Consider the following 144,179-nt stretch of genomic DNA (forward strand, 5'->3'; position numbering starts at 1 on the left):
GACCGAGACACGAACTCGGGACCTTTGCCTTTAGCTGGCAAGTGCTCTACCAGCTGAGCTACCCAAGCACGACTGACGCTCCGTCCTCACAACTTTACTTCTGCCAGTACCTCGTCTCCTACCTTCCAAACATTATAGAAGCTCTCCTGCGAACCTTGCAGAACTAGCACTCCTGAAAGAAAGGATATTGCGGAGACATAGCTTAGCCACAACCTGGGGGATGTTTCCAGAATGAGATTTTCACTCTGCAGCGGAGTGTGCGCTGACATGAAACTTCCTGGCAGATTAAAACTGTGCCGGACCGAGACTCGAACTCGGGACCTTTGCCTTTCGCGGGCAAGTGCTCTACCAGCTGAGCTACCCAAGCACGTCTCACGCCCCGTCCTCATTCTGGAAACATCCCCTAGGCTGTGGTTAAGCCATGTCTCCGCAATATCCTTTCTTTCAGGAGTGCTAGTTCTGCAAGGTTCGCAGGAGAGCTTCTGTAAAGTTTGGAAGGTAGGAGACGAGGTACTGGCAGAAGTAAAGCTGTGAGGACGCGGCGTGAGTCGTGCTTGGGTAGCTCAGTTGGTAGAGCACTTGCCCGTGAAAGGCAAAGGTCCCGAGTTCGAGTCTCGGTCCGGCACACAGGTTTAATCTGCCAGGAAGTTTCATACATAAATACGTTAAGCCCCTTCCTGTCCTCTATTCTCGATTTAAACGATGCGGAAACACACAACAAAATGCTAACGTTAAATCAATTCATTTGTCTTGTTATTTGATGTTGCCAAGCCGCAAGAGAGGTGATCTGTTGTGTTAAATGTGTGAAAAAAATCCTATGTCAGTTATTAATTTCAGTTCATTGACGAGTCATCTTTAGATCTTGCGTAGTTATCTACAGTCTCCCTTAGGCTACCTCGGCGCATTTACTTTTTAACTGACATTGTCAAATCGGAAGACCTAGGATTTTTATCCACACATTTTAACATAACAGATTACCTGTCTTCCGAATGACAATGTCAAATAACATCATAAATATTCCAAGTCAGGCTACGGTAGATTGCAGAAAACTGCTCAAGATCTGAAGATGGCTCATTAGTGAGCTGAAACTAGCAATCAATAGAGGAATTTTAGCGACGTTGACCAAGGATTTTTATCCACACATTTCACTGGCCGTTTAGTCAAGCAGAGGCCGATATTCCTTCAAATTATCTTGTTTTTTTCTTGTAAATACCAAATCTGTCTTCGCTACTTCTATTTTTATTTATTCTGCACACCATTACATGTTCATTATTCTAGTTCCAAGGTATATCTGTTCTTCAACACATTCCATTTCTTTCAGTTCGACATTATTTTCAAATTTTTGCATACTTCTACTATCGTAACTTCCGTTTGTTTTAAACTGATTTTTATTCCACGAATTTTCCCAGAATAATCTCTTGGCATACATCTGATCAGAAAAGTAAAGAATAAAACGAGTAGATCAACTGGTAGCTTTCGTCACATTCTCACATAAGCAGAAGGTAACAATTTTAATACTACAAATCTTCAATGCCGCGACAATTAACTGAGGGAAGATTACGGTTTAACATCCCCTCTAAGGCAAGGTGATTAGAGCTCGCATTTGGGGGAAAGGAACTACTCGACAGTGTCTTTTTGAAAGAAGCTATTCCGGAATTTGCCATAAGCCACTTAGGGGAACACGATAATAAGTGATCGGCGGGGGATTTGACCCGCTGTCTTTCCAAATCCGGGTTCAGTGCACCACATGACTTGGTGCACAGCTGATATGGAGGAAAGTACTCATAATTTTGATCACCAGAACTGAACGCAACTAAATCGTTCAGTACAATCGTCACTCCAATCGGACCACCATTTTTTCATTTTTCTTTTAATCTTCAATGTCCGAAAAGAGGAACATGTCGTACGTAAACCTGAAACATTCTGTTCTTTAGCCTCCAATTTTCGTTCATTTTTCTTAATGCACACATCTTTATCAGATGAGTAGTAGGAAGAGAACAGTGAGTTGCACAAAATATGGGAACTACACAGTAGCAGAATAACTGAGAGAATTTTTCAATCGAGGAGACACGACTGCATGGGCTGGTTGACACCAGTGAGACATTCAAAGTTGGTACCTAGCAGATAAACAAATTATTCACCAAGAAAATAGCCCTTAACGGTAATACATAATAAGAGGAATTGATGAAGATAGTGGCGGACAAAGTCCGTGGGAGACCCGGTTCGGCGAAACTAAAAAGGTCCTCGGTCTGCTTAGAAACTGAAATATTTGTAGCGTGCATTTTGTAAAAAAAATAACTAATATATATGTATTTATAATGTGCGTACTCTATGCTTTAGTAATTGTAATCTGTCGGTGATACAGGTGAGAAACTTAAAATAGGAATCAGCATTTAGCACAACAACCATCAAATAGGGTGCAAATAATTAATGAAGAATAGAATAAGAATATTACCTTTTGTCTTATATGTATGGAAACAAAGCTTTTCGTAGCCGTAGTACGAGATAGTAGTTATTATTAATATTATTATAGTATTGTTATTCTTTTATTTTAATGAATTTGTCAGTAGCGTCGTTGTAGTCTATTTCATTTGAAACGTATTTTTCTATAGAAAATGTACTGTTTGTCGAACCGTTCTTGAGCGAAGACAATTTCTTATTAGTTTCAGTTACGAAAAACTTCTCTCGCAGGATGCAAATGAGACACAAATGGTGAGTAGTGGTGGATCATAGGTGGCATACAGGGTAATGATTTATTGAAGTCCTATTTAATTATTAACTGAAGGATTTCTTAGGCTGTCCATGTGGAAGGAATCGCCACAATCGTATCGGTTGCCCTTAGATGCCTAACATAACTTCTTATTTCTTGCAGCACCTGCTACTTGTCAAATTCATCGGTAAATTTCTAAAAGATGCTACAGACAGAATGTCATCGGATGCTTCAAGCACAAATTTTGTTTCAAAAAATTGGAAAATTCTGGTGACTTCCTTCATCATCGTGCATCATTGTGACAATTCTTGTATAACTCGATCTATGCACTCAAATATTGACCCACGAATTTCTTCTTCAATCGACAATCCAGCGTCTTGAGCTAGTTCACCCGGCTTGTCTTATTTACTGTTCTTATTCCCTGTCGGTCGACGCTGCATTTTTAGAGCGAAAAGTAATAGCATTGTAGTTCGTTCCGTCACTAAAAACTCATTGAGGGTTTCTAATTTAGCGAATTCTTTTACTGGCTGGCACGTTTCCCCCACCGCCACGCCACACTTTTCGAGCATGAGGAGGGGGAAGAGGGGAAATCTGCGAACGCACCGCATTCAAATGGCAATGCCGTACATTGCACGCGACTTTGTGGTAAATTTCTCATTTCTCAACAACATATAACACAAACAAAACAAATTTTCAGTATTATTTAGTTATTTTTCACGCGCTAAAGACGTAATATAATTTTTACCTTGTACATACGGACAGACGCAGAAAATTTCTCAGCATTTCGCAATCAATTTGCCTCGTAATCGTGACTTCTTTAGTTCTATAATCCAAAAAAGATCTTTCACACATGCATGGAATCGACATATTGTAGCACTTTTGCAACCTGATTATGGAGATGTAGCAGTCCTGGACAGTTTAAACGTAAAAAGATTTGTCAGTAAAACAGCAGCCACCCTGCAGGTCAGCCAGCTGCACCTGGACGTGGCACAGACTCGCTCTCAACTGGAACGGCAAACGGTCTCGAAAACATCTTGGCAACAAATGCGAGATTGACAGTGTCCTCAAAATATTTATAAAACTATCCTTGAAATCATTTCAAGGCCACAATGAATTCTTCAAGCCTCGCTTTTCTTTATCGCCAATGAGCTTCAGGAACTGGACAGTCTTTATCAGAATGTGTCCCTTTATCGCCATTTCCTTTTTAAATGTATACCCATTAAACCAGCAAGAAATTACCCTGCAGTGTCTTACTGTGCTGTCAGGTCCACTTAAATTGGGAAGTCTGCAATCCATTCCGGATGTTCTAATTTTCGTTCCTGCACTCCTTTCTCCTTCGCATATTCAAAAATAGTCTGTTTTAAATCGAAAATTCGTTCCATGCATGCCCCTTGGCTTAACCAACGTACTTTGCAGTTTTAAGTTAAGTTTACATACTTCTCGTTCACTTCCAATGAACAGTGTTGCAATTGATAATGGAATAATCCGTGCGATTTCAAAAGTTTTACTATTCGTACCACCAATTTCATCATGTTCTCCACGCCTGCAAATATGGCACAATCTGCTTCTTGATATGCAGAACAATTCATCCCATCTGTTAATCGTGGTAATATTTTGCTCTTTCATCGTCAACTAAAGTTTAAAATTCTTTCTCTGTGGTATCGTAACGTTGTTTAATAGCAAATTTACCGTACCCGATAATTATGCGACTGGTTCAAATGATTCACATGGCTCTGAGCTCTATGGGACTTAACATCTGAGGTCATCAGCCCCCTAGAACTTAAAACTACTTAAACCTAACGATCCTAAGGACATCACACACAACCATACCCGAAGCAGGATTCGAACCTGCGACCGTAGCAGTCGCGCGGTTCCGGACTGAAGCGCCTAGAACCGCTCGGCCACTGCGGCCGGCTTATGCGACTGCATCACAGATATTGAAAACACTCATTCCTCCTTTCCTTCATTTTCATTCATTTTTAAAAGATTGTGACGATAGAGCATCCCACCGAGTGACTGGGCCTATGAACATCCTTCAAATTGCAATAAAATAGCGAAGGGCAAAAAACGCTGTCACGAAGATTCCGTCGAACTGAAGAGAGTTATGCCGATCGAAAAATACGACAGTGCAATACTAAATGAAATGTCGCGCTGTTCCTGGTACTTCCGAGAAGGACACAGCAAAGCCGACACAGGCTAAACATCCGGATGCACACGGCCTGCACATACAGCTCGCGTGCTGTTTGGCACGCCGTGGCTGGTCCTGACGTAAAGCCCCTGTCCTTAAACTGTTATTCCTCACCTCGCCAGAGCCACATGAGTCTAGCGGGTTCTCTCCACTTCCCCCAAAATGCGATACTGGGTGGTGGTTTGAAAAGTCTTTGCCAGGTGTAACAAGCAACAGATTTTTACAGATAAACAAAAAATGTTTTTACACTAGTTGCCCTTGTCCCGTCACATCTTTTTCGTCAGTCTTCAGACTGCTTTGATGCGGTCTGGAATGAATCTTGTCCTATGACAACTTCTTCACTGTAGAGTCACACTTGCATCTATTGGCATCAATTATTCATCGGGTTTGCTTAATTCTCTGTCTTGCTTTGCTGTTCTATCTTTTGCTTGTGCCGTTTTTCCCGCGGATACCCACGGTTGCCATGGTTAATCGGATGTAGCAATGTTAGTGGAAGGGGTGGCCGGATGCCCTTCCTGCCGCCATCCGTACCCTCCGGGACGGAATTAGTGTACCCCAACTGTCAGCGACTACTGTAATCCATGGAATAGTGGGAAAGGGTTCAGATGTCTGCGAGCCGTGTAACTGAGGCGGGACGTGGGGACCAGCCCCATATTCACCTAGGGGATGTGGAAAAACGCCTATAAATCACATCCAGGCTGGCCGGCACACCGGCCTCCGTCGTTAATCCGCTGGGCGGATTCGATCTGGGGCCGGCGCGCCTACCCGTGTCCAGGAAGCAGCGCTTTAGCGCGCTCAGCTGACCTGGCAGGTTGCTTAATTCTCTGTCTTTCCCTATAATTTTCACCCTTTACGGATGCCTGAAGTGCCAAGGAAATCATTCGCTCGTGCTTTAACACTTCTTGTATCATCCTGTCCATTCTTTTTGTCAGTGTTGTAGGCATGTTCTTCTCCTCGAATTTCGTGTGGAGAACCTGCTCATATCTCAGCCTACAGGCCCACCTTCTATAACATCACATCTCAGACGCTTCCATTCTCGTCTTTGTCGGTTTTCCCGCCGTCTGTGATTCACTTCCATATAGTACTGTGGTCCAAATCTACGTCCTCAGAAATATCCCTCTCAAATTAACACCAATGCTTGAGACTAGTAGACTTCTTTTGGACAGGAATTCCCTTTTTGCCTGTGCTAGTCTGCTTTTTGCGTCTTCCTTGCTTCGTCAATCGTATTTTTTATTTTATTTATTTATTTATTTATTTTTTGCTTCTAAGGTACCAGAAATCCTTCACTTTCTCTATTTTGTGGTCCTAATTTTGAAGACAACTTTATTACTTATCTCATTTGTACTGTTCACTATTTCGAAACCTCCACTTTCCCCAATTTACTCTAAAACTGTTCCTTGATTCTCGAAGAGTGCTCATTCCATTTAACATGTCCTGCAGTTCTTTCTCACTACATAGAGTATGGCAACGTCTCAACGAATTTTAACACTGATTTCCTTTCCTGAACATTTCTTTTACTTCCATCATTGTTTTTTCGGTCTGCAGAATGAACATCAGGAGCGAAATGCAACATCGCTGTCTTACACCTTTTCAATTTGAGCACTTCGTTCTTGATTCAAATGGCTCTGAGCACTACGGGACTCAGCTGCTGTGGTCATCAGTCCCCTAGAACTTAGAACTACTTAAACCTAACTAACCTAAGGACATCACACACATCCATGCCCGAGGCAGGATTCGAACCTGCGACCGTAGCAGTCGCACTCGTTCTTGGTGATTCATTCTTCCTTCCATCGTGGTTTTTTTTGTACATATTGTACATTACCCGTGTCTCCTTATGGACTTCATCCATTTTCTTGAAAATGTCCAACATCTTGTACTATTTCACAACGTCGAACAATTTTCATAGATTCTCTTAAGTCTTATTATCGTTATCAAGCACGTCAGACCTGTCTTCAGTTACTCTGTATAATATTTTTATCAGCAACTTGGATGCATTAGCTGTTAAAATGATTGTGCGATAGTTGTCGCACTTACCAGCCCTTGCTATCTTCTGGACTACGTGGATGATATTTTTTGGAGAGTCCTCGACTCATAGATTCAAAAATCCAAATATGAGTTGATATGCAGCAACCAAATGCACCATAAACGATAATTCCGCACATCCATATGGTTTCTGCTCCCTTTATTAGAGGTATGCTGATGATGCCCATTGAGTGCGTGGTCACCCGTGTCGCTGAGACTCCTGAAGATGGTGCCTTGTACCACCGAACAGGGCTGCAGTTAAACGAAGTTTATTGTTGCTACGCATATACTTGAGCAGTCGTTTGGTACTATTCCCCTTCCTCCCTCCATCCCCCCCTCCCGCCCTTTCAGTGTGCACCCCTTCTGATTTTACAAATTTCGATGCACTTATTTGATGGTTGTATTCCAAATCTGAGTAAAACTCTGACTCTAATTCTGGATGCCATATGTCTTCGATATCAACTTCCATTTCTTCTTTCATACTTCATTACAAAGTTCTTCCTCCTCAGAGAAGCCTTCAGTGCACCTTTTCTGCTGTCTGCTCTTTCGCTGCGTTCAAAATCGAAATTCCTCCTGCAGTCTTAATGTCTGGTGCCATTGCTTTCAATTTCTATTAAGTGACTCAGTCTTTCCGACACCATTTCTTTTCCAATTTCTTCTCATTTTTCCTGCACCCATCTTTTATTTTATTTTTTATTTTTTACTGTTGGCAGTCTGCTAGCGCTTCATAGTTTCACAGAGTATACAATCAAAAGAGAAATATAAAGAAACAATTGCACCACATCTGCGGAAGCAATAATAATAATAATAATAATAATAATAACAATAATATCGAAGGAATTCAACATAAAAACAGGTGTAAGACAGGGTGATGGCCTGTCTGCACTCCTCTTTAACTACGTACTAGAGAAAATAGTAAGAGAACGGAAACAAAAACTAAAAAAAGAGAAGCTATCACCAATCAGACTGGGAAATAAAAGCGAAGGTATTGAAACGCACTGTTTAGCATTTGCGGATGATTTTCCCATTCTTTCTGAAAACCTAACAAATTCTGGAATACAAATCTGTCTCTCGGAAGAAGTAGCCAACAAAGCAGGTTTAAGAATATCTGTAGAAAAAACAATATTTATGACAAAAATAAATAATGCTCTGGAATCCCTAGCAACAGATATTGGCCAGATAAAAAGGGTAAATATATTTAAATATTTGGGAGAAATTATGCAAGAAAATGGTGTAAAAAAAATCCTCTGTAGAAGAAAGAGTACATGAAATGGAGAGAGGTTATAGAGTAACTAGGAATATCTACAACAAAAGGTGTCTGTCTAAAAATTAAGAAGCAATAAAGAAGTTTATCGCAACATAGAAAACATAAATGAAACATTACGAAAGAGGCGACTGCTATTTTTTGGACACTCATACAGAATGAACAGCAACAGGTTAACCAAACAGATTTTTAAATATCTTTGGGACAGAAGTCAACAAAGCCTGGATACAAGAAGTTAGGAAAGATTTGGAAAGAAACAACATAAGTGAAAAAGATGCAATAGAAAGAGAGAGTTGCAAGAGGAAAGTGTTAAAAATGGAAGGATTGCAAGGCAAGAGGGAGAAGTAGATAGGGTCAAAATGGTCCGAGGAGAGAAAAAGGTTATATAGTGAAAAGGTGAAATAATACTGGAGGAAAAAGAAAGAATAACAAAGAAGGAAGCATTGAAATTGGTGCGTGGTCCTTAGCTGACCCAAACGAAGAAAGGAAGAAGGAGAAGAAGAAGAAGAAGAACAAAACTAATAGTAGTAATAATAAACACAATAATAAGATCAGCAATAAATACGTAACGTTCAACTAACGAAGCAAAAGCAGACTACCAAAAGAATATTGCTACAAACTCCGGAAAGTCCTTTTACGTCTCAGGAAAATGTTCTCCCATATAACAGTTTCACGCCTAAATAGGTAAAAAAATTTTCACGAGTGGGGTTTGAACGCAGGACCTTTGATACGACGCTTGCACGCTCTACCAACTCACGCACGAGATACTCTCGAAACAATTACTGACAGATGCGATTTTCCTGTGCTCCGTAGCTCTGGTGTTACTTTTAAGTACCGTTTATGCACGTTCTACATACTCTATCTACTTACAACGCCTGGTATCGATCTGAGTGTCTGACATCTGGAAGTTTGGTTGCCAGAAACTGAGACACTAGAGAAAGAGGCCAAGCGCGAAATGCTGAATAGATAAGCCAAGGAGATAATATTTCAGGAATCTAATGTGGAGATAGAAAGGAAAAACGGAACTCTATTAAGCGATCCAAGAGAAGTTCAGGATAAGTGGAAAGAGTATGATGAAAGTCTCCTTGAAGCTGAAGAAGAAAGGAGCAGTAAATGTAGAGAAAAAAGGGGAGACTTTATCGGAGGTAAGACTTTGAGGGAAATGAGTGGTGCAGACAATATTCCAGAAATATTAAAGACTATTAGGAATAAGCGAAAAGGAACTGACCTCTCTGCGCAACTAAGTCTACGGCAAACGGGAATGGCCAGAGGACTTTCTTGCATCCATAACAGCCTCAATTCTGAGAAGTGTGTAGAACACACGACCATCGCAGACGGCAAAAGTTCTTATTTCATTCGTGAATAGAAGGCTATATGGAACGCTGGAAGAAACACTTTGTATAGTTACTGCAATTCGTGGGTTTTCCTTTTTCTCCAGTAGTCTCTGTCCTTTACTGGTCCAAAAATCTGTCTCAGAACAGCATTCTCAAATTTCAGGAGTTTTCTTCCCATCTTTTAGATCGAAGTCCACATCTCTGTTCCGTATAGGACCACAGGTTGTATTATATATGGTCGTGTAGATACCAATCTTTGTGGATCTCGATAGAAGTCGGGACTTGCGCAGCTTTCCGAATGCCTGCTTGAATTCTTCGCATTGTTTCCTGGTCTGTCTCATGCTTTCACTGAGTACTGCCGCAAGACATGTGAGCTATTTTACCAAATCAAAGCTTTTACCCTCCACATCTAAAGGCTGTAACGTAATAATATTAAACACACACGCACACAACAGATACTTACATTCGTTTTCTCGTATGTATCTTTATTTATTTTTGATAAATTTGAAGTATTTTTCAAAATATATAATTATTGTAACTCATTTCTCATTGTGGTGGTGGTGGTGGTTGTTGGGACGTTTAAGGGGGACTAAACAGCGAAGGTCATCAGTCCCCCATCTCATTGTGGTTTCAGTCACTTAAATAGTGGAGAAATATGTCAAAGAATTTGTAGAACCTCATCCTGTTTAGGACTGATATTTGTGTATCCTTGAGCAGCGTATCAAAGATGATGTGCCAGGATGCTGCAGATTAGAGCAAGCATCGAAAGCTCTGTTTTCAGTCTGTTATAGTCTTCTTTTGGGTGATGTGGTCGAATGGATAGCACCGTGTGCTTCAATAAATGTGCGGTTATTATGTGTTGCGAGGCGAGAAGAAGAATGGAGCAAATCAAATGTTGATTTTTCCCGTTGTGAGCTGTAATTACCTGCCTCAAAGGACATTTGTATCAGTATAGCTGATAGAATACTAATTGCGCGTAAAGATTTATCCAGAGAAGAATAATAACGTGTAAAAAGCATGTCATTTGTATAATATGAAGCCGTACACCTGGAAACTTTAAATTGAGTATAAGTTTTGTTAACTTCGACCAACAAAGACAAGATATAACACTGTATATTTCAGTTTTGTAACAGGATGTAGAATCATTATTCCACTAACGTTGAACGATATATAGAGAATGAAAAAGTAGGTGAATCTTAATAATTAAAGACTACCATGATATTTCAAATCCCACTGACTATCTCTGTGTCTGCGAATAACGCACTTGATGTTTGTGGTATATATGTCATTGTAACAATTTGATTACCACTGCTGCCTCACAGTTACGAAATCTAGTGTGCACTGTTAAAGAGTCTATATTATAATGTACTGTTAAGAGAAATTTAAACGTTAAGCAACCTTATGTTATGCGGTGTGTTAATAAGTTTAATTAATACTGTTGAAGTAGGAAGTTTCTATAAAAACACGATTATTACCTATGTTTGTAGCAAGTGAAGTAACTTTTACTTAACAAAAGTTCAGTTAAACGAAACTGTGTTAATCACACATAACTTAACTGATTGTAGCAAATGTACAAGTTCAGTTTCTTTCAAAGTTCGTACAAACTTAAAAGTACACACAACTTTATAGTTCACAGTAAATACAGTAGCCCTTTTTTATTTGAAGGATGTAACTGAACAATGAAAGACTGCACAGATTGTTAATCTTACTAGTAATGGATATGTATAGTTTTTGAAGCTTATATTTATTAGTAACAGAATTGTTTTGGCTTACGTAACTAAGTTCATATAGTTTGAACATTACACACAATTACAGTATTTAAGTTTTTAATACAAATACTAGAGTAAAAACATTAGTTTGCTTTACGCAGTATTAAACTTTTTTAGTGGATAGAACAGCTCTCCAACCTTAAGGTCAATGCATACACACAGCACTAAATTCTGACAGATTCAAATTTTCAACCCAAAACTCTCACCCCATTTTCACTACGATATATCTTCGTGTCTGCTCACTTGCCACTTCCGTTAACACTCTTACCAACTGAACCAAGTATTGATCGTTCTGTGCTTTTTTTCACAAATTCCTCTCCTGCGCTAACTTGTTCATCTCAGAGTAGCACTTGCAGCCTCATTCTTCGATTATTTGCTAGATATATTCCAATTCTGTCTTCTCTCAGTGTTTTTACCCTTACAACTCCCTCTAGTACCGCGTAAGTCATTCCCTGATGTCTTAACACGTTTCCTATCATTTTGTTTCTTCTTCTGAATGGTTATCACGTACTTCTTTTCTCATCAATTCTGCGGAGAACCTCCTCATTTCTTATATTATCACTACATGTAATTTTCGACACTTTTCTGTAGGAACACATCTCAAACGCTTCGATTTTTTCCGTCGAGGTTTTCTCACTATGTTCATTATCGTACAATGTTGTGTTCCAAACGTACAGCCTCAGAAATTTCTTCCACAAATTAAGGTCAATGTTTCATACTAGAAGATTTCTCTTGAGCAGGAAATCCTTCATTGCCTGTGCTATTCAACTTCTTGTATCCTTCTACATTCCATTCAGCAGGTCCTGTAATTCTTCTTCACTTTAAGTGAGGATAACAATGGCATCAGCGAGTTTTATCATTGATATCCTTTCACACTGAATTTTAATCCCATTCTTGAGTCTTTCTTTCATGTCCGTCATTGCTGCTACGATGTTTCGATTGAACTGTAGGGGCGAAGGACTGCAGCCCTGCCTTACACCATCGTTCTTCGTCTTCTAGTTTTATTGTTCCTCTTGATTCTTGCAAGAGTTTTACATCACCCATCTTTCCCTATAGTTTGCTGTTACTTTTCTCAGAATTCCGAACATTATCTTGCACCATTTTACATTAAAGAATGTTTTTTCTAGTTCTATAAATCCTAGTAGCGAACCTCGATTTACTTCATTCTTGATTACATTATCCAGCGTAACGTCAGAACTGCTTCTCTGGTGCCTTTACCTTCCCTAAAGCCAAACTGATCGTCATCTAACAGATGTTCAATTTTCTTTTCCTTTCTCCTATATATTATTCTTGTCAGCAGCTTGGATAAGATTAATGTATAATGTACCGTCGGCAGCTAGGTCTATAGAGACCGAGCACAAGCTCGGATTAGGAAAGAACGGGGAAGGAAATCAGCGGTACTCTTTTCGAAAGAACCACCTGTATGGAACAAGTTTGGTAAATCTCGGAAAACGTAAATCTGTGTGACCCGACGGGGATCTGCACCGTCGTCCTACCGAATGCAAAGGCAGTATGCTAACCACTGCACCATCTCGCTCCGTGGCATCTTGGATGCATGAGCTGCTAAGCTGACTGAGCTTTAGTTCTCGCACTTGACAGCACTTGCTACCTTCGGAACTGTATGAGCGATACTTTTCCAGAGGTCTAATAGTAACGACGCCAGTCTCAAACATTCTTCCCTGTAGTACACTAGATTAATACTTTAGGGGGCAATGAAAACGCATGTAACTGGACCATTAAGCTGTAGTCACATGTGACAAGACAGCTGACGACGACGTGGAGTCGGACAGGAAGTCCAACGTCACGAATCACAGCGCCGTCGGCACACGGAACGAGCTGGTTAACGTGATTTTGCGTTCTCGGTGCCCTGCCACCTTTATTTGCCTCACAAACCACACAATTTGTTCACGAAAATGGACATGCATAAAATTCTTACGTTAACTCTATTTAAACGCACATTCCCTCGCTTGTCCATGGTGTGGTGTTCTGTCTTTAGTACACATATATAAAAACTTCAGTGTCGATGAATACGTAATAAAAAAAAACGTATGTTGCACGTCCAGTCAGTAACGACAATAGCATATAAATGTTCTTAAAATCGAGCATGCTCACTCGTGTCAGAGAACGCACTTACATTAATATAACATCAAATATTACAGAAGCTTTTTCTATTAATTTAATAAAAAAGCCGCACAATCTTTTAGGAATCACGAAAATGAAAAAATCTCTGCAAGTAGTGGGAAGAGAACTCAATACCTAATGTTTTGTAATTTGGCGTGCCTGTCTTCTACGTACGCTACACTGCAATTCTGCTACAATGACCTTGTATTCTATGTTAATGTCTTCTTAAGGTTCAAATGGCTCTAAGCACTATGGGACTTAACATTTGAGGTCATCAGTCCCCTAGGCTTAGAAGTACTTAAACCTAACTAACCTAAGGACATCAGACACATCCAGGTCCGAGGCAGGATTCGAACCTGCGACCGTAGCAGCAGCGCGGTTCCGGAGTGAAGCGCCTAGGATCGCTCGGCCACAACGACCGGCTCTTCTTAAGACTTTACTACATGGCTCTGAGCGCTGTGGGACTTAACTCCTGAGGACATCAGTCCCCTAGAACTTAGAACTACTTACACCTAAGTAACCTAAGAACATCACACACATCCATGTCTGAGGCAGGATTCGAACCTGCGACCTTAGCGGTCACGCGGTTCCAAACTGAAGTGGTTAGAACCGCACGGCCACAACGGCCGGGTAAGGCTTTACTGGCCGATGTATTATTAAATAACACCTTATTATAACAAATCCTACCAAGAGCAACACATTTTAACGAAACTTAATGTGCCTTTTCGTTAAACAGCGGTAGTTTCATAAAACTCGAGTTTTAAAGCGAAAATAACTAAATACGAAAATTCTTTAACAGCAAGTATGACGTTTCCATCCATTTTATTACAACAAATCGTACCAGGACCGATTCGTTCTCGACAGATAAAATGTGGAGGTGCTTAGAAACAGCATTATTCGTAAGGAGTAAATTATAACATAAAATGCACCAAATATGGGCTTCAGGAGAACACGACAGATACAGTATGGCGTAACGCAAGTTCTGCTTGTGATACAAGGAGCGTTCTTCTTTCTACGTGCCTCACGATGACTGGGTGCTTGTGTTGTCCTCATCATTTCATCATCATTGATGAAAGCGGAGAGTTTGGACTGAGCAAAAGTTGGAAATTTGCACGGCCGCTGATAACCACGCAGTTGAGCGCCCCACAAACCAAACATCATCATCATCATCATCATCTTCTTTGTACAATTTTCCTGATCTATATAAATGACGTGGGTGACAATCTGAACAGTTCTCTTAGGTTGTACGCAGATGATGCTGTAATTTACCGTCTAGTAAGGTCATCCGAAGACCAGTATCAGTTACAAAGCGATTTAGAAGAGATTGCTGTATGGTGTGGCAGGTGGCAGTTGACGCTAAATAACGAAAAGTGTGAGGTGATCCACATGAGTTCCAAAAGAAATCCGCTGGAATTCGATTACTCGATAAATACTACAATTCTCAAGGCTGACAATTCAACTAAGTACCTGGGTGTTAAAATTACGAACAACTTCAGTTGGAAAGACCACATACATAATATTGTGGGGAAGGCGAGCCAAAGGTTGCGTTTCATTGGCAGGACACTTAGAAGATGCAACAAGTCCACTAAAGAGACAGCTTACACTACACTCGTTCGTCCTCTGTTAGAATATTGCTGCGCGGTGTGGGATCCTTACAAGGTGGGATTGACGGAGGACATCGAAAGGGTGCAAAAAAGGGCAGCTCCTTTTGTAGTATCACGTAATAGGGGAGAGAGTGTGGCAGATATGATACGCGAGTTGGGATGGAAGTCATTATAGCAAAGGCGTTTTTCGTCGGGGCGAGGTCTATTTACGAAATTTCAGTCACCAACTTTCTCTTCCGAATGCGAAAATATTTTGTTGAGCCCAACCTACATAGGTAGGAATGATCATCAAAATAAAATAAGATAAATCATAGCTCGAACAGAAAGGTTTAGGTGTTCGTTTTTCCCGCGCGCTGTTCGGGAGTTGAATGGTAGAGAGATAGTATGATTGTGGTTCGATGAACCCTCTGCCAAGCACTTAAATGTGAATTGCAGAGTAATCATGTAGATGTAGATGTAGATGTAGGTGACACCTTACCCAAGTATCGCAGAACTTATTTCGTGTTTCACGTGACGAAATGGTTCCTCATCATGAAATAGCAGGAAGAGACGATACAAAACTCGTTCAGCTCCGCGTCAGCGTTAGCTTTACAACTCGCTGCCAGACGTGTCAGGTATAGAGAGCCAGTTGGGAGCGGCACTTCATGAAGATTAGAGATCCGCGGAGGAGGCTACGGAGGAGGACAGGCGAGACACGGACAGCGCCGGGGCGTCGCATTAAAGGCAGATGAGGCGGGCAGCCCTCGGCGACCACGGCCACGACCACGCACGGTGTGGGCCCGCGCCGCGGGGCGGCTGTGCCGACGTGGGCCGCGGCCGCTGCAGCCGAGCCGGCGAGTGGGCCGCGCGCCTCCCGGCCAGCCGCGCGGCGGCAGCCGCACTCAGTCCCGCCCGGGGCCGGCTGGCTCGCGCTACGCCCTGCCGCCACGCGACGCGACGCGCTCTGTCCTCTGTCTGCATCCACTGTGCGCCCGTCTCGTCCACTGTGCGCCCCGTGTGTGTTCGTGCGACGCCGTGCGCCGCTCCTCGCGAAGCTTTTCTTCCTACCGACAGAACGTGCAATCGAATCGGCACTGCAACCCTTTAGTTCGAGCAGCAAGGTTAACTAAGCGATTTTTCTTGTGTTCACGTTTCTACTTTGTGAATGGGGGTCGAGCTCGTGTGAGTGTTTTTTGTGACGAGTTTCCGATTTAAACTGAAGGATGTTTAAGTGCTAGAAGTTAAAAGTTGAACTCACGGTCCATTATCATCAGGAGAAATTTTGTCTTGGAGTCTGGCTGAGTGATGGTAGAGACCTGGATTAGCGAGTGAGGTGTCGGGGAGGGGGGCAGTTCTGAACGATTGCACTGGGTGTGTGAAAGAAAGTATCACATTTTCCTATTCGTGAAAATCAAACGAAAACGTAGGTTGGTAAAAATCCGAAATTACAATGAAATGAACACCCTTAGCTGCTTACAGGCGTTGACACTCGTCAACGGGGACAGATGAAAATGTGTGCCCCGACCGGAACTCGAACCCGGGATCTTCTACTTACATGACAGACGCTTTATCCATCTTTTTTTTATCTCATTTTGTTCGCTTTTCTTCGTTGCATCTTCTCGGGGCGGACGTCGTAAGACATCCGTTTGAGTTCGTTGTTGATCGATTAACTCAGTTTTTTTATTACTGAGGGCAGCTAACCCTCTGACCGAACACGCTGAGCTACCGTGCCGGCTCCCATCTAAGCCCCCGAGAACACAGATGATAGAGCGACTGCAGGGATTTATCTCTGGCACGCCTCCCGCGAAACCCACATTCTCAACGTATTGTCCCGCACTACATTCGTAGTGCCCCCGCCCATTATACTCATTACTCGTGGCGCGTTGCCGATTCCCGTAAGAGTTCAGGTACGGTTTGTGCAATCGCACACAAGAAGAAGGTGGTCAAGTGGCCGGTGAGCCTTAACTATATATTTACTAAGATAGTATCTGTTCTTTCGGACATGTATAGTTAAGGCTCACCGGCCACTTGACCATCTTCTTCTTGTGTGCGAATGCACAAACCGTGCCCGAACTCTTACGAGAATCGGCAACGCGCCGCGAGTAATGAGTATAATGGGCGGGGGCACTACGAATGTAGTGCGGGCCAATACGTTGGGAATGTGGGTTTTGCGGGAGGCGTGCCAGAGAAAAATCCCTGCAGTCGCGCTATCCTCTGTGTCCTCGGTGGCTAAGATGGATAGAATGTCTGCCATGTAAGCAGGATATCCCGGGTTCTAGTCCCGGTCGGGGCACACATTTTCATCTGTCCCCGATGACGTATGTCAACGCCTGTATGCAGCTAAGGGTGTTCAATTCATTGTAATTTCATTCCAACGTGCTGCTTCGTCACCGATGGTATCTGTTGTTTCGGACATATCCGAAAGAACAGATACCTTCTTAGTAAATATAAAGATCCGAAAGTTCCCCATTCTAGCCCTAAACGGTCCAATCGGGCACGAGCGACCGACATGTCGTACTCTACCATCAGATGCGGTATGGAGGTGCATGTGGTCAGTAACCCACTCTCCCTGTTGTTGTCGGGTTTCTTGTCTCCGTAACCGCTACTAATCGATCGAGTAGCTCGTCAGCTGTCCTCAAGAGGCTGTAGTTACCTCGTACCAGTCATCCCACCAACGAAAAATCCCGGCAGTACCGGGAATTGAACCCGGTTCCACTACCTGGCTGTCAGCTGCGGCCGGCCGGAGTGGCCGAACGGTTCTAGGCGCTACAGTCTGGAACCGCGCGACCGCTACGGTCGCAGGTTCGAATCGTGCCTCGGGCATGGGTGTGTGTGATGTCCTTAGGTTAGTTAGGTTTGAGTAGTTCTAAGTTCTAGGGGACTGTTGACCTCAGAAGTTAAGTTCCATAGTGCTCAGAGCCATCTGAACCATTTGTGAGCTGTGTTGACAACTCAGCTACTGATGAGGACGAAAACCAGAAGTTCCTGTAATGATCGGAAACCAATACCTGTTAAGATGTGGGGCAATCTGTCCTGTCATTCCAGCCTGTCTTTTTACGTAGAAGCAGACACTATAGGCACTGCTGCATGTGGTTACCGTGCATCCTGACACATCCTTCAAATCCTCCTCGCAATGAATCATTCACTTTTTCAAATACACAAATACACCTGACTACATTCGGATTGCGCCACATGAATTCGTGACCAACTCGTGTAACGTCCCCACTTTAGAAATGGGTTGCGATACATCAATCGCTCAAATGTCTCCATTGTCACATACTAAACGGATTCGGGTTCGGTGAACTGGTAGGCCACGCCACCGGACCTCCTCGACCAGCCCATAGCCCATGAAACGTTGTGGTGAGATAATGTCGCACAATCCGTAGAAAATGGAGTGTTCATCCGTCGTACATAACAGCAGTCGTCTTTCTGCGTTAGTAACACCCTCCAATAGCTCTGGTAATTCATTGCGCAGTAATTGGTGATACAAAGCATTGTCGATCTGTTTATTGAAGCGTAGGGTCCAGTGAGCCCGTCACCAACAATTTCTGCCCATACAGGCTGTCCTGATGTCATACCTCCATGACTGCTCGAGAAATTGCATCTGTCCACACCTGCCTACTTCAGTAATTTACTATACTATCTCTTACGAATCTTGCCTCACCTTTAAAGAAAATGAAAGTTGTGAGCTGCGGATTTTCAACAGATGTTGGTTACTGGACGTATGATTACAGGATCTTTTCTTCTATTTTTGGTCAATACTACCTCCTGTAGAGATATGTCACCTTTTTTCTAAACGCTCTGTAGAAGGTTTGCCTTTACTTCGAATGATTTCTATATGTTGTGGATTTCAAGATTATTCTATACAGGTGTATTCAGAGGGTAGCAACACCTATCCTGAAGTATTTGGACCTTTGTATATTGTTGCTCGCAGATTAAGGACCAGTAGGTGATGACCAGCCCTTTTTATATTGGTGCTCGCAGATTCCGGATCCGTAGGTGATGACAGGCAGTAGGAATTCTAAGAAAATTCGTATAAAATTCTTATCTTCACTGTCAGCTGAGCCCACTTCTCATGAGTAAATACATCCGGTAGAGTAAGCCTGATCGTCTGTGATATATGTAATCTCTTTCCTAGAATTTAGTCTTCATACTCATATCAGGCCCAACTATTTTATATTTGTTTTCCAAAGTATATCGACGCTGTTGGCTGTTATTTCAACATGATGGAGCACGCTTTCATTAGTGAAAAGAATAGCTTGAGTCTTAGCGACAGTTACAGTGATCTTCTAGAGAAATGTCCATCGACGAATATCGTCCAAATGTTTGTAAAGTTTTCGTGCAATGTACTTTAAACTGGAGCTGCTTCCATAGGTTGCTGTTCCGTCGGCAAATAAGAACAATTGGACTCCTGCTTCTTGTGGACTATCGTCGGTGTATGTAGAGCAGAGTAAAGGACCAGTGACTGAGTCTTGAGGGGCCCCTGCAACTATACTGTGTTGCTGGCTCTTGTTGCCTTTTATAACAACTGTCTGTTGCACACGGAGGAGAATATAATTGAGTCTCATGCACCAAACCTCATCGAATGCCTTTTCGTTGTCCAGTAGGACAGCCCAGTACTGTGCTCATTTTATCTTGCTGCTCGAAGAGTTCTGTTAATGGTGCTGTGATCTACACGAAACCCAAGCGATCGTTGTAAGATGATTTATCTGGTATTCAGGAGATCTTGAAGAACAAGTAGGATGATTAGGGATTCTGCCGCAACAACTTGGTAGAGAAATAATTTCTTTCTTTTTTTTTTTTTTTTGGAAACAATGAGTCCTTGGATGGTTTCGATAACGTGATGACTTTTGCATGTTTGCATGAATTCCGGAAGTGAAGCTCGCCTAAACAGGCATTGTAGATACTAGCAGTTCTTGCTGAGCAAAGTTATTTCATTGACAGTACGGCATGTCTCACTGCAATCGCTTTGGGCGCGAGGAGTAGCTGCACTCGACATTTCACACGTTCGTTCGGGAATTCCGTGCTCGAATGGCCCTACCGTCCATTACCCAATCGTCGCTCAGTCGCCCGCTGCAGGATCATGGCGTATGAACGTGAGTCTAAAGACAATGTGAAAACGAAGCTACATTCCGAATAATACGCCTTGAGTGTGGAAGACAGTGCTGTAGTACTCTTGCTTGTTGTGGTTTCGGTTCGACGACTGCTTTGGAATAGCTCTCCAGTCGAGTCTAGCCTGTGCAAGTCGCTTCATTTCTACATCTCTGCTACCTACGCCCATTTTAACTTGCTTGGTGTATTCAAGCCGAGGTATCTCTACTATTTTTACTATCCACACATTTCCCCATTACGAAATTGACATCTTGATGTCTGAGGTTGTGTCCTATTTTTTCTTCTTTTATTAAGATTGTGGTATAAACTCATTTTTTGTTTTTCCGTTCGATTCGGCACCACCTCATAAGTTACTTTATCTTCCTATTTAATCTGCAGCATTCTTCTGTAACACCACATTTCAAAATCTTACATTATCTTCTACTCTGAACTGTTTATCCTCTACGTTACACATCTGTACAAGACTATACTTCAGAAAAGTACCTTCATAAAAGACTTCCTAACACTTAAACTTATATTCAACGTTAACAACATCTCTTTATTTCAGACATGCTTTTCTTTCTACAAAGTCTCTCTAGTCAATAGGTTTGTTGTTGTCCATATAAAAAAATTAATCTTCTACTTATAGTTTCTGATTGTATATTCTGTTTCACCCATAAAAGACTGGTTTAATGGGTCTGAATTACATTATCCTTGTTTTACTTTTGTTGATGTTAATCTTTTAGCTTCTTTTCAAGATACTATTAGTTCCCTTCGCGGCTAAACAGGATGCAAGTCATGTTGCTCACAGATAGGGCGGCAGGTGTTCTCCTCCCATACAGTTTCCTACGGCGCATCTAAAAGCACATGTACGTAAACACGCCGGAGTGTAATTTCTGAAGTATTACCTGTGAAAGTTGCTGTAACTAAAAAGTTCGTAGAAACGCGAGTCACAGATCTACGCCCATTTATATTAGTGTCAGGTGGACGATTTCACGCTTAATGTCAGGAGCTTGTAGATGTGGTTCGAAATTTGGACGGTTTGACATCTCCAGCATTCTGCTTTATCCTAAAGCTCGTCTCGTAATGTGGAGACAGGGCGATGAAATACGATGTCCCGCAGTGGTGAGACCGCAGGCGCGATTTCTGTTCGTGTGTATGAGGTATGTGCAATTTCTGTTCGTGTGCATGACCCATGTGGAACCGAGGCGCACGCCGAAAAAGGTGTTGCCTATCTGTAAGTGCGCACTTTGCGGACCACGATTGTACATTGAGATGTATGTTCTTTACAGACCGCTCCTCTCCAAAGAACAAAAATTGTAAATTTAATAAGCCTTTTGTTGATGCATTGCTTCATTTAGAAGTTTTGTAACGGTTTTCTTGCTGTCAGTTTTTTTATTGTACGTTAACACTTGAGTGTTAGCACCCAAGAAATTTGTAAATTTGAGTTGAGAAAGCAGATCATATTATAAAAAATACTGACTTGATATTTTATTTGGAGATCGTTCATCATTACAAAGGCTAGTAGCTATCTCGTTTTTGCCTCAGCACAGATCCCACCTATTTCTCAGGCGTTTATCTGCCAAAATTGTGCATCTCTGTTGTTGGTGCATGTTCGTAATGTTAACTACCGACCTTCCATTTGTTTATATTTGCCATGTTATAGACTGTGAAAAGCAGCGAGCGAGCACATTACCGTTAATAATAAATTTTACTGGAGTTAAATGAACACATAAATTGTTTAAGCTTAACTTGTTGCCACTGAGAAGACATTTTCAATAGCTCTTAGATACTTCTTGGTCGACGCCTAAGTCATAACGCGCGGGGAGTTTCCATTTACGTGAAGCTCTTACTAGAACGATTGCCCACATGTTATGACGTAGCCGTCAGCCAACAAGTATCTACGCGCTATTGAAAATGTCTCATCTGTCAAAAGCGATGTAGCCATTAAAGAATTTACGTGAGTATTTGTCCGAAATAAACTTTCTTGCTATGCCGTTATTTCGCTCTTTTGAAGTCTCGTGGAATCCTGCGAAGTACTTTTCAACAAATTGCCTGGGTACGATGTTCCACATTCCTCCAGTTAATTATCATCAGTCGTAATTCTGATTTCCACTCCAGTTTGTTCCTTGATCAATTTGCTAGTTTTCCAGCGTCTCTTAGTTATTGAGATGCATCGTGCCAATGCTTACTTAGTAAACTTATGGCTTTAGATAGTTCTCGTATTGAAAGTCTACGTCTTACTGCTCTAAGCCGAAATGATAATTCACGCTGGCACACTGACTAAATATTCCGTTACACACATCGAAAGTTTAGTTTTGAAAACTCTGTGTAGTGTAGCAAAAGCACTCAAGACCATTACTATCCTTCTGTTTATGTATTGTGCTGTCCATCAGGTCGTTAATTTAAACTGCTCCAAATTAAATAAAACTTCATCATCAAGTTTTGTGATACTGTACTAATTTTGTTCGTTTTTATTTTCTCTGCTGCTTTCAAACTTTTATTAAGTTCTTCCATCATTTGTTACAGTTTATTTGCTCGAGAGACAAATGGTATAACGTTATCACTAAAACGATGTTCCCCTAACACATATTCCATCTTATTTTGTCTAGTTTAGTGACTAAGAATTTCTTCTAGTGCTGCCGAGAATAGTTTGGATGACATAGCATCTCCTTACGTTGTTTTTCTGTCAACACTCAACTGTTTACTACTGCGAAGGCGCCTACTAAAAGGTGTGGCAGTCACGTATACATCCTTCAGTATATTAATGTACTGAATTTACTCTTTTCTAAACGTCTAGCAGTACGGATATTATTTAAATAGCATGAAGAATAGACAGAAGAGTAATTCATACTCATTACTTCGTTCTGTTATACCGATAACTTCTCAAGCCTCCTTGTTGCTTTGCCTGATTAAAATTCACAGTTTTTTCTAAGTGCTTAACGTTAAAAGCTGAGGGGGCTGTAGAGCTTTTTCCAGAAGTTGCGCAATTACAGCATTGTTCCAGTTTTATTGGAATTTTCTACCTCCGCAGACATCCTGTAAACAATTTTGCAAGTAATTTTTCTATTATTTGTCCTCCAGTTTTAGTCGTATCTATTAAATCACTGTTTCCAGGCACTCTTCCTTCCCCCTTATTTCTTCTTCTTGCTTACTTCTTCTTCTTACGTATCTCGCATTATTTCCGAAATATTGTTGTTTTATTTATTAACTTATTTCTGTTTTGGTCCCTCTCTTGAACTAACAAAAAATTTTTAAAAAATCAATATGTCTGTGGTTTTCCCCGTTGTTAGTAAATGTGCTATTTGTCATTTTCACTGATAAAACGTAGTGTCTACTCAAACTAAATGTCCGTTTTTTCCCGTACGCTTACTGTTTTCAATTATTTCTCTTACCAAATTTTGTTATATCTCGTCATATACTTTCGTTTACAGACCCAAATAATTTCTTTTAGTTCACTATACGCTATCATGTTCCCGTTGTTATTTTCTTGAACTTATCATCTTTTCTTTAATATTTGCCTTCTTCCACACGACATTTTCTGTTCCTTAGCTGTGTCCGTGCTTGCATATGGTCTTACTGTTCGGCTAAGTACCTAATTACTCCGTTCGCGTACGTATAATCTTCGCTTTCTCGTCTGATTATATCACCTCAGTCCTAAATGAATTCTTGTAGTTTGAATTTGGTTCTTATTTCCCACCTTTGATCCCTTGAAAATCTTAATCACTTTAACAAATCGGTAAAGTGAAAAATTTCATTTTATCAACAATACTTGCCACTTATCATACAATAACTAGTAGAAAACCTTATTTTAGTACCTTAAACGTTTTGTAAGTATTTTAGGTTATCGATTTAAGTGAGACAATCCGTATACGTTTTGCCGTCAAGTACTTATCTTTTCTTGTTTTCATGTACCTACTTCACTTAAGATTTTCGATAATCTTCTTTTACTGGTAGTGTTCTTTGTCAGGACACTACTGATTAAGGCATCCTCTCATTGTTTCCAAAGGTAATTTAGTGTAGTAAATATACAATCGTTCGACATAATACAGACACATTCTCATAAAATAACACAGAAAAATGTCTTTTGTTATAGGCAGATTATATAAGTTTTACGTATTATTCTAAAAGTAATTAGATCTTTATTCTTTTAGACACCAGAGAAACAGTATTATCTCTACCAGAAGTTTGTTCAGCATCACCTTCTTCTTGTTCTTCTTCTGATCTTCACTGCAATTATCATCTTGACTGCTTCGCTGCGCTGCTGCTTTTGTGCCATTCTTAACAATCTCTTTTTGTTTTACTCTGTTCAACATGTAATAGTTAGGAACACAGTCATTTGCCTTTTTCCCAACTTCGGTGAACGGATAATCACATCTATCAATGCCACTTTATGCGGTAGAATAGCTAAGCTATGTTTTCCAGTTCAGGTGCTTCATTTTCTTCCCTCGATTTATGTCTTTATATATTTTGTCTGTTAGCTGGAGCAAGAACATTAATTTCAATGCAGGAAGCCACCAACAGTTGCCAACCAGCAGCTGCCAACATTCTTACTTCTATTTCTTCCTTTTTCGCCTCATTTCATTCTCTTCCTGTTTTTACGCTCATATTTACATTAGTTTCAGTACTGAGATGAAGTTTGCATAGTTTTATCTACATACAGCGTCTTTCTTTAGTAGTTGCGCCTGGAGGGTTGCGATGAACACTCTACAGCCGAGTTATCATCGCTCTTCACGTCACTCGTTAACTAATGCATAGTAGGCCTTACCAACAATGTCCAAGTATTTTCCTTGTTCGTGGGATAGTAGTTTATAGCTGGATGTAATAGCGATATTGGGAAGCTGTGCATTCTTGTGTTCTGTAATTAACTTTTTTCATTTTTGTAACGACTCACTTTTCGTTTCGGAACCTATCTCACATCCTCAGATGACTCACAGGTTACAAGATTTTTTTAAAAAAAATTATTGCTTTGAAAGTGCTTTTGCTGCAGGCTCCTCCTAAAATAACCTGTGTGTCGTTCTGCATATAGTCGTAAAACTTCCTTCGTTTTGTGTCTTGAAATATCTGCAGACGCACCCGAAATCTTAACAGCAAGAAAAAATAGTTCACTATTGCGTGTGACTTCGAAGCAAACTTTCATTCATTGAAAAGATATAAAACAGCGAGTGATTAAGATTATCTTCTCTTACACTATTAAACCTCTTATTTCTTTTATTACTGTTGTTACGCTTAATTCTGGAAATGCTGTATTTTCTAATGTCGTTGTTACTCCAGTCATAAAATATATCATTCTTTGGATAGCTGAATTACAAAACTCATTTTATGGTACTTCAATCGACGCTGGAAATAATATTTAACCAATGGAACCAGTTCTGTTGTCCATCTTCAATCTTATTAATATCAATTGATCGTCTGTATTCTGTGAATTAATGGCTTTTCGGCTTTCTGTGGCGTCCAATTATTCAGAAATCTATTTCGACTCTTCAACCCTTGCCAAAGGATATTGTCAGTACAAATGTCAATTCTACACTTGGTTTTCTGCAGTTTTGACGCAAGCCTTCTCGCTATTGTTTTCCGTCATTTTATCGGTGTTGAAACTAAAGACATAGGATTAGCACTGATCAGTTGTTGCGATAGCTCCATCCCTTCAACAATCTCGTGTGAGTCCTGTACCGCTTAAGGCACCGGATTGTCGTCAGGAAGTAGCAGCTTTGGAATCCCCATTCCAACTTCTGGATTTAGGTTTTACATGGTTTCTCGTAATCGAATAAGGCAGATGTCAGAGCAGATCATTTGAAAAGTGGGTTGCCCCATCCTTGTTGTATTCCAGTTTGTGATTCATCACTATTGATCCCCTCCTTTTCTACGTATGTGGGACTCCAGTGTTCAAATCGCACAATGTCTTCCAGAAAACTTTGTCCTGCTGAGCTAGAGCGTAGACTCGATTGACTCCGATGTCTACGACACGTTAAATTCACACCTTCATCTATACTCTCCAAGAAGCCTTGTAGTGTTTGGCTGAAAGTACTTCGTCTAACACTGTCGCTTCTCCCCTTTAGTGGCAGCATCCAGTCGCGAATGGTGCTTGGAAAATTATTGTTGGTAACACCCCATGTCAACTGGAATCTCTGTAATTTTATCTGCATGACCTTACCGCGAGATATACGTAGGAGGAAGCAATATATTGCCTGACTCTTCTAGGAAAGTGCGCTCCCGGAACTTTAATAACAGTAGACCAGCCTGTGTTGCATACAAGCTCTTTCGTAGCTTCTGCCACTGGAGTTGGATGAGTATCATCGTGACATTTTTGAGTTTAATAAACGAACCTGTAACGAACCGCGCTGTTCTTCTTTGGTTATTTTCTATCTGCTCTATCTGGTAAGGAACCTAGATTGAGGAGCAGTATTCGTGTATTGGTCGCTTTAAGCATTTGCGAGTTAGCTCCTTCGTGTCTGCCCTGCACCTCCTGAGGATTCATCCATTGAATCTCATCCTGGAGTTTGCCTTTCCTGTGAATAGTTTTACGTAGTGTATTCAAAAATTCTACAGCAGACAGAGGACATTAATACAGGCTTGTAGTTGCGTTCGCGTTTTGGCTGTTTATTTCTCCAGTCATTTGGAATTTTTCGTTTCTCCAGTAATCTACGGTAGAAAGCTGCAAAAAGAGGAAAAAGTTACTTCCTGCCTTCCAAATTCAGTATTTTCTACAGATCACATGCTCGGTAACTTTTCATAGTTGACGAAAGGTATTCTTGTTTCCGTACTGAGCTCTTCAAGCTATCAGTTATGTTAAAATATTTTATACTTGAGCGGTCCGCTCTGAAATAACATTGCTCTTCTGCCAGACGTGTTTCAATAAATATCTTGATTCGGTGGTCTATTATTTCGGAGGTAATTTACTAAATTCAGTTCGAACTAGCCGTAAAACTATTGGATAAATTAATCATCGTTACGTACGCAAAAAAGAGGAAAATTGATGTTTACGGTTTCATTAGTTCCAAAGATTAGCTGTAGTAGGATGCCGTTTTGAAATGGCTGACGAATGACTGAAGAAATCATACAAGCCCAGTATGAAATGGAAAACGAGTTTAAGACATTATAAACTCCTTAAAATTCTTTAGCAACCGGATCAATGGAAAACTACATTCACTTACATAATCGTCTTTTAATCGAATTAAGTATTGAGAATTTCTGACACATTTCTTTTGTTTTGCAACTGCGTACACAAATTAGAGAAATAATCACAGCAGAGCTCACTCATAACACTTTGATGTTCGATAAACTGTTGTATGATCTCGTTTCAGTTCGCAACTTTTCTGATCTATTAAACAATTAAAATGTGCAAAGTCGTACATTAAATAATTCTGTAAAATCTTGCGTGCTTTCTGCTTTCCAGACATTAAGACTGTATAAGCGTATAGTTTTGCAACCGGTGCTACTTTCTATAAAATTCTATTGAACTATGTTTCTGTCACTTCAGTAGAAGTAAAAATTAAGAGATGTGCCTCTATAGCTAATGCTGCATTACAAAACTGTCTTTCTTTAATTATATGTAGATTTACACCTATCGAAATTTGCAGCAACAATTTACTTCTTCCCTGTAATTCATGTACATCACAGATAAATAATTTATTTTTTACTGAATTTTGGACTGTCAGGCAAGAACGTACGTAGTTTCATTTAACGTAAACACCCTTTTCAATATCGATACTAAGTAGCAAGCACACTTACTATCGTTGTGTTTCTTAGTGATCAGTATCTATAAGCATCAGGTTCATATTTCAGTGTTATTTTCTGTGGGTTAAATTTATGTATTATAGATTCCGTAAAATTTTTATACACCGTTGTTCATTGCCTGAACGTAACATCTTGCTGTGGACAAGACGTTTCTATCAGTCGTATGTGTCTGTGCCCACTGAATGTTAGCCTCTGCAAAATATTTTCTAATGTTTGACCACACCTCAGCGTTAGACACCGTCTAGAACGACGTAATTACACTTGATTGAATAGTCTCGTAAAGTTCAAAATTAATTTAATAGCTTTTGTTATAATACATTTCAAAATTATCGTTACAGAAAAGATATTTTACTCCAAAATTAAAACGGCTGGTATCATGTGTTTGTCTATATTATTTCTTCGTTTCATAGATGAGTTAAAATATTTAATGTTTCTGACGATTGTCTGGAGAAATAACTATGTTGTTCTTCATTCCTTTACCATGTAATATTTACAGTCGACTATGTTAATCGGCAATTACTTCATGTTATTATTCTCGATTTGATGAAGCTAGTACTTTTTCATTCTTTGTTAGTGTGATCGTTTCCTGCTTGTTGGGTCTTGGAATATCTGGTTTAGTTTCTACCACACTGGCTCATTATTTATTTCAAGATCTTGACTCATTTATTCTATTTCATTTGTGATTCCTCTACATAGTGCAGAATTGTAATGGCACTTTTTTTCAAGCGGTTCTTTCTCTTTATTTCTACAGTAGCAATCTTTTGTTAAAGGATGCAGCTATTGTTTCACTTTTTATGTAAAGCCCACATCTGGGCGAAGTCTGTATTTTTCTTCCTCTGCTGTAACATCTTTCTCGAGATTTTCGTCTTCCATTCTTTCTGTGTTCCCCACCCGCCCTTTGCAGCTTGGTGACAAACATTTGATTGCTCTCAAACGTTCTGACTTTATTACAGTGTCGTATTTTCTGACGTTGATGGAACTTATCGACGCTTCTGTATAAGTGGTATGCCGTTTCGTCTTCTCTTAGCGCCAGTACTAGTAACTGTGTTGGCATAACTCACTCTTTCACTTACTTAAGCCTGTGTACCCCGTTACTTATCATGTGTTTGTTTTTTGTTGCGCACGATCGGTCATTTTCTTATCCTATATCACGTCACGTCTAAAACCATGCTTTTGTTTTTTATAGTGTTGTTATCATTTTCTGTAACAGAAACTAAGAGATTACGATTTCGCCAGTAGGTTTTCTCTCGCAGTTTGAATGTATTACGCATGTATTTCGTATATTAATGTTGTTTACTGAAAGGTCCTCATGGGCACGCCAGACGCATTTTAATCCCTCAAGCAATTAAGAGGCAAAATAGCACTATTGTAACAGAGCATGGCAGAATACTTATATAATTAGCAATGTAATCACAATTCTAAATTTTGTGAGGGGTTAATGGTACTGCCAGTTAGTTATCAGCTGTAAGATCGGTATGAGGAAAACGTTTTCTTACCTTAATATCCAAAAACAGGCGTCTAACAAAGCTAATCCCATACACAATTCGCCTTTGCGGGTGTGTCATTTAGAAGGATAACTAAGGAGTGAAGATCTCTTTCACTGCGAAATTAGACGACGCAAGAGCTCTAAGAGAAAAGCATTGGTGCAGGTGCAAGAGCATGTACACATCCAATAATTAGCGTACGCTAGTTTCCATTACCCTTTGAGGTCTTTTGGTGGTTCATGTCCATCCCCAAGCTTCTTCCGGCTTTCGGCTATAGCTACCCATATTTCTCCATCGTGTATTCTGATGTCACCCTTCCGCATCCCGTGAAGTAGATACGTAGGTTACTTCTTATGTATTGTAATTCGACACAGCTTCATTTTATTATCAGACACAATTACGTCTTCCTTTCCAGTGCCAGTTTTTTTCTGTCCTAGTAATTTCTCTCATGCGTGTCTCTAATTTTTCACTGTGCAACCATCAGTTTTTTTATATTTTTTGCACTGCAAATCCGAGTTTCGTGGCCGTAAGTGACGACTGGCACTAATTGTAACTTCAGGTATCAGACACGTCAGAAGTCCACTTTTCAAAATTGTATTTATTTTCTAGAGACATTTATTAACAGTTGTTATATTTTATTCATTTCTTTTGTTTTTCGTCCCGGCAATTATCTTGACAGAGACACAAACTCATCAACTGATTCTCTGATTTCGTTTATAATTTGTATTATTTTCTTTCCAAAGTTTTTACAACACACTATTTTTCGGTCATCTTTCAGACTTTCTCAACACATTTTTTCCAGTAACTGCTCAGATTAACAACTGAACAGCTAACTGACGAGTCAGAGACAATTTACCGGCGTCACTTACACCAGAAAGTAATATATACTTGGTGAGTCCTAATGCCTCTGTAAAATATTGAGAGACCGATCAGGACTGTTTGTCGAATGTTTTGATAAAGGAACAGCCGGTGTCAAGGGTATTATTAGTGGGATTCTTTTCGTTGTTGCCACGGTTATGAACGGGGCAATATTCCATACCTGTACATCACTGCAAATGTGCATAATACAGAATGATCATAGATTGAACTTTGGCATTCACTGTCCACAGCAGATTGGTGTCTCCTCTTACCTGTCACAATTATGCTTCTTTCATTTAAATGTAACATACATTCGAGACGTGTGATATGCTCAGTGGTGGTTATTTTCTTCTTCTTCATTTCTTTTTCTTTGTAGATCAGTCTGCGACAAATGCTGTTGGTTGTTTATATCTTACTCAGAGGAGCTTACATCCCTATTTTCCTTTAGAAGCTTAATTAATTGTTTTATCTTGGTTTGTATCCTTGTATCCTGGGGAAATGTTTACACAATCCCTCTTTTTACATCACCCAGAGAAGGTTCTACTTTTTCTTCTCTACCTATACGACTTCGATTCCTATCTATCGGTTTACACCCACACGTGCTTCGTAAAATATTCAATTTCGCCGCTTGCATCCAAATACTTTCGTGATTTCTACCCCTCTTTCGCATAAGAAGAGGAACTTTCACTGTCTGTAAAAACTGCTTTCTTACAATTTCTGAGAATACTACAGCTTATTTTATAAAAAAATTGCTGAGTTTTTAGTTCAAGTTTAGTCCCTTACCGCCGGCATTATATCGTCATAAGTATTTAAAATATTATACTTGTTCAGAAAAGTTATCAAACATTTCTGTTATTGTAACCAATTTCTTTAAAAACCGTTGCCTTTTACTTGTTGGCAGAAAATTTCAAATCATATTCTCTCTTTTTCTGTGTAAAAAAGTAACTACATATTAACATATCCGTTGACTGTGCTGCAGAAAAGATATGTCTTCAGCATGAGCTTGATATTTAAAGAAATATTTACACATACGTAAAGCATGTCATCCATGCCTGTAGTGTTGGCGAAAGTATCTGATTTCGTCTGGATTATCGAACGAGGTAGCACTGCCTTCCGTGTTTCCCCTTATTTTGTTAAAGTAAATGTATGGATGGTTACTTTGAAAATGGCGAGTGTGAGTTCATTCTCCAGCATTGTTCTGTCCGATACGGTTTCCCGTCATTAATGACGTCGTCGTCTATGTGACACTGAATCATTATCTTCCGTGTTTCATGTTTGCTCTTCTGGAACCTTAAGTTGTGGGTTCGTGTTCTGTTGATTTTCAGTTCGGCTCTCAACAAACTTTCGAGTCAACATGGAACTTTGCAAGGTACCCTTATTTTAACTTTATAGATAACTCTTGATGGTTTAAGTCCATTTGCTACACAGCTGACTTCATCTGACCCTAGATAACTTTCTTCCACAGAGAAGAACCATTAAACACCTATCTCAACCAGCTATCTCACCTTACATTATGATGGATGAAGCTACTCTCAGTTTATTACATACCGAATGGTTAGCTCCTGAAAACGTATAACATACAACGGGGAACGTTAATGTAAAGTGTGTCCTACCTTATAGCCATCATTCATACAGTGATCATGTGTGTCCAATCTGCATAATGTGCCGATGCATTTGTATACGCTACGTTTAAAAGCAAACACAAGAACACCACTGACTGGAAATTAGAAGCATGTTAATGCAACATTTGAAGAGAGGCGACTTGATTTTAATTCATGCGGTCACGGTTTGCACTGCTTGTTGGCGTACCTTTTGAAGCTGAAAACTACGGATCAGTAACTTGCGCAAGACATCCGGACAGCAAATTATAATTAAATGTTGTTCTATGCATAGAGCTGCGTGCTGTAGGATTATGAATACATGGGATAGATGGTGAGCAAGACATAAAAAAATTTCGAAGAAAATCCCAACTGCACGAAATTTGTTTTAGCTTCCCTTCATTTAGTTGGTAAAATTTTACAAATAAGACTGACATACAAGCAGCGCTCGCGAAATAACAGTATACCAAACTCACCGTGGGAATGCGGAAGTCGACTAGCAACAGAGATATTAAGAGACAAAAGTGTACCGTATTCATGAAACACTGATGCAATGGTCAAGAAATTTATTGTGCTCACTATTCACATACGTCAGTTCCACAAAGAAATATATCTATCTCGTTACACTTTTCATAACACTCGAAGATAATCCTCGACCGAGAGGTACTAAAACATTTGATTTACTTCCTACTGAGAGAGGGAATTAATCAATGTACAAGACCGGATAATAATACACTAGTTTGATATACTCGCCCTTATGGGAACACAGATCATCGAGTTCCAGTTCACGCAAGCTCTCAATCATACGAGCGAATTTACGATGCGTGCAAGAATCACCGGAAGTAGAACTACTTGTAAGTTTATACAGAAAATTATAATAGAAATGCATTCCCTTATCGTAAAAAGATCGTGCGATCTCACCAAATACAGGAGCGTGCAGCTGTTATAGATCTACGTCTGCCCAGTTCAGGAATTACCCCGTGGGCGCCAATAGCCTACATAAACAACACAGAGTGGTCAAGTTACCGCCATGTTTGAAGCCAATTGAAAACTTAGTAGCCATGTTATGCAACGTCACGTTAAGCGATATAGTCGTCTGCTAACAAGGAATCATACGGTTTGCTTGTCATACAATAACATTTGCTACCGCCAGTCGATACTTTTTCTTCATTTATTGGCCACAAGACGCGTTCAGGGTAATATTTCCCAAATATCAAATGCATTTTCCGTGTAATAATGCCCTCATACGTTATTCTGCGTTATTCTGGTGACATAAATGTAAATACGTGCATTTCTGTAATTACCGATTGTATCTCTTACTTTAACCCTACAGATTCTGGCAAATTCTGTACAACTCTTATTTACACAGGCTAGGAAGTTCTGTCTTATGCATCTATCAAGGAAATATATTTATATAAGTCTCTGGTATTAACAGATAAAGCAGACGGATGGAGTTGTAAATAAACATTTCAATGTGCAGTTCTATAGCTTAATTATCATTGCTGTTCAGGATAATTCCAGATATATGGGCTAGATTTCTTTGTTCTATCGTCATGTTTTTGTGTCTTTCAACAGTTTTAATTGAAGATAAGACTATAGCCGTTCATCTGATATTGCGTTAAGATTATTGTTTCTCTGAAAAGAGCATTTACCAGAAGCCATAAGCTGAGAAGAGCGTGTATAGCTATACTGAGTAGGCCGCTACTTGTGCCCGCCTTATGCTCGTTGCTTTTCAAAGGAATTCTGTACGAAAAACAATGAAGACTACCTTAGGCCATTGTGCCTATTGTAGCTACCGTTTAACACGTAATTTTACACTAAAGAAACCATATGAAGACACACTAAATGCAGTACGGAGTTGCACTTTAATACAATCATCTGCCTAACATTCCATATGACAATGAAGATCCAGAAAATACGATGTAGAAATTTGGTAAATATAACAGTTACGTATGTGAAAACATGCTGGTACCTAGCTAAAGTTTCGGTATCCCAACTGTATCATTACTCCGATTAATACAATCGTATACTCAACATACATTGAGACCGTTTTACGATCAATAGAATACTTTTACTTTGTATTTCAATAGCAAAAACACATGATTTTCCAGCATCTGTAGCGTCCGACCAGCTGAAATGCTCGGTGTGCCTGACGTTACAAAATATGGCGATCAGTGTTGCTTGTTGCGGCCACCAAGGACGCTGTAACTCACAGGTAGCCTCTCTTTGTTGATTATATACCTCTTTGGTGGGTGCTAAAGCGAAAGCTGGTTCTCTAAAACTTTCTCCGGCCGAAACGTGATTGGCTGCCACTCCAAAGAGCTTCACGAGACATTTCTATCGCCCTGCCGCTCAAAGACAGTCGCCAAGGTGTACCATGAATCGATTCACGCACGTATCTACGGAAGTTTTATCGTGTATACCAAATTAAGCCAAGTAATGAAACGAGGCGAAATGGCAGCCACGTTTCACCTCCTAGGAGACAACTTGATATCTTGATTTCTTAAACTCCAGTCCAATTCCATCTTGCGAGAAATAAACAGCTTCGGTGTTATCTACTACCGTCTGTGACTTCTACTGCGTGTTAGGAAAAGATGTGGCCCAAGTATGGAGCCCTATGGAATTCAAACAGTTCTCCAGTTAGATGGAAAGGATGATGGTGATGATGATGATGACATAATGATGATGATGAACTGGCAAGAACCCAAAATAATTGTGTAAGTTGAGAGGTATCGCGAGATCCCGCACTGGTATTTTGAGACGCAGGCCTCTGGCTGAGTGTAGGAAATGCCTGATTATTCAGTCCCGCTGAGAGAACAGGTTTGGGAAGGGTGCGCCGCTGTGGCGCCGGGCGCCTCCCGCTTCCCGTCTGCTGTCCTTTGGCCCTCTCGTGTCCCTCGGAGTCCCGTTTACTCTGCGGCGACCTACGCTACTCCGCCAGGTCGACACACGCTCTTAGCTTAGACAAACATACCGCCCGGCCACGACGTGCCACCGGGCACGAAGACGAGAGCTCATTTGCAATACAACCTCCTGCATGCGTCACGCTCAGACGACATCCTACTTCCATTTACACTCACTTTCTGTTTAAACATCTTCTAAGCGTAATATTCAATTATTTACTTGTAAAGGTTTTCGCGTCTACCGTAAACGGGGAAAAGTTTGCGAAGCATGGCAACTTTGCCACTACTTAAATAAGATTATAATTGGCACGCTACCAGGTTTCTTAATCATCCAATAGGGACGCCAGTTAGGGATGGGAGAAATCGACCGAATAAAACCAAACCGGTTTTTTAGTTCTGAATAACCGGCATTGTTCGGTATTTATTTGGTGCTGAAATTTTTCGTTTCCAAAAACAAAACAAAAAAAAAAACTTCCTGACAGATTAAAACTGTGTGCCTGTCCGAGACTCGAACTCGGAACCTTTGCCTTTTGCAGGCAGTGCTCTACCAACTTCCTTTTTTTTTATCGTTGTGTTTGGTCGTTGCGAATGTCACATGACATCCTTTCATGTTCGTTTGTTGATCCTTCCAGTCAGTTTTTTTTATTTTTTTTATTTTTTTTTTATTTTTATTACAGAGGCCACCCAGCTCTCTGACCGAATAACCAACTGAGCTACCCAAACACGACTCGCGCTCCGTCCTCACAGCTTCAGTTCTGCCAGTACCTCGTCTCCTACCTTCCAAACTTCACAGAAGCTCTTCTGCGAACCTAGCACTCCTGGAGGAAAGGATATTGCGGAGACATGGCTTAGCAACAGCCTGGGGGATGTTTCCAGAAGGACATTTTCATTCTGCAGTGGAGTGTGCGCTGATATGAAACTTCCTGGCAGATTAAAACTGTGTGCCGGACCGAGACTCGAACTCGGGACCTTTGCCTTTCGCGGGCAAGTGCTCTGTGAAGTTTGGAAGGTAGGAGACTAGGTACTGGCAGAATTGAAGCTGTGAGGACGGGTCGTGAGTAGTGCTTGGGTAGCTCAGTTGGTAGAGCACTTGCCCCCGAAGGGGAGAGGTATCGAGTTCGAGTCTCGGTTCGGCACATAGTTTTAATCTGTCACGAAGTTTCATATCAGCGCACACTCCGCTGCAGAGTGAAATCTCATTCTGAAAACAAAAAAGCTTTTTGAAAAGGAAGTAATTTTTATTCGTAAAATTTACAAAATGGGAAAGCTTTCCGTGCTATTTCAATCGCAAGGCCGATAGAACCGAACAACAAACACACGGCTTAACAATTCATACAGTATTGCTGAAACCGTAATATCCCTGTTGCCGTATGTCGTGACTTAGGGGATGAGTGTGCGTGCAGTGTGCAAGACATGTCCCCTCTTCGTATGTAGAGCAGTTTCTCGCTGACGTCGGCAGACTTCCGTGGTATTAAAGAATTGTGCCACCCCTAGCGTGGAAATATTTTTTACGAAGTGATGTAGCAATCAGGTACAATGCTTCATTTACTTTAAAAGATTAATGAGTTGTCTGCCATTTGTATGAAATAATAAAAGAGGAAGGAAATTGTGGTAACAGAAAGAAATTATAAATTGAACAACAATTCATTTGCAGTTGGCAATAAAAACAGAAAGTAGTTGATCTGCTGCTTGACGCCCATGAAAACGGACAAATTAACACGAAATTATCTTGAAACTGAGAGAGTCAACTTTTTCAATCTTTGTTCGATTTGTATATTTATTACTGGAAATAATAGGAACAAAAAACTGAAAAACAGTTATTCCGGGCGGTTTAAAGTCAGCTTAAACTCGTGTGAAAAAAAAAACAATATATCCGAAAACAGATTGTTTCAACGATTAAAGGCGTCTCCAGCGCCAACGCTTTCATTGCACAGTGGAAACAATGAACGACAGATTTGGTGCGCATTTTCGGTTTATCCATTAGTTCCTCGTCTTCATCAGTGTTTTTTCTTCGGCTCGTGGAACACTCGTTTTGTGGTAGTCTACGAAAGTGTTTCGTTTTGCCCACTCATTCTAACGTAAGTTTTTTCAACGCACTTCTCAGTTACGTTTCAGAATCACTTTTAGAAATAAAACTGTGTGCTGTATTTAGCATAATAATATAACTTGGCAGTGTTGCATCAGGAAGTTTGGTAAAAATGGGACAACTTTGCCAATCCAGAATGTGTTTATCTTACGTCCTCCATAACATTTTCATTTGCTCGAGCATTTTTTGCTCTTTGCACAGCTCGTTAAAATACCATGGCTCGTTAGAACCAAATTTGGAGCACACAGGTATGATAATTCAATCCCTCATGATTATAACCGAATGAAAAATAAAATTTGGCAAAGTTGTCCCAGTTTACGACGTACATGATATCCCGAACCTGCAGTGTACCAGGTGTGTTCAAAAAATGACGTGATTTTTTTAAATAACTTTGTTTATTTGTCTACGTCAGTGTTACCTCCTTCAAAATTGTTCCCATTAGATATTATTCACTTATGCCAACGCTTTTACTAATCTCCGAAACGCTTCTGGAACTCTACCTTTGGAACAACTTTTAGATTTCTCGGCGATGCCTTTTTTTAATCTCATCTGTTCTTTTAAAACGACGATACTTTAAGGTTTTCTTTATTTTTGAGTACGGAAAAGTCAAATGAGGCCATATTAGTGAACATAGGTGGGACATCATATTAGTATTGTTCTTGGCTAAATTTTCACGATCAAACAGTTATTTTGGAGCAGTTGCATTATAGTGGTGCGAAAGCCATTAAAAGTTTCTCTATAAATGCAGACGCTGTTTAGAATTGTTTCACGCAACCCGTTTTGAACTTGTAAGCAGTACTCATTATTGATCGTTCGATCTCATGGCTCACTGTGCGGTTAAAAACGAAGAACATACCGAGCATATTCTTCATTTCTGGCCGTATTTGTCGAGCTTTCTTCCATGTTGGCGATTCAGAATGTTCTCAATAGGAGGAGTGAGCCTTAATTTTACTTTGTATACATATTTCCAACTCTAACAACCCCTATCATGTATAACAGAGTCAGAATCGCTCTGTGATTTATTAATACGATCGAAATTTTATTAGCTAGCTCGTTCTATTAGTAAATTCGTTACATTTTCAATGATTTTCTCGCTTCCACTTAGCGTACCTACAATAACTCACTAGGATGTTCAAGGTGTCAGGTAATATGTAAAACCAGTATAATTTTTCGGAAATTTTATATGCTGGTCGCTGGGTTGGCAGTGTTTTATGTATTCATATGACATATTTGCGACAAGTTAATTTCAGTTCAAATCTTGCTCTCACTGAAACACGTGGACCCGTGTGTTCCTTTTTCTCTTATATGTACTGTACGTCTGTTAGGGTCTGCTAATGATGGACTATCGATGATATATGATTTAGTAATTATTTGCATTTTTTCCACCAGTTCGAATCTTCTTACTGTAGCCGAAAATTTCAGCTTAAGGAAGAGTTTTCCAGCTCTTTCTAAATCGTCGGGACGTCATCAAGTGTGTGTTTCTATTACAACACTTCCTGTCTTGTATTTAAGGAAAAAGAACTGTAAGTCACAGGATATCTTAAAAACATTTTATTACCACACATTTTCCTCCTGTCTGTGACAGCCTGATAGTGGATGTAAATTTTCTTACTAGTATCATTTTAGGAACAAGAAACTGGTCACTAGTGGAGAAGTAGTATAAAATAATACTTATTTCACGACTGCTGCCAGCGCAGACAAGACGTAGATTTTCCTGGAATGCTTTCTGTGCTGAAAAACTTCATCTTATTCGTAATTTGCGCCGTCGTACTTAGCCTCAGTGGATAGTTGCTCCCGAACATTACAGTGGAAGTTATTAACGAATGAACTTAAACCAAACAGGGTCGCTGGGATTCTCGTCTGTAAAATGAGCATCCGCACGGAAGCCCTGTGCGGAAGAAAGGGAAAACAAAATCCGTTTCGTCCTGAAATCTGCTATCAGTTTTCCAAGTGGCAATGTCCATCAAATAACTGTTAAATAATGGCTGTCTTCGGTCCATTATATATCAGTTACATGTTTAGAGAAAAAGCAGTCATATTCCGCCCAGCAGTGATGTGCCAGTAAAAGTTGTTTCTGCAATGAAGTTCACTTGTTTCGATTTCGACCGTTGCAAATGAGGCACGAAAAACTTTGAAGGAGATGGGCTATTTATTACTGTCAGATGTCCAAGTGCGCTTTATACAAAAGACTAAAATGTAAATTTCTGTCCAAACCGCATAGCTGAACACAGTTTAGAAGTCACGTCTGAGAACATTACCGCTTTTTAACATACATTAACCTTTAAGGAGGGAACTTCTCAGACCTAGTTTTTCTGAGTGTGTTTTGTGTTTCCCTCGGGCGCCGATTTATAAAGTATTTAAATGCGCTTAACCACAATAATTTTCATTCCTTTTATGTATATCGCCTTACCGTGGAAATTGATCAGATAACTATGGATGATGGGCGGGTGTGGTTGTGTCTAGACCACGACAGCAGTAAAATTTATGTGATTTGTCTTCTCCCGTATCGAAATTAGGGAAACTTTTGCTGAAAACTCACACTATTAAACGTTCACCAATAACGATTCTTCTGACTGAAAGAAAACTTGCGGTTTTTTTTCTGGTAGTGCAGGACTCTGGACGAATGAATGTATATCGTGTAAGACTTAACTATGTTTTGTAGATCACTGAAAAGCAATGACTTTAGTAGACTGGCGTCACGCGTGTAGAAACTTTTCTGCAGTCATGAAAAAACTGTGTGCTTAGCAGAAATTCGAACATTTTTCTCCACAGGGAGACAAGATTATGGATTCGATATCACACATACATTTTGGCTGGAACAGTCATTTATTCAATATTTATCGCTCTCTGTGACCAGCTGTTATGCGAGTCTTGTGACAATCAGCATTGTCTAAATTAGACAAAGAACCACTACGACGTTCATGAGTGAAACGAACCGTCTGCAGACATTGAAACACGTATGTAACATAGCAGCGATGGCGAGGCATTGTAGCATCTGTGACCAGAGAGTATGCGCTTGACCGCGCGAGTGTTGCGAGCGGTTCTCAGTCTGTTAGTAGTCAGTCGTTGCGAGTCTGTCAGTTCAGTCGTTGCGAGTCTGTAGCTCTGTCTAGTTGAGAGCAGTACTCAGTCGGTAGTCGTCATGCAGAGCGGTCGGTCAGTAGTAGCAGCCCAGTGCGGTTGTGTGATGTAGGCGGTCGGCAACACTGGTCAAGATGAGGAATAAGGTATACTGTTAATTAATATAATCATTAGATAATGAAAAATTTTATTTATTGTAATTATTCTCCAACAAGTCTCCCAATAATAATTTTTATTTCAAAAGCATTTTCTCGAAAATTTAATTTTTTATTGAACTAAAGATTTCGTTGCACTTCCCATTTCATTCCACTTCTTTTGAAGAAAAATTTCACTAGAATCACAAAAAAAGGAAATATTATTATTTGCAATGCAGTTCCTCCAAGCGGTGCGCAACAACAAGAGCAGATATGTGACATCGATTTATTCTGAGGTAAGACTTTAATTCTGATTGTTTTACACAGGGCCAAAGACCGATATTTCGGTTTAATTAAATTTTCTTATCACTGAATGGACTTTAATTTTTCATGAGGAATTTATATTTGAGTCAGATTGCGAATTTCACATTTTTGTTGCCATTGTCAGTACATTTCATTGTGGGCAGGTTACGCATAGAGCAATGTCCATTAGGATTCATAATTAAATATTGTCGTGTTTCTTTCTTTCAAATTTTTGTGGGCAGGTTACACTTGGCTCCCATTTGTATTGAGTATTGTCGTTTTCATTCCTTTTAAAATTGCGGTGGGGAGGTTACACTTGGCGACACCCAGTCCAGGATCGTATTTCGTTGAGAGTCTTTTGAGCGACAGTCAGATATCTGCTCTTATTTGCTTAGATAATTAGGATTTGGCGCAACGCTTTTAATAATATTGTGACTTTCTTTCTACAGGTCAACGGCAATTTGCTGCTTTGTTGTATTTGTGTGTTGCTTTTGCATTGTGCTTATTTGTTTTGTGAAAAATTTTGACTATTGTAAAAATGCCGCGAAAGACTGTGAATAGTGTATCGCGAAGTATTGTGAATGAAATTATCGACTTAAACAACGTGACTGATAGTAATTGTGATACGCAACGTAATGATGACAATCCTGCGTTCACTAACAATCAGTGCATTCCAACCACTAATGATGACTTTCACCTTAATGATGAACAAACGAACTCAATTGTCTCGTCTGTTAACTTGACGACAATTGATGACGCAGAATGCTCTATGGTAATGAGCGCTGCAGAGCTTAACACACCCGATTTGGAAAATTCAAGTAACGTACAGGCAAATTTGTCTAAAGAAAGTGATCAGGATACACAAAGTACGACGGATTTATTTAATTCCGGAACAGTGTCTGACAATGTACATCCGACTGATAAACGTTTTTGTAAATTACAGAATGACCAAATGGTCACGCAAAACGCGACAATTGTAGATACACCATCAAACAGTAGTGAGAATAAAGTAGGTAATGTTACTTTGGAACAATTTATGACAATAATGCTACAGTCTAAGAACAAAAATGACGAAAATTTCAAACAACTTAGGGAAGATAACAAACACTTAAATGAAAAACTTGACAATAATGACAAAAAACAAGACAAACTTAGTGAACAGGTCCGACAACAGAGTGAAAATTTCAAACAACTTAGGGAACAGAACAGACAGCTTAGTGAACAAATTAGAGACGTTGCCGCGCAGTGCCATGACACTAAGGAACAGTTGCGCGTGGAAATTGAGGCTTGTTCACGAAAAAATAGCGAAGAAATAAAGTCTGTTGCACAAGAATTAAGGGAAATGCAAACAGCCGCAACAGATACACTCAGAGACGAAATTAGCGGAGTCGCCAAACAGTGCTCTGAAAAAGCTACACAATTACGGGACGAGTTTAGAGCAATGACGGTAGAACTTTCGCGCACTATGGACGCAAAGATAGACGCGAAATTCGAACAGCAGAACACTCAGATTAACGAGCGCTTTAATCAGCACATACAGAACAGTGATACGCGTTTCCGCAGATTTATTCAGGATCAAAACAAAGTAAAACGACAAGTCATGGAAACAATCACTGCACAAAGACAAGAGGACAAACGTAAAATATTCGCGAAAGCGAAGACGTATGTAGACAATAATATTACTACTGTGTCCGACAAAATTAATACCATAGAACAATTGAACGCGGAATTACGGGATGAAATTTCTGACCTTAAATCAAAAACAGATACACACACAGTAAATATTCAAACAGTGACAGATAGATTCGAACAATTAGATCTAACACAGGATTGTGATGTTATCAAAGCTGATGTTAAAAAACTGAGCGAAACTACGCGCAAGTTGCAAAAACAGATTAATGCGTCTGATTCTAAAACCGATGATCAGGTTAAGATATTGACTGAAAAATGTGATGAATTGGCCAGTCGTATTGATGTTATCGAAAATGCTAATGACAATAAATCAGATGATACTGCACCGGTTTCATTTATCCAAACGCCTGAATTTCAAAATTTACAGCAGACTATTAATGAGATCGATTCATCTAACAACACGTTACGTAGGAAGTTATCAAATTTACAACAAGAAGTAACAGAAATGAAAAACACTTCTGTTAATAATACACAACAGACGCCACTTTATGAACATGTGTCAGACTCACGCAGCACGTATAATTTGGGTAATCTGCAGAGAGTACGGGACTTAGATTCCGAACAACCACAGTTCAATAGATACTCTTACGATCCTGAACCTGTTCCATCATGCAGAGATGATAACTTTGACTACAAACATTTTCTGTCAGTGAGAAAGTTTAAGGTTTTCAAAAACGATAGAACGCAGATTCACCCACTGGATTGGATTCAACAGTTTAGTTTTGCTCTTCCACCGACTTGGCCTGTAACACATAAACTTGAATTTATTTGCAGTTTTTTGGAAGGCGAACCGGCAACTCGTATGAGACCGATCACGAGACAGTGTTACTCGGTAGAGGAATTTCAGAATGCTTTTCTGTCAGCGTACTGGTCGAAGACGACACAGCGCGGAATTAAAGACCAACTAATTAGTTTGCCAAACTATGAAAACTCAAATTTTCCCAGTGTAACGCAATTTTTTGAGCATATGGTACAACAAAACCAGTACCTAAGTGAACCGTACAGTGAATCCGCACTTATACAACTATGCATCTCTAAATTACCACGGTCATTACGAGTGTCACTGCTAACGGGCCAGCAAAAAGAAAACATTTCAGCATTCAGAGATCTTTTACAGCTCTTGGAAGTACAGCAATCTGATTATTCTTTTGTAAACAAAAACTTTTTGAGTAACAACCAAGGTCAACAACAGTACTACAATTATGATCAGGGACGTAATTCCAATCGGAAAGATAACAGACGTTTTAGGAACGACAATTACCAAAACTTTAATAACAGGCAAAATTCGAATTATCAATACCGTCAAAATTTTCAGCAACAGGAACAACACTTTAGTAACAATAGAGGTGTTTCACAACAACAACATCAAAACCAGCCGGTTAACATACCTAACCAACAATGGAATACACAAGGTCAACCAGGCTTTAATGTTTCGCCGCGTGGACGTATAGCCCCTGGTCCAACAAATAGTAACGTACGTCAGCAAGGAAACAACTACGTACAAAGAAGACAGTATTTCAATTCCTATCGTAATGCACCGTATAGGAATGACTATTACGACATACGTAAAAATAATGAAGACAATTTTCAGCGAACATCTAACAACAGTCGGTCATACCAACAGCAAAATCATACGCAAGAACATATTCTCATGAATGAACCCGACAGTAGGTACCATCCAGAGCGTAACACGCCTGGAAGAAGTAATAGGACAGTTCAAATAGTCGAAATGCCACAGAATCCTCCTAATAATAATAACACGTCAGATAGAATCTGACTAGATAATGTACAGGACGCATCTTGCAATAATACAAGCACTACCTTAGACACGCAAAATGTTGTTCACGAAAATGTAATTACTTTTGACGACATCAGAGACACTCTTTTACAGGAAAGACCAGTTATTCAGAAAACCATTTCACATCCTGTTATCGAAATTAAAATTGGTTCATCGAAATTCTCAGCAGTAATTGATTCCGGATCACCTATATCAGTAATAAATGAGGAGACTTTTAATGAGTGCAACAAAGAGAATACCTATCCGACACTACCTTTAGGCAAAACAAAAGTGAAAGGAGCAGTATCGAGTAAAGGTGTAGACGTTAAATTACAGACGCATTTATCATTTTGTATTGGAGGTCATACTTTCCACTCTAATTTTTGGATTGTTCCTTTATTGACGACAGACATTATTTTAGGCACGAATTTTCTGGTACAACACGACGCAGTTATCGATTTTCAAAATTCTTATTTAATGTTAAAGGATGAAAATGTGCAATTGGCTTTAGAATTTCAGCACTCTTTATCTGCGGAAGAACAAACAATTAACCGTACAGAGGTCATTTCCGCAACACGTGACATAGACTGTAATCCCACATTGTTCACGGATACGTACGTACACAACTATAATACTCCAGACGAAGCTGACTACGACGTAATGCAATTGATTTCTGATAAGGTTAAAGAGAGCAGTGCAAGTACAGACGACGAACGAACGCAGTTACACAAGATTCTTTTACAGCAAGCTCCAGTTTTTGACAACATTCCTGGTACTATGTCCGGATTTATGTATGAATTTCAAGTCAAACCGCACGACACATTTAAAGCAAAGCATTATCCCATCCCATATATTCACAGAGAACAGGTTAAAAAGGAATTGCAGGATATGCTTGATCAAGGAATTATTGAACCAGCAGTTAGTCCGTACATAAACCCGCTGCATATTGTTAAGAAAAAAGATGGCTCGCTTCGCCTTGTACTTGATTCACGTCACATTAATGACATTATTATTAATGAAACAGATCGACCACAGACACTAGAGGAACTTTTACAGAAATTTCACGGTACAGCTATTTATTCTACACTAGATTTGAAATCGGGATTTTGGCAAATTCAACTTCATCCAAATTGCAGAAAATATACAGCTTTTCTCTGTTTCGGCGACTGTTATCAATTTTGCAAACTACCGTTCGGCTTAACTATTTCTTCTGCAGCTTTTATTCGCGGTTTGAACACAATACTTCCGACAGAACTTAAGGACAGAATTACGACGTACGTAGACGATATTCTTATCGCAGAAGCTAACTGGTATGAACACAATGTGATTCTTGAACAACTGCTGCAAACTTTTCATGCACAAGGACTTACAGTTAACCTCAGCAAATCGCATTTTGGCAAAACTTCCATAAAATTTCTTGGACACGTAATTTCAGCAGAAGGCATTGCGCCTGATCCAGAAAAACTTCAGGCTCTACGTGACATTAGTGTTCCTACGACGAAGAAGCAATTACGCAGTTTTTTGGGCTTAATTAACTTTTTTCGTAAATTTATTCATCACTCTGCTTTAGACACACCCAGATTATGCCATTTAACAGGTAAAAACAGTATTTGGTCTTGGGATAAGCAAGCTCATTCTGAATTCATGAACCTGAAACATGCTTTGTTGAATGCTCCACTTTTATCGCACCCAGATCTTACTAGAAATTTTTCCATTGCCACCGACAGTTCCAATACCGCTTTAGGCGTACACATTTTTCAGGAAATTGAAGAAGATGGTTCAACAGTTATTAAAAACATCGCATTTGCAAGCCGCATTTTGTCACCCGCTGAACGAAATTATTCTGTGACAGAACTTGAAACATTATGTGTTGTATGGGCTTTTACGAGATTTAGGCACTTTCTTTATGGCAGACATACCACCGTTTACACGGATCACAGAGCGATACAATTTTTACTTTCAGCTAAATTTACTCACGACAGATTAAGTAGATGGAAACTGTATTTACAGGAATTTAATTTTACAATAGTTCACATTCCCGGCACGCAAAATGTTATAGCAGACGCACTATCGCGTTCTCTCGGCAACAATCAGCAAGACGTAGCAACCAACTTCTGCAAAACAAATTTCAGTGTCATGTACATTCAGCAAGTTGCATTTGAAAACTTTATTTCATCATCATTACAGGACATAGCACAAGAACAAAACAAAGACAATGTGTGGAAAGAAATTAAACAGCTTTGGCAAGATAAGAATAATGTTACGATTAGAAACCACTACACTGTACGCAATGACATTCTGTTTCGCCGCTCTCATCCTGACAGCAACAATTGGTTATTATGCATTCCTGACGAACTGGTTAACAAACTAATTTGGTACACTCATTTAAGTTACGCACATTACGGAGCAAGAAAATGTTTTCTTATACTGAGACAGAACTGTTATTTTGCCAACATGGAGAAACGTATACGACGAGTTTTAGCGTCTTGTAAAATTTGCCAGAAAGCTAAATCAGACACCACTTCACATATTCCTCCTTTATATCCCATTATACCTGTTAAATTAAGACACATGGCCGCAGTAGATATTTTTGGTCCGATTCCCAGAACTAACAGAGGTTTTTGCTACATATTTGTCGCTGTTGAGCTCACTTCAAAATTTGTTACTTTCACTCCGTTACGCAAAGCTACTGCTAAAACTGTTTCGAAAGCATTTGTAAAACATTTTCTATCTCATGTAGGGCATGTAATGAAAGTAATTTCTGACAATGGATCTCAATTTCGTAGTAGCGTATGGACACGCATGTTACGAGCCAGAAACATTTCTCCGATCTATATATCCAAGTACCACGCTTCTTCGAACCCTTGTGAAAGATTAATGAAAGAAATTGGTAAGCTGTGCCGAATATACTGCCACAAAAGACATATTGATTGGGATATATACATACTCTCATTGCAAGATGTAATTAATTCCATTCCAAATGAATCCACTATGCTATCTCCGTCTGTTATACTGAAAAACGTTGAACCACCGAACAAAATTAAAGAATTAATAGAATTTCCCAAAAGTCGTCGCCTACGACACCACGAAATAATTGACATTGCGCTAAACAACATCAAACGTGCCGCAGAGCGCCGGAGAAGACAGCAAAAACAGGTTTGTACACGCCGCGTCTTTCACGTTGGACAGAAGATACTAGTACGTACACACTATTTATCCAGCAAATTAAAAGGTAAGTGCAGTAAATTTGAACTTCTATACGCAGGTCCGTATCGGATTCGCAGCATCCCTCACCCCAATGTTGTACACGTCGAAACTTTGAGAACCAGAAAATCGAAAGGCAATCACCATATCTCAAACATTAAACCGTTTATTGAGTGAAACCACTGTATGATTCAACACACTATGATGCCATTTACTAATGCAATTAATTCACCTGACTAATTACTGACGATTATCGTATTTTTTCTTGGCAAGTGCCCGGCAAGGTAAGGTTAGCAGGTCGCTTTTCTTGTCGTTACACATCAGACCGTGCATATTTTTCCAGATGAATTTACACATTTATGACTATTTCTGCAATTATATTTATGTGACTACTTATTGATGATTATCGTATTTTTTCTTGGCAAGTGCCCGGCAAGGTAAGGTTAGCAGGTCGCTTTTCTTGTCGTTACACATCAGACCGTGCACATTTTCCACTTTTTTGTGTGTATGATTGTTTTCAAGTTTTGTTTGTATGTACTGTGAAATAGTTAAGATATAACACACACCAGTTGACTTTGACATTTTTTGTTGCCATATGACACCTCAAGATCGTGATTGTTTAACATTTTTTTTTTTTTTGCTACTGCATTGTATTATTCTGTGTACATTTTTGCATCTGAACACTGTCAATGTTTTTGACATATTACGTTTTCTGTCATGTTATGCTGTATGGTTAATTATGTTACCATAAACCAGTCATTATCTAGTGGGTATATGATTTAAATGCAGGACATTAATCTTTGTTCATCAATTTCAGAAAGGATTGATGATTCTAAGAAATAAATTTAACATAAATGGAATTTCACCTACGGAATAAACGAAAGGAGATGCAATAACTTTATGAGGAAGAGTAAATGGATCAGGATTAACAAACATTAACAAGAATATACTATACTCATCGAAGAATAGCAGTCTTAACTAATTTTTTCTTTCAGAATACAAGGTGATTGATGCAGGCTGTCAGACTGAACTACACATCTTAGTTTTAGTGATGAAATATGCTAGAGATAAGGAATAGTTATGTAATGAGTAATGAAGTGATTTTTTGCAGATGATAATGAATACTGATGAATAATGATGAAGGATATGGTATTATGAATAATGAAGTTTTTCTTTACAGGTGATGATAATGGTGAAGTTATGATGATATGGATAATGAAGTTTTTTTCTTTACAGATGAGGATAGTGTTGAAGTTATGTATTTATGCTACGTAGTTATTTAAGTATTTGTTGCAGTTTGCTTTGACAGCAGGTGTTACATTGCATAGTAGGATGACGGAAAGTTTTGGAAAGGACAGCTATGGAGCACATTTTATACACATTTCACTACCTGTTAATTCGAAGTTCACTACTTTTCAGCATAGTGTGCGTTTCTTCTTTCAGGTCAATAATCCGTTTTTGTAATTTTTCCAGGAGAAGTTTTTTTCATGATACTTACTAAACCTGTTACTTATTATACCTGTTCTAGTACTTGCATTTTTATTTATTTTGTACCCATTTTTGTTTATCATTTATAAATATGATCACATATACTGCCTTGTTACATAACCTTGCTACAGCTGACTCATGACGAATGACGTTACTATCCTCATTTGCAGCAATAGGTCAAAAGCAAAAAGTGTTATGCCTCAGCAATTAATTATCGATCGCAACGCAATGCATTGCTACCAAAAAAAAAAATGTATTACCAGTCGCACATAATGTCACTAGTTTATGATAATTCTGAATAATACTGATCAACTCTGAATAGCATGTCACTTGAATAATGACCTCTTAATGAGACTATATTCAAAATAATGCTTTGTCACTAGCTAATAACTGCCACTGTTTATTGTAATGATACCACTTATAATGCCTGTGATTATTAATGATTTGACTGTAATTAACTGATTTTTAATAATAACTTCGTAATAATCTGAATAATACTGAATGATGATTTTATTCAATACTTGCTGGCCACTGAGTGCCAATAATTAATGTCACTCCACGAATTGTTATTAATTATGCCATTGATTAGCTCTTGTTTCCAATGTTGATACTTTGTAATTTGAAATGAATGTGACTGTTTAATAATGCTTTGTAATTAGGAGAAGGCTAATAATTCTTAATATATTGGAATTTCAAATGATTAATTAACGATGCCATACTTTGTTGTTGGAAATGAATGTGACTGTTTCATAATGCTTTGTAATTAGGAAAAGACTAATGATTCTTAATAGATTGGAATGACACATAATTAATTAACTATGGTACTGTTTAATAATGCTTTGTAATTAATTAAGGCTAATAATTCTTACTATATTGAAATGACAAATGATTAATTAATTAACTGTAATTAGACAAATGATTAGTTAACGACAAATGATTAATTAACTGTAATTAGACAAATGATCAATTAACGACAAATGATTAATTAACTGTAATTAGGAAAAGGCTAATGATTATTGGAATGACAAATGATTAATTAACTGTAATTAGGAGAAGGTTAATGATTCTTGATTATACTCTGTAAATGAAAAGAATGCGATTATTTCATAATGCTTTGTAACTAGGAAAAGAAGGCTACTGATTCTATGTACAACAATTAATGAACATTTTTCTGTAATACTACATACTTGGTACAGAAATGTTCAATAACTGGGCTATGAATGCCACAAACTACTAATTAAGTCTGTAATTGTCAATATTATGTGACTTGATGTCCTTCACCTCATAAGCTGACTACCCTGAATTATTGCAATGTCCATTTATCCTGTTTATCCTAGTGATCATGGAGCACTATCTTTGGTTTTGCACTAATTCTACGTTGGTGTGCCTTGTAAGAGTGTGGTGTTGACACGACATGCTGTCCACCACCGTGAGCAATGAAGACGTTATTATGGTCCCACTGTTTGGTGTACCTAATGTACTGCCAAAATGAAAACATGGAACATTACTACGACAGTTCAGTGTCTTGGCTACACTGATAAATTCTGATGGGAAAAGAACTTCAAGTTGTGTCACTTGGTGTTGTACTTCTGTGGAAAGATATGGACTTTCAGAGCAGCTGTGTGCAATCTAAAGTGCTACAACCATGATGCAATCCTTCCCTTTCCTATCCTGATTCTTGTCACATAAAGAAAAAATTTTTTTGGTAACATCATTTATGTTCATAGGTTATACATTTTTCGATTCGCCGAACTCCAATGCGAGTACACTTATGTCACTTGTCAACATAATATTTTTTGCCAGTCTGTTTATTTGTTCTGAATATGCTAAAGAATTTTTTCAGTGCCTGTGCACTTTATCTGTCAAATAATTTGTATATACTTTTCTGATTTGCTACTATGTTTTGTACTCACATTTTGTCTTTGTCTGATATATTTTGTACTTAGTGCGTGTGCACAACATTTAAATACTCTGTAAGTTATAGAATTTTGTTAATTAAAGAAAAATTTTGCCGCGCTTGGCAAGTCCAAATGCCTCACCATCGCTGCCAAATTTTTGCCCCCCCAGTGGAGGGTTATGAAACACGTATGTAACATAGCAGCGATGGCGAGGCATTGTAGCATCTGTGACCAGAGAGTATGCGCTTGACCGCGCGAGTGTTGCGAGCGGTTCTCAGTCTGTTAGTAGTCAGTCGTTGCGAGTCTGTCAGTTCAGTCGTTGCGAGTCTGTAGCTCTGTCTAGTTGAGAGCAGTACTCAGTCGGTAGTCGTCATGCAGAGCGGTCGGTCAGTAGTAGCAGCCCAGTGCGGTTGTGTGATGTAGGCGGTCGGCAACACTGGTCAAGATGAGGAATAAGGTATACTGTTAATTAATATAATCATTAGATAATGAAAAATTTTATTTATTGTAATTATTCTCCAACAAGTCTCCCAATAATAATTTTTATTTCAAAAGCATTTTCTCGAAAATTTAATTTTTTATTGAACTAAAGATTTCGTTGCACTTCCCATTTCATTCCACTTCTTTTGAAGAAAAATTTCACTAGAATCACAAAAAAAGGAAATATTATTATTTGCAATGCAGTTCCTCCAAGCGGTGCGCAACAACAAGAGCAGATATGTGACATCGATTTATTCTGAGGTAAGACTTTAATTCTGATTGTTTTACACAGGGCCAAAGACCGATATTTCGGTTTAATTAAATTTTCTTATCACTGAATGGACTTTAATTTTTCATGAGGAATTTATATTTGAGTCAGATTGCGAATTTCACATTTTTGTTGCCATTGTCAGTACATTTCATTGTGGGCAGGTTACGCATAGAGCAATGTCCATTAGGATTCATAATTAAATATTGTCGTGTTTCTTTCTTTCAAATTTTTGTGGGCAGGTTACACTTGGCTCCCATTTGTATTGAGTATTGTCGTTTTCATTCCTTTTAAAATTGCGGTGGGGAGGTTACAACATATATGCATCATAAGTAAACTAAAAGAAAGTGATCTCAGAAACATACAAAACACGATCTTTTGACTTATAGTCCAAATCCATAAAACCTCATATTTACACTGGACGCTCTTTTAATCACTTTTTTGTTTCTTTAAACTTCAATTAAGAAATTTCCTTATGAAATCGAACGAAGCGCTTTGTGTAAGAGAAAAACAAAGTGAAATAAAAACGAAGAGTTTAGACTACACTCAATCAACTCTGATTTCACTGCAGCTTGACGTCTGACATTAAGCGGAAGAGGAACAATTATAATCAGTGTAACTGTAGCATTCTCACTGGCAGCGGTGACTTTGCATCCTCGTTTCTTAATTTAATTCGGAATTCATATATACAGCTACAAATGTAACTGGACCCTTTTCTTCCTGCTCCTTGATCAACAGGCTATGCAAGCAGTGCCAGTCTGCCATTGAAGACGTTTGGTTTAACTAATCTGCAGTATTCTTGAGACATTTAAAGATATCCTTTAAAATGTGTTTATTCAAGTAATACTCTCGATATTTATGGAAACCAAATACGAGGTGTCAAATACCGAAAATAAACAGAAAGTTCCTCTACTTTAAAATAAAACATGTCACTTTCGGTGATCTGTCATTCAATTTACTAAATATAAAGTGTTTCTAGGTACGAAATTCAGCATGAAATTTGTAAGTACACATGACAACATTTTGAAAATGAAACAGAATTATAAAAGTTACTCTAGGCAAGATAGTATAGTTTCATGATTTATGATAAAGATGACCTGTAGAAAGATACACACTACATTTTTACATGTGTCTTTCCTTCTACGTACTGCATTATACATCATGAAGCCATCAATCAGCAATCTCTCTTAGCACTTCCGTAAGATTGTTGCATATCTATAGTGCAGACAGAATGCGTTGGCGTGACGAGTAGTGTTTAGCACGTTGAAAAACACACCTGTAAAACTTGATTAGATGCCGTTCCTCAACAAATATGAAAGAACACAGCCTCGATTCTTAATGATCATAGAGCACAACTTCAGCGAGAGCTGTGTTCCAAAACGAGGAACACTGGCAGCAGGAATACAAATTCCTTCGAATCTCCATTCCTGAAGTATTACGTCAATTTCAGTGAACATCGTTACTATTGAAATCCAATCGTTGGCCGAACAAAACGTAATAAACTAATAAGGAAAAAGAGAGATATCAACAGCTTGACTGCTGTAAAAGCCATGCTATAGAAAACAAGAATAACGATATTTAGAATCGATCAAGACTGAAAAAAAATTTGAACCTATTTTCCAGTTTTGAATGTTGTGGTAAAGCTCCTCTAGCCACTTGTTAAAAAGTGACGCTGTGATATCCGACTGCTTAATACCCTTAGTTTAATTAAGCGTAGTTCAGTGAAATACCTGTCATTCAAACATACGGCTGATACAGGCTACAGTTTAATTTCCTTGGCCATTATGTAAACTCCACAACTGTTAACCGGAAAGAAACTCTAAAGGAACTGTTATTAATGTATGGTAGTACATGAAAACTAGTCAGTGAACAGGGAAGACTGCTTCGAAATTTTGGAAGTGTATACTGACGAAAATTTTCACAGCTAGAATTTTACCACTGAGCTTCTCAACAGCTAAGTTTAGTACATTTTGCTTACCTAATAATTCCCAGTTTTACACAGAAAAAAAGGTATTGCAATATTTTGCGTATTTCCACCAACTAACGTCATATGGTATAATTTTTTGGGCTGCCTCATCACTTACGAAGAAAATATCAATTACACAAAGTAATCGATGGTGATGACATGTGTTCGCACACAGGCATATTACAGGCGCCTTTTTTTTATGAGTGAGGCATTCAAACGGCGTGTTTATTCGCTAATGAAATTCGGCATAAATAATGCATCGCAGTCTGAAACGAACAGTAATACCCACCACTACAACACTAACAGAAAAAGTTTAAATACTTACTCAATATTAAAGCTGTTTGTGTCTCTTAAAGGAGTACAATCTGCAGACACGGAAAAAAATGGTTCAAATGGCTCTGAGCACTATGGGACTTAACATCTGTGGTCATCAGTCCACTAGAACTTAGAACTACTTAAACCTAACTAACCTAAGGACATCACACACATCCATGCCCGAGGCAGAATTCGAACCTGCGACCGTAGCAGTCGCGCGGTTCCGGACTGCGTGCCTAGAACCGCTAGACCACCGCGGCCGGCCGGACACGGAAATGTTTAGTCATCTTCCAATCAGTATAAAATCTGATACCGAGCAAAGCCAATTATTGTCTAATCTCAGATCCTTTCTTTTGTTCAATTCTTTCTATTCTGTAGACGAAAATTTAATTAAACGCTGTTAACACTTACACTACAGTTGAAATCGAAATTTTAATGCAACACAGGCGGCACGTATATTACAGTAGAAAAATGTGTATCAAATCTGTATTCCATTCGTAAGATAACTAATGAGAAAGTCAAATACGTATATTTCCACTACATTTGAAATACTATGCTGTTTAGTATTCTGTAACCAGACAATATGCAGCCGTACACGTAAATAATGTATACACAGCTTTTAAAATGACTTGATAGACATCAGTCTGATATAAGTGCAAATGACCAATGGAACGTTTAACTAATGATTTGAGAACTGTGTATGTGTGAGAAGCTATTGTCTTTTGCCCATTTGTTTAAGGAAGCCTAAGGCAGGAAGATGGTTGTTTGTTTGTTTGGGGGAAGAGACCAAACAGCGAGGTCATCGGTCTCATAGGATTAGGGAAGGATGGGGAAGGAAGTCGGCCGTGCACTTTTGAAAGGAATCATCCTGGCATTTAGGGAAATCACGGAAAATCTACATCAGGATGGCCGGACGCGGGATTGAACCGTCGTCCTTCCGAATGCGAGTGCAGTGTGCTAACCACTGCGCCATCTCGCTCGGTAAAGGCAGAAAGAACAGTAGACAAATGGGACATACGGCGTTCCATTGGTAACGCAGAAGGATATTTATTGGCGCATTGAGCAACAGATGCCACTGATGAAAATACATTGCCGGCAAAAGTACGCAACACCAAAAATAATTAATTTAGAGAATTGAAATTTAGGGAATACATTTGTCGAAGTGACGTATGTAACTGATCAATATCGCAAGATCACAGGTTAATGAAAGCGATAGATAAGCCACTGCAAATGTGAAATGCTGGTGCATTAATAACCGGTGTAACCACCAGAATGTTGAATTCAAGCATGCAAACGTGCATGCATTGTGTTGTACAGGTTCAAAAATGGCTCTGAGCACTATGTGACTTAACATCTGAGGTCATCAGTCCCCTAGAATTTAGAACTACTTAAACGTAACTAACCTATGGACATCACACACATCCATGCCCGAGGCAGGATTCGAACCTGCGACCTTAGCGGTCGCGTGGTTCCAGACTGTAGCGCCTAGAACCGCTCGGCCACTTCGGCTGGCTGTTGTACAGGTGTCGGAAATCAGTGCGTGTGATGGAGTTCCATGCCTGTTGCACTTCGTCGCTCAATACAGAGACGGCTAATGCTGTTTGTGGATGACGCTGATGTTATGCTCGACTGGAGACAGATCTGGTGATCGAGCAGGCCACGACAAGATGTCGACACTCCGCAGAGCTGTTGCAACCCAACAGCGGTGTATGGGCGAGCGTCAACCTATTGGAAAATATCCCCTAGAATGCTATGCACAAATGGCAGCACAACAGCTCGAGTCACCAGACCGACGTACAGTTTTGCAATCAAGCTGTGTGCCGGCCCGAGACTCGAACTCGGGACCTTTACCTTGTTCGCAGGTTCGCAGAAGAGCTTCTGTGAAGTTTGGAAGGTAGGAGACGAGGTACTGGTAGAATTGCAGCTGTGAGTAGGGGTCGTTAGTCGTGCTTGGGTAGCTCAGTTGGTAGAGCACTTGCCCGCGAAAGGCAAAGCTCCCGAGTTCGAGTCTCGGTCCGGCACACAGTTTTAATCTGTCAGGAAGTTTCTTATCAGCGCACACTCCGCTGAAGAGTGAAAATCTCATTCTGGAAGCGGCATGGGATAATCACGAAAGTGCTCCTCCTGTCAGACGAAGTCGCATACTACACCATAAGTCAAGGTGTAGGTTCAATGTGTCTCGCACGCAGACAGGTTGGGTATAGACCTTCAGCTGTCCTGCTCCTAACAATAATGCTGGCATTTCTGGCACCGATGCATAAACAGCTTCCATCAGGAAACAACAGACCTCCACCTGCTCTCTAATGAGCCCTCACTTAACATCACTGAAGTCGCAGATGGCTGTGGTTTGGGGTCACGCTACAGGGCGTCTGGCTAGATGTCGTTGAAGAGGCCGATTTATAACAGTTCGTTGTGACTCTGTGGTGCCAACTGCTGCTCAAATTACTGCTGCAGATGCAGCACGATCCTCCAGAGCCACACACCAAACACGGTCTTCACTCTCGGCAGTGCCACGTGGCCGTCAGTTTCCCCACTCTTCTTGCGATCGTATACTCTCGTGAACACCGCTATAGTCCTGTTAAGTCTTTCCGCAGTACAGCAGATGGAATATCCAGCTTCTCCTAGCGCTATTACTCATCTCGTTCAAACTCAGTGAGGCGCAGATAATGGCGTATTTGTCGCCTTAAAGGTACCTATCTAACCCATGTTAATTTAGGCAAGTATTTCACCCATAGCTGAAAAAAACTATTTCATGCAGGACCTTAATATTTTTACTGTATGTTACATGATGCTAATAGAGTCAACTGTACTAAAATTTACTTTATCCATTTTAAAGTTTTCAAGAAATACTTTTTTAAATTTATTATCAAAATATATTCAGTTTTTCCTGCAGATAATATTTTTTGTGACCTTCCTAATGGAGGAATATTAATGAATGTAGTGCCAGAGTAAGCTTTTTATATTACGCAGAGTCTCTGAAAATTTCATTCATTTATCTATGATAGTTTCTAATATAATGGGGCATATATACTGAAAATTTTAGTTTGCGGGAAATTGACTTTAAAGAAAGAAAATACTTCTGAAATTTGTTGCTTACAGTTAATTAAAACTGTCCTGCTGCATATGGTGACCCTTGTTTGCCTTCTAGCAGGTCTTCCAGCTTCTTTTTCACCTTCCTGGATGTTTGTCTTGCTTTCTTGGTCATATTAGATGCAGACCTGTCTGCATCGGCTATCCTCATTTTATCGCAATGTTGCAGCCCAATGATCATATTTTCACCAGGATTAATTTCCAGCTTTTTCAGTACCCAACACTTTCCAATATTACCACAATTGAATGTAATAACAGCATCATGAACTCCTAGTTTCATTGTATGCATGCCTACAAATACAGTTTTAGGAAGGCGGTTCCAAATTATGCTGTGGAAACATTCATTTGGGTTCTGTGTCTGCCCATGCAGACATTTCCTTAGAAGGTTAGAATGAGCCAATTCTCTGAAAATAGGTTTAATTGCTGTAATAACAGCAGCAGGAAGAGAATGCTGGTGAGAATAAGATTCTCCTATTATATTTGCACCAGGAATTTTCTCCTGCTGGACACAATCCATGACATGGCTTATTATCAGTAGAGGACTTATGGAAGAATATGGCCCAAACATCTCTCTTCATTGCCTCCAGATCTTCATTTCTCCTAATAGCCTGCCCATAGTATACCTGCAAGTTTTCTTTTTCAGTTTTAGTTAACCCACCCTGTCCAGTCAGCAATTTTCCATCTTCTAATTTTTTTCCTCTCACATCAACAGTTACTTTTCTCAGCCTTGTTCCCAAACGTTTTTGAACATGGCCCACACATTCTATTTCACTAATAATGGCATCTCCATATGGCTTAGAGTTGTATTGAAATGCAGGAGGATCTGCAGCGAATTGACGCATGGTGCAGGGAATGGCAATTGAATCTCAATGTAGACAAGTGTATGGTGCTGCGAATATACAGAAAGATAGATCCTTTATCATTTAGCTACAAAATAGCAGGTCAGCAACTGGAAGCAGTTAATACCATAAATTATCTGGGAGTACGCATTAGGAGTGATTTAAAATGGAATGATCATATAATGTTGATCGTCGGTAAAGCAGATGCCAGACTGAGATTCATTGGAAGAATCCTAAGGAAATGCAATCCGAAAACAAAGGAAGTAGGTTACAGTACGCTTGTTCGCCCACTGCTTGAATACTGCTCAGCAGTGTGGGATCCGTACCAGATAGGGTTGATAGAAGAGATAGAGAAGATCCAACGGAGAGCAGCGCGCTTCGTTACAGGATCATTTAGTAATCGCGAAAGCGTTACGGAGATGATAGATAAACTCCAGTGGAAGACTCTGCAGGAGAGACGCTCAGTAGCTCGGTACGGGCTTTTATTGAAGTTTCGAGAACATACCTTCACCGAAGAGTCAAGCAGTATATTGCTCCCTCCTACGTATATCTCGCGAAGAGACCATGAGGATAAAACCAGAGAGATTAGAGCCCACACAGAGGCATACCGACAGTCCTTCTTTCCACGAACAATACGAGACTGGAATAGAAGGGAGAACCGATAGAGGTACTGAAGGTACCCTCCGCCACACACCGTCAGGTGGCTTGCGGAGTATGGACGTAGATGTAGATGTAGACAGTGGGTGGGTTGACAGTGGGTGACAGAAAAGTGGGCATGGCACATAAACACAAGTGGTAGGAAAATGCTCTTTAAATGCTCGAAAAAAATTTTTTTCAGCAAAATCCTTTTCAGAGTACTTAAATAAAACCTTAATCTATCGAAATATGATAGAAAACGAAAATCGATTTTTTTCGACCTGCACCACGGTGTGGTCCCCTTAAAGGCATTCTTGACTAACATCAACACACCACGTCCAATCTCAAAGGAAACTAACTTTCATGACCGTTACAGCGTGTATTTAAAGCAAACCTGATCTGCATCCTCATAGTGGCGTTACTAGGGCCACTCTCAGGCGACTGGCACGAAATTTGAAAATACATCATCTTTCAGATGCAGAAATACGGCTACCGATTTTCGTTCACTTCGCACAACTCCTTCTTGATGTTGTGATTTTTTTTTCGTCAGTGTATATACACAGCCTTTGAAATGACTTTTTACTTACCATTTTAATAGAAGTTCAAATGACCAATGGAACTTTTAACCAATTATTAGAAAAATGTACTTGTGTGAGCAGCTGTTCTGCTTCGCTCAATGTGTGTTAGGAAGCTAAGACAGGAAAAGCAATAGCGTAATGGGATGTATAGCGTTTAATTGGCAAATCTGAAGGATAATTTTACTGGTGTTTTCGGTAACACATGTTTCGATGCAACATGCATACTGCCCGAAAAAGTCAATAACGCAGTACGTGACGCCACGGGGTGTTTCTGGAGATGATCTGGTACAGTGCAGCGCTAAAAACGGTCATCGTGTGGGACAACCGGATGTCGTAAACATTTGATCGCCCGCTGGAGGCGAGCAGCGACTGTCAAAGCCTGCCCACGCAGGGCTGACCAGTCATTTGCATGTCCGTCCCACGCCCGATTCCAACGCTGTGACTGACTTGACTTTGTTTGGCAACGTCCTGAAGAATTCAGTTCCGAGGCGAAAATTTCATATCCATGTCGAGAAATTCAAAAACAGTACATTACAACAACGTAGTGACATCGGAATACATCCACGCAAGTGAGTGCCTATCACTGAATTTCAAAATCGACAAACAAGATGCACTGGAGAGATTAATTATGAAAGAAGTTATAAGTCCGGTTACAAGACTGGTATCTCTTCATCTCAGAGTGCTACTTTCTCTCAGCTCCCTCAGTTATCTTTTTAGATATGTTCTCATTTCTGTCTTTCTCTTCAGTTTTTGCTTTGCAGCTCTCTCTAGTACCATGGAAATTATTCCCTCATGTCTTAATCCATGTCGTACCATCTTGTCCCTTCTTCTTGCCAATGGTTTCCACATATTTTTTTCCTCATCGATTCTGTGAAGAACCTCCTCGTTCCTTACCTTGACAGTTCACCTCATTTTCAAAATTCTTTTGTACCACCGCAATTTCCAACGTTTCAATTATTTTCTTTGGTGGTTTTCCCACAACCCATGATTCCATACAAAATTGTGCTCCAAAAGTACATTCTCAAGAAATTAAGGTCAGTACTTGTTACTAGTACACCTCTGTTGACTAGGAATGCCCTCGTTGCCTACGTTAGTCTACTTTTTATGTCCTCTTGCTTCCAAGGTAGCATAATTCCTTACTTCCTCTTCTTCGTGGTGCCCAGTTTTGATGGTAAGCTTCTCAGTAATCTCATTTTTGTTACTGTTGATTACTTTAGTCTTTCTTCGGTTTACCCTCAGTTCACGTTCTATACTCAACAGACTGGTCATTCCATTTGGTAGGTAATTCTTTCTGATTTCACTGGCGATGTCAAAGTTATCACTGAATCTTATTTGTGATATACTTATCCCTGAATTTTAACATCATTGCTAAACCTCCATTTTCTTTTCGTCATGATTTTGCGATACACAATTTGAAGAGTAGAGAATAATAACTGCATCACCTCTTTCCCATTTTTCAATCCGAGCACTTCGTCTTTCATTGTTATTCCTCCCTCTCGGTACTTATACGTATTATCCCTTTTACCCTAAAGCTTACATCGATTTTTTGAGAATTTCGAATGTCTTGCACAATTCTACATTATCGAACGCTTTGTCTATGTCGACTAACCCTTTGAACGTGTCTTAATTTCTCTTGTGTTTTGCTTCCATTATCTAATGTCAGAAATGTCAGAAATGCCCCTCTGGCACTTTTACGTTCATAGAGCTAAACTATCAACTAATAGAACTTTTTTACCATTGTTCGATATATTATTTTTGTCTGAAACATGGATGCATGAGCTGTTAGGCTGGTTATGCAATGATTCGCGCACATACTTGCTCTTGGTATCTTGAGAATTGTGTGGACTATACTTTTCCGAAAGCCTTATTGTATGTTTCTCGTATCTTAAGTTCTATACGTCAACATGAATAGTAATTTGGAGCCATTTCTCCCTGTTATTTTAAAAATCCATAAGGCATGTTACCTGTGCTATCTTATCTGACTTGATCGGAGGTCTGACTGTAATACTGGATCCCCTACGTCTTCTAAATCTATTCAGATTTCTTCTTCTATCACGTCAGCAGACACTTCCTTTCCCTCGTAGAGACTTTCAATATATTTTTTCCACCTGTCCGCTCTCCCTTCTCGTTTAACGGCTGAATTTCTCCTGCATCTTTGGTCTTAGTTTCAGCGTTCATTACTTTGAATTTTAAATAAGTAATCATGAAATATAACACAACAAAGAAAAAATTAAAGAACCAATAAGGAAAAGAACAATGACTTTTTATTTTCTTATTCCTAATTAACGATAGACGCTAACAAAAATGATCATTAAGTATCTCCTAAGAACGACTTAACGAGAAACTGAGCTGAGAAGTTGGGAAAGATTTAACAGCGTAAAACATATGAGAAGTAGGGGCAACAGAAGGAAATATTTTCAGAAGGAAACTGTGCAAACATAAAATATCGAAGCGGTAAGAGAACAGATGTGAAGTGATCTGAAGAAAGATAAAAGATAGCGAAAAGATGAAAATACCGGGGAGGAAAATTAACAGCAAGGCTCACCCTCAAAGGAATAAAATCACTCATTATTTCTGACGACGAAGTGAAAAATTTTTTTGTGGATGATAAATACTAACAGTTTAAAACCAGACTTTTAAGGGAATGTTTGCGACAGTAAAGTTGACTTCTTGTCAATTTCTGGTGAAAGGTAATTGAGCGGAGAGAGAGACCTTTTCTTTTCTCTAGAAATAATCGTTTTCGTGTGTTTGCAAGCTTCCAAAGAAGCTGACTGAAAATATTGCTGCCGAGGCCTTTTATTTGCGGTAGTGTGTTTGGGAGCAATAGTAAAAAAATTAATTATCTAGGGAAAGCTTTCACAAGAAAATAATGACTTGTGCTTAGTTCTCTACCTACAATCAGTTCGCAAGTAACGCTAGTTTTCTGAAGTCAGTTTTTGAAATCTCGATGATTCAAGCTCATTTTTGCCATTCCAGGACTTTTCCAGCGGTTAATATATTTTTTTTACTTCTGTTATTTATCTGCACATGTGAAATCGGTCATAACAAGTATTAGGTCATATTCCACATTTTAGTCTCATAAATGGGGTCACACGCTACGGTCGCAGGTTCGAATCCTACCTCGGGCATGGATGTTTGTGATGTCCTTAGGTTAGTTAGGTTTAACTAGTTCTAAGTTCTAGGGGACTAATGACCTCAGCAGTTGAGTCCCATAGTGCTCAGAGCCATTTGAGCCAAATGGGGTCACAGGTGTTAATGGAGCTCCGAAAAGGAAATAACTTACCATAAAAAATGTGATAATGATGTTTAAAGCACTGTGGTGCTCTCCCTTTTCTTCTTCATGTGCCGAAGGTACTTTTTGTTCGCTGTGATACTCTCAACAATTATGAGAGCGTTTCAGCTATAAATTAGAGAACGTTTTCGCTATTGGGAAGTCTCTCTCACATTCACTATTACTCTTTCTTTCTTTTTTTCTTTCTTCTCTCTCTCTCTCTCTCTCTCTCTCTCTCTCTCTCTCTCTCTATTTTTGTGAGACTTGTTACAGTAACAACGCAATAGTTACACGTAGCACCTGTTTCTTTTTCGCCTCGTAGATTCGTTCCCTAGATCGCTTTTGCAACCGCACATAGTATTTATATAAATTAGTTAATGCTCATACGCTTGTTAACTCAAACTAACACTTTGTTCACGTAAAGTCTGATGATAGCCTAACATAGTGCAGATGTCTCTCAAGCTGAGATGCGCCACTCAGAAAACGATAAACAAGCTTGCCTGGAAAGATTTCGGACCAAATTATGACAGGTTTTCCGTGATTTCAGACTTGGCGAAGCAACGTTTTCTATTACTCAATTTCAAAATCGGTACCTTCGACGCGCGCCCACACACACACACACACACACACACACACACACACACACACACACACACACAAGATGCGTGCCTGTACTGTCCTATTATTAACTTCTTATATTGTTGATCAATATATTATTATTAGTAGTAGTATTATTTGTGAATACTCGCTTGATTGTGGTCCAATAATTATACCTGCTAGAAATAAATCTAAAAGCAGTAAGTAGCTGTTCATGCAACGAGGAACTGAGATTGCTTATCTGATAGAGCCACCCTGATTTTGATTTTCCATGGTTTCATCACATTATGCCATCGAATGTTAAGAAGCTTCTCACTGATAGGCCATTGCCAACATCTTATCTGTTTCTTGCATACTTTTCATTTCTTCCATAGCAAATTTTTATCGAAAATGTTTGTTATTTTTATTTTCCTCGATGTTATTTGTCCGTCATTTTAGTTAACCCTTTCTTCAAAAAATTATGGTAATATACGTAATAAAATGTACTACGCTCATATTTACTACACAAAATAGATATAACGGAGTGAAAATACGATAAACGGTCCAATAATTGTAAATCACATACAGTGGAAGAAAATAAAAAAACATATTTCTTGAGAACCAAAATAATGTACCAACAAGAGACAAGACAATCTTAGGGTGCGGTAAATGATGCAGAAAATGGTATTGTAAGTAATACTGTAAATGATGCAAAAGGCAACTAATACAATTAAAAAATTAAAAACATGTAGGCTTTCGACTTAATTAATTTTGAGAAACAATATTACACACAGTTCATATGAAGAAAGGAATTAATGACTGACTGTAAAGCATAGTCACAGATTTACACGTTTATAGTCACCGTTTTGCAAGTTATTCTATGACACGTCCATGAGTCACAAGAAAACTGTTGTTTTATTTCCGCTACTTGCAGAGGTCAGGACGTGTTCGCGTACTGGAGAAGTCCAACAGTTATCGACAACAACGAAACAGTTAAATTACGTAATGGAAAAGTAGACAATAATGTTTAAAAATATCATTTAGAGTCTCACATCATCCGAATTAAATTTTATAACCGTATATTAAGCAGTTAAATTGTTCATAACAGGATGAATTAAATGCAGAATTAAAATCATCCTTTTATTACATATTGTCGGAGAGAAAATTTGCAAATAAAAATAAATGAACATTTTGACGTGACGAATTTTTGCTACTGATTTCGAAACCGTCCAATTTCACCGACGTGTTAATCCTTTAGGAAGCTCCCTGGTTATATATTACACCTGTAATCTCCTCAGATGGCTGTGCTTAACAATACATTCGGATGATTAATAGGTACACGGAAAGCGTTTCGCTGGCCCGTCGCGGCGGCATCTGAGATTAGGAATGATGGCCTTCGCCGAAGAGAGGAGCTTCGTCACAAACTGGATCCTGCCGAGAGCAACAAGATGTCGGACGCGGGCGTGTCAACGGCACCGGCCGGCCACCGGAAGCGAAAAAAATAGGCGCACGCCGCCATCAGCCGGCCAGAAGGGCGCGGCCCGCTCGTGCGCTCAATTAGCATAAAGGTTTAACGATCCCTCCGCTACGCAGCCACTTTCATTCAAGAATCGTGCTCCCTCCAGCCGTCCGCCGCTCGAAACGTTAAATAAATGTATATTCAAAGCGTCGGCCGCCCAAAAGGAAGAGCGAGAAGAGGCGGGCGGGCAGCGTCAGGTGCAGGTCCCGGTGCCGGTGTGTACCGCCGGCCTTGTACCTGTGCCTCGGAATATGCCGTACAAGGAGATAAAGAAGGGTTGGGCGCGGCGCGCCGCCTTACGTCACATCCGGTGGACGCGGCGAGTGGGCGAGCGGCCGAGCTGGAGAGAGCGTGGCCGCCCGGTGGCCTACCGCGACAGGGGCTTCGCTTCTTGCCTGCAGCGCATCAGAGATGCATGACCGGCTAATTTAATAGTAGTAGTACAATCTAACACATGAAGTCGCGACACGCCCGCTGAATTTTGTTACATCCTGCGACATCAGCTTGCCATGCGGCCAGTAAGCCACACAACTGAATTCTATAACAGATGAATTCGAGGAGTGTATGACACTTTGAAAAAGAGTATTCCAGTCAACATTCTCAAAAGCTTTCTCTAAGTCTACAAATGCTAGAAACGTAGGTTTGCCTTTCCTTAATCTATTTTCTAAGATAAGTCGTACGGTCAATATTGCCTCACGTGTTCCAACATTTCTACGGAATCCAAACCGATCTTCCATTCGTCTGTAAAGACGAGCAAGATGTATGAGACAGGCGACATACCCACAGACTTCAAGAAGAATATAATAATTTCAATCCCAAAGAAAGCAAGTGTTGACAGATGTGAAAATTACCGAACAATAAGTTTAATAAGCCACAGCTGCAAAATACTAACGCGAATTCTTTACAGACGAATGGAAAAACTAGTAGAAGCCGACCTTGGGGAAGATCAGTTTGGCTTCCGTAGAAATATTGACCTTACGACTTATCTTAGAAGAAATATTAAGGAAAGGCAAATCTACATTTCTAGCATTTGTAGACTTAGAGAAAGCTTTTGACAATGTTGACTGGAATGCTCTCTTTCAAATTCTGAAGGTGGCAGGGGTAAAATACAGGGAGCGAAAGGCTATTTACAATTTTTACAGAAACCAGATGGCAGTTATAAGAGTCGGTGGACATGAAAGGGAAGCAGCGGTTGGGAAGGGAGTGAGACAGGGTTGTAGCCTCTCCCCGATGTTATTCAATCTGTATATTGAGCAAGCAGTATAGGAAACAAAAGAAAAATAGGTATTAAAATCCATGGAGACGAAAAAAAAGTTCGAGGTTCGCCGATTACATTGTAATTCTGTCAGAGACAGCAAAGGACTTGGAAGAGCTATTGAACGGAATGGACAGTGTCTTGAAAGGAGGATATAAGATGAACATCAACAAAAGCAAAACGAAGATAATTGAATGTAGTCGAATTAAGTCGGGAGATGCTGAGGGAATTAGATTAGGAAATTAGACGCTTAAAGTAGTAGATGAGTTTTGCTATTTGGGGAGCAAAATAACTGATGATGGTCTAAGTAGAGAGGATATAAAATGTAGACTAACAATGGCAATAAAAGCGTTTCTGAATACGAGAATTTTTTTAACATCGAGTATAGATTTAAGTGTCAGGAAGTCGTTTCTGAGAGTATTTGTACGGATTGTAGCCATGTATGGAAGTGAAACATGGATGACAAATAGTTTGGACAAGAAGAGAATAGAAGCTTTCGAAATGTGGTGCTACAGAAGAATGCTGAAGATTAGATGGGTAGATCACATAACTAATGGGGAGGTATTGAATAGGATTGGAGAAAAGAGTGTGTGGCACAACTTGACTAGAAGGAGGGGTCGGTTGAAAGGACATGTTCTGAGGCATCAAGGGATCACCAATTTAGTATTGGAGGGCAGCGTGGAGGGTAAAAATCGTAGAGGGAGACCAAGAGATGAATACACTAAGCAGATTCAGAATCATGTAGGCTGCAGTAGGCACTGGAAGATGAAGAAGCTTGCACAGGATAGAGTAGCATGGAGAGCTGCATCAAACCAGTCTCAGGACTGAAGACCACAACAACAACATGACACTTTGTAATGAACAATTACAGGTATCCTGCAAATGGTTTAATTAGTAATGCTACTTCTTTATTACATGCTTGTTTCCGCTTTAGCACCATTCTCAAGTAAACCTGTAGATGTTACATTTGATTTTACCTACGTTTATAACAGTTTTACATAAAGGTCAGTTTGCATACATACTTACAACTAGTTGGAATAGTTGTCCATATTGGATCAGTGAGTAATTTCAGCTGTCTATTTGTTGCTACATCGTTATAATCACATTCATTCTGTTTGTGTAGAATATTTTCGTGGAATATTTTTGCGAGTTGGAAGCACAGTTTCTCATTGATCTTTGGATCTTTGCTAGTGGCTAATGTTAGCTGCATTCTATTGATATTAGAATTTGTTATCATTTGTATCTACGGTTGTCTATTGTCTTCTGTTTCCTGTCATTTTTATCTGTTTTCGTTTTTTAAACTTTTAATAAAATATTTTAGATAATTTTCATGTTTGAGATAGACTTTTTCATTAAAGAGATCACTTGGATAATTTTTAATGTGGGTTAAATTTCTAATTCCTCCAAGATATTCATAGACGTGCCTTTGGTATTCTGTGTAGAACTTGTAATGCATTATCGGTATGTTCTGCTTTGTGGTTTTGGTTTTTGAGATGAAAGTAAAAGCTTTTACACGCTGATAAACGCTTAGATCTGCCAACAGTCAAAGTACGAACATCGAACTAGATTTAGTCTGTTCTGAAAAAGCTGCATTATGTTGACGTTTAATTTTATTTACTATTAAATTTTAGTATGATATACGGAAAGTTTACGAAACACTAATTTATCCACGTTAATGGTGGTTAAGCTCCGTGATTTTGGACTGAATTACATGAAGAAATTCGGCAATCACTCATTTTTTTGTGTGTATAGCTTTATTTTACTCGAAATCGCGTTTCGAGCTTTTCCCCATCTTTAATTTGCATAGTACGTTTAGATCATCATCAGTATGACGTTACTCGTGGCTGCATTTTGAATGCTGCAGCTGCCTTTTCTCTGTAATTTGTGGCTCGTTTTTCCCTCTTCATAACCACAGCACAAACACTTTCATCTTCACAATGGAAAATTTTTTGTGCTATGGATATAAAGCCGAAAGTTGAAGCTGGGTAAAGTCTCGAAACACGCGACTGCATGAAATAAAGATACATGAAAAAGTGGCTAGTTGCTGTATTCATTCAAGTTATTCAAGCATATTTACGAAAATCTGTTTCTTGATGACATTACCAAGTTTTCGACAAGCGGTAATCTGTTTTGTTATTGAAGTTGATGAACATATGCTGAGAACAGAACATTAAAGATAACGCTTATTTTTAGCTGCTCCGTACCAGAACTATGGGAGAGTATTTTAACACTAGGTAGTTTGAGTTAAATGTTGAACAATATGCTAAGCTCGCGCGGCATGAGTAACTCTGTCGTATGTCTGTTCTCATTACGAGAAACAGAGCGCTAGGTATAGAGTTGACGTATTATTATTACAGAAAAAACGATAGAGCAAGCTTCGGAAGTGATAACAAACAAACCTCAGACATCACAGTGAGATGCGTGAAAGCGAAATGTAGTGCAAGCGGGAAGTGTTGTACTGGATAGGGTGACAGTTCGGCAGCTGCGGCTGGTTTCTGCAGCTAAAGTTCCCACAGAATTGTCTGAATGCGTGCCGTTCCTCGTGCATGAGCCTCACTAACTACTTCTTTCGTATCTGTCAATCCTAAAATAATCCTGAGTAGAGTATAGTTTGACAAGATTTGGCAGGTAGACCCTTGTGGCTTTATAGTAGGAACCATACCACCAATTTTTGCTATTACAATTTAATGCAACATTATAGTTTTTACGAGCTTCCAGCATGCTGGAGTAATTGCGGACATCAAGCTATGTTAATAAGTACATTGGAAAAACGGCCGAAGTTGCAACTTTCACTTTTATCTACTTGATGGCTATTTATGGGTCGTGAGCCATTTTCATATCATCCAGACAGTGAAAATGATATTTCCGAAAATATAAGAAACATGTCAAGATAACACACGTAGGCCTATTCGTATAACAAAGTGCAAATGAACAGTTACAGAGCATACAGATAACTGGCAGTCTCTCTGGACATGGTCCTCATATTTTGGTAAATACCATTTTCACTATCTGGATGATTTGAAAATGGGTTCCGATGAGGTAAAATCATCAAGTAAATTTGAAACTTTGGCTGTTTTTCCGTTGTACTGATTATGGTTTTGCTCTGTATCCGACCTTCAAAAGGTTCCTACTTTTCCAATTTTGCCCCTACAAATTCCTCTCTGCCATAGCTTTTCTGACTCCTTCTTCCCCTTGTTGTGTCTTCTTCTTCTATTAGTCGGAATCCATTCCATCATCTTCTTGAGCCATCCGCTCTCAACCAAACGCCACACACATACCCGTAACACCTCAGTTGTTTTGCTTCGACTGAATCTATTCCAGTGGGGCCCAAGTTCCTATTCTTACGATTGTATTCATTTCAGAGCAACACCCAAAAATCCCATCTCCATTGACAGTAAGTTCCTCTTGCTTTCAGTTGTTTCCCATATTTCTGTTTCGTACGTTGCTCTACTCTTTTACTATAGTTTTGAATATTCTAATAATCGCTTCTGATTTAATATATGTGCTCCATAAAACATTTAATTTTTTTGTTTGCTCGTCTACCTCGGCTATTGCCGTTCTTTATTTCGCTTTCACTGCATCCATTTTTGTTAATAACGACACCCAAATATTTGTAATAGTCCACTGACCGTACTTTACCAAAATCTAGTGTGAGGTCTTGACCAATTGCCCCTGTAAACATATACTACGTTTTCTTTGAATTAATGGTTAGGCCCCATTTCTAATATTCTCTGTGCTACTTCCTAATCACGTACTTCAAGTCATACTCATCATCTGCAAAAATGACTTGATCATCAACAAAATGTAAATTGAAGCGCCAGTTATCATTGTAGATACACGCGTACAAGGACAGGAGCTTTTCCATAACCTTAAGGCAGAAGTCAAGTATATTTTAAGTAATCTAGGTGTCATCTAGCATCCTTACCATAACTCTTTGATCAGATATTTCTCCAGATATTTTTGTACTTACTTTAATTCTACAAGTTGTGCCACTACCTCTCAGCATTTGTCTTGTGTAGTTTAGGAAACAACTGTAACCTAATAGATATTAGAGCCTCCATCGTACCGAATACAAGATCAGTTTGCTAAAAACAGCGCAACCTAATTCGGTTTATTCCTAGTGCACGATGATGTTTTGTTTATACATTCATGCAAAGTGTTCATTTATAATGTGAAAATCTGAAGCTAAATATTCATTCATGTTTCAACACCAGTCACACTATATAAACACTACTTGCCGACATCAGGACCATGGCGATGACGTTTGGGTCCGATTTTTCGTACTGCTTGTTCCCTTTTGCATGCTGGAAGCACTGAGTCTGCATCACCTTGTAATGAGTGACGTGTTTAGATCAGAAACAGGATGTTATCTTTGTATTGTCCATGCAGAGCCTTGGTAAAAGGTTTTACAGACACTACAAGAATAAAAGAAGGCATTATAGTCCGTCGATGTCTTGTGAAATCAAAGAAGAGTTTTATCATTTTCTTCTGTTGTATATTTTACCAGACTCCTCCTATGCGTTAAGTAATCATCCACTCTATTAACGTATTCCTTAACAGGTACGTTTTATCTGCCCTCTTAAATAAGTTCGGTTTGGTAATCTCGTTAATCTCTGTGAGTAGTTTATTCTACAATTTTATTCCTTATCAGAAAATGCAGTTTTGAGTTTCATTTTTTATTCTTATCTTGACAAATGTTAATTCAGTCGGTAATCTAGTTCTTTGACCATGGCGTGACCTGTTGGTGCACTAATTATTAAGGTTTTCTTTTGATGTAAATGAGTGATTGGTAAATTCACTCACACGAACAGATATTTAGAATGACCACAATTACTTGAAAAACATAATGACTATTGTTAACTGAATCTCTTTAGTATGCTTCTAGTTCTCGAAGTATAGTATTATTATGAGGCTACATGATATAAGTTCAGCATAATCGTCTTTTCTTAGAAGCAGATTTGAAATTCGTGATTTAAACTTGAGACGGAATGGTAATCGGAATAATTATAAACTATGCTTGTGAGTATATATGTTAAGGTAATACTTTAGGGTGTGATAATAATCTACTTTTGCAGCGTCGCCGTTTTTCTTCTCTCTTCTTATTATTCCGTTTTCCAATTTTTGATATCTGCACGACACGTTTTATGGACAGATTTACAAATAAACAACCTAGGAGTGCATTGAGAATCTCCTATACGATCTGCTACTGTCTCCTCCATTAATACTATCTGGTAGATGTTTCATACGAGCAGTACTCAAGAAACTACCTCCTTCGTAAGTTAACTGCGTTTCCTAAGTATTCTTGAAATGAAACAGTCTAGGATCGTTCATAAACCTAGTTTCCTGTGGTCATTCCATTTCAAGTTGCTCTTTACCCATACTCCTAACGTAAATTTTATGGTTGTGACTGATTCCAGTGTATATTCGTCAGTCGCATAGTTAAACAATAGCTGGTCTGTCAGCCTTACGCGCAATTCATTACAAATGTTAGTGTTGAGAATAAACTACCAGCCGTTCTCCTATGTTTCGATGCTCTTGTTGCCATTCAGCCCCCCTCACTTCTTCACCCTCTCCCTCTCCCTCTCTCTCTCTCTCTCTCTCTCTCTCTCTCTCCTTCTTCGTCGTTCATCATGTCTTTTTGTGTCTAGGTCTCCCGCTCACCGTTTGTGTCAGATGCCAATATCGAAGCAGAAGTGACTGCCGCCGCAAAGTACCAACAAAACCAATAACTCCCTTCGGGTGAGTGTCTCAAAGCAAATCGGTATTTTATGGATAGACGAAAGTTTCGTAACAGTCTCCTTCTTTATTTGGAAGTAAGTAATAAGTCTTGTAGGAATGGCTTGGCTCCATTAAAACCTGCGCGGTTAACAGGGTTTTCAGTCCGTGTAGACGTCACGGACATTGCTGTAAATAATGACAGGAAAACAGGTACCGGCAGCCAGGGAGAAGGACGTCAGGTTGCGGTACAATTCTGACCTTCGTGGCGTCCACACAGCTGTCGGGAAAAAGAGTGACTCCTTCAACATCACAGTTTCACCGCTAGCTGCGACTGTCTAGTGAGGAACTTAAAATCACATTAGTGTCAAATACCCGAGTGACAGGATATTATTCGAGAAAGTATGTAACAGAAGGAACATTCCACGTTTCTCCTAGTAATTTCTGTAACTGATATCTTTTTCTAATTATAATTGTAGTGGTCACCAAACGTTGCTCAAACTGTCTCATGAAGACCCCTTTTCTTTTCAGCGTAATATTTTCCACTTGAATCATGAATTCCACACAAAATACATATTTTCAAACTACTATAATTTTTCACCGGAGTCATTTCATTAGTCCAGAGATGTTTGGATTGTAAAAACAAAACAAAAAAATCCATATTTTTACTTCGTATAACGCTTTTATTTTTCTGTAGACACGGTTATTGTTTCAAGGTACGTACCTAGAGCCTAGACTGTTTCACGTTTCTAGTTCTCTGCTCAAGATTACCTTGACAACTTCGTCAAGTGCTTGATTGGTGTACGTAGTCTGGATTTTGTGCATCACCTGACCGAAATTACTGCATGACTCCTCTAAACATCTATTAATCTCGCGGATAGAAGTAAAAAAGCTCGTCATTCTTCTTCTTCTTGTTTTCTTCTTCTTTTGAGTATTGTTATTATTATTATTATCATTATTCTTAGAATTAGTATTAGTAAACTCACTATATATTAATTTAAGCTCGTAAATGGATTTCACTAAATAGTTGTTCATTATGGGCAAGCCCAACGTCTACGTCATATCAGGAATTTTTACATTTGGTTTAAACTCCCAGACGATTTTATGCAGATTGTACTCTCTACACACTGCACAAACCCATTCCACTTACCTGCTCTTCGTTGCAGCGATGGAAAAGAAACAGGAGAATCAAACGACTCGGACTGCTGACGCCGTTCACATTCGATGATCATTTTGGGAACAATCGAACGGCCTCTTTTCTTTCTGGTTAGTAAATTTATAATCATATGTGCACGATGCAGTTGTTCTCCTTCTACTTTATGTCTTAAAATAATTTGGTATAGTTTTGTATACAAATAGTAAACAATGTACTTCCAAAAACTCCGTGCATATTTAACATATTTTTGAATATGAGTAATTCGACACCTCTTGAAGTTCTCAAAATTTCCTTTCGCTAGCATTTTCTTTGTATGTTCACACGTTTAAAATTTTGCTAACAATTAGGGGAATCAAACCACAGTGTTAACTAAAGTTGTATACCTGTAAGAGAAAGTAATAATTAATTTAAAACGAGCGGTAAGTGAAACAGTTTTAACCTTCATACAAGTTTTCTGCTTACTTGCAGTTAAGGGGTTAGACCAAAGCAGAATTTTTTATAGCCTCATTTTTATTGGCTTAAAATACTTATTAGGGAGTCTATTTCTAAGATTAATTCAATTAAAGTGAGTTGTAAGTCTTGAAATATATTAAAATCGCCATTTACTGTATGGGGGTTGGCGAATCCAACCTCTCGAATACAACCGATGTAATACTATACTGTCCGATACTAAAAGGAACAGGGATCCTTTTAGTTTCGGACAGTATCACAGACGGCATTAGTATCAATTAAAATACTATTCTCAACAATATTTCTCATCGTAGCACGGTTCGTTTATGGTAAACAGTCCGAAAGCACCTGCTTGTCTAGTGTCTGCTTGTCATTTCACCTGTTTTTTTATACAAAGCAAAACGGCTTGCAAATGACAAACAAACGGATTTATATGGATAGCAAAGTTGCGAAAAGTAATCAAACTCGTACAAAAAAGGATTCGATTGGTAAGCGGAAGCCAGTTAATCGATATAATTTCGTCAAAATGAGTGTTTCGACATTGGCGAAAAAGACGGCCAGCTGTAGGGTGCTGGCATTGCCAATTAAAGATTTGTTCAGTATCAATATTGAAAACCGCAAGTTGGAAATTGAAGCGCTTTAATTTCCTTTTTCAACGCATGCAGTTAAATTTTATCGTTTAAATTTCGTCATTTTTTGACTTGTGAGTAAGCTTTATTTCTGCTGCAATACATAGGATTCTTGTGATTTATTTTAATTTCGATTTTTAGTGCACGATTTTATGTCAACTTTTATGTCAAAAATCGTTTATTTCAGAGTGCCACCGTTCTGTTAAAAACCATTTTTTTTAATATCCCTACGTACTACTTTACACAGTGTCATCAGTTTCAAAGCAGGTTTTGAGATTTTGTTCTAGGCTGACAATTGCGGCGTTCAAAGCTCCGACTAACCGCCTTCGCACTCCGCGAAGGCCTTTCGTAGTTGTTGTACAGTGTCTTACAAGACTGTATTATACATTTTTAAGTAAAAAGCTTGTACAATTTTTTACTTAAAAAATACATAATACAATCTTAAGGGTGTACAATAGAGGTCTAAAATCAGTTTTGTAATTTGTTGGTTAATTTATTGCAAAAAATCATGAATGTCGCTTCCAAAATCGAACGTCACCCTGGTCTATTCCCTTAAGAGAAATACACTCTTAGTTAAATAAGCTTAAGAAAACCAGCTTCCAAAGTATTATATGAAATAAAAGTGTTTTAAATCATTAACACATCTGACTCACGATGTCGTTCTTTAACTTGACCGTATTTCTGTTGTAGTGAATTACGTGCTAATAGGGTGTTGTTACTTAAATGCAGTAAGGCTCATTCAAAATTTATTTCAGTATTATTTTTCAATTTTTTTACACCTTGCCATTGTTGCTCCAAGTGGTACGGATCCATGTCACGAGTTAAAGTTTGATCTGTACGTTTTGTGCTATCGCTACCAGATAAAAGTAAAAATAGGGCTGGAAAATTTATCGGTTGTCCTCTTTCTTGGGAAATGATACCGATTACACAGCGTATCAGTAATTTCATCTTTTTTTCCTTATTTTAATAAAACTACCTGTTTTATAGCAAATATAATAGTATGACTATAAAGTATGTTATTTGTAATGAATGAATGACTCACGTACGTGAAATGTACAATCATAATGCGTAAAGTCTCGAGATCAGCTTAGTAACCAAGTTATTCTAGTAAAGCAATATCCGTATTTTGTCTGACATAGTTCACTGTTTTTCCCTCTTTCTACCTTTCCTTCACCTGGCCTTGGGTGGTTAAGACAGATACGTTTATTTAAATAGTATGATCAATAATAAGCACTAAATTTGTTTCCCACATTGAATAATACATTATTACTTCATGCTAATAATACCCCTTTTAAGATGATATTAACAGGTTTCGCAAAGACGAGTCTTACTGCATGAACAGCAATAACCGGCATCGACGAAGTTGTCTTAGCCTATAGCCTATAGATTGAACAATAGGGGTGAAAGACTACATCCCTGTCTTACACCGTTTTTAATTCGAGCACTTCGTGCTTGCTCTCCCACTCTTGTTTCCTCTTGGTTCTTCTACATATTATGTATATTATCCGTCCTTCCCTATAGCTTACTCCTATTATTCTCTGAATTTCGAACATCTTCCACCATATTGCGCTGTCGAATGGTTTTTCTAGGTTGACATATCCTATGAACGTGTCATTGATTATTTTTAGTCTTGCTTCCATTATCAACCTTTACCCTCCCTAAAAGCGAAACTGATCGTTCAAAAAAAAAAAAAAATGGTTCAAATGGCTGTGAGCACTATGGGACTTAACATCTGAGGTCATCAGTCCCCTAGAACTTAGAACTACTTAAACATAACTAACGTAAGGACATCACACACATCCACGCCCGAGGCAGGATTCAAACCTGCGACCGTAGCGGTCGCGCGGTTCCAGACTGAAGCGCCTAGAACCGCTCGGCCACACAGGCCGGCTAAACTGATCGTCATCTAACATATCCTCAGTTCTCTTTTCTATCTTTCTGAATATTATTCTTGTCAGCAACTTGAGTGCCAGAGATGTTAAGCTGATTGCGCGATAATTGTCGCACTTGTCAGTTCTTGCAGTCTTTGGAACTGTTTCGATGATATTTTTTTCGAAAGTCAAATGGTATATCGCCAAACTCATACATACTACACATCAAATTGAATAGCCGTTCTGTTGCAACTTCCCCCAATGATTTTAAAATTTCTGACGAAATGCTGACTATCTCTTCTGCCTTGTTTGAATTTAAGTATTCCACAGTTCTTCTAAATTCTGATTATAATACTGTATCCCCTATCTCTTCTATATGGACTCCTATTTCTTCTGCCTTGTTTGAATTTAAGTATTCCCGAGTTCTTCTAAATTCTGGTTATAATATTGTATCCCCTATTTCTTCTTATATCACGTCATCATACAAGTCCTCCATCTCCTTCAGACCTTCAATGTATTCTTTCCACCTATCCGCTCTCTCCTCTGCAGTTAACAGTGGATGTCCCATTGCGCTCTTAATGTTAACGCCCTTGTTTTTAGTTTCAGAGAAAGTTTTTTTTCATATATCTTGAGTCAGTTCTTCCCACAATGTTTTGTTGTCGATTTCTTCACATCTTTATAGCCCTTTCACCTTATCTTCCTTGCAGTTCCTATTTATTTCATTCCTAAGTGACTTAATTCTTGAATTTCCTTGAATATTTTTGTACTTCCTTCTTTCAACGATCAAGTGAAGTATTTATTCAGCTACCCAAGGTTTCTTCGCAATTACCTTCTTTGTATCGACCGTTTTCTTTCCAGCTTCTGTGACTGCTCTTTTCATAGATGCCCATTTCTCTTCGTAAGTTGTAGCTATTTCTTACCTCAGAATCTATAGTCTCAGAGAACTTCAAGCGTACCTCTTCCTTCCTCAGTACTTCCATATCCCATTTCTTGATTCTTCCTGGCCAGTTTCTTTAACTTCGGCGTACTCTTCATCACTACTAAATTATGATTTGAGTCTATATCTGCTGCTGGGTACGCCTTGCAACCCAGTATCTGATTTCAGAATCTCTGCCTGACCATGATGTTTCCCTACTGAAGTTCTCTCAATATCTCCAGGCCTTGCCCAAGTATACTTCCTCCTACTGTGATTCTTTAGCAGAGTATTCGATATTACCAGCTGAATTAAATTAATTTTTCTTCTCTCTCATTCCTAGTATCCAGCTCAAATTCTTCGGCACCCGCTTCTCCTAATCCTTCCTCTACAACCGCATTCCAGTCCCCCATAACAATTAGATTTTCATCTTCCTTTACGTACTGAATGACCCGTTCAATATCCTCATGTACTTCCTCTATCCGGAACCGCGCTGCTGCTACGGTCGCAGGTTCGAATCCTGCCTCGGGCATGGATGTGTGTGATGTCCTTAGGTTAGTTAGGTTTAAGTAGTTCTAAGTTCTCGGAGAATGATGACCTCAGATGTTAAGTCCCATAGTGCTCAGAGCCATTTGAGCTTCCTCTATCTCTTCATCTTCGGCTTCCGACGTCGGCATGTATACCTGAACTCTGGTTGTCGGTATTAGTTTGATATCGATTGTGATGAGAACCACCCTATCACTGAAGTATTCACAGCAGCTCACTCTCTGCCTACTCCCGTTACTCCATTTTCTGACACTGTTGATATTACTCTGTACTCATCTGACCAAAAAATCCTTGTATTCTTTCCCTTTCATTTCAGTAACTCCACTATATCTACATTGAGCCGTAGTATTTCCCTTTTCAGATTTTCTAGCTTCCCTACCACGTTCAGACTTCTGACATTACTCGCTGCGACTCGTAGAACGGTATCCTTTCCTTGGTTGTTCAATCTCCTTTCTCGTGGTCATCCTCCCCTTGACAGTATCCTCCCGGAGATCCAAATGGTGGGTTTGTCAGGAATCTTTTGCCAATGGAGAGGTCACCATGATACTTTTTCAATTACAGGCTACATATCCGGTGGATACACTATATGTGTCTTTAATACAGTGGATTCCATTGCCTTCTGCATCCTCATGCCGTTGATCATTGCTGATTATTCGGCCTTCAAGGGGAATTTCTCACCCCAAGGGCAAGGAAGGGGTAAAGCAGCAACTGATGGCCGAGTGTGTCAGAACTACCAACAGAGACGTCCATTTCAGCAGCGAAGTGTTTGATTGTGGTCCGTCAATCAACTTGAGCGAGAGTGTCCGCACGTTCCAACATTATATGAGTCACAACCGGCAGACAAGCGGGAGAGCGGACAGGTTTGCGCGACCTTGTTGCGATGCTGGTAGACGCCTCGTCCAGCAACTTACTGTCCTTTTGTTCACTGACAGTTCTCCTTAGATATTCTGCAAGCGCCTGTGAATATCTTCGATGCTCTGGTTTTCCACCAAGAGAAACTCAATGACAACTCTTTGCTTGCAACGCACTTACATTACCAACGCCATTCTGAAAGCTATGTATAGCGTCACAGTCTATTGGAACTTCATGACAGTATAGGGACTGAAGCAGAAATATTGCACGATGACCCATAACAAATTCAAAAAAAATATTTTTTGAACCGAAATTGGCAGAGAAAAAAGTGTTGCGTTACTTATTGAACGTCCCTCGTATGTAGCGAGGAAAGCTGCGGACTAAGGAAGGTATCCTGGGGGGACTCCAGAGAGCACTTGTTTCCATGATTGCTTCTGCCGACCCACAGACGAGTAAGTAATTATCGTACAACAATAATGTTCTTCTGCGGTTCACCAGACATAACTTCAGTGTCTATAAATAAGTGTCTACCAGGAAATTTTCGATCCAGCAGCAAACCTGGTTAGACATGCAAAATGATCGCGTTTTATTTAGTAGATGTTGATGAAGTACTGTTTGGTTCTTGCAGAGAAGAAAATAGCTACCAAAAAGTTTTTTTAATACTATTTATGCAAATAAATAACACCGTTAGCAGTTTCGAACTCACAAGTACGGCTTGTTCACGTTAAGAAACATTTTTGTCATCGTTCACATTAGTTTTCGCTTTTTATTCTCGCATTTGATTAAAATTCTTTGGGATGGTGGTTCTCCCATCTAGCGGGCCAACCATAGCGCCATCTGGTTTCCCACTTCAAGCTAGACAAGTTTCGTTTTTTGTAGTCTTTTCGTTACACGCTTATTTCCTGAGATATTTGGCCCGGTCACCGATCAATGGATCAATGGATAATGTGAGAAACTGTCTACTGAACTGTAATTGTGCCTCGTAAGTATTTCAGAGTATGTAAACAAATTATTAGAATGAAATGTTTTGGTTACTTTCGTCGAAAATCCCGCGCCGTTACGTTCCGATGCTGACTGCTTGTGTTCATGCAGTGGCGAGGGCATGAAAGACTAATACACAGGATGGTCCATTGATAGTGACCGGGCCAAATATCTCACGAAATAATCATCAAACGAAAAAACTACAAAGAACAAAACTCGTCTAGCTTGAAGGAGGCAACCAGATGGCGCTTTGGTTGGCCTGCTAGATGGCGCTGCCATAGATCAAACGGATATCAACCGCGTTTTTTTAAATAGGAACCCCCATTTTTATTACACATTCGTGTAGTACGTAAAGAAATATGAATGTTTTAGTTGGACCACTTTTTTCACTTTGTGATAGATTGTCAATGCGTGTGCGAACATTACGGAAGGCGAACTACTCGCTTTTGAGAGGAATGTAGTTATACGTATTGCCAAATGCACTCAGGTTGACTGACATCATTTTGAGCATTTATTGCTTTAATGTGGTATTTACAGGTAACCACGCTGTAACAGCATGCGTTCTCAGGAATGATAAGTTCACAAAGGTACATGTATCACATTGGAACAACCGAAATAAAATGTTCGAACGTACCTACGTTCTGTATTTTAATTTAAAATTGTGAGCCATATGTTTGTGACTATTACAGCGTCATCTATCACAAAGCGAAAAAAGTGGTTCAACTAAAACATTATATTTCTTTACGTACTACAAGAATATGTAATAAAAAATGGGGGTTCCTATTTAAAAAAACGCAGTTGATATCCGTTTGACCTATGGCAGCGCCATCTAGCGGGCCAACCATAGCGCCATCTGGTTTCCCACTTCAAGCTAGACAAGTTTCGTTTTTTGCAGTGTTTTCGTTAGACACTTATTTCCTGAGACATTTGGCCCGGTCACGATCAATGGATCACCATGTATATATTAGACTAATATATATATATTCACACACACCAAAAAGTTTTGCCACATGGAATGATGTATAAAAAGATGGCGATATCACACAACCATAACAATGCCAAAGAATTTCTCTTTCAGAGATATTTCGATATACATGTTGACGTTACAATAGAAATTTACAAACTACAAAACCTTTTGTTACTTTCAATTTAAATTATATGAGAACTGATTACAATTAAGCTAAAAAAATAAAAGAAGCAAGTTTGTTATAAAATGTTATTGCTATGATGTTATGTAACTATTTTGGTATACATTGGAAACAAAGTAAGTGATGGAATGATATATGTATATAAACAAATACGACAACAGTGGACAATACATTAAATTGTGATAGTTAGTTGAAGGTATTGTATCATTAAGCAAGCAGTTACATTTTATGCAATGCGTCGAAATGTGAACAAGCTGTCTGACGATGAACCTGTCGGTTCGAAACCGGTAACGGCGCTGTTTATGTGGATATAGCATTCTGAAAAGTGTTTGGTTTGCTGTCTTCTTCTCTGCTAGAATCAACCTGCATTTTGTACACAGCCATGATCCCAAAATGTCAGTTTTCCACAAAATAGCATATCGATGAAGTGCTGGTATCAGCACGGAACAAGTGACTTGCCACGTAGGCTAAACTCTTACAGACGTCTTATGCTCGCTTGTCGTCAGCGGAATAGGACACGAGTACCACTTTCACTGGAATGGGTATTCTCGGGTAACAGCGAGTGAGGTAATATCACAATTACGGAATGAGACGTCAGAGGGGTTTACGGCAGGAAGTAGCGCGGTGACAGGTGAATTCCATTAGAAGCCGGCCGAGGCTAACCAGTGGGCGGCCCGGTCCATCGCTTACCCCGAAACTAATTATGCGGCAGCAGCAGCAGCAGCGCCAAACTGATACCCGGTTTTATTAAAAGTAAAGTCCGGCGGCATTAGCGGGCGCTCTTGTTTGGCTTGGCGCGCGCCCCTTCCTGCCCGCTCCGCCAGAGCTCCTCCTTTTGGTAATATTCGGGCCGGCTCGGTTTTTGAGCGCGGCGGCATGATTTATGGGGCGAGCGAGAGGAACGCGTGTAGCGCGACCGGCGCCGATGTTTATGGAAATGCGCGGCCGGCCCACGCGGCGCCGGGCTCAGCCGGTGACCGCTCCAGGAGGACCCGGGGCGCGCGCGGCTGCGAGAGCGGACCCGCTAATTACAATTAAGACGTCACTGCCGGCCGTGGACGGGTCTGTTTAAGGCTGCCCGCACCCCACGTGGCCCGTCCACCCCCTGCCGGCAGCCGAGTCTGGCTGAAGACCGCCGTCCGTCCCGCCTCTGCATACCCGTCGAAATCGCCAAATACCTTAGAAATTCCAGCTCCGTCAGGAGATACTGAGGCCGCCCTCACACGGGACGTGAAAGAGGACGTGGACCACGGGTCTGGTCGAATTTCGCGACTTCACGACGTGGAGTTCGGGGCCGACGACAAATATGTCCACGAATCAGCATCGTTTTAGAAACAAAGGCTCGTGCGCAACTCAGTTTGTCCTTCTCTCACGTACTATACTGCGAACTATGGGTCAAGGGCAACAGGCAGATTCCATATTTCTAAATTAACAGAAAGCGTTTGACACGGTGCCCCACTGCAGGCTGTTGAAGAAGATACGCCGGCCGTTGTGGCCGAGCGGTTTGTCCTTTTCTCACATACTATACTGCGAATTATGGGTGAAGGGCAACAGGCAGATTCCATATTTCTAAATTAACAGAAAGCGTTTGATACGGTGCCCCACTGCAGGCTGTTGAAGAAGATACGCCGGCCGTTGTGGCCGAGCGGTTTGTCCTTTTCTCACGTACTATACTGCGAACTATGGGTGAAGGGCAACAGGCAGATTCCATATTTCTAAACTGTGCGGTTCTAGGCGCTGCAGCCCGCAACCGCGCGACCGCTACGGTCGCAGGTTCGAATCCTGCCTCGGGCATGGCGGTGTGTGATGTCCTTAGGTTAGTTAGGTTTCAGTAGTTCTAAGTTCTAGGGGACTGATGACCTCAGATGTTAAGTCCCGTAGTGCTCAAAGCTATTTGAACCATTTGAAGAAGATACCAGCATATGGAATAGGTTCACAGATTTGTGACAGCCTTGAAGAAGAAGTTATGGAAGACAGTATGTTGTACTCGACGGCGAGTGTTCGTCAGAGGCAAGGATTTCGTCAGAAGTGTCCCAGGGAAGTGTGGTAGGACTGTTACTTTTGTCTGTATACATAAATACGAGGGTCACTCCAAAAGATATGCACACTATTTTTTTTAAATCCATCTTTTATTCTACATGTTTGAAAGTTTTACAGTGTGTGGATACATCCTTCAGGAACAGTATTTTCATTTCTCCACATAATTTCCATCCCTCTCAACTGCCTTAAGCCATTTTGGAACCAGCGCCTGTATACACGCACGGTAAAATTCTGGCCCAACCTGTTGGAGCCAGTGTTTGGCAGCGTGCACAAGGGTGTCATTATCTTCGAACCTTGTTCCACGAAGAGAGTCTTTCAGTTCCCAAAGAGATGACAGTCACACGGAGTCAGGTCAGGACTGTAAGGTGGGTGTTTCAGTGTTGTCCATCCGAGTTTTGTGATCGCTTCCGTAGTTTCTTGACTGACATGTGGTCGTGCATTGTCGTGCAACAGCAAAACATCCTCCTTTTGCCGATGTGGTCGAACACGACTCAGTCGAGCTTGAAGTTTCTTCATTGTCGTCACATATGCATCAGAATTTTTGGTGGTTCCACTTGCCATGATGTCCACAAGCAAGAGTCCTTCGGAATCGAAAAACACCGTAGCCATAACTTTTGCAGCAGAATGTGTGTTTTTGAATTTGTTTTTCCTTGGGTGAATTTGCATGATGCCACTCCATTGATTGCCTCTTCGTCTCTGGTGAAAAATGGTGGAGCCATGTTTCATCACCTGTCACAATTCTTCCAAGAAATTCATCTCCACCATTCTCGTACTGTTCCAAAAGTTCGCTGCATACCGTTTTTCTTGTTTCTTTGTGAGCCACTGTCAACATCCTGGGAAACCACCTGGCACAAACCTATCTTAACGCCAACACTTTCACTATTCTGCAAACACTTCCTTCCCCTATCCCAACGTAGCGTGACAATTCGTTCACTGTGATGCGTCTGTCAGCAGTCACCGATTCGTTAACTCTCTGCACAATGTCTGGAGTGTGTGCAGTACGAGGCCTGCCGCTGCGAGGACAATCCTCAGTATTGCCGTGCCCGCTTTCATCACGTAACCTGCTTGCCCACCGACTAACTGTACTGCGATTGACAGCAGCATCTCCATACACCTTTTTCAACCTCTTGTGGGTGTTTCCCACTGCCTCGTTTACCCAGCACAGGAATTCTATGACAGCACGTTGCTTCTGACGAACGTCAAGTGTAGCAGCCATCTTGAAGACATCCTGTGACGGTGCCACTCACGGGAACAGGTTGAACTAAGTTTGAAAACAAGCGGGAAGGACGCATCTACACACTGTAAGACTTTCAAACATGCAGAATGAAAACTGTATTTTTAGAAAAATAGTGTGCATTTCTTTTGGAGTGACCCTCGTAGTTTGGCAGACAGGGTGAGCAGCAGTCTGCGGTTGTTTGCTGATGATGTTGTAATGTACGGTAAGGTGTCGAAGTTGACTTAGAGAAAATTTGTAGTTGGTGTGATGAATGACAGCTAGCTCTATTTGTAGAAAAATGGAAGTTAATGCGGATAAGTAAGAAAAGGAAACAGTAATGTTCGTTTACAGCATTAGTAAAAAATTGTTCAAATGGCTCTGAGCACTATGGGACTTAACTGCTGAGGTCATCAGTCCCCTAGAACTTAGAAGTACTTAAACCTAACTAACCTGAGTACATCACACACATCCATGCCCGAGGCAGGATTCGAACCTGCGACCGTAGCAGTCGCGCGGTTCGAGACTGTAGGGCCTAGAACCGCTCGGCCACTCCGCCCGGCCCACAGCATTAGTAGTTTCCTGACTGACACAGACACGTTGATTAAACATCTGGGCGTAAATTTACAAAGCGATATGAAATGGAACTAGCATGTGCGGATTGTGGTAAGAATGGCGAACGGTCGACTTCGGTGAATTGTGAGAATTCTAGGAAAGTGTGGTCATCTGTAAAGGAGACCACATACAGGACGCTAGTGGCACCTATTCTTGAGTAGTGCTCGAGTGTTTGTGATATGTAACAGGTCGGGTTAAAGGAAGAGGTGGGCTGTTAGATTAGTTAAGGGTGGGTTCGATCAACGCAAATGTTTTGGAAAAAATAACCGTGTGGCACTGATGGCCGGGATGCCCCATCCGGGGAAGACCGGGTCACCGGGTGCAAATCTTATATCAGGTGACGCCACATTGGGTGACTTGCGTGTCGGTGATGATGATGAATGGACGATGAGGACAACACAAAACCCAGTCCACGAGCGGAGTAAATCGCCAACCCGACAAGGAATTGAACCCGGGTCCGATGCGTGGTAGATAAACATGTTACCACTCAATTAAGCAAGCGGATAATGTTACGGAGACGCATCGGGATCTCAAATGGATCCCTGGAGAGAGAAAAATGGTTCAAGTGGCTCTGAGCACTACTGTACTTAACATCGGAGGTCATCAGTCCCCTAAAACTTAGAACTACTTAAATCCAATTAACCTAAGGACACCACACACATCCATGCCCGAGGCAGGATTCGAACCCGAGACCGCAGCAGCAGCGCGGTTCTGGACTGAAGCGCTTAGAACCGCTCGGCCACCGCAGCCGGCGCCTAGAGAGAAGGCGACATTCTTTTCGAGGAACATTACTGAGGAAATTTAGAGAACCAGCATTTGAAGCTGACTGCAGAACGACCCTATTGCCTCCAACACACATTGCGCGTAAGGACTACGGACATAAGATACGAGAAATTAGAACTCCTACGGGGGCATAGAGGCAGTCGTTTTTTCCCTCTATTTGCGAGTGGAACAGGAAAAGAAATGACTAGTAGTGATACGGGGTAACCTTCGCTACCCGCCGTAACGTGGGTTGCGGAGTGTCGATGTAGATGTAAATGTACATATTGTGACGTCACACTAGTAGCCTTGTCCGCCATATTCTGCGAACGTTCGGCTCCATGCAGGCCGGTTCGAATATCAACGAAAAGGTACCCACTGTAGGTCTTAACTGTGTCGTGTGCTATCGAGAGCTTGCATGTATTTAAACGCGCCCTTGAGAATTACTAAATTCGTCTGCAATAGTTACTCGCTCCCCACCGGAGACGGTTGCTGACACTCGTAAGATGCTCACTGTCACGTGCTGTGACGTACACGCGCCGATCTGTCTTTCTCATGGGCCTCGGTGGTTTCACTTCGCGGATCATTCCCAAGCAAAGAAAGGTAGACTTCGGCACGTAAGATTTTTGCTTCGTGGAGTGAACTGAGGTCATTGAGATGCAAGATTTCATACCAACCTCATCCTTCTCCTTGGAAGACTGTTCCATAGGGCTCTTTCCCCATTCCGCATGTTCTCCACTTTTTTTGGTCCATCTTCGATAGCACCACGTTTCAAATGCTACTAGTTCTTCTTCTCCACAAGCCAAATAACGACTAGAAAATTCTCCTTGACTTCAGAGGAAGCCTCTGAATATTGGACCGAATAAGGAGAACAACTGAAAGCTCAGCAGTGTGATCCACGAGACTTTTGTAGCGAAACTGATGGCTTCCATGCGTTTGTTTTGGCACTATTTCAACAACTTTTCTAGATGTCCTCGTTAGGACTCACCCCCCCCCCCCCCCCCCGCCCTGCGATTGTTTATCGGTTCCAGTGGACTTCCTACTACCTGAAGAAGGCTGCTGCTATTCTTCTCAGAAGCGCAGTGATGGCTCCTGCAATACATGTGAAATGATCGCTGTTTTATCATCCCAACATTTTAAATATTTCATTTGATGATACAGCGGTACACCGAAGAAAACAAAATGACACCTGACGCATAAGCCTACAAATTGACTTCTCATCTTTAGCTAGCTGAGGTGTGGTATCCCTCAAATGGAATACAGAAGCCAAGAAACTGAACTGGTGCTCTATACACCACCGCCATAAAGTTTAAGGTATCTTATGGAACATAAATGTATTTGCGTATTTGCCATCATATTCCTATAGGCTACACCAGGAAGACTGCACTGTAGTTCCTTCTCTAGATTGTCGCACAGATGACAAAATGGTACATATCGAAATAGATGACAGAGTGATAGAAAAACAATTAAAATCGCTCAAAAGAGGAAAGGCCGCTGGACCTGATGGGATACCAGTTCGATTTTACACAGAGTACGCGAAGGAATTTGCCCCCCTTCTTGCAGCGGTGTACCGCAGGCCTCTAGAAGAGTGTAGCGTTCCAAAGGATTGGAAAGGGCACAAGTCATCCCCGTTTTCAAGAAGGGACGTCGAACAGATGTGCAGAACTATAGACCTGTATCTCTAACGTCGATCAATTGTAGAATTTTGGAACGCGTATTATGTTCGACTATAATGGCTTTTCTGGAGACTAGAAATCTACTCTGTAGGAATCAGCATGGGTTTCGAAAAAGACGGTCGTGTGAAACCCAGCTCACGCTATTCGTCCACGAGACTCAGAGGGCCATAGACACGGGTTCCCAGGTAGATGCCGTGTTTCTTGACTTCCGCAAGGCGTTCGATGCAGTTCCCTACAGTCGTTTAATGAACAAAGTAAGAGCATACGGAATATGAGACCAATTGTGTGACTGGATTGCAGAGTTCCTAGATAACAGAACGCAGCATGTCATTCTCAATGGAGAGAATTCTTCCGAAGTAAGAGTGACTTCAGGTGTGCCGCAGGAGAGTGTCGTAGGACCGTTGCTGTTCACAATATACATAAATGACCTTGTGGATAACATCGGAAGTTCACTGAGGCTTTTCGCGGATGATGCTGTGGTATATCGAGAGGTTGTAACAATGGAAAATTGTACTGAAATGCAGGAGGATCTGTAACGAATTGACGCATGGTGCAGGCAGTGGCAATTGAATCTCAATGTAGACAAGTGTGCTGCGAATACATAGAAAGAAAGATCGTTTATAATTTAGCTACAGTATAGCAGGCCAGCATCTGCAAGCAGTTAATTCCATAAATTTTCTGGGAGTAGGCATTAGGAGTGATTTAAAATGGAATGATCATATAAAGTTGATCGTCGGTAAAGCAAATGCCAGACAGATTCATTGGAAGAATGCTAAGGAAATGCAATCCGAAAACAAAGGAAGTAGTTTACAGTACACTTGTTCGCCCGCTGCCTGAATATTGCTCACCAGTGTGGGATCCGTAGCCGCGCGGGATTAGCCGAGTCGTCTATGGCGCTGCAGTCATGGACTGTGCGGCTGGTACCCGCGAAGGTTCGAGTCCCCCCTCGGGCATGGGTGTGTGTGTTTGTCCTTAGGACAATTTAGGTGAAGTAGTGTGTAAGCTTAGGGACTAATGACCTTAGCAGTTAAATCCCATAAGATTTCACAGACATTTGAACATTTTTGTGGGATCCGTACCAGATAAGGTTGATAGAAGATCCAACGGAGAGCAGCGCGCTTCGTTACGGGATCATTTAGTAATCGCGAAAGCGTTGCGGAGATGATAGATAAACTCCAGTGGAAGACTCTGAAAGAGAGAAGCTCGGCAGCTCGGTACGGGCTTTTGTTGAAGTTACGAGAACATACCTTCACCGAGGAGTCAAGCAGTATATTGCTCCCTCTTACGTATATCTCGCGAAGAGACCACGAGGATAAAATCAGAGAGATTAGAGCCCACACAGAGGCATACCGACAATCTTTCTTTCCACGAACAATACGAGACTGGAATAGAAGGGAAAACAGATAGAGGTACTCAAAGTACCCTCCGCCACACACCGCCAGGTGGCTTGCGGAGTATGGATGTAGATGTAGATGCAGAATAGCTCCACTAACAGAGGAATAAATAATAAGATTTTCATCCTGGCAGACTAACGTCCAAAGGATGTGCTCGCAGTGACTTCCTGCGTTGTTACATGTCGACGGTGGAAGGCACAACGTGATGGTACGATGCGTCGGTGGGACCAGCAGCTGGTGGAGGATGTAGGCAGGCCCCGGCGCGCGAGCTTGTCGGCGTGGGCGCCAGGCGGCAGCACGTGCGCGACCGGTCCGCGCGTGCCGGGCTGTTCCCCCTCCCCCAGCCGCACGGCCGACCCATCCCACTGGCCACTGAGGCCCGGCTGCGTGGGCGCCGAGCCGGCCGCGGCGTGCTGCACTCGCGAAACCCACCTCCCACTCCTAATCCAGCTTCGCGCCGCCTCCGTCCGCCGACGCCTCTGCGCTGCAGATTCACCTCTCTCTCACCTGGCACTGTCCACAAAAGGAAGCTCTTAGCACCCGCTGATGTGACTCAGGCTTTCGCGGCCGCCGATTTCCCTGTACGTTTATTCTTCAGAAACTCAAGTGTGGTGTGGCAGGCATACGTGACATTTTAGGTACCTGATGAAGCTTCCCCTGCGGCTCCGTATGGCCACCGAATGAGTTTTTTTAAATACTTACTTTTGCATCTTTCATTCCATTCTCAAGACAGTATAGTGCTCCGTCGTAGACTTCAGAAGAAAACCCAAATGTGAATATATTGGAGAGGATTTTCGTTTTTGCATTGGTGTTAAAACAATGAGAAAGCTTTGTAAAACTTTGGCCGGAACTAGGGAATTGCAAGTATTTAAATTTCTTCCTGGCTCCTGTCCTTGTCAAAACGTATGTGTGTAATCATCGCTGGCCGGCCGTGGTGGCCGAGCGGTTCTAGGCGCTACAGTCTGCAACCGCGCGATCGCTACGGTCGCAGGTTCGAATCCTGCCTCGGGCATGGATGTGTGTGATGTCCTTAGGTTAGTTAGGTTTAATAGTTCTAAGTTCGAGGGGACTGATGACCTCAGAAGTTAAGTCACATAGTGCTCAGAGCCAATGGAATTTTTGTAATCATCGCTGTATCAGCCCTCAGATCAGCCACAGACGCTGAGCCAGCGACCACAACTTAAGCGGCGGCCAGCAAGCGCAAGAATATCCCGATATACAGTGTTGCACACCTGTGACTCATTTGTAAATAAAAAAGTAAGACATTGCAAAAAGTAATAACTGAATGGCTGATATGTAGCACGCAGTGAGTCACGCTAAAATCATTCATTTGTTTTGTAGTCGCTATGAAGAACACACACACTAAAATTACGTGCTGTTGTACAAAAGCTGTACGTCAATAAAACCGACAAACTGCAGGGACAGATTCCTCACTGGACATGGAGGAGAAAAATTCCTATGAAAATATGTCCGCAAATGCACGAGGTGCGTGCAACGACAACAAATCGTCCAAGAATACAGTAAAGAGCTACGTCGCCTCCACCTCACAACATATGTAAGTAGGCTGTTTAGGTTTTTATGTTGGTAACGCCACATAGCGCTATGAAAATCGCTGACTGCGCTGTGTGCAGTCTGTGGCTAGTTGGACTCAGTGTTGGATTATTCGTTAGTGTAACGTTGGGCAATGGGATGTGAACAGCGTGTAGCATTGGACAGTTGGATGTGAATCGCCAGTTATGGTGGATGTGTGGGGAGAGATGCCAGAGTTTTGAAAGGTTACTATGAGCGTACGATTTGGACGTGTGTCCGCCAGAAAAAGGAAATTTGTAAGACTGGAGGTCATGAACTGATTTTATATATATATATATATATATATATATAAAGGCAAATACATTGTTTGTTCTCTATCAGAATCTTTCATTTGCTAACTATGTCTATCAGTAGTTAGTGCCTTCAGTAGTTAGAATCTTTTATTTAGCTGGCAGTATTTACACTCGCTGTATTGCAGTGGTTCGAGTAACAAAGATTATTGTGAGGTAAGTGATTCATGAAAGGTATACGTTATTGTTAGGGCCATTCTTCTGTAGGGATTATTGAAAGTCAGATTGCGTTGCGCTAAAAACATTGCGTGTCAGTTTAGTGATGATCAGAATAAGTAAATACAGGACTGTCTGAGTATGTTCAGTTTTGCTCAGCTGTTTGAAAATCAAATAACGTAACAGTTTTTCCAGCACTGTCATTCTTTACATACAAAGAGGAAGTTTCACATATGCTCAAAGTAAAATCCACGAGATGCAATGCACGTGTTTACACGTCACATCATCGGTTGCCGCACTCTTTCGCACGTTCCAGCCTCTTTATGGATAGCGTCATAGGAGTTGTGAACACGCTGTTATAGTGGTTCAGCACACACAAAGCTTTTCACACGCCTTCAGAGATAAAAATCCAGAGGTTTAAATTCGGTTATCTAGTAGGTCATGCTGTAGGGCCTCCGCATCCTATCCACCCTTTAGGGAAGATGTTGTTGAATTTGTGGGCGAACTGTAATGCAGTAGTGGGGTGGTGCTCCGTCATGCAGAAATCACATAACCTCTCGTATTGCCAAAGCCACATTCTCAAGCAGCGCAAGCAGAGTATTTCGCAGGAAATCCAGGTACACTCCTCCGTCGAGGCGTTGTGGAATAATAACCGGTCCAAGAATATGGTCGCCAAAGAATACCTGCCCACACGTTGATGCTGAACCGATGCTGATGAAACGCCACAACTATTCGCCAAGGATTGTCTGTAGCCCACAGATGACGATAATGCAGATTGATAATGTCACTTCTGGTGAAGGTTGCTTCGTCAGCAAAGAGGACTGATGACAGAAATTCCATAAATGTGATGGTCTGGTGCAAAACCCATCGACAAAATCCTTCCCGTAGAGAGAAATCCGCCGCTGATAATCGTTGAACTCGTTGCAGGTGATATGGATAGTAGCGGTTGTAATGCAGCAGACACATAATCGTACTTGGTCTTACACCATGTTGGCGGGCGACATGCCTGGAACATGTAATAAAGTACATCTCAATATTCTGTAGAACCTTTTTCCATATCTGGTGTACGCACCTCCCTGTACGTTCGTCTGTCTGAAAGAATCCGTGATCATACAAGCCAAAAATGGCTTGAAATGTTGTATCATGTGGTTGGTTTCTCTGAGGATACTTGTTTTGATATAGCCGTGCTGCCAATCGACAGTTTCCATCTGACTTTCCGTACACAAACACAACCTCGGCTTGTTTCTGACATGAGTAATGGACCATTCTGCTGCATACAATACGCTGCGTCGACCACACAGCCTGCAACACACAAGGAACACACGGCATGTGATCAGAGGAATTTTCATTCGTCAGCGCCATCTAGCGTGGCAACTACGCATTTCCGGACATATGTTCATAAGTCCTTCTTTCCTCCGTTTCCAGTCAGCAGTCAGTCACTGCAAATTGTCAGTTTTACCAATGTTCACCTGTATAATATCTGTTTTGCTGATCCGAATAAATGGGATAGTACTGAGAACATTTCCAAGTAACGATGATACGAGCAATCAATTTAAAAATGCAGGAACTTGTACACTGGAAGACAGTATACCAAGGGGTTTTACTTGCTTGCTGAAATATTAAAAAGGAAAGAGAGAAAATGACAACCCACACAAACTGGAGGACACCCGGGGCTGTCGCCCATGCTGAATATGTTCGGTAGCGTTGAAGCTATGACTAAACGGTCACTGTTGTATATCTACCTCATGTCCTTCGAACCACAGACTTTGCTTTGCGGAAGGGAATATTTTAATGCCGATACTGAGAAGGTGCAGTTCCAAACTGGTGCCGCATTGTGGAGAGCAAACAGTTGGCTATTTCTTACATGATCAGCTGCGTTCCTTTTGCCATTGACCAGATGGTCTGCGAGTAAACCAAGTATCACCGCCCCAGACTACCACACCAGACGTTCTGCTTTCGTCATAACTGAATACCAGCCTCCAGACATCTTCAGATCTTCTTCCACTGCTTGAAAAAGTTACTGATAAGTTTATTTACAGCAATCTTCGCGACATGTAACATCACTGCCGGCTACAAGTACAGCCTCAGAAATGCAGGCCTACAGCCAATCGATTTATCGTTCTTTCCTGTCTTCGGTAACTGAGCTATTCAGGAAATCATTTGCAATAGCCGCAAATTGGTTCTCTTAGTAGGTTTTAGAGTTCGGTAACCCAGCAGGTTAGCTGAGGGCGCTAATGCGCCGCTTCCTGGACTCGGGTAGGCGCGCCGGTCCCTGATAGAATCCGCTCGGCGGATTAACGACGACGCGCCGGTGTGCTGGCCAGCCTGGATGTGGCTTTTAGGCCGTTTTCCACATCTCACTAGGTGAATACCGGGCTGGTCTCCACGTCCCACCTCAGTTACATGACTCGCAGACATTTGAAACACATTTGCACAATTTCATGGTTTACACTAGACGCAGACAGCTGATGTACACTGATTCCATCCGGGTTGGTATGGGTTAGCGAGAGGAATGGCATCTGGCCACCCCTTCAATTGACCATGCCAAATCCGACCGTAATCATGCCGACCCTGCGAAACCTGTGGGACAAAGGCACAAACAAAAGAGTAGGTTTTAGAGTTTGGTAACTCCTGTTAGTAATTTGTAGAGCTTACAAGAGCAATTAGTAGGTTTGGTGTGATACTGTCTCTTTTTCTTCAAAATAACATGGATAAAAAGTTTAACATTAATTCTTGTTGCAGAAGGGCAGCAGTTACAGATTCAACAAACCATACGGAAGTGAATCAGTCAACCACCCGCCATCCGTGGTGAGGAAGTGTCAATTCAGTTTGCTTCTTTTCGCTAACGGTGCTTTTAGTGGCCGGCAATTTTTGTTACACCCTTCCACGTCCTGGACACACTTCTCTTACGCATCTTTCCAATCTAAGAAGGACAGAAGAGAAAGTTCAAGTCAGCAGCTTGGGCGTCAATTCGTTTGTGGCCAAGAAGTGACAAACACTCAATGTTACCTGATAGTGAACGTCGCCATGGTTGTGAAAATTCAGTTTTCTTTTCTTCTTTTTTCGACATTGTCTCATTCAACCGTTCAAATTCGAATGTTCGTGAATTCCTAAGGGTCCAAAGTGCTGAGGTCATCGGTCCCTAGAGCTACTCACTAATTAAACTAACTTACGCTAAGAACAACACACACACCCATGCCCGAGGGAGGGCTCGACTTTCCGGCGGGAGGAGCCGCGCAGTCCGTAACGTGGCGCCTTAAGCGCGCAGCCACTCCGCGCGGCCATTCAACCGTGCTAGCTCTTGAAAGTAGTAGCGGTAGTTAACTCTGGTCGTTGGGTACCATCTTCGTGGTTGGGTATCAAGTGGCTCTGAGCACTATGGGACTCAACTTCTCAGGTCATTATTCTCCTAGAACTTAGAACTAGTTAAACCTAACTAACCTAAGGACATCACACACATCACCGAGCGAGGTGGCGCAGTGGTTAGACACTGGACTCGCATTCGGAAGGACGACGGTTCAATCCCGCGTCCGGCCATTCTGATTTAGGTTTTCCGTGATTTCCTTAAATCACTCCAGGCAAATGCCGGGATGGTTCCTCTGAAAGGGCACGACCGACTTCCTTGCCCATCCTTCCCTAATCCGATGAGACCGATGACCACGCTGTCTGGTCTCCTTCCCCAAAACAAACCAACCAACCAACCAACCAGCACACACATCCATGCCCGAGGCAGGATTCGAACCTGCGACCGTAGCGGTCGCGCGGTTCCAGACTGTAGCGCCTAGAACCGCTCGGCCACCCCGGCCGGCGGTTGGGTATCCCCTATGTAGTGATAAAAATACGAAAATTGCATTAACCTCGTTCCAAATGTGTTTTAGTTTTTTCTCTATGTGTGGGGACTTCAAAAAGTAAGTTAGATTTGTCTTCCTAAGTTACGACTACTGCACAACAAGTATGGTGCATTAACAGAAGAAAGTACACGTCCTAGGTTTTTCAAAGACACAGTTCTGCTGCGATACGGATAACAGGTGCGCCACAATGTGTCAGTGAAATGGCGGGGCAACTGGAAACACACTCCGAAGTTGAAGTATGCGGATCGGTGCGATTCTTACGGGAAAAATGTCTAACTTACACACTGGTTCAGCATATGGACCAAATGCAATGCCGCGTCAAGCTGTGACAGCAATTTGAACAAGGCTGCAAAAATCTGAAAAAATGGTGATCGGGGAGGAAGTCCATCGACACCGACCACAAACTGTCTGGTTTTCGAATGACTCCGTGACCAAGAAATGGGTTTCTGTCGTCGAGGAATTGAATAACAGGTAGAACGATCCATCCGCTATTTACAGATACTTATTTACGTCAAATTTTTGATTGTGATCGATCTTTTTACTGCATTTTTAAAATCATGGTTGGGTCTAGTCGGTGTGATCTAGACAGGAAAGTTTTTAGTCCGGAAGATAGAATGGTATCAGAGAAAACCATGTTGAAATTTTCTGAGGGGGGAGGTGTCAATAGCAACTGCATTTCCTCAAACTCGGGAACTACACCGACGTCCAGACAGAGTGAAACAGAGTCAACTGTCGAACAGAGCAGCTCTAATTCAGGGATAATCGGTGACATACCAGTCTGGGCAAACAAATGTTACAGAGGGCCGGATAGAAAAGAGTCACAAGAGAGGGGCAGGAAAGGAGAAATAGATAGGAACGTAATGCAGAGGAGAGAGAGGACGGCTTAAGTAGATAGAAAAGAAGCACAGGAGAACGTGCAGTTTAGGAAAGAGAAAGCAGAGCTACACAGAAAAGTCGACTCCCATTTGAAATCATTTGATGTAAACTGGACAAGGTCACAAAAGCAGTAGAAAGAAGTATGTCCAGGCTGGTCCAGACGGAGTCAAATTTGAGGAAAGTAGAGGAGACACACACCTCAATTTCTCAATGAATGTAGACTGTAGATGAAACTAATATCTCAGTGCTCAAAGAATGCACACTTTTACAGTACAAGTTCTGGAGGAGCGAGCTGTATCTGAAGCCACAGAACTAGTTTATTTCTCACAAATTGAGTAGTTTGCTCACTAAAACGAAATCTAGAGAAATTGAGGAGAGGAACTGAGCGACCCCTTTGTCTCCTATCGGAGAGCAGGGTGAGAGTCAATAATGACGGCCATATGTGTGAGACTTTCAAGCCTAGTGGTGCACATTTGTCAACATAACACAGGAACTTGGTAAGAGAATCTTGCGTAGCATAGTGGTCTGTGTCTGTCAACGGGCAGGACTTTCATGACAAGCATTTCTTGCTGAGGATTTTCCTCACATATAGTGCAGGCAGAACCTGCATCGTACACCGGGGATTAGTCAGTTTAAGAGTACCTGTCAAGCTCCTGGTCAGTTTGAAGAAAGTTGCACTGATGAGTAGCCACATGAGCGGACATGTAAGACATTTGCTTTCGGACAATGGAAACAGTTCACTTCAAATATGAGGAAGAGTATGATATGGAGGAGAAAAATAAAGTGTATCTCCACTAATGCTTACCACTCACAACCAAACCCAACGAGGGATGCACGAGAGAGTTGAGAAAGTTTTGTCACATCTATTGCAACAAAAATTATACGACACCTTGAAACGTCCCCTTAGAAAAATTTATGAATGATTGTGCTGGTAAACCCCTTACGTTATTTGATTTTCAAACAGCTGAGCAAAACTGAACGTACTCAGACATTTCTCTCTTTACTTATTCTGATCATCACTAACTGACACACAATATTTTTAGCGCAACGCAATCTGACTTACAAACATCCCTACAAAAGAATGGCCCTGACTAACAATAAACTATACCTTTCATGAATCACTTACCTCACAAAAATCATCATTACTCGAACTACTGCAACACAGGGAGCGCCAATACTGTCAGCTAAATAAAAGATTCTAGCTACTGAAGGCACTAACTACTAATAGGCATAGTCAGCAAATGAAATATTTGGATAGAGAAAAAACAATGTATTTACCTTAATAGTGCTCAAAAGTCAATATATATATATATCTCCCCACATCCACCACTGCTGGCGGCTCACCTCCAACTGCGCAACGCTACGCGCTGTTAACATCCAACTGCCCAACACTACAATGGCAAATATTCCAACAATGCCAACCAGCCACAGACTGCACACAGCACAGCCAGTGATTTTCATATAGAGCGCTACATGGCGTTACCAACATACAAACCTAAACAGCCTACTTACAACTTGTGTTGAGTAAATCAAAGATTTCGAGTTAATGATGAATCAACGGCCCCGCGACTGAACCAAGATGCCACTAGTCAAAGTATTTAATCAACCAGTAACCAGGGGACATATTCGTAGAAGTGGTTGCGTTTCTGTCACAGTAGCAGGCTAAGCACAGACAGGTGATTGCAGAGCATCAAGAAAGTGACAGAATAGTGGCAGAGCAGGAATGCAAATGATGTGAAGCAGTGTTTCTTCCACCCTGGTCAGAAGGTACTGGTGATAAGCCATCGCCTCTTCTGCAAAGTGAAGAATAAATCGCACAATATTTTCTCCCTGTACGTTGTGCCATTCTGGGTAAAATGTCTAGTTTTTGCTAATGTGGCTGTTCTAGAAACGTAACAGGTGCAGAAAGTAATTGAGACACACAACTTCTCGAATTTGTCGATATTTTTACAGTAGGGTTGTTTATATCGTGTAATTTGTGATCATGTTTGTTACATACTTCTTCTCATAAGTTCTCGTTTGCGTTAAGCAATAAGATTGTACGTAATTTATCTTTTAACACTTGTGGTTGCTACTCTTTGTATGCACGTACGCCTCTTGAGCAACAACCAGGGGGAGAGTTGTGTGTAGGGTGTTGGAGGGAGGTGCGCCTCGCCGATGACTTCTTTTTGTTGAAGATGAGTGTCTTTATGCCCATGTTTTCCAGTCACACAATCGCATGGTGTGATAATCCTAAGTTGCCTGAGTCTAATGCCTGTTTTTACAAATGTTTTATATAATGAAGTGTACCTACATTCAGCGAGAACGACCAGCGAATCTGGGCGAAACATGTTTCAGGAGTGTAAAGCGACATGTACGCTTCCCCCAAAATTGTGTTATTTTATGATGCCTCCTTTTTTTGTAGGTCTTGAGCAAATTCTGTGTGAAACAAGTCTTTTTTGTTGCAAAATGGGAAATTTTTCTTTGGAGAAAAATTAGTTTCGGCCATATTTGTATTTGAGTTTTCAAGGATGTAGCAGTTTGTTTTGTGACATGAGAGGTGATTTTATATTTGGCATGAGGAGGATTTTTGGGTTTTACGATCTTCATGGTCCTAGAACGAACTGCAGGTGTTATTAGGGGGATTTGTGGCTTCCCGGCAGCTCCAATATATACCTCGTGGTATTTGCCGAAAAGTTTTGATGATCTATCGGACCCTTGCTATTGGCACTGGAAGGTTGTTAAACATGAAATTTTTTAGGGGTAACGAGAGTTGCTTAATACTGGTTATTTAAGGTGATTCTCGACTTTGGAGTTACGCTTCAGTTTTGCTGTGAAACCGTATTTTGCTTTGCTTACATTTGTGGTGAAATACATTAATAGTCTGTTTTCTCTGGATGAATAATACTTGTTCTTATGTTTGCTTCGCCTTTGTTTGAGAAGAAAAATTCACTGATGGAAAGGATATCGGAGAAGTTCTGACTGGCAAGGATTTGCTGCTGTGCCCACAGAACTGTACTCACATGTCTGTATGAATTCTACGGCACTTGCGTCGGCTAGGATAGAAACCTGCCTTTTCCTGCAGCGTCACAACAAGACGAGAGAACATACTTTGGGAAGGTAGATGCCAGAGTAGCATTACGCCTAAGTTAAACCACAAAAAATTATTACGCAGTTTTTAATCAAAGACTGCCTTTATGGTATACAATATATCGTTTAAAAATACTATAGTACTATTTAGAAGTATCTATATTGCAAATAAGAAAAGATTGTTGTAGTTACTGTTTTGTTAACTTACACTTGGTAGATGAATAGCATTTCTGCCTTCTTTTCATTATTGTGTGTTGTATTCAGATGAATTTTGAACTGAAAAGACTGATTGAATGACCAGAGTGCATTTTCCTTGTGTTCCCGTTTTGCTATCAGCTCCAGCAACTGTACGAATTACGTTAATCCAGGTATCTGCAATAAATGGTAATGTGGAGAGTCGAAGTCAGTTTTGTGTTACAATCCTCATAACATCAGATTTCCATGAACAAAGCACTGTTATACGTTTTCGAACGTGTCTTGAGGAAAGTAAGTGGATTACCGATTAAAAAACACAGGGTGTTATGTAAGATAGACTTCGTGCTGTTTATATCTTAGTAAAGACGGACGTTAGAGGAAAGACAACCATTTTGGTTAGTGTCACTTGGTACGTAAACAGCATTTTCTTGATATATTTTTAATTTTGTTTGTGGACAAAACTATAGTATGGGTGACTGAGATAAATGGGACACTCAGTATAATACATTCTAAGACAAAGAAAGAAGACCACGACGAAGGATTTGTCCTGATCATAACGCTCCAAACGTTCTCGACAGGGGAGAAATCCAGCGACCATGTTGGCTATGGTAGGGTTTGCTAAGCACGAAGACAAGCAGTAGAAGCTCTCGTAATATGTGGCGGGCATTATCTTGATAAAATGTAAGCCCAAGATGGGTTACCATGAAAGGCAACAAAATGCGGAGTAGAACATCGTCGACTAACTGCTCTGCTGTAAGGACGCATCTGGTGGTAACCAAAGGGGTCCTGCTACGAGATGAGATGCCGCCCCAGACCATATCTCCTGGTTGTAGGGTGATATGAAGGGCGAAGTCAGGATGGTATCCAACCACTGTCCGGGACACCTCCAGAAACGTCATCGCTGGTCATCGGGGCTCAGGTCCAATTGGGATACCATCCTGACTGTCACCTGCCATACCGCCCGACGACCAGGTGTGACGGTCTGGAGTGCCATTTCTTCTCATGGCAGGATCCCTTTGGTTCCATCCGCGGTACCCCTACAGCGTAGTTGTACGTCGACGATATTCTATGCCCCGTTTTGCTTTCCTTCATGACAAGCCATCCTGGGCTTACATTTCAGCAAGATAATGTCCACTTGCACAGTGTTTCTGGTGCTCGTCTTCGTCCCCGCCAAACCCTACCTTGGCCAGCAAGGTCACCGAATCTCTCCCCCAGTGAGAACTTTTGGAGCACTGTGGGCAAATCCGCCAACCAGCTCGCGGTTCTGCCGATATAACTTGCCAGTTGGACAGAATTTAGCACGATGATCCTCAGGAGGACATCCAACCCTTCTATCAACCAGTACCAAGTCGAATAACAGGTTGAATTAGGGTCATAGATGGACCGAGGCAGCCGGCCGCGGTCGCCGAGCGGTTCTAGGCGCTCCAGTTCGGAACCGCGCTGCTGCTACTGTCGCAGGTTCGAATCCTGCCTCGGGCATGGATGTGTGTGATGTCCTTAGGTTTAAATAGTTCTAAGTCTAGAGGACTGATGACCTCAGATGATGAGTCCCATAGTGATGAGAGCCTTTTGAACCATTTTTTTGGACCGAGGAGTTGTTGACTTGACCAATTGTGAAGCCCCTTCTCTTGAATAAATCATCCAGTTTTTTCTGAAACTGTAACCATCCGTGTGTCTGTACATGTACACCACGTCTACTGATTACTGTCCCATTCATAAGCCCTTCGTAGTGCGCCACTTTGTTTTTTATTTTCGCCTTAGAGGCATAGAAACAATACTATTTCTTGAAATCAGTTTTAGCTATTTTGAGCGTTTCTAACCGAAGAGCGGAAGGACAGGGAAGCAAAGAACGAAGAGAATGCTGTCACTCATGTGTCCGGATTTTTTTTATCTTCGATTAATACCTTCACAGACTTGCTGTTTAACACCCTCTCGAGTTACTAATGATGGTATTATGATGTTCTGGATGTTGTGTTAATTTTATAATGGCTTGACCAAATATTACTGTTCCAGGTGCATAGCTGGCAGTACCTGAATGAGAGGAGGCACACGTCAGTGGTTGGTGTGGCGAGTGAAAGTGGTGCGGCAGCAGAAGGGGAGAGAATAGACAGCCGTGTCGGTGCCATACGTCGCCTTACAAGGAGAACGTTCTGACGGGCGGCCGTAAAACGGCGGCAGCTGCCACCGCTCCCGTTACATGCCATTCGTTCGGTGGCTGTCGCTGATCGAACCAAAGTATCCCACCTTCAGCATCAGCACAGTTCTCAATACACCACTGCCTACTCACAAAACTTGAAGAACTGCCATATGATACTAGTTTGTAGCTTGTCAAACGCTACTTTCTATAGGGGAGACCAGGGCTAGTTGTCATAGATTTTGAGTTCTGATATTTCTATTTTTTGTTTTATTTATTTATTTTTATTTTTGTGCAATTCTTGCAGAAATTCTGGTGAATGCAGCGCATAGCTTGGCTTTTTGACTACACAATACTATAGGAAGAACAAATTCTTCAAAAAGTAAATTCATTGTGAAGAAAATAATTTTGCTTCAACGCAGTATGAACTTAAATGTATGAACAAACAGTGAATTCATCAAGAAAAACAATTTTTCTGATTATTATTATTATAGGTACCAATAGTTATTCGCACGTAATTACGAGGGTTGCCCAGAAAGTAATGCACCGCACTTTTTCCTCAGCCAGAAACAATGCTACAAATTCAAAACGTTACGTATGTATTGTCTGAGGTCTCCTGAGTGAGCACGCCAAGCTTCCGTCACTTCCGACAGGTAGCGTAGCTGATGAGCAGTTGCAAAATGGCGTCTGTAGGTGATGTATGTTACAAGCAACGTGCCGTCATTGAATTTCTCGCTGCAGAGAAAGAAACTGTGGGGACCCACGGACTTCCACTTATTTGGACCATGAAAGGCTGCCATTCGTGGAAGACATTTTGAGGACGATGAGGAGGTGATTCACACAGTGAAGCACTGGCTCCGTCACCAGGGCAAGGACTCGTACCGACAGGGCATACACGTCCTTGTTTCGTGCTGGAGGAAGGCCATAGAACGGGATGGAGACTACGTGTAAAAGTAGATTGTGTATATTAGACACCATTCTTTCGCGTGCGTAGCATTCATTATGTTCAATAAAGAATTGTTGATGAAAAAATGTCGTGCATTAGCCCTACTTTCTGCGCAACCCTCGTAGTTCAATTTTTTAACAATCAGCCATGAATGTAGGTGTTGGGCAGTCGTTTATCTGATGGGTGGGTTAAATTTTCCTTTCGTCGTACCAAATTTAATCAGCTTTATGAGACAGACTGCATCTGCATATACATCAGCAAAGTCATACGGTAACATGCACTGCTGCCAGTTTGTTGGATTGTAGCTCACTGAAATGCACTGAGGATGGTTATTTGTAGCTCATATCTGGATATGCAAGAACAATAAAATTTCTGTGTTTCTGTCCTTAGTTATGACAGTCCACAGTCGCTGTTCACAGTGGTTCCTTATGGAAGCAAAGTTGTTCATGAATTAACCTTGTTTGGACATCTCCAGTTTTTCCTTCTTTTTATCATGGTGGACAAGTGTATCTTATTGCCATTGGTTTCAACAATCTTCACAGGATACTGAAATTCATAGTTCTCCTCCAAAACGAAGTCATGTAAACGTATTCAGGGTGATCAAGAGACCGTTGATACTGTGAAACATTCCTCGTTGGTCTTGCTCGATGTGAGCTGATGGTGTAGCTGCGCTAACTGACACCATACCGAACAACGAAAACTAGCCCCAAATGGACGTAAAATCAAAATGTGTACCACAAAATCCCAAACATCGTAAATAACCAGTGAGGCAGCACAGTTAATCACTCTTTCGGAAACCGCCACCAGCAACGCCTCAGTTCAACCTAGAGGTTCACCAGAAAAAAAGTCTATCAGGAGATTTACTCACCAGTCAGAAAAAAGTCCTTTGTGATGTTTAGCAGCATACGAAAGTTCCAGTGGATTGTTCACCTCTACACACACTCGCTACTAACACCGCAGCAGCGCTCTGGATTCACAGTGGCAGGAAACATACGATGTGTGACAACTAGCCCCTTATCCCAAGTAACCTTGGTCTCATCCATTCATTTTTACTTTTTCTATATTTTCATTACTTCGCAAATAGTTATTGTAGCACGACTACAGGGATGATTCTGTACCCAGTTACGACTACAGAAACTGGTAATCTTCGGAGTTTTTCTCATTGAGGTTTGCGGAAGGCATGGTCGAGCATTTCTGTGTGGCCAGGCCAACAGAGACAAACCCAGACTCATGGCGCACTGGAACATAGTTTTTCAAACACTCTCATCGGAGGCCTGTTGTGGTAGTGGTTTGGAGCTTAGGGCGGAATCTGACTTTAGCTCATTAATCCGAACAGTATTCCAGTCACTTCAGTCACTGTTCCCATCAGTTTAGCTTTTTAAGTGATTTGTGACATATATGGAGACTTTGTTCACCTGATGAGTACATATTTGCGTTTCATTTACCAACTGTCGTTTGTGCGCTTGATTTTTCAAGTCAATTACGTTGAGTGGTCTCTAAATATTCTATCTTATTTTGACATCCTGGCCCTGTACTTGCTTTTTAAATGTATTAGCGAGACTGATTATCTGCAGCCACTATACGATTACGTGATGTACTACGGAGCCTTTGGCTGTACAAACTGGTACATTCCAGTACTTGCATATGATCTTTCACCTCAAAGACAGCATTCCCTCTTCTGAATATTATATACCCCGTTCTATGCATGCATTTTCAGTAAATAATCTAAGTCGCTACCCCGATACAATTCGCAGGTGCAGTGTGCTTGTTTCCACAGAAATGTATGCGTTCGACTTTTCGCATTTGACTGTCAGAACCACAAATTGGGATTCACCACCCCAGTGCACAGTGACTACGTCGAGTTGCTAAAGTACATTCGCCATGGCTGGAAATAGAGATAAAATTACATATTTACTTAAGTTCAATTTCCATCCGCTATACCTACTATTCACAACCCCACTATTATAGTATGTGTGAACTGTCAACGTAATTTTAATTTTTCATATTGTAGTCAGACTGCACTAACTAATTAATTATGTGCAGTATAACTTTGTTTATGGAGAGGATAGCTTTTTTCATACCTGGGCGTGTTAGATTTATTTCCGCTAGTAATCCAATTGTAAACGGAGCAGTCACCTTACAAGCTCAGTCGCCAAATTGTAAAAGCTACTTTTTTTCTCTTACCTTGATATCAGCTGTGATAAAAACAATCTCAAGCAGATATTTGTCGCTGTTGTTTATTTATAAACCATAACTACTTTCAAGTGGGTAACAACTCAGCAACACATTGCTGAAATAAGCGATTCTACAATATGGCTTTTCTTGCAACCTGTGCTAATGCACCTGCAGCTGTGTTGACATGGTGTGTGTGCATATGCGTTTGAGCGAATATCGTAAGAAAATATAACTGGAAAAGACACATACTTCTCAATCATGTTTTTCAGTTGTATAATACTTTCTGGCACTGACTGACGCCCAATCTCCCTGACTCTCTATCGTTTCATTGATCAGTTAAATCTTTTGATCGTATTAGCTTTACAATTTTGCGTTTCCAAGTTTTCCTTGCCAGTCCACGTCTTCTGCGGTTCGGTAGTATGCACGTTATAGTCTTCTTAGGTGCCCTTGCATTCATCCATCCGTCGGACATGACCATACCATATTATTTCCATTAGATGTCAGTTGTTAGTGATCTTTCTACACTTCCGTAATCAAACCTCTTCGTCATTTATCGTCTTTGTTCTGGATATCCCAAATGACACTTTGAACACATCCATTTCTGTGGCCTCCAACCTCCTTCTTTTCTTCTCTGAACTCTCCGTGTCTCTGCGCCATACAACAACGAATATTTAATTAGAGTTTCGTAGATAAAGTACTTCCATTTTCTTCCTAAGTCTCTACTCCAAAGGATTCCTACTAAACAAGAGGTCAATCTTTTAGCTAGAGTTATTCATTATGTTATTTCTTGATCCGTTGTGTACTGCTTTGTACAAAATGGGAAGGAGAAGTGGGCTCCAGAGTGGTGCGCCAGCTGTCGTTACAGGGAAGCTGGACAGGAACAGAAATAATCACCGAACACTTAAAAAGAGTAAACAGAAGTTGCACTTACCTTGTAGCTTTCACCAAGCTTTGCGAAAAACCTTACAAAATGAACAAACAGCAATAAAGTCCAGCTATTTCAAGAATCAGACCAAAGAGCGTCGTGCAGTGTGAGGCTCCTGCTACTAATGCATGAATGAACTGTTGAAGGCTGACTAACACTGAAAACTGTCGTAGTCTGCGACTGAGACGGCGTGCAGCTATCACCAGCTATCCTAAATCACGGCTGCAGAGAGCACGTGTAGTCAGAGCCCCTGAAGATATGGCTCAGCGGGTATGTATCATTGGATGCGCTGGGTCCCAGCACGATCGCTATCGGCGTTTGTCGGAACCGTGCGTTTCCATTGCTAATTGTGAGACGCCGTTGGGGGTGATCGATCTATGATACCACATGATCGTCTTTACCTGAGGTATCAAATTTTACTCCAAGATATGTGTAACTACAGCAAGCTACAATTTCTTCTGTTTCGAGTTTAATGCCGAATAGTTCTCACCTTTTTCGTTGGTAATGACAACCATCTGCAAGAATTGCATTGTGTACAAGCAGGTTTCACTATATATGTCTTTCCTTTTCCATTAATTTATAGCTTTTGGTACATATTATTTCGAACAGGGTAAGTGACACACACTATACAAGAAAGGACAGGAAAAGAGCAGATAATATCCGGTCTGTGACGAAGGTTAATGGCATTTTAGAGACAGTAGGTTCCTTGAAATGGCAGTGGGCTGGCCACGTCGCAAGAAGAAAAGACAACAGATGGACGAAGCTAGTATTGGAGTGGAGTCCATGAGAGCACCGGAGGCCTAGAGGAAGACCACCAGACAGATGGGACAAAGACATCAAGAAGATCGCTGGTAACACCTGGCAGAGAACTGCCCAAGACCGTCCCACTTGGAGAAGACTGCTGAAAGCCTACCTGAATCCACGACTCGAAGAGGCCACATCATTTAATAATTGAATTGGCTGATGATGATGATGATGATGATGATGATGATGAAGTGACACACAACAGCATTGATGTAAGCACTTGTTGACTGGAAACTTTAGAGAATATTATTCAAAGTTTGGAGAGCTCTTGTTAAAGTGTGTAACTGATGTTTGAGTACTGTAATACTTCCCAGAGCTCTTGCTCGGGCACAATATCGTATGCCTCATGAAAGTCTACAAAATTTGATAGGTTTCGTGGTTGGTGTTTCCTCTATCACTTTCTACAGGCCAAGCACATTGTCGCTGCACATCCGGCCAGGTCTGAATACTCATTGCTCTTCTTCCACTTGATCTTTGTATTCTGACTCCATTAGATCTCTGAGAATCCCTCCATACAAATAACTCGACCCACTAACCTGATACAAGACTGCCGTTTAAGAAGTTATTTATACACCAGGCCGAGGTTTAGAATCGTTTCCTTGTTCCACACTTGATGCATTTTGCAGAGATTCCTTCTGGACCTGTAGCACAGCCATTTTCTAATTTATGTACAGCTCTCTGAAGTGTGGAGACGTCTATATTTATCTCTTCACCTTCGATTAATATTTCTGTTTGTGAAATAGTTTTACATTCATTCCTGTTTTCTGTCAGTAACTTCTCGGACAGGTCTAAAGAGTATGTTGCTCATATTAAGTGTTTACTGTTGTCTAGCGACCATTTCGAAAACACATTATTTTAACTGACTAGTGTTTCTTCAGTATTACACCACAGTTCCTTACAATGATTTCTACTCTTTGTGCCAAGAGCTTCCTTCACCGTCATCTGAACTTACCACCGCTTATTATGTTTTTATTCATTTCATCTACAGATTTATCTGTTTTACCAAGCTTCTGGCTGAGTCTCTGTTGATAGGGTATTCGTTTGCTGTCCTGTGTCAGGCTGCCTATATTGTGACCCTTATTTTTATTTTCATCAGCTTCTTCCTGTGGTTGTATAGTTGCCACTTCTGATGTTTGTAAGAAGTACATTGTAACTTTAATGGGGTATAGTCACACGTAACACATTTTTACGCCCAGACATCATTAATCTGCGATGTTCAGAGTAATTCTGCAGGTAGGTGTTAGGAATGGAAGAATTATCACCTTTAATCTTCATGAAACAATAATGACAAATGTTTTTCACTCCCCAAACATTCCGAGTAACTTTTTCTCTACGATGTATTAAGCGAACAGACGAAAATAGGTTACTGTACAGCAGTCACGACTGGCTTCACGTAGCATTTACACATAAAAAAACAGCAAATAAGGTGTGTAAAAGGTATCATGCATAGGCTGCGAACGTCGTGGTAGAAATATGATAATTGTCGCAAATAAAAATTATACCAACGCGTAAATTATTCACCAACTACCGCCGAAGTCCGGCACCAAGATAGTAATAATGAGTAACTCTTCCTTTACTGGACTCGTTTTAATTGGATTGCATGACGAACCTGTGTTTCAGTATAGGCTTAATGTCGGAGAACCGAACTCCGACAATTAAACTTAATCTCCATCTTTTAGGATCATAAACTATGCATGTTCTCTGAAACAAGAATGCCAAATAAACCACTGAGTTATGCAGACTGGAGAAAAATTATAGAGTGCAAGCAAATATAGACCGGCGCGAGTTAGTTTACGGTATATGCCATGTCCCAGCATTCCGGTGGGTTTCATTCGCACAAATACGCCCAAAAGGAGTGATGTTTCAGACATTTTCGCTTCTAACGTACACGGAAACAATGTTCCTATAGAGTTAATGTCTCTTTTTTGTTTCTGTGGAGCTTTCTATTCAAAAAATAGGGATACAGAAGACAACATTCATGAGAAAGCCCTAATCTTGTTCTTGAAGAGTTCGCCTCCAGCCAACATCATTAAGGATTTTCGGCGGTATTTCTGTGGTCTACCGAAGTTCCACAAGCATGGAGTCCCATTTCGACTTATAATATTGAAGTACTCACATGTTTCCTAACAAAACATCTGTCATCATTACTGGATCCCTTCGTAGACAAAAACGGCTTCCACAGCCGGAACTCGTAAAACTTCTATATGTCACCCAAAGACAAGTAATTCTTGAGCAATTACCACTGAAGTACGGCAAGAAGATCTTGATGGTGCGCAACTCCTCACATCACAACTGTTAAAAACAATCGGATTGTGTTAGTTTAGTTTTAGTTATGTCTTGTTCCGTAGATCATTTTCCCGATTATTTTATCGATATGATGTGGAACAAGTCAGATTACAAGATATATATACACACATGAATAGTGCTAATATTAATATTACTGAAATTTTTAGTTCTACACATGCAACTACATTTAGAGGTACATTTTTTGTTGCCATTTCTGAAACAGAAACTCGTCCAAGGAGTAGAAGGAGTTGTCCAAAAGAAATGATTTTAAGTCAGATTTTAAACTTGATCTGCTACCTGCCAGACACTTTATGTTGTTGGGTAAATGATCAAAGATTTTTGTTGCTGAATGGGTCATTTTTCCCTCTAGTGCTGTACGTATGAACATCACTGTTCTTCTCGAATTGAGATGGATTATTTGCAACGAATTTCATTAGCGAATATATGTACTCTGATGGTGCAGTTAAAATACCTAACTCCTTGAAAAGGGGCCCACATGACGTCCTTGGGTGAACACCACTAATTATTCTCACTACTGTCTTTTTTGCAATCAATACTTTATGTCTAAGTTATAAGTTACCCCAGAAAACTATTCCATAAGACATTATTGAGTGGAAATATTCAAAATACGTTAGGAGGCTGATCTGTTTATTACCATGACTAGTGATTATACGAAGAATACAAGAATTCCTTCAAAGAGCTCCTTGAACTCATTGTTAGAAGAGGACATCATAGCGTCGTTGTTAAATTTAGGTATGTTTCCACAGTAACACGGGTAATATCAAACACTATTTTTCTAATATTTATGAAAATTAACTCACTGTGCTGTTTAGTAAAGTGTAGTCGGCTAGCATACAACCATACATCCACACAGCTCATATACACGCCGCCTGTAAAATGATCTGTTCTACATCACTCGAATTTGCAAATCCATAATCCACATCCTGTGACAATTCACAGAAATCATTTAACAAGATAGATTCTTGAGGTAGTACTCGTAACGTCTTTTGACAGTACTTTATGCGTCAGATGTTGATCAGAGTAAACGTTTATTAGCAGAAGTTTAGAACGTATTACGCCCTTATTATCTCTTTGTCTGCTACCACTCTTTCGTTCCGAAATTTCTGTATCAAGAAAAAAAGAGATGTTATTCAGATACTTATCAGCTAGCATTGGTATTTAAGATACGCAGTTGTACGTGACAGCATCAGCCATTTTTTGAGGAAAGAATTCTATTTTTGCTGCATGACCTGTGGCGTACTGTCTTTGTTTAATTTGTCTTCAGATCTGGAATCGAACCTAAACGATGAGACTTTCTATACTGGATTTGCTCATTTCTTTAATTAAGGTACGAAGTTCCTATATGTAAGTTAATATAACGTATGTGGCCTGGAATTATTGGTGATTCATGGTCATGCAATATGAGACCTGTTACTTCGGTGCTGTACTTTGGAACTGTTTTCAAATATAAAAATTCAAATAAAAATACATTACAAATCATTTCTGTCCATTAGCTTGCAATAATATTATTGTACTGCAGAGTGTGCGATATGCTACCAGCCGTGGCTTACGTTGATATCTGCTCTCAAATCCAAATAAAAGTAATAGTAAGAAAGGATTGTTACTTGAAAAAGTTTAAGAGGCAGATTTTCAGATATATAAAATGTTGGATATGTGTATCGCCTTAGAGGCAAACTTTATGCAAAAGTAATGGACAAACAACTCATTCTTACTCCTTGTTTTCGTCCGTGAAGCTACTTTTTTTTTAATTACGACGTTTTATATTAATTTACTGGAGTGTTCAATGTCCCGTATTTTAATGGACACTTTTAAGATATATTGTACCGTAACGAAGAACTTCAGATTTTTATCCTTGACACAAAGGCAGAATCTATATGCCGTTCATTACTAATAACAGTATGAAAATGTAGTGAAAACCGACTTTAATTGTATTTCATAGGCAACAATTGAGCTATTTTAGCTATTTTAAATGGCATGTAATTATAAAAATCCCAAGGTATTTGTAGACGATTTGTAAGACATTTGATTAAAAACCCTGATAACATGCTATTGGAAAATGTATGTTTCATTGCTGTTGGGTCTATCGAACACCACGCTCTCAGAAAATGATAGTGGACAAAATATGCTTATTATACAGGGTGGTCCACTGATAGTGACCGGGACAAATATCTCACGAAATAAGCATCAAATGAAAAAACTACAAAGAACGAAACTCGTCTAGCTTGAAGGGGGAAACCTGATGGCGCTATGGTTGACCCGCTAGATGGTGCTGGATACCAACTGCGTTTTTTAAAAAATAGGAATCCCCATTTTTTATTACATATTCGTGTAGTACGTAAATAAATATGAATGTTTTAGTTGGACCACTTTTTCGCTTTTTGATAGATGGCGCCGTAATGGTCACAAACGTATAAGTACGCGGTATCACGTAACATTCCGCCTGTGAGGACGGTATTTGCTTTGTGATACATTACCCGTGTTAAAATGGACCGTTTAGCAAGTGCGGAAAAGGTCGATATCGTGTTGATGTAGGGCTATTGTGATTACAATGCCCAACGGGCGTGTGCTATGTATTCTGCTCGGTATCCTGAACGACATCATCCAAGTGTCTGGAGCGTTCGCCGAATAGTTACGTTATTTAGGGAAACAGGTAATGTTCAGCCACATGTGAAACGTCAAGTAGGTGTTTTAGCTGCTGTCGCGGCTAATCCGCACATCAGTAGCAGACAAATTGCGCGAGAATTGGGAATCTCAAAACCGTCGGTGTTGAGAATGCTACATCAACATCGATTAAATTGCACCCGTGCCATATTTCTATGCACCGGGAATTGCATGGCGACGACTTTGAACGTCGTCTACAGTTCTTCTAATGGGCACAAGAGAAATTACGGGACGATGACAGACTTTTTGCACGCTTTCTATTAAGCGACGAAGCGTCATTCATCAACAGCGGTAACGTAAACCGGCATAATATGCACTATTGGGCAACGGAAAATCCACGATGGTGCGACAAATGGAACATCGGCGACCTTGGCGGGTTGATGTATGGTGCAGCATTATGGGAGGAAGGATAATTGGCCCCCATTTTATCGATGGCAATCTAAATGGTGCAATGTATGCTGATTTCCTACGTAATGTTCTACCGATGTTACTGCCAGATGTTTCACTGTATGACAGAATGGCGATGTACTTACAACATGATGGATGTCCGGCACATAGCTCGCGTGCGGTTGAAGCGGTATTGAATAGCATATTTCATGACAGGTGGATTGGTCGTCGAAGCACCATACCATGGCCCGCACGTTCACCGGATCTGACGTCCCCGGATTTCTTTCTGTGGGGAAAGTTGAAGGATATTTCCTATCGTGATCCACCGACAACGCCTGACAAAATGCGTCAGCGCATTGTCAATGCATGTGCGAACATTACGGAAGGTGAACTGCTCACTGTTGAGAGGGATGTCGTTAAACGTATTTCCAAATGCATTGAGGTTGACGGACATCATTTTGAGCATTTATTGCATTAATGCGGTATTTACAGGTAATCACGCTGTAACAGCATGCGTTCTCAGAAATGATAAATTCACAAATGTACATGTATCATATTTGAACAAACGAAGTAAAATGTTCAAACGTACCTACGTTCTGTATTTTAATTTAAAAAACCTACCTGTTACCTACTGTTCGTCTAAAATTGTGAGCCATATGTTTGTGACTATTACAGCGCCATCTATCACAAAATGAAAAAAGTGGTGCAACTAAAACATTCATATTTCTTTACGTACTACACGAGTATGTAATAAAAATGGGGGTTCCTATTTTTAAAAAAACGCAGTTGATATCCGTTTGACCTAGCAGGCTAACCATAGCGCCATCTGGTTTCCCCCTTGAAGGCAGACAAGTGTCGTTCTTTGTAGTTTTTTCGTTTCATGCTTGTTTCGTGAGACATTTGGCCTGGTCACGATCAATGGACCACCCTGTATTTATGTAAAAGTAAAGTTAAGGTCTAATATTTCTAATAACATAGCAGACTGCCTTTGGTCTTTCGATAAGCCCATCAATGGGTAGATTCAGTTTTAATTTACTATGCGTGTAGATTCTGAATGAAACAGCATCGCTTGCTGAAATGCTGCTTTTGCCAAATATCATTCTGAAACATCACATCAGATGGGTGTAACGAAGTGAAAGATGAAACTTCGTATCTGAAATTCGACGATCTGTCATACTCATTTTGCTAAGAGTGTATATGAATAGGTAGGATACGATAACAATATTAGGGAAAGTTTCGCCCTATACCGAACTATTAATGCTACACGTTAACAGATACACGCACACACATAATACTAAAACATAGTTTAGTGGATAGTATTATCACAGCAACAAAATAACCAATTCCCAACATGCCGGTTCTGGTAAAGGTCTCTGGAAGTTATCTTTTTATTGGAAATAGCCTCCCTAATTTTCTCAGTTGGGGAACCCCAGCCCAAAACAAGATGACAGAAGGTATCGGACACATACAACGAGTGCTGTTCTCAAGCAACCCTCTCTGCTCAATCTGGCAGCGGATGAAAACTGTAAAAAAAATTTTTTTAGGCTAAAAATAATTGTCCTAAACTGCAAATAAATGTTCTTCATTTCATTATATCTTCATCGATTTCGAAGCTTTTGGCCTCTTCTTCAGAAGCCTCGAAGTAGATCATAGTATAATAACATAAGCATTTAGTTGGAGCGTGAGGAAATTTCTTTTTTTCCTACTTAATTATGCGACTGCGTTCTCCATAGCCCCAACAATGATGTAATACTTAAATATGAATTTTCTTCTTAGAAACTACCTTTAAGATATTGACAACTACAACACTCCGTTACATCCAACCTCTCATATGACACCAAAACAGGTTCCCATTTTTTTCGCGGTGTTGGCTTACATTGTCATAACGCAGTAAGCTGATGTTCTTCGTTAATTTTTGCAGTTGTGGTTTCATTCAAGAGGTAATATGTTGTGTATGACACCTTATTTATCAAATGCCTTCTGTGGACAGACCAAAACTTTTGCATCGAATATTGTAGTTTTATGTCATCACACGTTCGGGAACTCTTCATCAAACCACATGGTCTTCCTAAACATATCAAACCACTCACGTCCTCTTGACGTCACTGACACGATTCAGGATTTTTGGTGGACGTCATCAAAACAAAGGCGTTTTTCGTTGGGGCTGAACCTTCTCTCGAAATTTCAGTCACCAACTTTCTCGTCAGAGCTCGAAAATACTTTGTTGACGCCTACCTACAGAGGTAGAAGAGATCATCAAATAAAATAACGGAAATCTGAGCTCGCACGGAAAGGTATAGGTGCTCGTTTTCTCCACGCGCTGTTCGAGATCGGAATAATTGAGAATTATTATGAAGGTGATTCTGTGAACCCTGTACCACTTAAGCGTGATTTGCAGAGTATCCATGTAAATTTGGATGTAGATGTAAAACAACGATTTTCTCCCCATGCTATCGTCAGTCACCAAGTAAACAACACAACTCATTCAACTTAATAACTGTATCGTTGTTTCATTAATGATTACCTCTGTTTGCTCCTCAGAACCACTGCCTGTCCGGAAGCGACGTATTATGTAAGTTAAAAATGTTCTTTAAAAGACATGCTGCAATATTCGTGTCAGCAGGGTACATAAAACTTACTGTTTCATTGCTGAAAACAGTTAATTCTATAATGTCTGGCTGAAATCCCTAAAATAAGCAAGTTCTTAGGTACAATGTATGCAGCGTATTATCACCTTTGCGATATACATGTTACTACTAACTCCGTTCTAATACACGGTTCATAACATAAAAGCGAATACTTGAACAATCTTTGTACTATACCATTCATTCCTACAGCACGTCCTCTTGTTTTGTACTACATAATGCAAATAATGTTGAAAGGAGAGAAAATTTTAGTGACTGGTAAGAAATCACGGAGTTTCACAGGCTTCAGTTTTGTGCCCAGTGCTGCCGCTACTGCTGTCGTTTTACGCAAGCCATGTCATAACTGGCCTTCATAAATCACATATGAAATTTCATATTCTCTCGCTCGGTAACCCAAACCATTGTTCCTAGGGAAAAAATAAACAGGAACTTTATATAAGAAATTAGTGTAGTTAAATTTGGTACTTCATTTCCGCAAAATCCCCAAGATTGGCAAAGTTTTACATAAGTTCGAAATATAGTGCATACTTCAATGCGAGATGATTTTAATGATTTCCACAACGATATTCTGTCTCTAAATCTGGCAGAACACCCAAAGAGATTCTGGTCACACACAAAGCACACTAGTGGCAAGACGCAATCAATACCTTCACTGCGCGTTAACAACGGTGAAGTCACTAATGACAGTGGCACTAAAGCAGAGCTATTAAACACGGTTTTCCGAAACTCCTTCACCAAAGAAGACGAAGTAAATATTTCTGAATTCCAATCAAGAACAACTGCCAAGATCAAAAACATAGAAGTAGATATCCTCGGTGTAACAAAGCATCTTAAATCACTTAACAAAGGCAAGGCCTCCGGTCCAGATTGTATACCAGTCAGGTTCCTCTCAGAGTATGCTGATAAAATAGCTCCATATTTAGCAATTATATACAACCACTCGCTCACAGAAAGATCCGTACCTAAAGACTGGAAAATTACTCAAGTCACACCAATACCCAAAACTGGAAGTAGGAGTAATCCGCTGAATTACAGGCCTATATCACTAACGTCGATTTGCAGTAGGGTTTTAGAACGTATATTGTATTCGATCATTATGACGTACCTCGAAGAAAACGATTTATTGACTCACAGTCATCACGGATTCAGAAAATATCGCTCTTGTGAAACACAGCTAGCTCTTTATACTCATGAAGTAATAAGTGCTAACGACAGGGGATGTCAAATTGATTCCATATTTTTGATTCCAGAAGGCTTTCGACACCGTTACTCACAAGCGTCTTCTAACCAGAATGTGTGCCTATGGAGTGTCGCCTCAGTTGTGCGACTGGATTCGTGATTCCAGAAGGCTTTCGACACCGTTCCTCACAAGCGTCTTCTAACCAGAATGTGTGCCTATGGAGTATCGCCTCAGTTGTGCGACTGGATTCGTGATTTCCTGTCAAAAAGGCACAGTTCGTAGTAATAGACGGAAAGTCATAGAGTAAAACAGAAGTAATATCCGGCGTTCGCCAAAGAAGTGTTATAGGCCCTCTATTGTTCCTGATCTATATTAACGACATAGGAGACAATCTGAGTAGTCGTCTTAGATTGTTTGCAGATGATGCTGTCATTTACCGTTTTGTAAAGTCATCAGATGGTCAAAACGATTTGCAAAATAATTTAGATAAGATATCTGTATGGTGCGAGATGTGGCAACTGACCCTGAATAAAGAAAAGTGCGAAGTTATTCACAGGAGTACTAAAAGAAATCAGCTAAATTTCGATTACGCCATAAGTCACAAAAACCTTAAGGCTGTAAATTCAGCTGAATACTTAGGGATTAGAATTACAAATAATCTAAACTGGAACGATCACACAGATAATATTGTGGGTAGAGCAAACCAAAGACTGCGATTCATTGGCAGAACATTTAGAAGGTGCAACAGATCTACTAAAGAGACTGCTTACACCACGCTTGTCCGCCCTATTCTGTGCGTTGTGGGATCCGCACCAGGTGGGGCTGACGGATGACATCGAAACAGTACAAAGAAGGGCAGCTCGTTTTGTATTATCGCGAAATAGGGGAGATAGTGTCACAGACATGATACGTGAATTGCAGTGGCAATCATTAAAACAAAGGCGTTTTTCGTTTCGACGGGATCTTTTCATGAAATTTCAATCACCAGTTTTCTCCTCCGATTGCAAAAACATTCTTTGCCACCCACCTACATAGGGTGAAATGATCAACACGACAAAATAAGAGAAATCAGGGCTCGCACAAAAACATTTAAGTGCTCGTTTTTCCCGCTTGCCGTTCGAGAGTGGAACGCTAGAAAGACAGCTTGAAGGTGGGTCGTTGAAGCCTCTGCCAGGCACTTTGTTGTGAATAGCAGAGCAATCACGTAGATGTAGATGTGTGGATATAGATTTCGAGTTATTCAAGAAACGTCTACAAAAGAGACCTTTAAGTGCACCCCTGCTCCCACATTCAGCCACCACTGGTCAGGATTTCTAGTATGATGTTCATGGCACTCCCTCCTACCACTGTGCAAATGTTTGCGACTGCACGAACTATTTTCCAGTTCGATTGTTTTTACTCCTCATTAACTAACTTTATTTCGCCACCGCCTTAGTCGAACACTTGCAAATTGTAAAACTGACGTCTGTGAAAATTTAGCCTATGGATTTAGAGATTTTGAGCAGCACAAAATATAGAATTATATCATTGTATTCTTAAGGGCTTCTTAGTATGAAACTGCTGTGTTAGTAAGGGTTACGTCTGGATCGAACAGTCAAGGTAATTAGTTTTAGCGTAACATTTACAGCAGTCAGTTTTCGTTCATTATCCTCACGGGCACGTTTAAATTAATAATGTTAACGAAATATCCGACTATGAAGGTGTTGTAATAGCCCAATCAAAAGAGACCGAAGAGAGACGAATATCGGAATAGTTCGTGTAGTCTGAAATTTTTTTACATTGCTAGGAGGGAATGCCACGAACAACATACTAGAAATTCTGAGTTATGAGGGATGAGTATGGGGTGGATGTGTTTTTGAAGGACACTGTTTTGCGTTTTTCTTGAATAACCCGAACACCATGGCCTTCAGCAAAAAACATATACCGCTAAAGTATTTAACCACATTAAATTTCCTACTAAAAAGTCCTGCTCATTTTTTTCTAGGAATAAGAGCTTGCCCGTAGCGACTAAGGGACTATGAAAATCTCGCGCATGGCTCAGGGAGGGCCAGCTATAATATTGTAGGTTCAGTATCCTCATACACTTTCTCTCTCTCTCCATCTTCAGTTTGCGGCGTCGGCATGTATACCTGAAATATTGTTGTCGGTGTTGGTTTGCTGTCCCCATTCTGATGAGAACCACCTTACCACTGATCTGTTCACAGTAACACACTCCCTGTCCTACCTACCTATTCATAACGAATCCTACTCCCGCTATACCATTTTCTGCTGCTGTAAAAATTACCCTACACTCATCTGACCAGAAATCCTTGTCTCCCAGCCATTTTATTTCTCTGATCCCCACTATATCTAGACTGAGCTTTTGCATTTCCTTTTTCAGCTTGTCTAGCTTACCTACCACATTCAAACTTCTGCCTTTCACGCCCTGACTCGGATAACGTTATCCTGTCGATGGTTGTTCAGTCTTTCTCTCATGGCATCTCATGGGCACCTCCCCTTAGCAGTTCCCTCCCGGCGATCCGAATGGGGGGGGGGGCTATTCCGGAAACTTTTGCCACTGGAGAGATCATCATGACACATTCTCAATGACAGGCCACATTACATTTCCTGTGGATACACGTTATGTTTCTTTAATGCAGTGGTTTCATTGCCTCCTCCATCCTCATACCGTTGATCATTGCTGATTCCTATGCCTTTAGGGACAGTTTCCCATCCCAAGGGCACAGAGAGTGCCCTGAAACACTGCCCGCTCCTCTGCCCTCTTTTACAAGGCAATTGGCATAATGAGGGAGACTTATTATGCTGGAAGCTTCGGTAAATGCAGAATAAAATCTAATAATCACAGGGGACTGGAATGCGGTTGTAGGGGAAGGGGTAGAAAAAAAATGGCTCTGAGCACTATGGCACTTAACTTCTGTGGTCTTCAGTCCCCTAGAACTCAGAACTACTTAAACCTAACTAACCTAGGGACATCACACACATCCATGCCCGAGGCAGAATTCGAACCTGCGACCGCAGTGGTCGCGCGGTTCCAGGCTGCACCACCTAGAACAGCTCGGCCACTCCGGCCGGCGAAGGGGTAGAAGAAAGGGTTACGGGAGGATTAGGCTTGGTGTTAGGAATGAGGATCAGGCTTGGTGTTAGGAATGAGAAAGGAGAAAGGCTAATTGAGTTCTGCATTAAATATCAGCTAGTAATTGATAATACTCTGTTGATGAATCACAAGAGAAGGAGGTATACGTGGAAAAGACAGGGGCATTCGGAAAGACGTCAGTTAGATTACATAATGGTCAGACTGAGATTCCGAAATCAGATACTAGATTGTAAGGCACACCCAGGAGCAGATATAGACTCTGATCACAATTTAGTAGTGATGAAGGACAGGCTGAAGTTTAAGAAACTAATCGGAAGAATCAGTGTACAAAGAAACTGGATACGCAAGTACTAAGGAACGAAGAGATACGCTTGAAGTTCTCTGAGGCTATAGATAATGTTTTAAGGGATAATTCATTAGGCAGTCCGGCTGAAGAGGAATGAACATCTCTAAAAAGGACAATCACAGAAATTGGAAAGAAAAACATACATGCAAGGAAGGTAACTGCGCAGAAACCACTGGTAATAGAAGATTTACTTCAGCTGATAGATGAAAGAAGGAAGTACAAAAATGTTCAGGGAAATTCAGGAATACAGAAAGCCCAGTCGCTGAGGAATTAAATAAATAGGAATTTAGGAAAGCAAAGGCGAAATAGTTACATGAAAAAATGTGAAGAAATCGAAAAAGAAATTATTGTCAGAAAGATTGACTCAGTACGAAGGAAAGTCAAAACAGCCTTCGGTGAAATTAAATGTAAGGATGGTAACATTAAGAGTGCAATGGGGATTCCACTGTTAAATGCAGGAGATTGGGGGGGGGGGGGATAGGTGAGAAGGGTACATTAAAGTCCTCTTTGAGGAGGAAGACTCGTCCGATATGATACAGGAAGAAACGGGGCTCGATATAAAAGAGATATGTGGTGCACTATTAAAATCAGAATTTCAAAGAGATTTGGAAGACTTAACCTCAAATAAGGCAGAAGGGATACATAACATGCCATTGGAGTTTCTAAACTCATTGAGGAAATGGTAACGAATCGCCTATTCACGTTGATGTGTAGAATGTATAAGTCTAATGATATACCACCTGACTTTTGGAAAAATATCACCCACACAATTCCGAAGCCTGCAACAGATGACAAGTGCAAGAATTATTGCACAGTCAGCTTAACGTCTCATGGGTCCAAGGTGCTGACAAGAATAATATACAGATGGATGAAAAAGAAAATTGGGGATGTGTTGGATGATGAAAAGCAGTTCTGACATTGTAGTTGATAATGGAAGCAAGACTAAAGAAAAATCGAGACACCTTCATAGGATTCATTGACCTGGAAAAAGAGTTCGACAGTGTCAAATGGAGCAAGATGTTCGAAATTTTGGGGAAAGTAGGGGTAAGCTATGGGGACAGAAGGATAATATACCACATGTTCAAGAACCAAGAGAGAATAAAAAGTGTCAAAGACTAGCAACGGAGTGCTAGGATTGAAACCGGTGAAAGCCCTACTATTCAACATATACATCGAAAACGTAATGATAGAAATAAAAGAAAGGTTCAAGAGGGGAATTAAAATTCGAAGTGAAAGGATATTAACGATAAGATTCGCTGATGACATTATTATCCTCAGTGAAAATGAAGAAGAACAGCAGGATCTGCTGAATGAAATGAAAAGTCTAATGAGTACATAATATGGATTGAGAGTAAATCGAAGAAAGACGGAAGTGATAGAAGTAACAGAAATGAGAACAGCGAGAAACTTAACATCAGGATTTATGGTCATGAAGTAGATGAGGTTTAAGGAATTCTGCTGCCCAGGAAGCAAAGTAAGCAGTGACGGACGGAGCGAGGAGGACATCAAAAGCACTGCCAAAAAGGAGTTCTTGGGCAAGAGAAGTCTACTAGTATCAAACATAGGCCTTAATTCGAGGAAGAAATTTGTGATAATGTACGGTTAGGACACGGGACTTAATGGTATTGAAACGTGGACTGTAGAAAAACCGGAACAGAGGAGAATCGAAGAATTTGAGACGAGGTGCTAAAGACGAATCTTGAAAATTAGGTAGGTGATAAGGTAAGGAACGAGGAGGTTCTCCGCAGAATCGGAGAGGAAAGGAGTATATGGAAAACACTGACAAGTACAAGGTACTGTGTAATAGGGCATCTGTTAAGACAGAAGGGTATGACTTCCATTGATCTAGAGGGAGCTGTACAGGGTAAAAACTGTAGAAGAAGACAGAGATTGGAATACCTCCAGCAAATAACTGAGGACGTAGGCTGCAAGTGCTACTCAGAGATGAAGAGGTTGGCACAGGAGAGAATTCGTGGCAGGCCATGTAAAACCAGTCAGAACACTAATGATTTGTATTGTGTGTTGCATAAAAGGACAGGAATAGGAGCAACTGAATATCTCTGTATATGTGAATGATATTCTACTTAACGTTGATCAAGCAGAATTTGTGCCTTTTGCAGACGATACTATTGTTATAAATAAATCTCATTAGACAGAAAGAGACAAAATAATTTGATATTGATAATTTTCAAAGAATTGTTTAATTGTTCTTTGAAAATGAAGTCTCCATAAAGTTTGAGAAAACACACAATACTCAGTTGTGCACAAGAAATAACCGTACCAGCAACTGATGTAATACATGTACAGGAGTCATCAAGCAGTGCATAATGCCCCAAATGTTTGGCTAGATATTAGTAAAATAGAAGAAATATATTACTGAGCTGCTGAAAAAAATGACTTCAGCTAATTTTGCTCATCGTATAAGTTTTGGAAACAAACGGACCAACCTCCTCAAATATTTCACACATTCCCTCTCAATAATGTCTTACAGGATGATTTTCATTTAGAAAGAAGGTGTTACCTGCACAAAAGCCAGCAACAAGAACGAAATTATTTATATATATTCCATTACAATTTGAGAAAAACTGTGTTGTCTCTACCTACAACTTTAGAATAAACAGATGTCAAGTGCGAGTAGGACTCCCACGTTGAGGGTTTTTAGCAAACTACACTGCGCAACAGATTTAAAGGATCACTTCTTCGAAACCACTTAATTGCCACCCATTGCGACGTGTAAGTTTGAAATTTGCCTCGAATGTGCCTACAATCTACCTCTGTAATAGTAAAAAAGGGTGGCGCCGTCCGACGTCTCGTTGGAGGCCGACGCCGCTTCAAACAGCAGATGTCGACACATGCGAAAAATGGCCACAGCTCAGAAGTTCATCTGAGCAGTGAGGTGATTAATGATATCACATTTGTAACACGATGAGAAGGTCGCCACAGTTCCTCATACCCAGCCGTTCTTTACACGTCTCTGCGATGGAGACAAGAACCGCGACGCCCAACTTTGAAATCACGTGGTTTCCCTATGTGCGGCCAAGGAAAACATTTGAGACACACCGCCGTTCAGAATCGACACGACAAGGCCTCAGGGCGTGGCATAAAGGGGGTCAGTGACACCACTCCTCTCCCTGGGGCGTTGATTCCCACACGTTTCGCAGTCGGAACGACACTCCACAGTGCGATGAGTGACGGGAAGATGCTCTTGACATAATCTGGCACTGCCGACACCGTAGGACGTTTTATCCCTTCTCCAAGGACACTGTGGAGCTGCATCCCCATGAACGTGATTGTACCTCTTTTGAGTGAAGCGCGACCACAATTTTTGCTCTAGTGTGCAGGCTGGAACCCCTAGCGTCCTATCAAAACTATTCGACGAAATTTATAAGCGCTAAAGGGTACTTACGTTTTTCCAATCTGCTTTCCGCTCATATGTGACATGATTACGTGGGAGTGCAACATTAACATGTGCGTGAAAAAAACGGAAATGACTTCCTCTAAGATCCCCCACTTCGACAACACCCACGCAACTTCATTGATCTCGTTACAAATATACGACGCATCCCGGAAAGTAAGGTCCGATTAGGCGCGAAATGTAAACCACTGTGAAAATCCGATGGAACTTTGCACACTTGTGTTGGGCAGTGTCTTTAGTGTGCGTGTCTATCGCTTCAAGTCGCTCTTATCAATTCAGAATGCGAATTGATCACGTAGAAATGCCTAAAACAACAGCGTCTCCCGCTAAGTATGTGGATCTGGTGAGAGATTTCGCCTGAAGCTATGCAGTCCTCACAACATAGTTGTCGTGCGTTTCTTTCTTCAAGACAATTTTCAGCTGCATTCTGCAGGGGCAATGGAGGTGCTCCTTCAGCGTTTTCGATGGGAAGTTTTTTATCACCCACAATACAGCCCTTAACTGGCTCCGTCTGTTGTTCATCTCTACTCACATGAACCGCTGGCTACGAAGACAACATTTTGGAACAAACAACGAAAGACAGGGCAACGTAGAGAATTGGCGGAAAGCACAGGCGGCTCCTTTCTGTGATGGGAATACTGGAAAGTTTGTAGAACGCCACGACAAATGTCTAACTCGGAGCGGCGACTATTTATAGAGGTAGCTGCAAGGTGTGGCTAACTGTTGCGAATAAACGTTTTTTTAAATTTTCACTGGGGTTTTCATTTCGTGGCCGATCGGACCTTAGTTTCCGAACAGCCCTCGTACCTGTCTGAAACTTCGACAGCCATTCAGCCTGGCTACTCCTCTAGCGCCTGAAGGTAAGCAAAGCACAACCAAGGTTGTCGAAGTGGTTGCCTAACCACAGGTACTAGAGCAGCCGCCAGGCTCATTTAGTGTCGAAACTTCTGACAGGTACATTTCCGACGTGCTTAACGAAAGTACGTGGGTGGCACCGAGGGTGCTGCAGGACTTGGCGACTTAGAGGGGCCCTCAGTCCTTTTATTCACGCACGAGTGATCACGCCACGGGGGGACGGAAAACAGGAGGGTTGAAAAATGTAAGTATCCTTTAGCGCTTCGGATCACGTTCAAGTTTCATCAGATGGCTTTGAAAAGACGCTGGTGGTTCCAAGCTGTACACGAGAGCAAATACTGCTGTCACGCTGCACCTCAAAGGGGTGCGACCACGTTCATGGGGATGCTGCCCCACAGTGTTCTTCGAGAAGGGTTGTCTCCGGGCGCAAAATGTGTAGGAACCGACGCCCAAAAAGAGGGTGGTTTTTTTGACGCCCTTTATGCCACCCCTTGAGGTCTTTTCATGTCGATTCTGAGGAACGGTGTATGTGAAATGTTTTCCTGGGCCACCCATACGATAACTACGTGGATGGGTGTCACGATTCTTACCTCCATCGCAGAGACGTCTAAAGAAGGGGTGAAATGTGGGTAAGAGGGGTGTAACGACCTTCCCATCGTATTAAACGACCTCGGTGGTGTTGGGCACAATTGTGGTGATATTTGGTGCCAATGTGACATCATTAACTCACCCCACAGCGCAGATGAACTTCTGAGCTGTGGTCTTTTTTTCACTTGCTTCGTCACCTATTTGAATCGTCGCAGAGCGAGAGGGTGACGCTGCAGGGCGCCGTGCTTTTTTCACTATTACAGGGAAACGCTGTAGACACTTTGAGCCGAATTTCAAACTAATGTTTCGTAATGGGAGGCATTTACGTGCCTTTTGAAAATGTGATACTTCAAGTTTGTTTTGTAGTGTAGACAGTTCATCTATCCCGGGAATCTAGAATTTCGACAGTTTTTGCCTATTAGCGATACCGATACTGGTAAGATCTCCGTCCCGGGATTCCTAGACTTGGAGAACGTTTTGATTTTAAGTTTAAATATTTTTTATAATTTCGCATCTTCTATTCTAATTCCTCGCAGAAAGGGTCTTACCATACGGACAGACAGGCATTCGGATAACAAACGAGAAAAAAATATTTCTTTCGTGTGATACGATTACAGATTTACCTTTTTTTTGTATCTTTGCACTATGAAATCTTGCTGCTTTCCAAATTTCATGATTCTAGGTCAACGGGAAGTACTGATCAGTGTGCTTTCAAGTATGAAAATACGTGGCCCGTACCTTTTGATTGCACTGGCTTAGAAGCTTAAAGTTTTTACAACACCGAGGAACCGTAGATCATTGTACGTAACTTAAATTTCTTTGATACATCTACCAGTCCCTAAGAGAGATGGTTTCTCACAATCGGTCAGAGAGACAGACAGATAGACAACAAAGTGATACTATAAGGTTTTAGTTTTTTCCGACTAAGATATAGAATACTAAAAAAATTACCTTTGTTACACATTATCAAAAGTGGCAATGTCTCAGAAAGGAATACGATATGCTTCACCAAAGAACTGCAACTTTAACCAGTCAACATACAGTTGGAAATTCCACCAATTTTTAAAATTTTGTATTTTAGTTTTATTTTGTTTGATAATAGTGTATTGACCACCAGTATCAACTTTTCGTTCAGAAATTTCAGGACTGAGGAGGTTAAGCAGTTGAGCAGTCTTGGCTTCGATAAACGAATTACAAATAATAATAATTTATTTCTTTGAGAATTATGATAGTGCCCAGTTATGATCTGAATGTACAGCTTTCAAATTTCGCGTGCACCGGGTGTTTTGTCTCTCGCTCCGCGCCACTGTAGCTGCTCAATGCTCGAGCGCGAAATACTGTACAGCGGGATGATTACGAGGTTTCAGAAATACTATTGTGAAATTAGTGACATTCTTTGTTCATCACCTCTAAATGTGTTATTTCTCTGCTGTAGCTTATGGCCGAGATGTCTTTCCTTTGAATATTTTTATGTAGCGATTCACAAATCCGGAAAACAAAAAATGAAAACACCATTAAAACGCATTTTAATTTGGAAATGAGATGTTAAGAATTGTCAGTTGTGCACTATGTTACAAACGTTGCTCAGTGTGACGACTAGTTGAAACCACAACAACACGTAACCGCACTAGACTGCCATACTGCTGCCAAAAACAACGGCGAACCATGGATTATTCATCTGTCGTGACAAAACTCGTGCACTGTTTGAAGATAACACATTGCATCCAGAATTCTCAGCCACGGCAACAGTTGCTTATTCAACAATTTGTGGCGCAATTGGCTGTCGACACTCCCAGGAGCAATTCCCAAATCGCCAGTTAATTCGAACTTCAGAATCACCTTCTTCAACCTTGGAGCGGACAGAGGACCTCTCCGTATCGCTTTAATGCGTCGACATTCGCCAAGAACAGCAGCACTACTGATGCTGTTTTGATAAAACCGCCTTACGAGTAAAGTCCTGCTTACCTGGTCCGGACCCATGTTGACTGTCTGCAACTCTAATGCACACTGATGCGTGTGTTTCAACCTACATTGCTGTACCAATACCGGCGGCTGGCGACAAGTCATGACACTAACACAAATCCTGCAGCGCATTGTCTGAGCGTCAATCTTAAGCCTAGTTTACACAACGACAATAGGTTGCAGGCAACTGCGCTACCGGCCACTGCGCATGCGCGCCGCGCGTTTGCGCAACTCGTTGGTGAAACTAAATACTTTCGGCGTGTTCCAACTTTGGCGACACTAGTTGCATGAGTGCCAAACTGAAATATGAAGTAGGGACGGAAATAATGTTCGCTTTTTGGATATCTATGCTTTCCATAGGTGTTTGTGGGATTTCAGTGAAGCTGATTACAAAAATAAACAACATGCTGCTGCCTCTGAAACCGTCATGTGCGATCATAGCATAGATGCTTTAACAATATCTGAGGTTCAGGGCAAAATTTATTGAGTTAGGACATATACAACTGTATTAAGAAAAATACAAGCAAGTGTAATTCTAGCTGTGGCAATGCTCTCGTCTCCAAGACGGCCAAGTTGGTAACTCTTTGTTAAAGAATATCGTTGACAGGAGGAAAGGCTAAACAAATTCAAGAATCTGCATTCTTTATTCAATATTCATCTATTTGAAACGTCGCTGCAGTGCTCCCCATTCACATATGTTACAATTTTGAGATATTGCCACTGTACAGATCTATCTTCAAGAGAGAAGTTTGCAAACCATTCTCTTCTTAATGTGGCCTGCTTCGAATAATTATTGTTGCTAATGTTAAAAATTATTACTGTTAACGTTAATAACAATTGGTGTTAATGAAATAGGGTCATCACCAACTAAAAGCGTATCTTATAGCATGCCTACTGTTCTCGATTGTAATGCACGCAATATGATATTTAATTTCAGTTCTGGCTATAGTGCTTCATGCATTACAGTACCTTTATTCCTTGTCGCATAATTAATTCTATTTAGACGAAACTTGAACAGATGGTTCAGATGGCTCTGAGCACTATGGGACTTAACATCTGAGGTCATCAGTCCCCTAGAACTTAGAAGTACTTTAACTTAACTAACCTAAGGACATCACACACATCCATGCCAGAGGCAGGATTCGAACCTGCAACCGTAGCAGTTGCGCAGTTCCGGACTGAAGCGCCTAGAACCGCTCGGCCACCGCGGCCAGCAAACTTGAACAGTTCTGGTCATATTCTCCGATAATTAAAAGAACTTCTTGGATCTTCCGTTATAAATTATTTCAGCAAGGATGCTGAGCAACCGAGCTGTCGTCTATTCTTAATCCAGTCACGAATCGAAACACGATTCTTATTTTTTTCTTATGCAGCGATTCCACGCAACAAGCTTTAACTTGATCACAACTCGTGCGACGTGCAGATGCCAAAAGTTCCATTTCAGACACGACTTAGGGACTCACAAAACGACGAAACTGAAGTGTATACTGGTGTCTACAGTCATATACGAAACCACTAGCGTGCAACTCATTCCACGCAACGAGTGGCGCAACCCAATGTCGTCGTGTAAACTAGGCTTTTTAAAGTTGGGTTTCCATACGGTAAATAGTTTTCCATCTACAATGGCTCAAGTAGAGAAAGCTTAATTAAAAGCATCCTGTATTCACAGATGCGTACTATCAGTAGGAGTATACTGTCAAAATGTACTAAATGTATTCGTGTATGAGGCTGCCATATTGCGTACTCATATTACTTGCCTATTTTACGGGTAGGATATCGTGTGTTCTAGAGCAGTATTACATATTACGATGGCCAGATGTGTCCTCCTCCCGTTTCCTCTTGCGTCGCCTTCAACATCTCACGTATAGGAGGCCCCTGGTTGTCACTCTCCAGTACTTCGTGCTCGGGCATTAGCCAGCTGCAGTGGGGCAGAACGAATGACAAACAACGGATGCGCGTGAAATTTAAAATCTGTACCGTCAGAAAGTTATACCTGCGTACTATCAGAATTAAAGTTCCGTTGAGACACTACAGAATGTGATGGCAGATTTCATTGTTCGGTGTGCCACCTCTGTACTGCGGCTGGTGGACATTTCGAAAAAATTGTGACGCGATTGCAAAGACTACTTGCAGAGGACGACTTTAATTATGCCCACTTATACTGTATGAGCTGCCCAGCGTACAGCGCCATCTGTCAGCAACCCTTCGGACTGTTCAGAAACTTCTGTATGAAATACTTACAACTTCTACAGTAAATGTACCTTTCGTTGGATTCGTCTATCGAACTCATTTTTCGAGATATTTAATCCTGAAATCAGGGATACCCTTCACAGTAGTGGAAATCGGTATAAAGGCACGGGTACTTGAAGGAAAACTAACATTTTCGTTTGAAGAAGCTGTGCAAAACGTACGTTGTAACTTCCCCACAAAAAAATTGAATATATAATAATAATCATGAATATGAATATGATTCTAATTTTAGTGTAACCTCAGAACAAAATTGGTTCTCATTTGTAACCTCTCTACAGAAATTCATTCACATTTAACCTCCACACAAAATTTGTTTCCCATTTAATGTAAGCTCGAAACAGAAAAATTCCTAAACCTCGTAATAAAAAATAAATTCAGTAACCTGGTAAATTTTGGACGACAGCAGTGCTGCGTCATGGCCCTGTATGATCATTCTGAATAAAAAAGCAAAAAATTCTTACCTCAATAAAGTCGCCAACTATCTGCTCTTACAATAACCTTTTTCCGACACAGCTCTGTGCAATGCTGGCCGATAGATTTGTAATTTATGAAAGGAAGCAACAGATTTTTCTTTTGCAACAATCGGAATGATCATGGATTGGAGAAATTAGTAAATTCTTTAAATTGAAATGAATATTTATAAAAAAATTTACTTTATATCACAAAGATTATTATTAGGACATTTATAAAACATTTACATCGGAGTTCACATAACATTACTAGATATGCGCGAGGCTGCTTTTTACCTTATACAATAATACTCAGGCTCTGGCATCGCTGCACCGCGACCGGCCAGCCAACACGATACACCAGACCAGAGCAGAGCAGACTCCACACAAGCGCAGACTAGCGCAGACTAGTAACAACTTACTGCTACAGCTACACAGTTCGTACTCAGTCAACACTGCTCTCTGGTCAGCGATTCTCTTATACCTTGCATATCGCAGGCAGCGCATGAGCAATACATCGAAATTACATCTGCTCGGACCTCTTACATAAAATTACATCTGTATTACATCTGCTCGGACTTCTTGCATAAAATTACATCTGCTCGGACCTCTTACATAACCCTCCACTAGAGGGGCAAAAATTTGGCAGCGATGGTGAGTCAATTGGACTTGCCATGAGCAACAAATTTTTCTTAATTAACTAAGTTTACAGTCACAGAGTATATACACACATATATAAGTGCAGAACATGAAATGTAATAGAGTGCACATGCACTGAGTACAGAACATATCAAGAAATCACAAAATGTATACTCAATAAGTACAAAACATATTAACAAATGACATAAAGTGCACACACACTGTATACCTTTTTATCATTTTACAAGAACTAGGATACGCAATGAGTACAAATCATATTAACAAATGACATAAAGTGCATACACACTGTAGTACAGAACATATCAAGCAATGACAAAATGTATACGCAATGAGTACAAAACATATTAACAAATGACATAAAGTGCACACGCACTGTATATATTTCTACCATTTTACAAGAACTAGTATACGCAATGAGTACAAAACATATTAACAAATGACATAAAGTGCACACGCACTGTAGTATTTTTTTACCATTTTACAAGAACTAGGATAGGAAAGGGAAGGATTGCATCATGGTTGTAGCACAGTAGGTTGCACGTAGCTGCACTGAAAGTCCATATCTTTCTGTAGAAGCACAACACCAAGTGAGACAATCTGAAGTTCTCTTCCCTGAAGTATTAATCAGTGTAGCCAAGACACTGAAATGTCATATTAATATTCAATGTTATCATTTGGTAGTACATTAGGTACACCAAACAGTGGAACCATAATAACATCTCCATTGCTCTAGGAGGTGGACACCATGATGTGTCAACACTACACTCTTTCATCAACGTAGGATTAGTGCAGAAACCAAATATAGTGCTCCATGATCATAAGGATAGACAGGACAAACGGATATTGCAGTAATTTCAGGTAATTAGGTCAGAAGGTGAAGGACATTAAGTCTTAAGCTAGTCATCATTGAGAATTACACTAGACTATCAACCGATTTGAGTAATTGGTGGGACTCATTGCCTAGTTACTAAACATTTCTGTACTATGTATGAAGTATTACAGAATATTATTCATAAGTCATCTGGTTACAGTGAACATTGGCACTCATTGGCCAGTTACAAACCATTTTTATGCATTATTCAAAAGTGATCATTCAAAGCAAGAGTTAAATAATGGCATACCATTTACATAATTCATCTAGTTATAGTAATCATTGACACTCATTGGACAGTTACAAACCATCACAAGTCATCATTCAAAACAGGAGCTAATGAGTGTAGCATCAAGCTACTGGTATTCATATATAATAGCGTGTAAGTGACATAATACAAATTTAAAATATAAGAAACAGTGGCATTCATTGGCCAGTTACTAAACATATAGCAAGTATTGAATATTACAAAACATTTTTCATCATTCAAGTGACATACGACATATTTAAAATAATTATTGGCACTAATTGGTCAATTACAAACCATCAGAAGTCATCATTCAAAATGAGAGTTAATTATTAGCATAGCATTTATAGAGTATAACAAAAACATTATTTACAGAAATTATTGGAATAGCATGTATGCATTATTACAAAATATCATTCACTATTACTCAGAACTCATCATTCAAGTGACACAGGACATATTTAAAATGTAACACACTGTAACTATTACTCAAGGTCTGTGATTAGAAAACATCATTCAGTATTACTCAGAACTCTCTTAAACTGGTAGCATTATTTGGGACTGGTAATACATTTTTTTGTGCTAGAAATGCATTGCGTTGGGATCGATAATTAATTGCTGGGGCATAACAATATTTGCTTTTGATGTATTGCTGCAAATGAGGATAGGTAACGTCATTCGTCATGAGTCAGCTGTAGCAAGGTTATGAAACAAGTAGAGTATATGTGATCACATTCATGAATGACACACACAAATGGGTAAAAAAAATGCAAGTACTAGAACAGGTTTAACGACTAACTGCTTATAGCACATTAATTTCATGAATAGCTTCTCCTAGAAAAAATACAAAATGGATTATTAAGCTAAAAGAAGAAACGCATATTATGCTGAAAAGTAGTGAACTTCGAATTAACAGGTAACGAAATGTGTACTCAATATGTATGTACTCTAGCTGTCCTTTCCAAAACATTCAGTCATTATACCATGCGACATAAGACATACTGTCAAAACGAACTGCAACAAATACTTATATAACTACATAGCATTTCTTAACTAACAGTAATATATAAACTTCATCATTATTCTAATCTGCAAAGAAAAACTTCGTTATTCATATTACCGTAACTTCATTACTATCGTCACCTGCAAAGAAAAACTTCATTATTCATATTAGCATATTCTTCATATAACTATTCATCACCAATCATTATCATCTGCAAAAAAGACACTTCATTATTCATTATTCATATTACCATTTACTTCATACAACTATTCATAGTATAGAGTTTCTTATTTCTAGCATATTTCATCACTAAGACTAAGATGTGTAGTTCTGTCTGACAGCCTGCATCAATCGCCTCGTATTCTGAAAGAAAAATAATTAGTTAAGACTGCTATCATACGATGTGTATAGTATATTCTTGTTAATGCTTCATAATTCAGATCCATTTATTCTTCATGACGAGGTATTGCATCTTCTTTCGTTCATTCCGAAGTTGAAATTCACATTTCATAATAATCCACTGTGGTTTGTTTAATTTATTTCTTTTACATGTTATTGCTTTCTGAAAATGATGAATAAGGATTAATATCTCGCATTTAAATCATATACCCATCAAATAAAAACTGGTTTCTAGTGATATAATTAAGCATACAGCATAGCATGACAGAAAACGTATTATGTCAAAAACATAGACAGTGTTCAGGTGCAAAAATGTATACAGAGTATCATAATGTAGTAGCAAAAAAAATGTAAAATAGTCACGATGTTGAGATATCATAAGGCAAAATGTCAAAGTCAACTGGTGTTTGTTATATCTTAAAGATTTCGTAGTGCATACAAACAAAACAGGAAAACAATCATACATACACGAAAAATGGAAAATGTGCACGGTCTGATATATAACGACAAGAAATTACTTTCTTTGTGTTCAGCTTGTATGTTGTGTAGTTGATAGAGGCGAGAGTTGAAGACTTTAATGGAGAAAGAATTTGATAAAATTAATATTTCACTAGATAGAATTGCATAATTGGTCATAAAATATGCAAGTTTATCTGGAAAAATGTGCACGGTCTTATGTGTAACGACAAGAAAAGCGACCTGCTAACCTTACCTTGCCAGGCACTTGCCAAGAAAAAATATGATAATCATCAGTAAGTAGTCACATAAATATAATTGCATAAGTGGTCATATAAAAATCAGGAGATGGCATTACAGTGTGATAAATCATAAAGTATGTTCATTCAATAAAGGGTTTAATATTGGAGACATGGTGATTGCCTTTACTTTTTCTGGTTCTCAGAGTTTCGACGTGTACTACATTGGGGTGAGGAATGCTGCGAATTCGATATGGACCTGCGTATAGAAGCTCAAATTTACTACATCTACTCTTTCCTCTGTTGGATAAATAATGTGTGCGTACTTCTGTCCAATGTGAAAGTCACGGCGTGTACAAACCTGTTTTTGCTGTCTTCTCCGGCGCTCTGCGGCACTTTTGATGTTGTTCAGCGCAATGTCAATTACTTCATGGTGTCGTAGTCGACGAGATGTAGGAAAGGATACTAATTCTTTAATTTTGTTAGGTGGTTCAACATTTTTCAGTATAACAGTCGGAGATAGCATAGTAGATTCATTTGGTATGGAATTAATTACATCCTGGAATGAGAGTATGTGTGTGTCCCAATCAATATGTATTTTATGGCAGTATATTCTACACAGTTTACCAGTTTCTTTCGTTAGTCGTTCACAAGGGTTCGAAGAAGCGTGATACTTGGATATATAAATCGGAGAAATGTTTCTTGTTCGTAACATAAGTGTCCATATAGCAGATCGAAACTGTGGTCCATTGCCGGAAATTACTTTCAATACATGCCCTACATGAAATAGAAAATATTTTACAAATGCATTCGAAACAGATTTAGCAGTAGCTTTGCGTAACGGAGTGAAGGTAACAAATTTCGAAGTGAGTTCAACAGCGACAAAGATGTAGCAAAAACCTCTATTAGTTCTGGGAATCGGACCAAAAATGTCTACAGCGGCCATGTGTCTCAATTTAACAGGTATAATGGGATGTAATGGAGGAATATGTGAAGTCGTATATGACTTAGCTTTTTGGCAGATTTTACATGACGCTAAAACTCGTCGAATACGTTTCTCCATATTGGCAAAATAACAGTTCCGTCTCAGTATAAGAAAACATTTTCTGGCTCCGTAATGTGCGTAACTTAAATGAGTATACCAAATTAATTTGTTAACAAGCTCGTCAGGAATGCATAGTAACCAGTTGTTGCTGTCAGGGTGAGAGCGGCGAAACAGAATGTTATTGCGTACAGTGTAATGATTTCTGATGGTAACATTATTCCTATCTTGCCAAAGGTGTTTAATTTCTTTCCATACGTTGTCTTTACTCTGTTCTTGTGCTATGTCTCGTAATGAAGACGAAATGAAGTTTTCAAATGCAACTTGTTGAATATACATGACGCTGAAATTTGCTTTGCAGAAGATGGTTGCAATGTCTTGCTGATTGTTACTGAGAGAACGGGATAGTGCGTCTGCTACAATATTTTGTGTACCGGGAATGTGAACAATTGTAAAATTAAATTCCTGTAAATAAAGTTTCCATCTGCTTAACCTGTCGTGTGTAAATTTTGCGGAAAGTAAAAACTGTAGAAGTTCTTCTAGTGTCTGTGGGTGATCTGTTTCATTAATAATAGTGTCGTTGATGCGACGCGAATCAAGTACGAGACGAAGTGAACCATCGTTTTTCTTAACAATATGGAGTGGGTTTATGTACGGACTAACTGCCGGTTCAATAATTCCTTGGTCAAGCGTAGCTTGCAATTCTTTCTTAACTTGTTCTCTGTGAATATACGGAATGGGATAATGTTTGGCTTTAAACGTGTCGTGCTGTTTAACTTGAAATTCATACATAAAACCGGACATAGTACCAGGGGCGTTGTCAAAAACTGGAGCTTGCTGTAAAAGAATTTTGCGTAGTTGCGTGCGTTCGTCGTCTGTATTTGCACTGCTCTGTTTATCAGAAATCATTTGCATAACGTCATAGTCGGCTTCGTCTGGAGTATTATAGTTGTGTACGTACGTATCTGTGAACAATGTGGAATGACAGTCTATGTTACGTGATGCGGAAATGACCTCTGTACGATTAATTGTTTGTTCTTCTGCAGATAAAGAGTGCTGAAATTCTAAAGCAAGTTGTACATTTTCATCCTTTAACATTAAATAGGAGTTTTGAAAGACAATAATTGCGTCGTGTTATACCAGAAAATTCGTACCTAAAATAACGTCTGTTGTCAATAAGGGAACAATCCAAAAATTTGAGTGAAATGTATGACCTGCAATACAAAATGGTAAAGGTGTCTGTAATTTTACATCTACTCCTTTACCAGATACTGCTCCTTTTACTTTAGCCTAATGGTAACGTAGGATAGGTATTCTCTTTGTTACATTCGTTGAAAGTTTCCTCATTTATAACTGACATAGGTGATCCAGAATCGATTGCTGCTGAAAAGTTGAATGATCCAATCTTTACTTTAATGACAGGGTGTGAAATGGTTTTTTGAACAACTGGTCTTTCCTGCAAAAGAGTGTCTCGGATGTCGTCAAAAGCAATAACATTTTCGTGAACAAGGTTCTGTGTGTCAAAGGTATTGCTTGCGTCGCTGGAAGATGCAGCCTGTACTGTATCTAGTCAAATTCTATCTGACGTGCTATTATTTGCGGGAGGATGCCGTGGCATTTCGACTATTTGTACTGTTCTGTTATTTCGTCCTGACGCATTAGGTTCGGGATGATATCTACTGTCTGGTTTATTCATGATAATCTGTTATTGCGGATGATTTTGCTGCTGGTAAGACCGACTGTTATTAAACGTACGCTGAAAACTGTGCTCATTACTTTTACGTCTGTCATGATAGTCATTTCTATACGGTGCATTGCGATATGAGTTGAAATGGTGTGTTTTCTGCACGTACTGATTTCCTTGTTGCTGTGCGTTACTATTTGGCGGAGCCGACGCTATACGTGTAGGCGGCGAAACATTAAAGCTTGGTTGACCTTGCAGACTGCATTGTTGGTTTGGTATGCTAACCGGCTGGTTTTGTTGCTGTTGTTGGGAAAAACCTCTATTGTTACCAAAATGTGGTTCCTGTTGCTGATAATTTTGACGATACTGATAATTAAAATTTTGTCTTTTATTAGAGTTCTGGTGGTTGTCGTTCCTGAAGCGTCTATTACCTTTGCTACTGAAATAGCGTGGCTGATCGTAATTGCTGTATGCTTGTTGACCTTGGTTACTATATGAAAAATTTTTGTTTATGAAGGAATAATCTGATTTCTGAACTTCCAAAAGCTGTAACAGATCTCTGAAGGCCGAAATATTTTCTTTCTGATGACCCGTTAAAAGTGATACTCTTAATGATCGTGATAATTTAGAAATACGTAATTGGATAAGTGAAGATTCACTGTATGGCTCACTTAAGTACTGGTTTTGTTGCATCATGTGTTCAAAAAATTGCGTGACAGTGGAAAAATTTGAGTTCTCATAATTCGGTAAACTAATTAGTTGATCCTTGATTCCGCGCTGTGTCGTCTTCAACCAATACGCTGACAGAAAAGCATTCTGAAATTCTTCTACCGAGTAGCATTGTCTCGCGATCAGTGTCATCCGAGTTGCCAGCTCGTCTTCCAAAAAACTGCAAATAAATTCAAGTTTGTGTGTTACAGGCCAAGTCGGTGGAAAAGCAAAGCGAAATTGTTGTATCCAATCCAAGGGGTGAATCTGTGTTCTGTCATTTTTAAATAGCTTAAATTTTCTCACGGATAGAAAGTGCTTGTAATCAAAATTTTCGTCTCTGAATGAACAGATTCATGATTGTATCCCAGTCTATTTGTCTGTGACTGTTCGGAATCTAACTCACGTACTCTCTGTAAATTACCTAAATTATACATGCTGTGTGAGTGTGATAAATGTTCGGAATGTGGTGTATGCTGTGCAGTGTTAGAGGCTGAAACATTTTTCATCTCTGTCACTTCTTGCTGTAAAGTTGACAATTTTCTACGTAATGTATTATTGGACGAACCTATCTCACTGATTGTCTGCTGTAAATTTTGGAATTCGGGTGTTTGATTAAACGAAATTGGTGAAGTATCGTCTGATTTGGTGTCATTATTACTTTCGATAACATCAATACGACTGGCCAATTCATCATATTTTTCACTCAGTACTTTTACCTGATCATCGTTTTTGTTTTTATATTGCACGTGTGGTTTCGTTCAATTTTTTAACGTCTGCTTTCATGGCATCGGGATCCTGTATTAGTTCTAATTGTTCAAGTCTGTCGGTCACTGCCTGAAAGTCTACTGTGTGTGTGTGTCTGTTTTTGTTTTAAGATCAGAGATTTCATCATGTAATTCGGTGTTCAACTGTTTGATAGTATTAATTTCGTCTGATACTGTAGCAATATTGTTGTCTACGTATGTTTTTGCTTTCGTAAACAATTTACGCTTATCTTCCTGTCTCTGTGCAGTAATTGTTTCCATGACTTGTCGTTTTACTTTATTCTGTTACTGTATAAATTTACGGTAACGCGTTTCACTGTTTTGTAGGTGGTGATTAAAACGTTTGTCAATTTCGCTGTTCTGCTGGTCAAATTTCGCGTCTACTTTCGCATCCAGTGTACGTGAAAGTTCTGCTGACATTAATTTAAACTCGTCGCGTAACTGTGTTGCGTTTTCAGAGCATTGTTTAGCGACTGCACTAATTTCATTTCTAAGTAATTTAGCTGTGGCTGCATGTGTATTACTTAATTCTTGAGCCACAGATCTAATTTCTTCACTACTGCTCCTAGCATAAGCATTAATTTCCTCACGTAATTATTCTTTAGTATCATGACATTGCGCGGCAACAGCTGTAATCGGTTCACTAAGTTGTTTGTTCTGTACATTTAGGTTGTCGAGTTTTTCATTCAATTGTTTGAAATTTTCTTTAAGGTTGTCTTGTTTTTCATTCAACTGTTTGAAATTTTCATTAAGGTTGTCGTGTTTTTCACTAAGTTGTTTGAAATTGTTCTCTTGTTCTTCCTTCGATTGCTTGAAACTTTCATTAAGTTGTTTGAAGTTGTCGTCTTGTTATTTCTTCTACTGTAGCAATACTGCCATAATTTGATCCAAGCCAAAATTAGCGACTCTATTTTCTATGCTGTGTAATGGTGTAAGTGCATTTGTCGCGTTTTGTATAACCATTTGGTCATTCTCTGTTACTTGAACAGGTTCGCCAATTGAATGTGCATTGTTAGTCACTACCTCGGAATCAAATAAATCTGACGTATTTTGACTACATTGTTCATCTTCGTGAGAAAAATTTATCTGTTCACAATTCAAATTTTGCAAACCGGGTGTGTCAAACTGGGCAGCGTTCATTGTATCTGAACGTGTCATCATTTGTCGCATTTACTGTGGACATAACTGAATGTGTTTGTTCACCATTAGGATCAAAATCATTACTAGTGATCGGCACGCACTGTTTATCTGTAATTAGGGGATTATCACTATTAGGCTGAGTGTCGCTAGTATTATCTGTCAAACTATTCGAGTCGGCTATTTCACTCATTGCACATCGTGATGTGCTGTTAACAGTTTTTCGCGGTATTTTTCACAAATAAAAATTAAGCACAAAATGAAACAAAGTCAAAGCAAAAATGGAACAAACACAATTACAACAAAGAGCAATAAATTTCCGATGATCTGTGAAAGAATTAGTAAATGCGTTGCGCCAGATGCAAACTACATTAAAGTAAATAAGAGCAGATGTATGACTACTTCTCAGAGATTCACAAAGAATACGATCCTGGCCGGTTGTCGCCAAGTGTAACCTCCCCACAAAAAGTTGTATGTATAATAATAATAATGAATATGAATGTGATTCTAATTTTAGTGTAACCTCAGAACAAAATTGGTTCTCATTTATAACATCCCTACAGAAATTCATTCACATTTAACCTCCACACAAAATTTGTTTCCCATTTAATGTAAGCTCGAAACAGAAGAATTCCTACACCTCGTAATAAAAAATAAATTCAGTAACCTGGTAAATTTTGGTCGACAGCAGTGCTGCGTCATGGCCCTGATTGATCATTCTGAATAAAAAAGCAAAAAATTCTTACGTCAATAAAGTCGCCAACTATCTGCTCTTACAATAACCTTTTTCCGGCGCAGCTCTGTGCAATGCTGGCCGATAGATTTGTCATTTATGAAAGGAAGCAACTGATTTTTCTTTTGCAACAATCGGAATGATCATGGATTGGAGAAATTAGTAAATTCTTTAAATTGAAATGAGTGCTTGTAAAAAAATTTACTTTATATCACAAAGATTATTATTAGGGCATTTATAAAACATTTACATCGGAGTTCACATAACATTACTAGACATGCGCGAGGCTGCTTTTTGCCTTATACAATAATACTCAGGCTCCGGCATCGCTGCACCGCGACCGGCCAGCCAACACGATACACCAGACCAGAGCAGAGCAGACTCCACACAAGCGCAGACTAGTAACAACATACTGCTACAGCTCCACAGTTCGTACTCAGTCAACACTGCTTCTCTGGTCAGCGATTCTCTTATACCTTGCATATCGCAGGCAGCGCATGAGCAATACATCGAAATTACATCTGCTCGGACCTCTTACATAAAATTACATCTGTATTACATCTGCTCGGACCTCTTACAACGTGCGTTAGTACCAAATGCAGTGGAATGCTATTGCATTTGATGTCGCAGTACAGTACATAAAGCCGGCCGCGGTGGACGAGCGGTTCTAGGTGCTTCAGTCCGGAACGGCGCTGATGCTACGGTCGCAGGTTCGAATCCTGCCTCGGGCATGGATGTGTGAGATGTCCTTAGATTTAAGTAGTTCTAAGTCTAGGCGACTGATTACCTCAGATGTTGCGTCCTATAGTGCTCAGAGCCCAGATATCGACGATTCAGGTGGCAGAGGGTGGAACTCTGTGTGAAGGTAGACGGCTCAGTGGGGTGTTAGCCTGTGCGCAGGTGCCTTTTCTTGCAGGTTGGTAACAGTCACCATTAGTAAAAATGCGTATTGTGATCATAAACCACGATTGTGATTGTAACGTGGGTGATGAGATGTTCAAATGTGTGTGAAATCCTATGAGACTTAACGGCTAAGGTCATCAGTTCCTAAGCTTAACCTAAATTATCCTTAGGACAAACACACACAGCCATGCCCGAGCAGTAAATAGATCCCGCCGCTACGAAAAACGTCTTTGCTTTAATGTCTTCCATCCCAACTCGCGTATCATATCTGCCACACTCTCTCCCCTATTGCGTGATAATACAAAACGAGCTGCCCTTTTTTGCACCCTTTCGATGTCCTCCGTCAATCCCACGTGGTAAGGATCCCACACTGCGCAACAATATTCTAACAGAGGACGAACGAGTTTAGTGTAAGCTGTCTCTTTAGTGGACTTGTTGCATCTTCTAAGTGTCCTGCCAATGAAACGCAACCTTTGGCTCGCCTTCCCCACAATATTATCTATGTGGTCTTTCCAACTGAAGTTGTTCGTAATTTTAACACCCAGGTACTTAGTTGAATTGACAGCCTTGAGAATTGTACTATTTATCGAGTAATCGAATTCCAACGGATTTCTTTTGGAACTCATGTGGATCACCTCACACTTTTCGTTATTTAGCGTCAACTGCCACCTGCCACACCATACAGCAGTCTTTTCTAAATCGCTTTGCAACTGATACTGGTCTTCGGATGACCTTACTAGACGGTAAATTACAGCACTGCTACCAGTGTTTGTTCCGCTATCATATGAGCAAACAATAAAGGATCCTTCTTTGTCGTTGTCTGACAGTTGTAACGAAGCGCAGATCGGAAGTGAGGATGCGGCTGAGTCGCCGTGGCAGTGGGCTCGGCCGCGGGCGCGGGTGTCCCATTACGAGCTGGCGGGACGGCCCGTGCGGGCCGGCGGCGTGGCGGCCACGCCCAGCCGCTCGTTCATTAAGGGCCGAGCCCTCCTGGGCCCTGCGTCCGTTACGTAAGCCGCGCCTCCTGCCTCCTGCCGGTGCAGACAATGCGGCCGCAGGCGCCTGGGAGCGGCCGCACGCTAGCCCGAAACCACCTGGTCGTGTTTCCGCGGCACACCGACGCGGACCCAAACACTCGCGGCGGCTGCGACGTGACCCGCCGCTTGCCGTGCGTCGGCCGTCTACGGCGACACCGTGCTGTCGCGGAGACGTCCAGAGGGCGCGGGCGTCGCAGCTGGCGGTTAGCCGCGACCCTCATCGGCGCCGCCCCGCCGTCTGGACACAGCAGACAGCTCAGACGTGGCGCAGTTGCCGGTTCGCGGCCGTTGCTGGTCCGGTGCAGACAAGCGGTAACGCACACGTGGGCTCCGTCACCGCACCTGTGGGTTCTGACAAGGGAGCCTCCCCATCGCACCCCTCTCAGATTTAGTTATAAGTTGGCACAGTGGATAGGCCTTGAAAAACTGAACACAGATCAATCGAGAAGACAGCAAGAAGTTGGGTAGAACTATGAAAAAATAAGCAAAACATACAAACTGAGTAGTCCATGCGGAACATATACGACTTCAAGGATAGTGTCAGCTCAGGAGCACCGTGGTCGCGTGGTTAGGGTAGGAAGATGCGCAACGACAGGTCTTTGGTTCAAGTCTTCCATCGAGTAAATACAGGGTTATTACAAATGATTGAAGCGATTTCACAGCTCTACAATAACTTTATTATTTGAGATATTTTCACAATGCTTTGCACACACATACAAAAAGTTTTGTTAGGCATTCACAAAAGTTCGATATGAGCCCCTTTAGTGATTTGGCAGACATCAAGCCGATAATCAAGTTCCTCCCACACTCGGCGCAGCATGTCCCCATCAATGAGTTCGAGAGCATCGTTGATGCGAGCTCGCAGTTCTGGCACGTTTCTTGGTAGAGGAGGTTTAAACACTGAATCTTTCACATAACCCCACAGAAAGAAATCGCATGGGGTTAAGTCGGGAGAGCGTGGAGGCCATGACATGAATTGCTGATCATGATCTCCACCACGACCGATCCGTCGGTTTTCCAATCTCCTGTTTAAGAAATGCCGAACGTCATGATGGAAGTGCGGTGGAGCACCATCCTGTTGAAAGATGAAGTCGCGCTGTCGGTCTCCAGTTGTGGCATGAGCCAATTTTCCAGCAACTCCAGATACACGTGACCTGTAACGTTTTTTTCGCAGAAGAAAAAGGGGCCGTAAACTTTAAACCGTGTGATTGCACAAAACACGTTAACTTTTGGTGAATTGCGAATTTGCTGCACGAAAGCGTGAGGATTCTCTACCGCCCAGATTCGCACATTGTGTCTGTTCACTTCACCATTAAGAGAAAATGTTGCTTCATCACTGAAGACAAGTTTCGCACTGAACGCATCCTCTTCCATGATCTGTTGCAACCGCGCCGAAAATTCAAAGCGTTTGACTTTGTCATCGGGTGTCAGGGCTTGTAGCAATTGTAAACGGTAATGCTTCTGCTTTAGCCTTTTCCGTAAGATTTTCCAAACCGTCGGCTGTGATACGTTTAGCTCCCTGCTTGCTTTATTCGTCGACTTCCGCGGGCTACGTGTGAAACTTGCCCGCACGCGTTCAGCTGTTTCTTCGCTCACTGCAGGCCGACCCATTGATTTCCCCTTACAGAGGCATCCAGAAGCTTTAAACTGCCCATACCATCGCCGAATGGAGTTAGCAGTTGGTGGATCTTTGTTGAACTTCGTCCTGAAGTGTCGTTGCACTGTTATGACTGACTGATGTGAGTGCATTTCAAGCACGACATACACTTTCTCGGCTCATGTCGCCATTTTGTCTCACTGCGCTCTCGAGCGCTCTGGCGGCAGAAACCTGAAGTGGGGCTTCAGCCGAACAAAACTTTATGTTTTTATACGTATCTGCAGTGTGTCGTGACCATATGTCAATGAATGGAGCTACAGTGAATTTATGAAATCGCTTCAATCATTTGTAATGGCCCTGTATTTTAATTTTTTATTTTCAGACAATCAGCATACGTACTGTTTATCAACAAATGTAGGAAATAATAATACAAATGTTCGACAATCGTTCGATCCCTTAAGGAACTTTCTGATTCCTTACATTTCGGAAAATATTCATTGACCTTGTTATTGAAGTCGCGAGCTATATTTGCTGGATTCATATTGCCCACGAAATACATCTCATGTATTTAATGCACTCTCGTCCAAAGTAGCGAACAGTCAACTGCCAGCCAGGGAGCCGCGTTAGCAGGAATACTCTCTTCCGTGCGCTGTAGTCGACTGACGTCGTGTGTTTCGATGTTTGTTTAGGTGTAGCGTCCAAATACTAATGCGCAGTTACCTCGCATCGGACGGACGGACGGACGGATAATAATCGTCTGAAAATAAAAAATTAAACTATTCACTCGAGGGAAGACTTGAACCAAGGACCTCTCGTTCCGCAGCTGCTCACGCTAACCACAGGGTCACGCCACTCCTGAGCGCACACACTCCTTGACGTCACCTATCTAGCGCATGGACTACTCAGTTTGTATATTTTGCTTATTTTTTCATAGTTCCACACAACTTCTTCCTGTTTCCTCGATTGATCTGTGTTCAGTTTTTCAAGGTCTATCCACTGTGCCAACTTATAACTAAATCTGAGGGGGGTGCGATGGGGAGGTTCCCTTGTGAGAAGCCATGTTTACAACGAAGCTTCAATTGCAAACGTAACCGTGTCCTATATCAAAAGCCGTACCGAGGTGGTTCAGGGTCCGTGCCACAAATTCCAGTGTCAAAGACACGCCGCCCCCGCCCGCCCATCCACCACTAAATTACAAACAACTTTCTGGGAAGGGCAACCACAACTAGGAGACATTGTGAACAACACCCTGTAATGGTTCTTTATTTACGTGACCATTACGGCACTCCAACCCCAGTTCTCGATACCAGTAATATCGTACTACTTTTCTGCGAAGTAACAGAAATATTTTTGTGATAATATTCTCATTTGGTTTTATTAATGTATAGGTACTCTGATGTATCAATGTATTCCAGTGATATACTTCTTGTGTGCATTCATTTCTGTGAGACTGTCATAATCTTTGACTTACTTATAACCGTTTTGGCGCGAATGCGCACAGAGCAGTCTTTGTTTCACTTTGCAGAAGTTGTTATTTCGCTTTGCAAAAGAACAGTCACGTCTTGTGTTTTGTTGAAGTGGAAATTAAATATATGAAGATTGATACAAAACTGTTTTCTTGATTATGTGACAATTAAGAAGAAGCACCGGGTGATCAAAAAGTCAGTATAAATTTGAAAACTGAATAAATCATGGAATAATGTAGATAGAGAGGTACAAATTGACACACATGTTTGGAATGACATGGGGTTTTATTAGAACCAAAAAAATACAAACCTTCAAAAGTGTCCGACAGAAGGCGCTTCATCTGATTAGAATAGCAATAATTAGCATAACAAAGTAAGACAAATCAAAGATGATGTTCTTTACAGGAAATTCTCAATATGTCCACCATCATTCCTCAACAATAGCTGTAGTCGAGTAATAACGTTGTGAACAGCACTGTAAAGCATGTCCGGAGTTATGGTGAGGCATTGGCGTTGGATGTTGTCTTTCAGCGTCCCTAGAGATGTCGGTCGATCACGATACACTTGCGACTTCAGGTAACCCCAAAGCCAATAATCGCACGGACTGAGGTCTGGGGACCTGGGAGGCCAAGCATGACGAAAGAGGCGGCTGAGCACACGATCATCACCAAACAACGCGCGCAAGAGATCTTTCACGCGTATACCATATGGGTTTTTTTTTTTGGTTCTAGTAAAACCCCATGTCATTCCAAGCATGTGTGTCAGTTTTTACCTCTCCATCTACATTTTTCCGTGGTTTATTAAGTTTCCAAATTTATGATGACTTTTTGATCACCCAGTATATGTGAATTTACAAGAAGTTTAATAAAAATGTAGATCGTGAACACCAGTCAAAAATTATTTCTCTCATACCATCGTTCTGATCTGGGATTGTTTGATCATTAAGAATTTTCTGAAAAACCCATTTGTTAGGTCTTCAAATATTGCTAAAATTCAGATCTGGACCTTCTAGCAGTCAAAGTGGAAGCACCCTAGAATCAACAAGATGAGCCATAACAACTTCGACGAAAACTACGTGGGAATCCATTCAAGATAAGTGCCAAAATTAATGACTTTTTTACAGTGACTTCATTATTTACATTCTGACGATACCATCCACAGTCAATAACTTTGTTGTTGCCCGATAAAGCGAACATACGCTGCGTGAGCAACATTATTAATCTGATTTCTAACCTACTTTGCAAGTGGTGGTATTATTAGAACTCGACACTCAATTCAGATTATGATAAAAATTACAACAATTAAAAAGTCAAAAAGATGAGATTTTTCCAAAAGCCGCATAGCTGTATCAAGATGCTTTATTCGCATCTACCGATTTCACATCAGTATAGACACATCTTCAGGTTTATCTGTCAGCAATACAAATGATGGTGCGAAAATTTTTGAAGTGATAGAAATTCAGAATCATAGTGGAGGCATTCAACAAAAAACAATTAAAAGTACTTCAACGGTTGCATTTCCCTAATGCAAAGGACAATCACGGAGTCTCAGGTTTCGGGGCGTCATCCACGATAAGAGTCAAACCAAAGTGGTGGGCTGTCACAATAGAACTGAGTACATCCAAAAGACGTTTGCCAAAATGTACAAAGCGTGACTGCTGAATGAGCCAGCCCTAGAAAAAAGCGGGGCGAAAAGCAAATAATGAATGTGACACTAATGTGAACGGGGAGAAAATGATTAAAACATAACTAACGTCTAGGTAAAGTGCTATAAATACACGGGAAATACCATCCAAAAACGGTACTCTAGTATGGAACCGAAACGTCGAGAATGGGAAAAAAACTAAAAAACATCTTATTGGATAATACCGCGGAGGATTTACAGGATCTGGAAGACCCAGCAGCTTTCCTAAGCAATCTAGAAATTCTAAGATTGATTTAATAAAAACGAAGCATTATTGAAAAATATTACTTAAACGAACTATCTTGAAGCAAACTATTGAACACAATATATTAAATGTATCATAGCTGTATATAAATTACGAACTGTATAAATTTGTAAAAAAAGCTGAGAGTAAAACAGATCCACGGGGCGGTCAGATACAGTCTGGAAAGTTTGTAAGGATGTTGGAGGGAAAGTTATGGTGAGAAATAATCGTAAAGAAGAAAACTCGATAGGTTGCTCGGTTTTCGATTTAATTGGCTTGAAGTTAACCATTCAGCTCGTTGGCCGCGCGCATTCAAGGAGCCAACCGTATTCTTCGTTTGGTTTGCTCAAGCTCAAGAAACGTACCTAGCTTCAAGGCTCATTTTAACTGGTAATGAGCATTTCAACAAGTGATAACTCACGGATCCACAGATGTCTGTATTACCGCATTTAAACGCGGCCTATTGGCTGAATTTGCGCTCAGTGATCTGACTAACGCAATAATAATTAAATCAGAAACGAATCAATTTATCGAACTTTTTCCTTAACAGTTATCTAACAGTAGAAACTACCCTGTAACACACAAGGTTTACAGACTCTTTCTTCTTGTTTAAAGGAGCTCCCGGACATGGGTTTTAGTCTGATGCATAATAAAGAAAAAAAATTATTTGTTCCTAATAAATTGTTAATACTTTGGAAATTGTAATTGACAAATAAAAGAAAACGGTCATTACTTTAGAGTTGAGAAAATATCCCTTTCCAAGGACTGTTTTTATTATAATTTCACTTTAAATTTCCTTCTGCTGCATCTACTGCCAAACACAGTACGTAACTCTACTCAAAGAGGACGCTACACGCCCGAATCTCGCCAAGATGGTGCCCCGCAGATGTGATTACTTACCACACAGATGTCATACATAAAGGCACCTTTCTTATGCTTCCACTACGAAGCATGAAAAGAGCTCTACCTATCCGCTGATATTTATGTCTGACTGCACAGAGAAGGCTGGAACCACAGATTGCTTCCTGCATCCCCCAAAATACAGGGATCGGACAAAATTATGGAAACACAGCGAGA

The 144,179-nt window shown here is 40.5% G+C and overlaps 1 long non-coding RNA gene and 1 other non-coding gene across 2 annotated transcripts; both read left to right on the top strand.

Annotated features, from left to right (window-relative positions):
- Positions 1-551: 551 nt before the first annotated feature.
- On the top strand, positions 552-626 carry Trnas-uga. The gene has a single exon. It is a non-coding gene; the product is annotated as a tRNA-Ser (tRNA).
- Positions 627-15,916: 15,290 nt separating this feature from the next.
- On the top strand, positions 15,917-100,617 carry LOC124803119. Its single transcript, XR_007017208.1, has 4 exons — positions 15,917-16,112; positions 70,767-70,857; positions 72,000-72,099; positions 99,117-100,617. It is a non-coding gene; the product is annotated as an uncharacterized LOC124803119 (long non-coding RNA).
- The last annotated feature ends 43,562 nt before the right edge of the window (positions 100,618-144,179 follow it).

This window comes from Schistocerca piceifrons, chromosome 1, assembly GCF_021461385.2.
Source record: "Schistocerca piceifrons isolate TAMUIC-IGC-003096 chromosome 1, iqSchPice1.1, whole genome shotgun sequence".
NCBI classification, from domain to species: Eukaryota; Metazoa; Arthropoda; class Insecta; order Orthoptera; family Acrididae; genus Schistocerca; species Schistocerca piceifrons.